Here is a 130352-nt window from a genome sequence, read left to right as displayed (position 1 = left end):
CAGGGGGGAAATGGTCAGGGTGAGGGGAGGGAAGGGAGGGAGCGAGGAGGGGGAAATGGTCAGGGTGAGGGGAGGGAAGGGAGGGAGCGAGGAGGGGGAAGAGAGTCGAGAGGGGAGCTGAAGGCACGGTCAAAGAGAAAGGTTTTGAGACCGGCCTTGAAGGAGGAAAGGGAGGAAGCAAGGCGAAGGCACTGGGGGATGGAGTTCCAGAGCCTGGGGGCTGAGAGGCTGAAGGCCCAACCACCAATGGTAGGGCGGTTGGGGCGGGGGACGTGGAGCAGACCGGAGCCAGAGGAACGGAGGGTACGGGCAGGTAGGTCTCAGAGCACTTAACAGTGGTGGAGCATGACTCCGAGCTGGGGGGAGGGGGGAGGTGACTGTAAGAATGGTCGAACAGGAAAGTTTTCAGGCAGAACTTGAAAGAGGGGAGAGAGGGGGCAAGGTGGAGGGATGGAGGGAGAGTGTTGAGAGTTGTTGTCGTAGTGGCTGAAAGCACAAACTCCAATGGTGGGGCGGAGGATGCAAGGGATGAGCAGGAGGCCAGTGCCAGTTAAACGGAGGCGCCAGGTGGTGGACTGGGGAGTGAGGAGGTCGGAGAGGTAGGGAGGGGCCATGGAGTAAGTGGATTTGAACACGAGAGTGAGGATCTTGAGGTCGATCCGTTCGGTGATTGGGAGCCAGTGGAGCCTGGCCAGAACTGGTGAGATGTGGGTGTGGCGTTTGGTCCGGTCAGTATGTGGGCGGCAGAGTTCTGAATGACCTGGATCTTGTGAATGGTGGAGCTGGGGAGACCAGCGTGAAGTAATCCAAGCGGGAGGTGACAAACGCAAGCGCAAGGCTTTCGGCTGCATTTGGGCTAAGGTACGGTTGGAAGCGACGGAGATGGAAGAAAGTGGTCCTGGTCAGGGACGGGATGTGGGGGAGGAAGGACAGTTGGGGGTCGAACCGTATGCCTAGGTTCCGCGCTGGTTCAATGTGTCTGAGGGCGAGCCCAGGGAGGTTGAGGAGTTCAGATCCGGAGGAATGAAGATGTTGAAGGAGCCAATGAGTATGGCTTCCGTCTTGTCTATATTCAGCTACAGGAAGTTTACACTCATCCAGGCCTTGATGTCTGCCAGAGAAGCTGATAGAACATCGGCAGACCTGGAGTTGGTACTGGAGGAGGCAAAGTAGATTTGTGTGTCATCCGCATACATGTGGAAGTTTACCCCATGTCTGTGGATCACATCATCCAGAGGGAGCATATAGATAAGGAAAAGAAGAGGGTCAAGGATGGTTACTCTCACCTTTGCACTTATCGTACATTCTTTTCTATAAATGAAAGTTCTTAGTAAAGGTTAATTGTTTGCCTTTACTTTACAACCATAGTACTTTATTTTAATGCAAATACAAGCTTTGTAATGAGTTTCAAACTTATTCATAGCTTTTCTTACTATCTATGGTTGCCTGCTAGCACAATGTACTAATACAATGATGTGTAATATTGAATGAAGTGAAGTATGATTGTCTGTGTGTGAGTGTGTATGATTGTGTGTGAGTATGTTGTGAAACAGTGAAATAGTGAATTTCTCAGTGCTTCAAGAACGTTGTTATTTCAGACATTGTCTCAAAGCTCTTCACTCAGAGGATAGTGAATTTATGAATTTATGAAATTTATGAAATTCACTACCCCAGAAGGCTGTAGATGCTCAGTCCTTGAACATATTCAAAGCTGAGACTGATAGATTTTTTAAAAATAGAGGCATTAGGGGATATGGGGATAGGGCAGGTAATTAGAGTTAGGTCAGAAGATCAGCCATGATCTTATTGAATGGCGGGGCAGGCTCGAGGGGCCGAATGGCCTACTCCTGCTCCTAATTCTTATGTTCTTATGTTTTTAAAGCTAATTATGCCAGACCTGCCTGTGTTCAATCATTTTTGTGACAATGGAGTTGTAATTTGTGGTGATTTGCAAAAAGATCTGTGAAGATAGAATGCTGAGCCCAGATGTTATCTCATGTCGGTTCAAGTCACTCACCAATGGTAAGATTCCAACAGCTGAGACATAAACAAATATGGTTACCATATTCAAGAAGGGTGACAGAATGACACCCAGAAACTACCGACTCGTTAGCCTGACCTTAATAACTGAAAACATGATTCGCGTTGATTGTCAGAAAGAAAATGGAATATTAGAGTGGAATGGAGTGTGTATGATGGTGTGTGTGTCTGTGTGTCTGTGTATGATTGTCTGTGTATGAGTGTGTATGATTGTCTGTGTGTATGATTGTCTGTGTGTGAGTGTGTATGATTGTCTGTGTGTATGATTGTCTGTGTGTGAGTGTGTATGATTGTCTGTGTGTATGATTGTCTGTGTGTGAGTGTGTATGATTGTCTGTGTGTATGATTGTCTGTGTGAGTGTGTATGATTGTCTGTGTGTATGATTGTCTGTGTGAGTGTGTATGATTGTCTGTGTGTATGATTGTCTGTGTGAGTGTGTATGATTGTCTGTGTGTATGATTGTCTGTGTGAGTGTGTATGATTGTCTGTGTGTATGATTGTCTGTGTGTGAGTGTGTATGATTGTCTGTGTGTATGATTGTCTGTGTATGAGTGTGTATGATTGTCTGTGTGTGAGTGTGTATGATTGTCTGTGTGTATGATTGTCTGTGTATGAGTGTGTATGATTGTCTGTGTGTGAGTGTGTATGATTGTCTGTGTGTATGATTGTCTGTGTGTGAGTGTGTATGATTGTCTGTGTATGAGTGTGTATGATTGTCTGTGTGTATGATTGTCTGTGTGTCTGTGTGTGAGTGTGTATGATTGTCTGTGTGTGAGTGTGTATGATTGTCTGTGTGTATGATTGTCTGTGTGTCTGTGTGTGAGTGTGTATGATTGTCTGTGTGTATGATTGTCTGTGTGTGAGTGTGTATGATTGTCTGTGTGTCTGTGTGTGAGTGTGTATGATTGTCTGTGTATGAGTGTGTATGATTGTCTGTGTGTATGATTGCCTATGTGTGAGTGTGTATGATTGTCTGTGTGTATGATTGTCTGTGTGTGAGTGTGTATGATTGTCTGTCTGTGAGTGTGTATGATTGTCTGTGTGTATGATTGTCTGTGTGTCTGTGTGTATGATTGTCTGTGTGTATGATTGTCTGTGTGAGTGTGTATGATTGTCTGTGTGTATGATTGTCTGTGTGTGAGTGTGTATGATTGTCTGTGTGTATGATTGTCTGTGTGAGTGTCTATGATTGTCTGTGTGTATGATTGTCTGTGTGTGAGTGTGTATGATTGTCTGTGTGTATGATTGTCTGTGTGTGAGTGTGTATGATTGTCTGTGTGTCTGTGTGTATGATTGTCTGTGTGTATGATTGTCTGTGTGTGAGTGTGTATGATTGTCTGTGTGTCTGTGTGTATGATTGTCTGTGTGTATGATTGTCTGTGTGTCTGTGTGTATGATTGTCTGTGTGTATGATTGTCTGTGTGAGTGTGTATGATTGTCTGTGTGTCTGTGTGTATGATTGTCTGTGTGTCTGTGTGTGAGTGTGTATGATTGTCTGTGTGTGAGTGTGTATGATTGTCTGTGTGTATGATTGTCTGTGTGTGAGTGTGTATGATTGTCTGTGTGTATGATTGTCTGTGTGAGTGTGTATGATTGTCTGTGTGTCTGTGTGTATGATTGTCTGTGTGTCTGTGTGAGTGTGTATGATTGTCTGTGTCTCTCTGTGTGTGAGTATGATTATCTGTGTGTGAGTGTGTATGATTGTGTGTGAGTGTGTATGATTATCTGTGTGTGAGTATGTATGATTGTCTGTGTCTCTCTCTGTGTGAGTGTGTATGATTGTCTGTGAGTGAGTGTGTATGATTATCTGTGTGTGAGTATGTATGATTGTCTGTGTCTCTCTGTGTGTGAATGTGTATGATTGTCTGTGTGTGAATGTGTATGATTGTCTGTGTGTGAATGTGTATGACTGTCTGTGTCTCTCTGTGTGTGAGTGTGTATGATTGTCTGTGTGTGAATGTGTATGATAAGAACATAAGAATTATGAGCAGGAGTAGGCCATCTAACTCCACCTTATCTCCATATCTCTTAATCCCTTTACCCCACAAGAAATCTATAAATCTCAGTTTTGAATATGTTCAAGGACTGAGCATCTACAGCCCTTTGGGGTAGAGAATTCCATAAATTCACTCCCTCTGAGTGAAGAAGTTTTTCCTCAAAAGGGCTTACCCCTAATTTTAAGATTGTGACCCCTGGTTATAGTATCTCCAACCAGGGGAAAAAGTCTCCTACTACCTATTGTGTCGTGCCCCTTCATAATCTTATAGGTTTCAATAAGATCACCTCTCATTCTTCTATATTCTAGAGAGGCCTAAATTGCTCAACTTATCCTCATAACTCATCCCCCTCATCCCAAGTACCAACTTAGTGAATCTACATTGTACCCCCTCCAAGGCGAGTACATCCTTTCTTAAATAAGGATACCAAAACTGCACACAATACTCCAGGTGCGGTCTCACCAGGGCCCTATACAGTTGCAGCAAGATTGCCCTACTCTTATATTCTAACCCTTTTGTAACAGATGCCAACATACCGTTAGCTTTTCTAACTACTTGCTGTACCTGCAAACTAACTTTTTGTGACTGGTGTATAAGGACCCACAAGTCCCTCTGAACACTAACATTATCTCATCTCTCCCCTTCTAAAAAATAATCTGCTCTACTTTTTTGCCACCTAGATGGATGACCTCACACTTCCTTACATTATACTTCATCTGCCATCTATTTGTCCACTCACCTGGCCTATCTATATCTTGTTGCATTTTTTTAATGTCATCCTCAGTGTTTACTCTTCCTCCAAGTTTAGTGTCATCCGCGAATTTGGATATATTAAGTTCGATGTCCTCACCTAGAAGTTGATGTAGATTGTAAATAGCATTGATGTAGATTGTAACAAGCACTGATCCTTGTGGCACTCCACTGGTCACATCCTGCCAATCTGAGAAGGACATGTTTATCCCTACTCTTTATACACCAGTTTTCTTCCTGTTAACCATTCCCCAATCCATGCTAATATATTCCCGTTAATTCCATGGGGCCTAATCTTTGGATCAACCTTGTGTGCGGCACCTTATTGAATGCCTTTGGAAATCTAAATACACTACATCCACTGATTCCCCCTATCTAATCTACTTGATATGTCCTCAAAAAAATCTAAAAGATTTGTTAAGCATGACTTCCCTTTTGTAAAGCCATGTTGACTCTGTCTAATCATATTGTGATCCTCTAAGTATCCCACTACGACATCCTTAATTAAGGATTCTAGAATTTTCCCTACCACCGATGTCAGACTAACTGGTCTACAGTTCCCCATCTTTTCTCTCCCACCTTTCTTAAATAGTGGTGTGACGTTTGCGATCTTCCAATCAACGAATCCAGAATCGTTCCAGAATCCAAAGAATTTTGGAATATCAGACACAAGGTCTGCACTATCTCATGAGCTACCTCTTTTAAAACCCTAGGATGCAAACCATCAGGTCCAGGGGACTTGTCACTTTTTAATGCCAACAATTTCCCTAGCACCAATTCTTTGCTAATGTAAATTTCCCTAAGTTGCTCCCTATCATTAGCCCCTTAGTTCATCTCTATTTCTGGTAAACTTCTTGTGTCTTCTAATGTGAAGACAGAAGCAAAGTATTTACTTAGGGACTCTGCCATATCCTTATCAGCCATCATAATTCCTCCTGTCTCTGCCTGTAATGGACCCACATTTACTTTTGCTAGCCTATTCCTCTTAATGTATTTATAAAAACTCTTACAATCTGTCCTAATGCTTGTAGCTAGCTTGCCCTCATAATCCATTTCCTCACTCTTAATGAGCTTTTTGGTTTTCCTTTGTTGGTCCCTAAAACACTCCCAGTCCTCAGGTTTGCTACTCTTTTGGGCAGTTTTATAGGCCCTTTCTTTTAGTGTTATATTTTCTTTAACTGCTCTAGTTAGCCTGAACTGCTTTCCCTGTGGTACTTTTATTCCTCAAGGGAATATGTGACCGCTGAGAATTATGCACTACATCCTTGTTTGCCATTGTTGGTCTATTGTCATATCCATTCATCTAATTCCTCAGTCTATTTTAACTAATTTTTCCATCATACCTGCAAAGTTAGCTTTATTTAAATTTAAGATCCTTGCTTCGGATTTGACTACATCGCTCTCTTAACTTAATACTAAATTCTATCATGTCCTAGAGGACCCTTAATATTTGTATTACCAACTAGCCCTGTTTCGTTACACAAACCAAGGTCTAGGATGGCCTTTCCCCTAGTTGGTTCCTCAGCATACTGCTCCAGAAAGCTATCTCTCATACATTCTATAAACTCCTCCTGTACCCTACTTTTGCCGATTTGGTTTTCCCAATCTATATGAAGATTGAAATCACCCACTATTACTGCATTACCTTTGCTACACTCTCCTCTAATTTCTTGATTAATACCCTGTGCTATGCTGTGATCACTGTTAGGAGGTCTATAAACTACTCCCACTAATGTTTTCTGCCCTTTGTTATTTCGTAATTCTACCCATACCGTCTCTACATCCTGATTATCTGATTTGAAATCCTTCCTCTCTACTGTTTTTATTCCATCCTTTATTAACAAGGCTACCACCCACCCCCCCACCTCGTTTTCCACAGTCTATCCTTCCCATAAGCTGAAAACCCCGGAATATGTAACTCTCAACCTAACCATGTCTCAGTAATGGCTACTAGATCATACCTGTTTGTATCTATCTGTGCCTTTAATTCATCTATCTTATTCCGAATGCTTCGTGCATTCAGATATAGCGATTTTAATTTCTTACCATTTCCCCTACTCTCTGATGCCCTATCTTCTTTACTGAGCTTCTTACCCCTCTTTGACCTATTCTGTTTATCTCTCTCGCTATTCTGTTCTGCCACCTTTAGTTTTCTTAATATTGCTGGCTTGCGATTATTTCTAATTGTATGCCCCCCTCCCCCCCACCCCACCTTTACTAGTTTAAAGCTTTATTTACCTCCCTGTGTATTCGGTTTGCTAGGACATTTGTCCCAGCCCGATTTAAGTGGAGCCCATCTTTTTGAAATAGATCCCCTTTTCCCCAATACTGGTGCCAGTGGCCCATAAAATGAAACCCCTGTATTCCACACCACTCCCTCAGCCATGCATTTAACTCTCTAATTTGCTCATTCCTGTATCAATTTGCACATGTCAAAGGCAGCAATCCTGATATCACTACCTTTGATGTTTTTCGTTTTAATTTAGTTCCCAGCTCCTTGAACTTCCTCCTCAAATCACCACTACTAACCCTACCTATGTCATTGGTACGTATGTGAAGTACCACCAATGGATCCTCGCCCTCATGTTTTAGATTCTCCTCCAGCCCCGCCGAGACGTCCTTCCCGCCGGCCCCAAGAAGGCAACAGAGCCTTCAGGTCTCCTGGTTGCGGCTGCAGATAAGTGTATCTGTCCGTCTGATAGTCTCGTCCCCAGTGACTACAACTTTCTGTTCATTTCCCCTAATATTGGAATCACGTTTTCCTTCTTCCTCACAGGCTTCCTTGTCTACACAGGTTACAAGGATCTCGTACCTGTTGGCCAAGGTTATAGCCTGAGGCTTCACTACCACTCTTTTGGTGTTCCCTTAACTTCCTGCCTGTCAGACACCCTATCCTCTCCTTGACTGATACTATTATCTATACATTCCCTGAGCCTCAGGGGAGTGACTGGCTCAAGGATGAAACTCTCCAGGAAACACTCACTGTCCCTGATGCTGCGCAATGTCTGCACCTCGGATTCCAGCTCAGACACCCTGAGCTGGAGCTGCCTCAGTTGCAGACATTTGCTGCAGGTGTGGCCGCCCGGGCTCAGACTGCCCTCCAGCAACTGCCACATGTTACAGTCCTCACGCAACACCTGCCACACCATTGCCACCTCTCCCACCCCCACTGTCCTCACACAACACCTGCCACTCCATTGCCACCTCTCCCATCCCCACTGTGAATTAAAGTTTTATTTAATTAATTATTATTATTTTTTAAAAGTGAAATTCTTAATTAATTTTTTTAATTTATTTTATTTTTAGTGTTGTTAGTTAGTAGTTAGCGTTAGTTTACTGTTAGTTAGTAGTTAGTGTTAGTTGTTAGTTTACTCTTTCAGAATGTTTTCATTGTGACTTTTTAATTTTCCCGCTGGTTGCTTGGTATTTCATCTCTCTCCTTCCTCTGCTCCTGACTCCTGATTGCCTGTGTGTGAGTGTGTATGGTTGGTGTGAGTGTGAATGATTGTGTGTGTGTATGATTTTCTGTGTGAGTGTTGTAAATAATGATTAGTTATGAATGATTATGTCATTATCTATGATTATGATTATAAGCGTTAATTCGTATGATTATGGGTAATGTACTTGCTGTCGTTTAATAAGAAAAATGGGCAATTGAATGACCTATGAAACCCCTGAAGTAAGCAGTAAAATGGAACCTAGCGGTCAGCAGGCTGGTACAAACTGGCTTAGAGCTATCAAAGAAGTTAGACAAAGTTACATTTTCCAGGACAAAGAATCATGTCAGAAATCAGTTTCAAGGCCAAGACAGTGAGACTGGGACGAGGAGATTAGGAGCCCGGAGAAGAGTCACAAGGGGCAAAGGAATGCGTGAGAACCCATCACTGAAGGGTACCGATACAGTGAACACCATGTGCAGGTTAAGATGAGCAGACCGGAAGGAAGGTAACGGGTGATGTGACTGTAAGAGTCAACACGTTCTTTAGAAAACTGCTAAGTGAAGGAGGAGAGGGAAGGTCAGAAAGGAAGAGCCAGGAATGTTGAGTTAAGAGCATTTCTGAACGGGTTAATTAAATCACGAGAGCAAGGGTCAAGAGTTAGGGGATGCAGGACAATGACCAGGAAAGATCTCGTCATTGTTCAAACGCTGCTAGAGAGTAAAAGAATAGGAACAAAATCTGAGTGAAATTGTCTTGGATCAGGGAGAGAACAGAGAAGGAGCTCTGTGGTCACCCTGCGAAGGTTTGACCTCTCTGACCAAAACCAAAGAAACTCAAGATTGGGAATGGCAGACTGTTAGCGAAAAGACAAACTTTTTGATCGTCCGTCAAGTCAATACTTCGACAGTGAGAGAGAGAGAACAAGAGCAAGCAGAACATCCGGCAAGTCAGTCCTTCGAAAGAGAGAGAGAGAGTAAAGGAGCAGGCAGACCAGATCATCTGGTAACCGGTATCAGTCGATACCAGGTGGGGAGAGGCACGCAGCCCACGTTGTGAGGATCGCCAGCCTCCCGAACCAAGAATCCACCTTTCGGAGGAGAACGAGAAAGGAAGCGAGACACCAGTTGGCCACTGCTGTTCAACGGGTAGTATGGTTTCATTAGGGGACTTAGGGGTTAGTCAAGCCATTAATTATCTGTTGTTGCGTCACAAATTATTGATTATTTTCTGTTGTGTCACAAATTATATTAGTCATCAAATTATTGAGTTATTTTTACGAGCAAAGTATAACGACAATATTAACACGTGTGTGCTACTAACGTACTCCTTGGTCCATAAAATACGAAGGTGACTATCCTATTGGTGTATACCTGTACTTACCTGTACTTACGTGTGAAACTCGGGTTGACTTACTGTACTAAAGTTGTGCTAATAAAATATTAAAATTGTATCAAGGACTCTGGCGTCTCAGTGTTTACCAACCACTTGTAAAAACGTTTACAGTGTGTATGATTGTCTGTGTGTATGTCTCTCTGTATGCATTTGTGAGTATCTGTGTAGGTATGTCTGTGTCTCCCTCTCCTCTGTGTGTTTATGGTCGTGCCTGTGTGTGTCTCTATGTGTTTGTGAGTGTCTCTGTGAATGTGCATCTCTCTGTGTCTCACTGTTTCTGAGTGTGTGCGTCTCTCTCTGTGTCTCTGAGTGTGTGCGTCTCTCTCTGTGTCTCTGAGTGTGTGTTTCTCTGTGTGTCTGAGTGCATGTTTCTCTGTGTCTCTGAGTGTGTGTTTCTCTGTGTCTCTGAGTGCGTGTTTCTCTGTGTCTCTGAGTGTGTGTTTCTCTGTGTCTCTGAGTGTGTGTTTCTCTGTGTTTCTGAGTGTGCGTCTCTCTCTGTGTCTCTGAGTGTGTGCGTCTCTCTCTGTGTCTCTGAGTGTGTGTTTCTCTGTGTCTCCGAGTGTGTGTTTCTCTGTGTCTCTGAGTGCGTGTTTCTCTGTGTCTCTGAGTGTGTGTTTCTCTGTGTCTCTGAGTGTGTGTTTCTTTGTGTTTCTGAGTGTGTGTCTCTCTCTGTGTCTCTGGGTGTGGTGTCTCCCTCTGTGTCTGTGTGTGTGTCACTCCCTCTGGTCTGTGTGTCTCAGTGTGTGTGTCTCTCTCTCTGGGTCTGTGCCCGGTGCTGAGCCCTGAGAGCTCCTGTAGCCTCGCCCCCCCTTCCCAAACCCCCCAAAATGGCCACCCAGTTTTTATCAAAGAAGCAATTAATATTTTTTTGCAACAATCTAATACGTGCTATTTACTCATGTTTAGTTTTTATTAGTTAAGTGAAAAAATGTAGATTGGCAGTAAAATGTACCTCAAAAGCACCAATCAACTCCCCGCCATTTTCTGCAAAATTTGACAACCCCACCCACCCCCCACAATTTTCCGTAAATTCATCATTTTGGGCACGTTACTATTGGCCCAGGTTATGAGCAATGATTGTATTAAGAAGCTAGGGTTCTTCAGTCTTGTTTTAAAAAAGACACCTGAGAGTGGATCTTATAGATAAATCTAAATACGGTTGAAAAAGTAAACTCAAAACAATACTTTTGTACACGTGAGACTGAAGAAAACAATACAAGTTTAGGGCTGCAAAGTGAAATTTCAAGACTAATATCAGGAAGTATTTCTTTACCCAGAGGGTAATTAACAATTAGAAAGGATTACCAGAGAGGTAGTTTGAGGCCAAGATGTTGGACTTGTATACAAAACAACTTCAGCCTGTGATGGGAGAATACTAGGGGCTGTATTCTGGAAGGATAAGATCAAATGGGCCTAAGGGCCTTCTTCATCCAAATCTCTGTTGTAATCCACCTGAGCTAGACTCAGATACTAATCTCATTGCTAAATCATCTGAAGTCAGATTGCAGCCGAAGAAAACTAAATGTAAAGAAGCTTCCTCCTTTACAATTCCTTTGACAATCTCACCAAATTGAACTCCAATGCAGACATGTACAATCAGCGTCATATTTTCTGGAAATAGCTTCAAAGGACAAATTGTCCTTGTATAATGCAACACAATATTCCGGTCCTCACTAAGCTACCCGCCTGTCTCAGCTGGTAACACTCTCGCTTCTGAATCAAATGTCTGTGTGTTCAAGTCCCATGTCAAGACTTTGAGTTCAGTATCTAGGCTGGCATTAGATTGCATTGGGGGTCTGCTGCATTGTTGAAGGTGCCATCCTTTGAATGAGTCCCAATCTGCCCATTCAGGTGGAAGTTAAAGATCTCATGGCACTGCTTAAAAAGAGAAGGGGATTTTTCCCATTGTCCTGGCCTCCAAATAAAATTGGTTTATTCACTTCATGGCTGTTTTTGGAAATTTGCTGGGCACAAATCTCCCCCACCAAGCTGTCATGGCAACATCCTCCTTGGGGGTAGGTAAGCAGGGTCTCTTTGGAGCTGAACAATGCAGCAGACCCCCAGTGCAATCTAATGTCAGCCTAGATACTGAACTCAAAGTCTTGACGTGGGGCTTTCTCTTCAACCGTGCCTTCAGCTCCCTCTCGACTCTACCTCTTCCTCGCTCCCTCCCTTCCCTTCCCTCACCCTGACCATTTCCCCCCTGCTCGGGTCCCGATCCAACTGTCCAGCGCCTTGGGACGTCCTCCCGACATGAAAGGCGCTCTATAAATGCAATCATATTGTTGTTGTTGAACTAGAGGGGCAGACTCGTCGTTGGGGCAAGGATATTTCCCACTCCCCCCCTGTTAACTTTGCAAGCCGAGGCCCTAATGAGCAGGGTGGTCCTAGCTGGATAAGCAGTGCTTGCCAGACAGTGCTTTCAATAATGGTTTTAGCTGGTTAAACTCCAGCAGTGCCCCAACATAAACTCTGGGGTCCCCATGCCTTGATTCTTGCCAATCTGTACCCAATACACTCTGTTATTAGGTGAGCAGGATGTGTCTCTCTGGGGAGAGAGTGCACATTGCATTCCAAACAGGAGAATTTCCATGTGAAAGTGGAGTATGTGGAATTCTTAATCTGGTTTGGATGCTTAAGCATGGTGATGGGTCAGACACCCAGCTGGTCCCAAAGAAAATGTCTGTCAAGCCTGCAGCCTTTCAGAATTTGCTGTTCACTTACTTACCATTTGAATTCTCTATTCTGCAGCATATTTTCAAACTTTTCCATAGGTTTTGACTCATACTGTATTGTTGATACCATCATCATTTCTTGCTAACAACACTTAGGAATGGCATTGACCCAATTTTCTTAGGGTGCAATGAAAACTTTGTTAAGCATATTTAATTCCCCCTTTTGATGGCCCATTGTTTTAGCTGAAGACGTGAGTTGGTCTGGATAACAAAGTAACAGCCAACCTATCCATGGGCCAATATCATTTCAGAATGTTGTTGATCATGTTCCATTAATAGCGATTGTGCAAAGATTTATAATAAGCCAATTAATTAATGTCTGCAAGGTTACCTATGTTAATTTGATATGCAGTTTGTGTCCTTAATGATTGATTTCAATGCTGGAAACAGCAAATGTACCTTAATGACTGGAAGTATCAAGCGATTGTGAGTGTATTCAGTAGATGGCTATGAAAAGTAACTCCATTTGACAGTAATTATCTTTGAAGCACTCTGTGACATTTTATGTGTTAAGGAGTGATAATATGTAACTTCTTTCTCCTGTATCTCTGTGCTCATTTAACATTTATTTTCATTTTATTACCGTAAACTGGATGCCACACTGTGCAGAAACAAACAATAGCAGAAATTGCACACTTTGAGAGAAAGATAGTAATAATAATCCTTGCCTCTGAAATAGAGCTTTACCATGTCTTCGAGACATCTCAAAGCGCTTCATAGAATATACTGTAAAGTGAATTGACTGTATAGTTTGTGGGCAAAATGCGCACAGCAGGGTCTTACAGTCGTGGATTGAAAGAACAAATTATTATTTATTTTGTTTTTCTTAAGCAATTATTAACCCCTGAAAAGCGATCCACCAATCAACTAACAACCAGGGTTCCTATTTTCTGCTAGGTAAATAGAGGGTGTGGAGCAAGGAAACTTGCCCAATGTTTTGCCCTGCCCGGGAATCGAATCCAGGTCCTCTCGCTTGCGAAGTGAGTGCTCTAACTGCGAAGCTACAGGAGATTATATGCTTGTAAATATACTTGTGATTTTATCTTTCATTTATGGATCAACCCCTGGACCACTGGAAATAATAATAATAATCCTTGCATTTGACATAATGCCTTTCACTTCAGGAGGATGTTTCAAATTGCTTCATAGGATTTACTGTAAAAAGTAGTGACTATATTTCATAGGCAAATACAGCAGCTAATATGCACATCACAATATCCCACAAACAGTCATAAAGTGAATGATCACTTCACTGGGCAATTGTCGGTCAGGACACTGCTTTCTCCTTTCAAATAGTACCAAGGGATCAATATAAAATATGAAACATTAATATAAATTAAAGTAATAATAATAATAATCCTTGCATTTGATATAGCGGTTTATCAGATATTCGAGATGTCTCAAAGCACTTCACAGACCACAGTAAAGTGGTCTGGTCTCCTCCTTGTCCCCTTGAGTCCTCCGCTCCACCCTTGGCGGCCGTGCCTTCAGCCACTACACCCCGAGGCTCTGGAACTGCCCCAATCGCCCTACCATTGGTGGTCAGGCCTTCAGCCTCTCAGCCCCGAGGCTCTGGAACTCTATCCCCCAGTGCCTTCGCCTTGCTTCCTCCCTTTCCTCCTTCAAGGCCGGTCTCAAAACCTTTCTCTTTGACCGAGCCTTCAGCTCCCCTCTCGACTCTCTTCCCCCTTCTTGCTCCCTCCCTTCCCTCCCCTCACCCTGACCATTTCCCCCCTCCTTGCTCCCTCCCCTCCCCTCACCCTGACCATTTCCCCCCTGCTCGGGTCATGACCCAACTGTGCAGCGCCTTGGGACGTCCTCCTGACGTAAAAGGCGCTTTATAAATGGAATCTTCTTATTGTTGTTGTTGTTGTTCCTCACTCCCTTCATCTCGCTCCCTCCCTTCCCATTTTCAGGTCTCCGCTGAAGACCTTTCTTTTCGAGCACGCCTTTGATCACCTTCCCACCCCTCCCCCTGGCTCGGCCCCGGGATCCTAAACTTTAAAGCGCTCTGAGATGCCGTCCGGCATGGAGGGCGCTGTATAAATCCAAGTTGTTGTTGTTGTTATTATTAATTGATTTTTTGAAAGGATTATTACCCCTGGAAAAGGTCAAATATCCTGCAGAATACATTGCATTGGTGGAGGTTTTTCACTGGTGAGAAAGAGTTTGATATGTTAACCAGACCAATAGCGTTCTAGAGGAAGAGATCATTCACACTCATGAAGGACCAGTATTGAAAATATTGTGAAGATGAAAAGAAAATCTGTGAAAACTGCTTAACTAATGAGAGAACATGCTGGAAATGCACAGCAGACAGATGAGGCATTTCAGTGTTTGCATTGCAATACAAGTGTAATTCTAATGTGATCGCATCCTAAATGTTAACTTGTCTTTAAATGCTAATCTGTCGCTTTATCTTTCAGACATTGATTGTTGTTGTTGTTGTTGTTGTTGTTGATTTCAGTCAATCAGTCAAAATGTGCTAATTTTACTATCATGGCCTCATTACTCACTTGTATTGCTGCCTGTTTAATTCTCACATACCACAGGCTGTTTCTTATTATATATAAGATTGCCTACAAATACACAGTCGCCGTATTTCACAGTAAAATCCCGTGAAGTGCTTTAAGATGTGATTAGGCACTACATCAAATGCAAAGATTATTCTAACGTCCGGATATATTAGCCCCTGATGTGGTGGGATTCACGGGATTGTTTTGTGGTCAAAACCATAACCTTGTCATCACTTTACATTATGACCTCAACAAACAAGTGTGGATTTAAATTCAGATTGTTTCACTCGGTCCATTCTGTGTCGGGAATACGCCATTGTCATTGCACTAACTTACAGTTGTTTGGCAGTTGCTCGATCACCTCCGCATGACGTGAGGAAATATATCTTTTAATTTTTAGCCTGGCTAAACTGATATTGTCCCGGTTTTCATACTTTTGAAAAATTCCACTGTCTCTCGAAAAAGGGCTTCAAAGCTAAACAAGTTTGTCGTTTTTTTTTACCAAACAAAAAATCATTTATTTCGCATCGATAATCTTGGAGATCGCAAGACTGCGAGGATCATTCAGGACAAAACAAATGCAGGTAACAGAAAAGATATGGATTTTTAAATCCTCACATAATCATGTGAAGTTATACTCAAATCTATCTCTCTCCCTTACACTTGATTCCATAAAATACATAGTTAATCCACTCTACAGTATATTCTGTGAAGCGCTTTGAGATGTTTCGACTACATGATAAGGCGATATATCAAATGCAAGGATTATTATATTATTATTGATCTCTGGATCACTGCTGGCTGAATAGTTTTTGATGAGCTCCTAACTTTCTGAACGTCAGCAAGACTGAAACTTTCAAACTTGGCTTCTGTCAATATCTTCTCACCTAAGGTGCTGGCCATATCGATCTGCATGGATGTTCACTTCATATGGAGCCAGTTGGTATCTTGTTCGACATCCAACTATCTTTCAAAACCTACATCCAAATTCGCACTCACTCTGTAAGCTCTCACCTCCACAACATCACCCATCTCTCTGACTGTCTCTACCACAGATTGCTGAGACCCTCATGTAAGCCTCCACCACCTCCAGGCTTGATTCCTCTAATACCCTGCTTGCCAAAGACCCAGTTCCTCTCTCTACAGCTCTACAGCCCATGCCTTCTTTCACACTTGGCTCTGTGGGCCCAGTCCTTCCATGATCGGTTGGCTCCAATGGATCTCCATGCCCCATCGGATCCAATTCAAGATTCTTGTCATCACTTTCAAATGCCTCTATGGCATTGCCCCACTTACCTCTGTGACTTCCTGTGACCTTATTGCCTGGCTGCTCCCTCTGCTCAGCAAACACAGGCCTGTTTCATATTCCTGCCTACTCTGCCCCATCATCAATTGTTGAGGTTTCAGTCATTCTGTTCCCACTCTCTGGAGCTCCATCCCATCCCCTCCACCATCCCCGAATCCACACCTTCAAAACCTGACTCAAGACCTATTTCTTCAGCCTTTACCCCTCCCCTATGGGCAGGATCCCAGTCAGTCATGTGAAGTGCTTTGGACATCTTCCTGACATAAAAGGCTCTATGTAAATGTAAATTGTTGTTGCAAATTCAGAACCTTGACCATGAGTAATGTGCCAGCGTTCATCTCTAGAACCCAGATTTGAAAGTAAACCAGAGGCAGATTTTCTGTTGGACATATGCAATTAAAATGAAATGAATTTGGGTTTGCTAAACTCAGTTTAAATAGAGTAGGATGAATCTACAGTAAACTTAATTTAAAAATTGCCCCTAAAAATTGCCCTTAATTTAGGTGATAGAGGCCATGAAAATGGTAGTGGTAATGGAGGCAGGTGCACTTCTGAGTTTAAAATGCAATGTTGAGGCAGATTTGAGTGAATTTTCTGTAGTGCATCTAACTTGTCCAGGAAATGCTAAATAATGCTAATAGCAAACTGGAGAAATATCCCATCAATTACCAAATTCACCAAATGTAAAAGTAAAGCAATCGTAGTGAATTAGGATGTGTTCACTATGATGCCTTACTTTTACAATTGTAGCAGTTTTGGGCAGAAAATATCATTACAGCAGATTCAGTTAATAGAACCCACAATAAAAAGTCTAATAAAATAAACAAGGCTGATTTAATTTTCTGTGTTGGAGGGTAGTGTGGGGATGGGATGAAAGAGCTTCATTGTGCAATATACGTTTTTCAAACAATGTTCAGTTAAGGGCTGTTTATTTTGATATCTGCTTCTCAATGCTCTCAAGCATTAAATGAAATGGATGCTCTTAAGCATTAAGTAAAGCAATCCAGCAAAGACACAAAGGGCCAAATGGCCTCCTTCTGTGCCGTAATATTCTATGATTCTATGATAAAGCAATCCAGGTGTTTTCACAATGCTCTGAAGCATTAAGCAAAGCAATCCAGATGTTTTCACAATAGTTGTTTATAGTTTATAAAAAAATCACATTCTTTCTCTGTGAATATTCCAATCAAGGTAGATTAATTTGATTATAAATTTCACAGGATCCAGTAAATAAATGACATTTGTTTTCATGAAATTAATGTTTTGCATCCAGGCAATAACTTTACATCTCACCATACAATGTTTTGTGAAATGTACATCTTGTAAAATCTTCTCTTCCTATCACATGCTAATATCACAAGGCTGCTATTATGATTCCTATTGCTTGAATCCACTTTAACTGCCTTTACTTTCAGGGACTAACAGGGAAGCCAAATTACATTTAGAAATACAGCAAAAAGTTACATTTACATAGTCCTTTCTTAATGGGAGGCTGTCTCAAAGGTTTTCACACATCTAAAAATAGAAAAAATTGAGGATTTATTATAAAGAAACATCTAGTTTGAATTATATCTGAATTCTTTATTGTGACTGCAGCATTGTAGCAACACTCTTATTTATGCAGCACAATTTCCAACACCTTGGGACATCCTCCCGATGTGAAAGGCTCTGTACAAATGTTATTTTGTTGTTGTTGTTATACTGCTAGAAGTAAAGTGATATCTCTTCCAACAGCAGCCAGGTGCAACCAAAAAACTTGCTTTAAACATTTCACTAATTTTGTTAGTCAAACGTTGTTAAAATACCCATTTTTAAAGTTCTGTGCAAATGCTTAATTGTGTATGAACATTTCCAAAACTAGGCATTTGGTTTTTATTTTTATTAAAACCTACTTTATTTAATTTATTAGGATTTAGTACTGTGTGCAAGTTGACTGTAACGTTTGCCTATGAATACATCTTTCACATTGGAAGGTGTTCTCAAATCCTATGCTTTGAGAACCCCTCCCAATGTGAAAAGTGCAATAACAAATGCAACGATGATTTATTAGTTACTTAATGTTATTAAAGAATAATAATTATATGATCAGCTGTTTAATAATAGAGGAAAAAGTCCATAGACAGGTTTGTCTTCAGTGTTATTATTCGTCTATCTGCAGCACGGTTATGAATATTTTAACAGAGGCATGTCACTTTTAGAGGCTGCATTCAAACAAAAGTGCCTTTTGTTTTCTTATCCATATTTTCCAAGATCACACAAAGTGTGATGTCCAGTTTCAGTTTCTGAGATAGAATGTTTTTCCCAGTTACAATGTCACAATTTATTTCATTTGGTAAAGTGCATGTTGTATATGTACAAATGCATATTGTATACAAGGGAGTGTTTGATGTCTAACATACTTATTCTCAAATCCAAATCCAATTCAAAATTCTCAAAGGGAGAGAAATAAATTAAACTGCAGAGTATTACAGGGGTAAAGAGATGGAAAGTAAAGTTAATAATAAACAATAATAAAGTGATATTACTGGTAGCAGGAGCACAGGCATGATGGGCTGAAGGGCATCCTTCTATGTGAAAAATGTCTGTTATTAGTTCTGTCATGCTTTTCACAGTGCTATTTAATGGTTGAAGTAGAGAAGTCTTCTATTGAACAACAAAAAAATCTATTCATGAAGTCAGTGAACATGACTCACTCAGACGTGAGTTATTCAGCTCATCAGTTGATCATTTGTCGAACGATCCAGTGATTTTTCTCTACCCACTTTATGCTCAGACATAAATTCAAACTGGCTACAAATCAGCATGATTTTCAGTTTGAAACAAACTACATTACATTTTGATTCTTCATAGGATCCTAATGAAGATACTGAGTGGAACGATGCCTTAAGGAAGTTTGGTATTATTCCTCCAAAAGAAGAAGAGAGAGATGAAGTTGAGGAAATGGCCCTGCGTTTACAGGAAGAGGCCAAAAGTAAGATTCGATTTTTTACCAGGATCTATCTGTCTATAAGTAAACAAATAAAACCTCCTTTTAGCATCTAGAGAATGGTAAGCTGAAAATGGACACACACTATTAGTGCCAGAAAGTCTTGAACAACATTGAGCATTTTTTTTACCTTTACCTTGGACAAAATGGAGCCTCTATTAGCTGATCTCCATTAATCTAAAGATTGTGGAATGAAAAGTGTGGCATGTGACAAAATAATTACCACTGGGGCTAATTATCACATTGCCGAAAGCTGCTATCCAAAGCTGCCTTTAGTTATCAAACAGTTTTGAGCATGAATACACAGCTGCGTTGGGACAATGGTTTCTCCCATGTTTTTGCTATCATCACCCTGAGACAACATTTCTCAAATAGTCTCCTCGCTGACTTGTCTAGTTCCACCTTGTCATTTTTCTTTCCTCTTTCCCCACCCCAGCTCCGCATAAGCTCCTCCTCCTTCAGAATGTCACAGCATTTATGCTCCACCACCCCAGGCTCAGCATTGCCTATTACTACAGTCTTGCCAAATTTCACTGGCACTCAATCCCCTAATAGATAGATTCCCTCTATCTGCTCTTACCCCACCCATCTTCTGCAAACTTCTCCAACCCTTTCTATTCATAACTTTCCTCCACCTCCGCCATATAAGAACATAAGAACATAAGAATTAGGAGCAGGAATAGGCCATTCGGCCCCTTGAGCCTGCCCCGCCATTCAATAAGATCAATCCCTCTATTTTTTTAACAAATCTATCAGTCTCAGCCTTGAAAATGTTCAAGGACTGAGCATCTACAGCCTTCTGGGGTAGTGAATTCTATGAGTGAAGAAATGTTTCCTCAACTCTGTTCTAAAAGGCTGACCCTTAATTTTAAGACTGTGACCCCTGGTTATAGATTCTCCTACCAGGGGAAACAGTCCCTCAGTGTCTATTTTATCCAGCCCTTTAAGAATCTTATATGTTTCAATAAGATCTCCCCTAATTCTTCTGTACTCTAGAGAATACAGCCCTAGTATATTCAGCCTATTCTCATAGGTCAGTCCCCTCATCCCAGGAACTAACCTAGTGAATCTACGCTGCACCCCCTCTAAGACAAGTATGTCCTTTTTTAAATAAGGAGACCAAAACTGCACGCAATACTCTAGGTGTGGTCTCACCAAGGCCCTATACAGTTGCAGCAAGACTTCCCTACTCTTGTACTCCTTGCACATCCTCAGTTCATACCTGAAAACTTTCCTCTTCAACCTTGTCTACATTATCATCTCTCTGTCTTTGGCTCGGCATCAAACTCCGCCAATATTAAGCACTCCGAGATGCTGCTACTTGGGAAGGCTACTGTATAAATGCAAGTTATTGTTAAGTAAAACAGCTTTTATACAGTGTATTGTTGGCAACCAATGCAAAAACTCTTGCAGTGTGCATACAAATGTTTCACAATATTTAACTATTATGCTTCTCACAGTTAAGCCCTATGAACACATGAACCTTGAGGCACTAAAGGAAGCAGAGGATGAATTTGATGAGGCAGATGAGCAAGCTATTGAAAAGTACAGGTTGGCTTAAAAACCTCAATTCTGCTACAATGATAAAATGGCATGACGTTATCAACTTAAATGAAATAGTTTTATTCATATTATCCTTCAGATGAAAGTATAAAATGTGTATCTCATAGACACCACTTGTGTAGTTTCTGCAAAGAAATGAAAAGAACATCTAGAATTACGTATCGATTATTGGGAATAGGTAAATAAGATTGAAATTTGCTCCAGAGGTTCATTTACATGTTGCAATCTGAGCAAAGATTCATTGCTTTATGAACATCTTCTAAATTATTGCGTTAAATTCACCTATTATAATTGTTGGATACCCTTCAAGAAAATAAGGACCAATTAACTGGGAACAATAAAAGAGGATCAGGAGGTAGAAAAGCAGGAAGCAGGGAAAACTGACTAGAGGATTTTCGGTTGGATAGTTTGATTTGTAACTTGTGAGCTGAGAATAAAAGAACTTTTTACACGTTGATTGTTGGGAGCATAACAATAATATTTAGCATTTTTAGAATGTGCATTGAAACCTAATAAAATTAAAACAAACTTAATAGTTCAAAATAATGCTGAGGCTCTATTGATTCAATTGAAAAAGACACTGTTTGGTAAGCCACTGAGACACACACAGAATATCCTTGGTTTGATCCCAGTCTGCACTGAGGTAGCTGATCTCAGTTAGGGAACAGGTACCACAATTGGTTTCAGTCCACCTGGACGAGGAAGGGAAAATCAGACATGCTCTTCTCCTTCTGCCTGTTATCATTTGCCAGTAAACTAGCGAGTCAGAATTAGATTGGTTGAGGTTTGATTCCAACCCAACAATCATTCTCTCGGTGAACACTTGAAGAATGATTACTTGCTGGATTCTGGGGGGTGGAGCAACCTGTGCTTGTGGGGTGTGCTGCCTGTTTCACTCTGTGTCCTTTGGTTGTATGCCAATGTTCTCAATGTTTGCCCACAAATATCCAGTCAATTCACTTTACAGTCTATTCTGTGAAGCGCTATGTCAAATGCAAGGATTATTATTATTATTTTAATACAACAACAAATTACATTTGTATAGCCCCTTTTATGTCGGAAGGACATCCCAAGGTGATGGACAGTCAGGGATTTCGATGAGCGGGGTTTAGGATGGGGAGGTGAGGGTAGGAAAGGTTGGGGTAGGAGGGTGGCTGAAGGTGCGGTTGGAGGGTTTTGAGAAGTACTTTGAAGGAGGCAAGGAGGGAGCAAGACGAAGGGACTGTGCGATGGAGTTCCAAACTTTGGTGTAGCGAGGTTGAAGGTCCGACCGCCGATGGTGGGGAGAGCTGAGCTGTGGACGTGGAGCAGGCCAGAGCCTGCTGAGTGGTGGGAGCGGATAGGTTGATACAGGGTTAGCAGGTCACAGAGGTAGGAAGGTGCAAGGCCGTGGAGGGCTTTGAAGACAAGGACGAGGATTTTGAACTCTATCTTATAATAATAATAATAATCCTTGCATTTGATATAGCGCTTTTCACATCTTCTCGACGTCTCAAAGCGCTTCACAGAATAGACTGTAAAGTGAATTGACTGTATATTTGTGGGCGAAACGCGGCAGCCAATTGCGCACAGCAGTGTCCCACAAACAGTCGTGGATTGAAAATTATCAATTATTTTTATATAATTATTTTATATATTTATATTTAATTATATTTTATATAATTTTTTTTGGAGGGATTATTAATAGGCGTGTGGAGTAAGGAAACTTGCCCAAGGTTTTGCCCTGCCTGGAATTGAACTCCGGTGTCTCGCTTGCAAAGCGAGTGCTCTAACCACTGAGCTACAGGACTCTGGATCGGGGATAGGGTGCAAGTGGAGCCTGGTGAGGTTGTGTATGATGGGGTCAAGCAGCCTGGTGTGGGAGAGGACACGAGATGTAGAGGTCTGGATGATCTACAACTTGTGGAGGGAAGAGTTGGGAAGGCTGACAAGCAGGGAGTTGATGTCATTGAACCTAGATGTGATAAACGGATGCATGAGGGTTTTGGCATCCTGAGGGGAGAGGCAATAGTGGAGCCAGGCGACATTGCGGAGGTGGGGGAAGGCAGAGCGGTTCTGGCATGGACGTGGAGTAGAAAGTTGAGGGTCAAACAAGACATCAAGTTCCAGATTGACTCAGTGAGGTTAAGTATGCACACAGGAGCATTGACCAGGCTCCACTTGCACCCCATCCCCGATCCAGAGTCCTGTTGCTCAGTGGTTAGAGCACTCGCTTTGCAAGCGAGACACCTGAGTTAAATTCCAGGCAGGGCGAAACCTTGGGCAAGTTTAAACCCACCACCTGCTCCCTTGACCCCATCCCCACTCCACTCCTTATCTCCCAGCTCCACCTCCTTGCCCCACATATCACAGACATCGTCAACCTGTCCCTCTCCTCTGGCTCTGTTCCGATTCCCTTAAAAACTGCCACCATCACTCCCACCTTGAAAAAACCCTCCTTTGATGTGTCGCAGCTATCAAGCTACCGGCCCATCTCCAACCTCCCCTTCCTGTCCAAGGTCCTGGAACGAGTTGTCGCCTCCCAGCTGCGCTCTTTCCTCTCCACCCATTCATTATTCGAACCCCTTCAATCGGGTTTCCGTGCTGCCCATAGCACAGAAACCGCCCTGGTCAAGGTCACCAATGACATCCTGACCATCTGTGACCAGGGCTCCCTCTGCCTCCTCGTCCTCCTCGACCTATCGGCAGCATTCGATACGGTCGACCATGCTATCCTCCTCCACCGCTTGTCCTCCCACCTCAACCTTCAAGGCCCTGTCCTTGAGTGGTTTAGGTCGTACCTCTCCCACCGTCTTCACTTTGTTTCCACGAATGGTTTTTCCTCCGGCCCCCGCACTGTCTCGTGCGGTGTCCCTCAGGGCTCTGTCCTCGGTCCCCTCCTCTTCACCCTCTATATGCTCCCCCTTGGTGACATCATCCGCAGACATGGGGTTAACTTCCACATGTATGCGGATGACACCCAACTCTACCTTTCCTCCTCTACCCTCAACTCCACGACCACCGATGTCCTGACAGCTGCCTGTCCGACATCGAGTCCTGGACGAGAGACAACTTTCTTCAGCTCAACGTGCGCAAAACTGAGGCCCTCCTGATTGGCTCACGTCAGCGCCTCCGCACCTCAGGCGCTGACAGCATCAGCATCCAAGGCTGCACTCTCCACCTCTCAAAGCCGTCAGGAACCTCGGGGTTCTGTTCGACCCTGAGCTGTCCTTTCTCCCTCATATCCGCGCCACAACTGGCACCGCCTTCCATCACCTCCGGAACATCGCCAGACTACGGCACTACCTCACCCCTCACGCTGCTGAAACTCTGGTCCACGCCTTTATCACCTCAAGGCTGGACTATGGGAACTCTCTCCTCGCCGGCCTTCCCGGCACCTCCCTCCACAAGCTGCAGGTCATTCAGAACTCTGCAGCTCGTGTACTGTCCCGCACCAGGCTTCGCGACCACATCACTCCCACCCTCGCTCGCCTCCACTGGCTCCCCATCCCCCAGAGGATGGAATTCAAGATCCTCATCCTCACCTACAAGGCCATTCACGGCCTTGCTCCCTCCTACCTCTCCGACCTACTATCCCCCTACCTACCTGCCCGTACCCTCCGTTCCTCTGGCTCCGGTCTGCTCCACATCCCCCGCCCCAACCGCCCTACCATCGGTGGCCGGGCCTTCAGCCTCTCAGCCCCGAGGCTCTGGAACTCTATCCCCAGTGCCTTCGCCGCCTCCTCCCTTTCCTCCTTCAACGCCAGTCTCAAGACCTTTCTCTTTGACAGTGCCTTCAGCTCCCCTCTCGACTCTCTACCCCCTCCTCGCTCCCTCCTTTCCCTCCCCTCCCCTGACCATTTCCCCCCTGCTCGGGTCCTGACCCAACTGTACAGCGCCTTGGGACGTCCTCCCGACGTGAAAGGCACTCTATAAATGGAATCTTGTTGTTGTTGTTGATGTTTGAGATGCAATGAACCCGGCTGGAAAAAACCCTAACATTACATAGCCCTTCTCACCTCATAGCATGTTCGTTTTATTTTGCAGAATCAAACTATTTTCATATTTGTTATGTTGCTTATACATTTCTAACATTCCTCTATTGCTGCATATGTATATGATGATTGGTTGCAATTATTTCATTCATGCTAGTAAAATTACATTTCTCACAAACAACATTTACTTCTTAATGAAAAATAACTTAAACGAGTGTTTTCCTGGTATTCTTAAATTCTGCAGAATAAAAGATGAACATTTTTGAAATTGTTGGCCTTGGAATATCAGCAAATGTTAAACTTTATTGATATGGGAATAGATTACAATGGGTATCTGAAATATATTTTCAGCAAAGAAATGTCACATTGAATGTGGTCTATGCTTGTGTGTAGAAGTCAGCGACTGGCAGAGTGGCAAGCTGTGCAGAGAAAAAGAAAATTTGGAGAACTGATTGAACTCCAAGGAGATGAGTATGTCAAGCAAATCACATATGCAGGAAAAGAAATATGGGTTGTGCTTCATCTTTATAGACCAGGGTATGTAGTGAATAATTTTGATAGATAATACCAGCAAGAACATTTTAACTTGTGTTGCTAGTTTTCTCCATATCGACATATAGTTGTGACATAACCTTTTTCACCAGAGAACTTTATATCATAGCCGTTTGAAAATAAACAATCGGAAATTTTTCTTTCCTTTTGGAAAATACACTGTGCTCTTATTTCGCTTTAATTGTCGTGCATTATTACAGTAACAAGATTTTTTTCCTGTTAAATGGGAATTCACACTATGCAATAATTTAGAACTTCTCTGAAACCATACTTGTTTCTAAAATATAGACAATACATAGTGCCTTTCATGTTGAGAGGACGCCCCAAGGCGCTGGACAGTCAGGAACTTGGTCCTGACAAGGAGGATGTGTGTAATTGAATTAACTTGGGGTTTGAAGGGTGGTGGGATTGAAGTGATCTCCTTGCTCTGTGAGCTAGTGCAGACTCAATGGGCTGAATGGTTTCTCCTGCACTAGGTCTTGTTATAAGAGACTATCTATTGGATCTATTCAGGGGAGTTGATCCGTTTAGTGGAATAGGTCTGTTCAGGGGAGCAGCAGTATCCCAGGGCACTGCTGATGACAGCAAGACCAGCCTGGCCCATCAACAGGACCTGGAAGGGCAGCCCAGTCACTGACAGGGATCCCATTCAACCCTGCAAGCCAAAGCCCTAACGTAGGGTGGTCTGGCAAGCAGGCAAGCTTGCCATACAGCAATATTAATGGTAAACTATGCAGTTTTAGCTGGTTAGACTCCAGCAGTACCCCATTGCACACTCTGGAGTTTACCAAACCTTGGCTCTTGCCAAACTGCACCTAATACTTTACGTGATTAGGTAATCAGGATGTACCCTCCAGGAAGAGCATGAATTCCATTCCAACAATCCATATCTGGGATTTCCATGTGTAGATGGGATGCATGGAAATTCCAGCTTGGTTTGGATACTCTTAAGCACGGTGATTGGTATCTATATATACCACGGTTGATCAAAAAAAACAAAAAATTCAGTGTTGCAAATTTATTCAGTTGAGTAGATCAATATATTGATGTCGATTTGTGCAGAGCAGCATTTAAAACAGAATTAGCTGCGTAAAGCAACATGCTTTCTTTTTTTAATTAATTGTGCATTGGAGTATTTACTAGAACCAATGCATAATCTGCGTACTAGATCTGAAAACACATATTTTATATATATTATAATTGAGAAATTATTTGTAAATCTCATGTAACTTTCTCAATACATTGAGAGCTAACCTCTAATACAAAGGTTGCAAGCATATACATATACACATTGAGAGGCAATTGTTAACTGAGTGTATTAAGGAATATGGACAAAAGATGGCATTAACGAGAGATGCTTTGGACTAAAGGCAGAGCAAGCTTGATATGCTGATCAACATTCTTTTGTTCCTGTGTGTCCATATGCTGATCACTAAAATAGCAATAACAACTTCACTTATGTTGTGTCTTTCTTTTTATAGTACTTTACAGAGATGATGTGGTGATCGTTTCCATATGTTAATTGCCTTAACTCTTTGTCTCAGTTCTACACCAATAATAGACACTGGGTGATGTATCAGGTGCTGCTCTGCTCTCATAGAGCTGTATTCCAGCATAAGTCAACATCTTTGGGAAAGGAGTTGTTTCTGTTTTTAAATTCACCTAGTGTAGTTCTATTGGTGCCATCTTGTGGTTAGAGTAGGGGTAAGCTATGAGCATTTTATTGAAACTGGTGATACAGCTGTGAAACTCACTCAGAATTTCTAAGGGTGAAAATATAAACCTTGCTATCAAAATAGTGCCTTATCACATCATTGAGATGTTTTAAAGCATTTCACAGGATTTTTAATGTAGTGTAGTGACTGTATATTTGTAGATGAACATGGCAGCCAATTTGTGTTCAGCAATGTCCTACAAATAGCCAATTAAGTGAGTGACCGATTTTCTTTGGGGAATTGCTGGTCAGGACACCAGGAGAAATTCAACTTCTCTTTTCAAATAGTGGCTTTGGATCTTTAAATAACAAAATGAGTAATGTCCCACAACCAGTCATGAACTGAATGATTGATTTTGTCTGAATTCTTTGCATATCCATTTGAATCACTTTGTATATTCATATATAAACATTAAGCTCCAATATTCTATAAACATGAAATAAACGTACTTTATATATTATGCAGATCATTCAGGGCTGGTTTATCCTATTCTCTTAAAAATTACAGTGAAAAAATTAACAGTAAAACTAATAATGATCTGTGGTACAACAAGGTTTAATCATTTTAAACAGAAGGTCATGGATGAAGGGGGTATGAAGTGGTGAACTTGTCCTTACTCACTACAACAACAAGATTGCATTTATAGAGTGCCTTTCAAAAATTAACTCTAAAATCTTAGCTTAAAATTTAAATAAAAGATCAGAAATCCTTGTCTGTGTTTGACCTGTCACTTTTTCTTCTCTCTATCCTCTTTATAATATTTCATAAATTTAAGTTATTGTTTTCCACATTTTCATTCTAACTAACTTTTTTTCTAATTTATCTACATTCTTTCTCTTTCGTCCTTTAGCTCCCATCATCCATTTGGAAGATGAGAGCAACTATTTTAAAAATCCAATTTCATTAACTTAAATCCTACCTGATAGGCTCCAAAAAGCAGGGCCTGTATGGAGTCAAAGGTTTCTAAGGTTTGTGTTTTGTTAGAGGTTTGTTCTTGATAATGTTTTGGGATCAAAGTTCCTCCCTTTTTAATAGCAGATTTATGTGGGCTTATAGATGACATATATATAGCTCAGCAAAAAAGATATACTGTAGTTTGAAAGTTAAAAGTTAAAATTCAACAAAATGATCTGATTTTTAAAATTATTATTTTTGCAGAATACCAATGTGCACTTTGGTCAATCATCATTTGACTGAGCTTGCCAAAAAATTCCCAGAAACTAAATTCATGAAGGCTATTGCAAATATTTGTATTCCTAACTACCCAGACAAATACTTGCCAACTATTTTTATATATTTTGAGGGTCAATTGAAGGCAAGGTTCATTGGATTGGAGTGTGGAGGGCCAGATCTGAAGATGAAAGGTAAAATGTTTAAAGTATCAGATATATCTACAACATTTTGTGGTCAGTATTGTTAAAGGGAAAGTGCAGGTGAGTGGAACTAAGTGATTAGCTCTTTTGGAGAGCTGGCACAGACGCAATGGGCTGAATAGACCCTTTCTGCTCTGAAATGTTCTGAAGTTTTTTGAAAAAAATGTATATATGAGGCAAGAGTTAAATTCAAAAAAAGGAAATGAGGAACTGCAAGTTTCAAAATATTACAGAATAAATCAAGGGGGAGTTTTTGTTGTGATTATCCTAGAATATTATCTAATAATAATCATATTTGCATTTAATGTAAAGCCTTATTGTTTCATCGAGAAGTCTTAAAGGGCTTTACAAAATTTTACTGTGTACGTGTAGGCGAATGTGGCAGTCAATCTGCATACAGCAATGTCCTACAAACAACCATGAAGTGAATGACCAATTTCATCTGGGGCACTGTTGGCCAGGACATCAGGAGAAACTCCCCTCTCTTTTCGAATAGTGTCATGGAATCTTTACCATCCACTTGAACAGGCAGTTTAATATCTTATCCGAAGGGTGGCACATCTGATGATACAGTACATCCCAGCACTGCATCTGTGCCACTAGCCTATGAGATCAAGGTCTCAAACCTTCTGATTCAGAGGTGAGAAAGCTACTAACTCAGCCAGGCTGACACCTTAGAATAATATGTATAATTACGCTTACAATAAAACAAAATATTTATTCGGTATTTTAAAAGCATGGTTAACCTTCTCATCCACAAACAAATACCTCAAGAAAAGATAAGTGTCAAGTTGAAGATGTTAAATGCTCCTCACATATGTCCTTGTATTTTCAGAGTTGGAGTGGAAGGTGGCAAATACAGGTGCAGTAAAATCAGATTATGAAGAGAATCCCAAAAATCAGTTGTGAATCTGATGACATCTTCTATACGAGACTGTTCGCTTCAATATTTTCATGAAAGTGACCAAACTGAAGGCTGAAATTACATTGTAAATGTTGCTAATTGATTAGCATTTATTAAATATGAATTCATCTAAAAATACAGTGTCTTAACCCAAGTTATTATTCCAAACTGATAGAATATTTACACAAATTTTCCTAAATGTTGGCATTTATTTGGAATATAGAAGCAAACTACATTTATGGATACTGCCGCCAAAAGTAACATATATATATATAAAATGAATAGGAGATGACCAACGGATAGAGCCCTGAGGTACACTGGAGATTACTGAGTATGGAAAGCTGCAGGAAGAGATTAATGAAGGCATCAGGACAGGTAGAAATCAAATCATGAAAGATGCAGTGTATTGTGTAATCCTGGCTCAGACTGTACCATTCTTGCCTCTGAGTCAGAAAGTTATGGATTCAAATCCCACTTTAGGACTGTGAATTCACATATTCTGGGATGACTCACCAATGCAGTAATGGAGATGTGCTTCAAGATGCCGCCTTTGGATAAGACATTAAGACCCATCTGCCTGTGCAGGTAGATGTTAAAGATCACATGGTACTATTTGAAATGAGAAGGAAGAGTCTCCTGATGTCCTGCGCAGCAATCCCTGGGATAAAATTGGTCATTCACTTAAATGGCTGTTTGTGGGACTTTATTGTGGGACTTTATCAGAAGGTTATGCTTGAAGGCTTAGTTGAGGAAGGGCAGGAGGAGGCTCATGTGGAGCATAAACACCGGCATAGACCAGTTGGGCCGAATGGCCTGTTTCTGTGCTGTATATTCTAATGTATTGTGCACAAATCAGCTGCTGCATTCGCCTAAAAAATACAGTGTCATTACACTTTACACTACATCCTCCCAATATGAAAGCGGCTATGCCAAATGTAATAATTAAAGGAATATAAAGTGGACCATGATGGACAGACAATGGAGTGGTCAGCTGTGTCAAAGCAGTAGAGAAGTCAAGGAGAGCGAGAGGGACATTGAGCTTTGATCAAAGTAAAGTAGTGTCATTGGGGACACGGGATGGGACAGGTCAAAAACCTAACTGGAGAGTCTCAAACATGAAATTGTGAGAGAAGTGGTATAGGCACATTTCACTATACTGTATTAAAAAAAAATAATCCTTGCATTTGATATACCGCCTTATCACGTTTTTGAGTTGTTTCAAAGCGCTCCACAGAATATACTGTAAAGTGAATTGACTGTATATTTTGTGGGGAAAACACGCCAGCTTATTGTGCACAGCAGTGTCCCACAAACAGTCATGGATTCAGTGACCAAATTATTATTATTACTTTTTTTTAAGTGATTAATTATCCCCAGAAATGTGAACCACCAATCGACTAAGAACCGGGTTCCTACTTACTGTTAGGTAAACAGAGACGTATGGAATAAGGAAACGTGCCTAATATTGCACCCGAGAGTCAAACCCAGGCCCTCTCGGTTGCGAGGCGAGCGCTCTAAACAATACGCTACAGGATTCCTAAAGGACAAGTTAGAGATAAGTTAATAGTTTGAGGTGGATCAAGGGTGGACTTAACCTATGCACATACTTAATGTTTCTTATCAGTCATTGTCTTGGTCTTCTCAGCATTGAAGGTAACTTTGGATTTATTTATCTACTGTCCAAATCAATCATATTAGTACATAAATGACATTGCCTATCTTTCAGATTGGAAATGACCTATTTTGTAGAGAGGAAAGTAAAGAGAATAACATTGCTTTGCAATTGCCCACCCGGTTACACTTGAGAGTTGATTAACGAAAAGAAATACAAATGGGCCACTCATATTTCGCCTGCGTAGGGTTGCATTAAAAAAAATCCTCATTCCCACATAATATATGATATACACACAGTTCTTTGGAACATTGTACGGGTATGTCCTGTTCCAACAGCTCATCGGAATGACACAGTAACATTGAAATTTACAGTGCAGAGGAAGCTATTTGCACTCTTAAGCCTGTACCAGCTTTTAGAGCAAGTTGCTCGGGTCTGAAATGCTGTACTCTGTCCAGCGCCTTGGGACGTCCTCCCGACGTGAAAGGCTCTATACAAATGTAATCTTGTTGTTGTTGTTGTATTTGCCAGCCAATGCAACAGCCAAATAACTATAACAACAGCACTGTTAAAACTTCCCAAATAGATTTGGGGCCCAGAAGCTAAGAGTATACACATTGTTTTAAACATAATGTATGGATATGCATTTGAATCAAATCCTGTACTGCAAGGAAATCCTGCCTCTCTCTCTCCCACACACACATCTGCTTTTTGCATTTGTTCTTATTTTAATCTCTCCTTCCATCCTCACCCCCAAATTCCCAACTCTTTCCTCTCGGGGAAATAATAATAATAATCCTTGTATTTGATATAATGCCTTATCAACTTATTGAGATACCTCAAAGTGCTTCACATCATATACTGTGAAATGAATTGATTGTATATTTTGTGGACAAAACACGCGAGCCAATTGCGCACAGCAGTGCCCCCACAAACAGTCGTGGATTGAGTGGCCAAATTATTATTATTTTTTGGAGGGATTATTTCCTGGGAAAAGCGGTCGGGTTCCTGCTAACTGCTAGGCAAACAGAGGATGTGTGGAGGAAGGAAAGCTACCTAAAGTTTCGCCTTGTACGGTAAATAAGCGTTTAGGCTTTGGTGACTGCCGCCTGCCTCCCTTTTGGGAATCGAGAGTAACAGCAGTGAAACTAGGTCAGTGGGACTAACTCGGGGAGTCTGCCCAGTGCCAGCGAGTGAGGAGCAGCCCAGGGCCAGCCCTGGAGCAGACACACAAGAGAGCCCCCAGAAACCAACCAAAGCCATGCTCCGAGCTGTACAACACACACGCAACACAATGTGGGAAATTCTCCGGCCTCTCCCTCTCTCGATAAAGTGTAGAGCAGTGAGGGAGGCAGCACAGCACCTCCACCAACGAAAGCGTCGGTCGGCTTCTCAGTGACGAGGGGGGGAAAAAAAATAATAGGCGGTGCCCACCCAATGCCTCCCTCGCTGGGGGAACTCCAGCCGAGAGCGCTTTACAGAGCAGCGTTGTTATTATGTAAGCGCCGAATGGGAAACGAGTTGCGCTGTTGCGTTATTTGCTTAGATTTAGTATTTTTTGAATATGTATATATATTTAGTCAGCGATTGAAAATTCGCAGCGAAGAGCCAGATCTAGTGTGTGGGTGGGGAGGCACTGCTTGTGACAAGTTGCATCAAGTGCGAATCATGGACTGAGGAGAGGATTGCACTCAATGTGGGGAGGAGGGAGGGAAGAGGAGGGAGCCCTTCAGTGTGCAGACACAGAGACTTTGCCCTGTGTAGCCCAAAGCCAACCCAAACACGAGCCCAAAAGTAGCCCATTATTATTATTATTATTATTATTATTATGATGCGTTGCCTCCTGTGGGTAACAGAGTGGCCAATGTCGGTCAGTGCTTCTGAAAGGTTTTCAAAAAAGAGTGGGGGGAGGGGACACGTTTTGCAGGTTTAAATAAAATTAAAAACGTCAAAGGGGATTAAAACACCTGTGTTTTTTTCACGTGCATCACGACAGGGAGGAGGAGGAGGTGGGGGGGGGAGGTGGGGGGGAGACACAAAATCACGCCCAATTGGGCGGGTTCGTGCCCAAACAATCCGGTGCCGGATTGCGAGCAGCGGCGGGGCGGGGCGGGGCGGGCAGGGCGGGTCGGGGGCCCCTCCTCAGTGTCCACACACACACACACACACACAGCAGCTGGTCAGTCAGTCAGTGAGTGAGTGAGTGAGTGCGGGGGGACGGCAGCTGCACGTTGTCTTATTTACAGTACAAATGCGAATGATTATGTTGTCCAAATCGTGGATGGCGGAATGAGACGAGCGGCGGCGGCGGCGGCTCGAGCGGCGCCGAGAACCCCCTGAGCGCTCACATTCCACTGGTCAACCGTCAGCTCCCAACCGCCACCGCCCCCCCCCCCCCCTCACCCTCACCCCCCGCCTCGGGTGTCTGTGTGGTCCGGCTCGGTCAGCAACAACAACAACAACATCGAGGGAAAACATCGGGAAGGGGAAGGGGATAGAGAAAAGGGATTTTTTTTGTTGGAAAAAAAAATAAAAAGCCCGAGTCATCGGCGTGAAGGATGAAATGAAGGTAGGGATTGTGAAGGGCGCGGGCGGTGTGTGTGTGTGTGTGTGTGTGTGTCGGTCGATGGCTGCTGACAGTTGGTTAGTTGGTGGTGGCGGTGTGTGTGGTGTGTGTGGTGTGTGAGAGGATTGTTTGGGCCGAAGCTGTTTTCTCTGTCGGATGCTGAGCTCCTCGAGGAGATCCCAGGAAGAAGCCCAGGGATTTTTTTTTCTTTCCTCAATTTTGTTTACTTCTTGCCAGATAAGTGACTGTTGCCCTCTCTCCCACACCCATCCCCCCACCCCCCCACTTTTACCACCCGCGCAGCGCCTTGGCACGTCCTCCCGACCTGAAAGGGCGAGGGTAACAACAACAACTTGTAGTAGTAATAATAATAATAATAATAATTCTTGCATTTGATATAGCGTCTTATCACGTCTCCGAGACGTCTGAGAGTTATATCAACTTGCGTTTGTGTAGCACACTTCACGTGGGACGGATGGCGTCCTGGAGCGCTGGGAGCGTTCGGGGAGCAGCAGATTTTAGCCATTTAGTTTGAATCTTTTTTAATGATTTGATCGATACCGTCCTCGTTTCCCCCCCACCGCCACCGCCACCGCCGCCACCATCGCCGCCGCCACCGCCCGTTGGTCATTGCACAACAAATGCGATGAAGATTCAACCAGCTTTTAAATGGTTTGACAAGCTTATCAAATGTAAGTACGACCGATTATTGTTTGCCGTTGACATTTTTTTTAGAAAATCTAATCAGTGTTTTTTTTTTCTATGGACGGTCATGCTTTACAAACTTCCTGGAAAGGTGGCTTTTTTTTTTGTTGACGGAAGCAGTGCAAACATCTTATCAGAAAATGTATTTGGATCCCTTTGGTCGTCATGATTTTACGGTGACTCTTCTGAGTTTTAATACCTCTCATAAATGGCTCTAAGTTTACTTTGGAATATGCATAAATTCGGACCAATTTTCTCTTCTGCATGTCCTTCGTCCTTCCCATTCTACCATTGGTGGCCGCGCTTTCAGCCACTATGCCCTGAAACATTGGAACACTCTTCGTCTATTCTGCCGCTTGTCCCTTTCTTCACTATCTTCAGGTTTTGCCTGAAGACCTTCCTATTCGACTGTGCCTACAGTCACCTCCCGTTTCCCCCTGATGGCGTCGTGCTCCGCTACTGTCAAGCACTCTGGGACACTACCCTGTGTGAAGGGCACTAAATAAATGCAAGGTTCTTGTTAGAGTTGCATTAGTGCATGTACAGTAAATTCCCATTTTATCCCTTCATAGGCTGCAGATCATCCAGAACTCTGCAGCCCATGGCCTCTCTTGCATCAGGCTCCGCGACCCTGTCATCCGCATTCTCACCCGACTCCACTGGCTTCCCATCACACTGAAGATACAGTCAAGATCCTGGTCCTCACCTTCAAAGCCCTCCATGACCTTGCTCCCCACTACCTCTGCAACCTTCTAACCCCCTACCATTCTGGCGCTCCCTCTGCTCAGCAGGCTCTGGCCTGTTTCACGTCCCCCACCTCGCCCGCCCCTCCTTTGGCAGGCGGATCTTCTGCCACCCTGCCCATCCCACAGTCCCTCCACCTCGCCCCCTCCCTTGCCTCCTTCGAGACCCGTTTCAAGACCCTCTTCGATTGTGCATTCGATCACCTTGTTTCCCGCCCCTGCCCTCCACCCGCCCTGAACCCTATCCCCAGCTCGGGTCCGAAACACTGATTGTCCAGTGCCTTGGGACGTCCTCCCGATGTGAAAGACGCTATAGAAATGTAATTTTGTTGATGTTACAGTATTGCTCTCCAGATTAAATAAAAATTACACTTGAAATTTCTTCCTACTCTTCTTAATGCAGAATGCAAATTGAGCATTCAGCACTAAGCTACATAACTAGATCTCAAAAAATGGTAGTTAGAAATAGTTATATACTGTATTTTAAAGGATAGGTCATTGGATAGAACTAAACTTCTCTCTCTGAATAATAGTTTGTGGAATCATTGCTTCTAGACTGAGAGCATTTCATGTCCTTTATAAAGCTGCGGCCTATATCACTGGAATTAATAACCTGGTTAATTAACCATATTTAATTAACTGTTTGTGTGGGCCTATTTTCATTTGAAGTAACTGCTAAAATGACTGAGTGTTAATTCTGTCCTCAATTTTATATAGTAGCACTTTGGGGTCGATGTCTAACCAAGCTGAGAGTTAATGCTAACTGATGAACAAAACTAAAAATACAGTAAATGCATAACTCGACCCTGACTTAATTTAACACTGCCACTTACGTCATCATGCTGTCAGTATCCTGGTCACATTTATTTATGTATTTATATGTAATAAAATGCAAATGATTATTTTGTTAATAACGGCGTCCTGCAAAAAAAACTAAAATACAACATTTTTAAAATTATATGTTTGCAGATCATGGAAAAGGCTAGTGAATATATACATTTGGTCTGTTTTCCCATGCGTCGTTTACATGTGGCTCTTGGAATTGCGGGATAGGAATAGGTTTGAGTGATGTACTTTTAATCTTTTTAATGATTTGATCAAATGCTTCTGACTGCTCTGTTAAGAGCAACAGTGACCTACTTGGTCTAAATAGTTGTTGGCATTTTACCAGATTTGTTTTGCATTTTGTATTTCAGAAAGAAATGCTGTGAATAATAGTCATACTGCACCATCTATTTTTATTTTTGTAATTGAACCACATTCTCCTAGTTCAAATCCTAATTGTCTCATTTGCCCCACTTTTATCATTTTGGCTTTGCTCCATCCTCACACAATAACCTATAGAGTAATTTGGGGTTCTATCTTGAGCCCCTCCTTTTCCTTATCTACATGGTGACATCATCTGCAAAAATGGGGTTAAATTCCACATGTATGTAGATGACATCCAAATCTAGTTTTCTATTTCTCCCCTTGATTCTATCTATTTAGTGGGATATGATAGTGGTATAATGGCTCTGGATGACTTGAGAGTATCGATTGGAAGATACAAGGGTTAATTATTGATTTGGATCAGTTTCTGGGCTTGTTTACAAATTTTTGCATGGGCATTATTGCTGTGCGCAAATTCGCTGCTGCTGTTGCCCACAAAATACACACAGTTACATCACTTTACAATAAATCCTGTGAAGTGCTTCGAGGTGCATCAACTACAAAAAGATTATTATTAGCAAAGACCCACTATAAGTTAAGTTTGTGGCTTACAATATTGTGCATGAAAAAGTTCCAGAACTGCTGGAAGTGCAATGGAAGTTTGCTTTGGAATATTTGTGAGGTCCAGAACCAAGCTGTGAGGAGAATTTGTGGAGGTAATACTCCATACATATGATATGGCACTTTATCATGTCGTAGATGGCGAGGTGGCGGGCTGGGGGGGGGGGATTTTTGGCCAGGACACTAAGAGAAACTCTTTTCTATACTATTTTAACCTACTTCCATATATAAGAAATGCAGTGCGATTTAAAATACTGTAACTGATCCAAATGATTGTTTTACACTATAATGTCTAAAAATAGGTCCTGACATGAAACCCATTTTCAGAGATGGGTATTTTTTTGTTGTTGAACTTGATATTTGTAATTCAAGTGTGGCAGGTTTAAACTATCAGTTGGAATTCAAATTTAGGTAGACATTGTGTCTGCTCTGGCTTCTGAATCCTGAAGCAAAAGGAGATGTTTTCCAAATAAAATTGCTTCTCCAAAACTTATAAATATGAACAAATATTGCTAAAGATCTTTAGACGGAAGCTCCCCTGCTTTGCTTACATTAGCACCTTCTCACCTCTGGTGTTGATAGCATCAACCTGAATGGTTGCGCGCTCCAACCTCGCGTAGCCATTGTGAAACGTTGGTGTCTTGTTCAACTCCCAATTGTCTTTCAAACCCCAGGTCATGTTATTACCTGCTCTGCTTTCCCTCACCTCTGATGCATTGCTTATCTCAAGCATTGCATCTCTCCTCAGGCCCCTGAGACTCTCATCCATACTCTTATCACGTCCAGGCTTGTCCACACTGATGTTCTGCTCTCGGCGAGAAAGGTTGCAAACTATCCAGAACTCTGCAGCCTGTGTCCTCTCCCTCACCAGGTTCCCTCACCTATCACCCCTATTCTTGCTCAGCTTCACTGGTTCCCGATTTTCCCCACCAAATTGAGTTCAGGATCTTTGTTCTCCCATTCAAATCCCTCCACGGTCTCGGCCTACTCTAACGTTGTGACCTCCTCCAACCACACTGTCCCTGCTGCTCCCTTTGCTCAACGATTACTGTTTCATATTCCCTGCCCTAGCCACACTATCATCAGGAGACGAGCTTTCAGCCATGTTGCCGCTGCTATATGGAACTCCATCTCAGAGTCCTTCTGATTTGCTCCCTCCATCGAGGCACATCTCAAAACATGCCTCTTCGACCCTGCTTTTGGCCATCTTTATTCTCCATCCTCCTTGGCTTAGCCCAGCTTGCCTGCACATCCAGCACATCCAGCACACTGAAGTGCTTTGAGTCGTCCTCGCGATATGAAAAGGGCTGAATATTGTATTTTCATTCCTATGATTTCCTGATCATGTTGTCCAAAATTTTACTAATTTGACAATTTTTCTAAGGCTTCTTGACCTACTTTTTGCTAACCACATGCTACAGCGTTGCTCTATTGAGAAATGTTATCAGTCATGGTACATTGTTTCACATAGTAAATATTATGAGGTTCTAATAAAGAGTGACAACATGTCCAGAGTATTTGTAAATCATTTGTGGAGATATTTTCAGTTTGAAAGTGCAGTTTTATTCAATCTTTAGAATTATTTTTCGTCAACAGTACTTAAAATTGAGTTAAATAACAAATGCAAGTTATGGTTAAATTGCAGCAGAGTTTTATGTACATCATTAGCACCCGGGTTCCTACTTACTGCTAGGTAAACATTATGGAGAGGTGTGTGGAGTAAGGAAACTTGCCTAAGGATTTGTTCTGTCTGGAAATTGAACCTGGGTCCTCTTACTCTATAGGACGGACTGCCTGTATTGAACGAGGGGAGAGAGGGAGTTGGAGTTTGCTTGTACAATCCGGTGCTAAATAGGTAAATTGGCCATAGCCTTCTCAGGGTTGGGAAGAGAAAATGAGTCAGGGAAAACCAGTGCACTCATGGTTTCTCTATTAACACCATCTATTGGCAAGTGTGTGACAGCATTTGAAAAGATGACCACTCGGGCGGGCAACCAGCATCTGTGGAACTATACTCCAGGATGAGGAGGGAAGGAACCATAAGAAGGGGCATATATTGCGGGAAGAAATAATTACTTAAATTAATAATTTTCAATACTAAAAATTATATTAAAAATCTTTGGTTTGCCCTAGGCTGTTCTTGACTTTAATGTACTTTTCTATCATTTTCTGGAGACTTGCCCAGTGCATTTCCTGAAATTGCAGCCTGCATTAATTTCTCACAATTGTAACTATGTTGTATGAAAATATGTTGCATGTTTTTTAAATTAGGATCTATATTCAAGAGTACATTTAAATCTGGGAATTCATCCAATTTTCCATCTCATAACTTGATTCTACCAGTTTATGTTTTTGGGAACATTTATGTAATACAGGATCAAAATGGGAATAGTCCTGTCACATGATACTGTAGATCTCTCGTGGAACAAGTAAGGTAATTGGCTGACAGATTACTGGAGCTCTGAAAATTTAGAAATTTACCTATGCTAGTTACACAGTACGTGGTTTCTATTTAGGAGTAAGTGTTCAAATCATTTATCAGTTTTTTTAAAAAAAAGAGTTTCTCTTGAAGCCACTGGCACATGTCATCTTTGATCCCACTATTAGTTATTGATATTACAGTAGTTTGATCATGGAGAATAATGTTTCACTGCCACTTAACCTACTAATCCTATTTTATTTAAAGCTTTACACCTGACTATTTCTCAACATAAGACGCTTGCATGGGAAATTGTGCTGGTATTATTTTTATAATGGGAGAAATTATAGATAACGAATGCATTTGCAATATAAAGACATAGTTTCCAATGTAATACACATGCTCGCTGTATTGAATTTTATTACTAATTTACAGAAACATTTTACCAGTTTAACATGCTTCCACATTACTTTTTCAGTTTTCCTGATTTAGTCGGCCAAATGTCTACCATAAGATTGAAATACTTCTGCTTTTGCTGGCTACTATAAATGAATAAGATGAGCTCTAGCTGTGCAGACAGGTAAGTTTTTTTAAAAAAAACTTCCTTTTACAATGTGGTAAAATAAGTTACTTTTCCAATAGCAATATATTGAAGGCATATTCAACTCATTGTCCCTATGCTCGCCCTTTAAAAGAGCAATGAATTCAAGCCCCTTTATCTATCTTTTCCCATACTACTTCAAATTGAAGTCTTCCAACATGGCATTTCACATGCTGTGTTTTTTTAAAAATCTCCTAATCTACCTTTTTGCCACTTTGGTAACTACTGTATTAAATTAATTCCTTCTGGAGCGGAGAATGAAAATAATGCCGGCCGTTGCCGCAGTTTGTCAGAAAGGCATGCGCGGGTGGGGAGAGAGGGGGGCGCGTAGGGGGGGGGCAGAGAGGGGGGGGCGCGTAGGGGGGGAGAGAGAGGGGGGTGCGTCGTGGGGGGAGAAAGGGGGGGTGCGTAGGGGGGAGAGAGGGGGGGGGTGCGCAGTGGGGGAGGGCAGGGGGGAGAGAGGGTGGGTACAGGGGCGGAGCGGGGGGGAGAGGGGGTGGATTGTAGGGAGAGGTGGTGGTAAGTGGGGGGGGTGGTTCGGGGGGGGGAGACCTGGTGGGGGAGAGAGAGGGGAACCCAGGGGAGAGAGCACATGTGAGAGGTAAGAAAAGGGGAAAGAGAGAGAGAGACTGAGAGAGGGGCAGACGGACAGTGATTGAAAGGGGGAGAGAACAGAGATAGATTGAGAGAGGGGAGGGAGTGAATGTGATGGAAAGGGAGAGAGGAAGAAACGGAGAGAGGGGGAGGTTGAGAGGGTGATTAAGAGAGAGTTTGAGAGGGGATAGAGAGAGTATGCGGGAGAGAGGGGGAGTGAGAGACAGTAATTGAGAGAGGGAGATTGTGTGTGAGAGAGAGGATGAGGCAGCCAAAAGGTTGGACTATCCTGGGTCACAAATACAAAGATTGATGATAATTCTAGTCTGCTTGCTCTTATGAACATAAGTATTGTATTTTTATAACTGAATTAATTCCATGATATTGTATCTTCTTTTGGGAGAAATGTATGCTTTGCTTCATGGAATTTGTTTTGTGGTCATCAATTGTATATCTGCTTTAGAAATGTTTCATTGTAGAAGTTTTTAAGAAGACCAATATCAATATTTATTTGACATTTTTTGCATATTTAGACTGTTAGATATCTTTTCAACTGCAGAAATGGCTGACTTCCAGTTTGTATGATTCCATTAGAGTGATATTAAAGGTGCCACTTACACGTAGCACATGTGTGCAGTGCGCAGGAAGTGATATCTGTGGTGACCTTAAAAATGGAAGTCAGTATTATACCTCTAACAGTTCTACTTCATGGCTGTTTGTGGGATAATGCTGTGTGCAAATTGGCTGCTGTGTTCACTTACAAACAGTCACTAAAGGTTACAGAAAACTCTGCTTCAAGATTTTGCGATGTGATAAGGTGGCATATCAAATGCAAGATTTATTATTATTAAGAGAATGGAATTAGTAGGTGGTGTTAGAAGATGAGGACTTCACAACGTGAATTTTTCGTTATTACGACTCCCAAGATTGGTATATGTACTCAGAAGGATTCAGTTATGGTTGCTCTTTCATGGTATATCTGCAACTCACCAGAAAATATTGGCAGGTCAGGCCTCTTGCTACCATTTTTAACTGAATCAAAATGTATTGGTGACATATGATGTTAGAAAATGGTTACTGGGCTATTTGAGATAACTTCAGTTTCGTATTTAAACACAGTAAAATATGTTGGAGCCAAATTCAACTTGAGATGAACATTGAGAAACTGATGGATATGTTTTAAGAGCCCTCCACTGCATTTGCACTTTCTGTTGTGTTAACAGGGATGACAGTAGCATTTTTGATGGATTGGTGGATGAAGATGATAAGGACAAGGCTAAAAGGTGAGCTTTGTGAGAATGGCTAAAACACTCATGGAGCTGGAGGAGGATGGAAGAGATGGGCTCATGGAGCCTAGTGGGGGAGTAGATGTGGACTCTGGAGTTGTGGAGCTAGAGATGCTGGCAGGGCAGGAAAATGTTGATTCTGAAGGCTGACGAATGTGTAGATGAGGGTTTAGGCTGAGTGGTTGAGGCAGGCAATGTGGAGATGGAGAAGAGTGGTCTTGGTTAGTGACTGGATAAAAAATTTCAAAGAGGGTTGAGAGTTGAAAAAACCTTAAGGATCTGCACAGGCTCGGTGAGTTGGAATGAGCACCCGAAAAAGTTGATACAGGGAGGAGATTCTGATGGAAGGGGAGAAAGACAAATTGGAAAAGCTGTGGCTCGACCAGGATTTGATGTCAGAAAGGTGATTGGTAGAACAGCAGTGTTCAAGGGCGGAGGCAGAAAGGTAAGAGTTTGGTTGCCTGCATACATATGGAAGTGGACCCTGTTTCCTGCAATTGATGTCATTGAGGGAAGCGTGTAGATGAGCAAAAGGAGAGAACTAAGGATAGAACATGAGGAAAAGGTGAGAACCTCAGATGCTCCGAGGAATGTTACGTAACCATGCAGTGGTTGGAGGAAACGCTGTTCGAAGAGACCTAGCAATGACTGGATAGTGGGGAGTGAAACCAGGAAAGCGCAAAGCTCAGATATGTAACAGGGAGGAGAAACCATGGAGGAGGATGGTGTGGTCAGTGGTCTCAAAGATGGCAGAGAGTTTGAGGAGAATAAGGGTGCACAGGGAGCTGTGGCTGCAGGAAGAGAGTGTTTTTTGTTCCTTTAACTCAGGGCTGCCTTCATAGTGCAGGTGGGCAGGAAGCCAGTTTAGAAGGACTCATTCAGGGGTTGGTGAGAGGAAGGAGCAAATCTCAGAGATAAAGGTGGGTTCCGGCACCTTAGAAAGGAAGGGTATATTGGAGATGAGGCAATACCTGGTGAACGTAAGGGATAGGTGTGTTTTTTGTTTGAGGGGAGGGGTTAATAATGGTGGTTTTGAAAGAAGTGTATGCAATGGCAGAGAATAGTGAGACATTGATGATGTTTGCTAATGTAGGGGGTAGGACAGCAAGCAGTTGCTGGATGAACATAAGTTGTTTGTGGGTGGGATCAAGGGCAGCTGGCAGGTTTCATATGAATGGTGAGAAGGGTGAGGGGTGATGATGTAGTGCTGATGGGGTTGGGGGGGCAATTGTGAAGGCAGTACAGCAGATCTTTTTGATTTTGCACACCAGGTAGTCCATAATCTCCCTATATTTGGTGTTGGTGAGATTGGGTGCATGTTAGCCCCCAAGAACACACTGTCACTAAACTTTACAGTATACCCTGTGAAGTGCTTTGAGACGTCCTCCTGTCGTGAAAGGCACTATACCAAATGTTTAGGGGTATTGAATAAAAGCAAGGAGATCATCTCAATTTCTAATGTACCAGTTGTAAGGCTACAGTTGTGCAGTTTTGGGTGTTCTATTATAGCAAGAATATTACTGATGAGGAGTACGTAAAATGGAAACTTAGTCGGGTGATAGGGAGGAGGTTATAGTTATGTAGATATACTTAAGTGGAAATGCATGCATATTTTTATACACACTGGAAACGTTATGGGGAAAAAGTTATTGGCTTAATTGGGGGCACCAGCACAGTTGTTGGAGCCAAATAGCTGTGCTTTAATCACGCTTTGATTACTAGAAACATGCGGGGGCTAGTAAAGTTTTAAATGTTGTTGGTTGCAGATTCTAATTATATTAGGTAAATATTACAGGTGAGATACAGTGGTTGGATCTGAACTGAACATTGCTGTGGATATTGTAATCTGTTAGAGAAACTTAATAACGTGCTTTGCTTAAATTGCACAATTTAATTTTGGGTGAGAGGGTTGTGGTTCAAGACCTCAAAACTTGAGCGCAGGGATGGCTAACTTTTTCTCTGGTATGCTGGCCATAAATCCTCCTTATTGATTGCCCTACTTCTCTCATGACTGTGTGATCTTGCTAGTGAAAATGGCTGCCACATTTGGCTACAAGTAGTCACTACACATTAAAGTAATCATTTGTGAGCATTTTGAAATGTTTTACTTAGTAAGCTGCTCAGCAAATGCAATGAATATTATTAATTTGGGGTTTGGGAGAATTAGATTTTTTTGTAATCCAGTTGAATTGTATAATTATGAATATTTTACTGTTCCAAATATTCTTCTAACCCTAGGGTGTCCAGGAACAAATCTGAGAAGAAACGGCGAGACCAGTTTAATGTGCTCATCAAAGAGCTTGGCTCCATGCTTCCAGGTAACAGTCGAAAGATGGACAAGTCAACCGTATTACAGAAAACAATTGTTTTTTTGCAGAAGCACAAAGGTAGTTAATCTATTGTTTTGTAACAAATATTTTTCTGTTTTATATTAATGGCAGGAGTCCTGTATCGTATTGGTTAGAGCACTTGCATCGCAAGCCAGAGCACCCGGGTTCGACTCCCAGGCAGGACGAAATGTTAGGCAATTTTCCTTACTCCACACACCTCTGTTTACCTAGCAGTAAGTGGGAACCCAGTTGTTAGGCGATTGGCAGATTGCTTCTGGGGGGTAGGAGTCTCTTCAAAAAAAATAATAATTTGGTCATTGAATCCACGACTGTTTGTGAGACACTGCTGTGCACTATTGGCTGCCGCGTTTCGCCCACAAAATATACCGTCAATTAACTTTACATTATATTCTGTGAAACGATTTGAGATGGCTCAACCAAGATAAGGCGCTATATTAAATGCAAGGATTATTATTATACAACAACAACAGATGAAGGCAGATGTTCATCAAATAATGTCCATCAGATGGCTGATGGGAAACTCTGAGGCTTTGAGTTCACCTGCCCTTTCCCCATATTTTTAAATATTGATTAGCTCTTTTATAAGCTAATATGATTTCTGCTTCAACTATTACTCCCAGCAGGGCATTCCACATCCTAACTGCTCTGCATGATTTTAAAAGAAATCTCTCATCCTCCTCATTTGCTTATTTGCTAATTGTCTTAAATTGATGCCCTCTCAGTCACTGATTCAATGACCATATGTGGAGCTCTCTCTGGTTTGGATACTCTTAAGCATGGTGCTGAGTTTCTGCATGAGTTTCAGAAATCTGGTTGACTACACAAATTTTTAAAGATATTTTTATGGTCAATTATTTGAAAGAAGAAGTTAGATTCATATTTGTTTAGGACCATTAAACATTTTCTGCATTTATTTCAGATTTCTAGCAACCATTTTTCTTTAGATTTTCTTTTTTAAAATATTTTAAAATTAGAGCCCAATATATTAATTTGAATGTAACCTATAATAATATTGGTTTGTTGATTGATTGCAGTGACATTATTGTGAATGTAAATTCTCTTGATGCCATTTATTTTCTGTTGTGATGTCTTATATATTTCATAGATAAATATTCTAGTTGTCTTTAATGATTGTGTGGTAAGAATAGCAGTATTGGTATAAATGAAGATATTTGAATTAAAGTATACCTGTTCTTCTAGAAGTCACAGCACAGTCAGATGCAAGTGAAATACGGCAGGATTGGAAGCCTACATTTCTTAGCAATGAAGAGTTTACTCCACTAATGTTAGAGGTGGGTTATTGTGTATGGTATTTGTAAGATATCTAAAGGAATTTTAGCCCTTTCATCTGTTTTAATGAAGAAGTTTACGCAAAATTATGTACCACTCCTACTGATAGCTATTCTAATCAGATTGCACATTGCTGGTTGTCGGTAGAGAATTTTGATGTCTGTTGTTTGTATGTAAACAATCATTTACCTGGAAAATATAGTCACTATACTTTACAGTAAAAATCCTGTTGGGAGCACTGAGAGGGATGTGAAAGTGAACTGGTAACAGACATTAATCTTTCTACAGTTCAATGTGTACTGCAGCAATCTGAATTGATATGGAATGCTAAGGGATAGTTGCGACAGCTTTTGTATTCTTATCTGATTTAAGTGGAAAAGATAATTTAGCTTTTAGTCCCGTTGTGAAGCAATTTAGCAAATAAACATTAAGTGCATCTGATGAAAGAGTTTTACGCTGTGGCTCAACTATTTTAATCCCAACTATAGTCAACTCCCCTTTCTCCCCGACTCAGTGTCAAACCATGCAATTGTTTAACACTTCCAATGTTTCCCGCATGAAGCGTGATTTCTAAATGTTTTCTGTTGATGCATTTGTTTCCTGTTTTTTTAATTGCATTCCAATTATGTACACTGGAATAGGGAAGAAAGTTCACACTTGTTCAATTACAGGATTTAAACAATCTGGTTAATTGTCTTGCTTGCTGACATAATGCAGCTAAACAAGATGAGTTTAGGAGTAATTGTGTGTTGTTTGACATACTCTAATTAGTGGAGTCCTGTAGCTCAGTGGTTAGAGCACTCGCTTTGCAAGTGAGAGATCTGAGTTCAATTCCAGGCAGAGGGCGAAACCTTGGGCAAGTTTCCTTACTCCACACAGAGCCTAATAATAATCCCTCCAAAACCCAAAACAATAATAAATTGGTTATTTTCAATTTACGACTGTTTGTGGGATATTGCAGTGCGCAATTGGCTGCTGCGTTCGCCCACAAATATATACAGTCAATTCACTTTACAGTGTGTTCTGTGAAGCGCTTTGGGACGTCCTCCTGACGTGAAAAGCGCTATATCAAATGCAAGGATTATTATTATTATTAATTCCATGTAATACTTTTTCTTCAAGAAAAATATTCATTGATATTCTAATTTAATGGACTCTTTCTAAAGCCTTTAATGTATTTCAGTGGAATAGACACTGGAATGATGTTCGGCAATGGGTTACTTGTGCTGTGACTGTTTCATAACTTTAAAGTTATTTGATGATCAACATGCAGATAAAATCTGTCTGCATGTTGATTATTATCTGACAGATTATCTGACAGATTCATACAGAAGAAAGATTGAAAGCTCAAAGTAATGCTCTCTTGTTTTGACAATGCAGCTCGTCATCAAATATTTAATCCTTAAAACACCCTTTTTGTTGCAGGCATTAGATGGATTTTTTATAGCAGTGACAACAGGTGGAAACATAATATATGTATCAGAAAATGTGACTCCATTACTTGAACATTTACCAGTAAGTATGTTTTGACTGGATTCTGAACATGCTCATATAATTTTACCTTTTCTAGTCCAGTTTGAAAAACAAAATTACCTTTTGAAAGTAGACTTGAACAATTTTGTTTACTTAATTAGCATAGATATTGAGGTACATGTAAAGAATGTTTGGATGTGTAAGTGTTTTGCTTTCAAACAATTTGAATTTCTCTATCCTGCAGATAGCAGATCTTCTAATAGTGTATAATTTGTTATCCACAGTCTGAACTTTTGGATCAAAATTTGTTGAATTTTCTCCCAGAGTTGGAACATTCAGATGTTTATAAATTCCTCTCTGTTCAAATGCTGGAAAATGATTCTTTGACTACAGATTATTTAAACTGTAAGTAATAGAAGGCATAATTTACTAATTTATATTGTTTAAAAGGTTTCTGTTTACACAGTCTGCCGGCCTATTGATAGTTAAGAACTCCTTCAATCAACTATAATAGATCCGAGTTATAACACAGTTAAGATCCCCAAAAATCTAAATCAGCACTATTGCGAAGCGCGATAGCTGGTTTCATTGCGCATGTGTTTAGCCAACCAACGGCTCACTCCCTGCACGCGGCCAGTTCCCAAGTTTAAACAAAACAAACTTTGAAGTCACATCACTCCTGATGTCAATTCCTGTTTGCTGTGTGCGGGCAAAATAAGAATTGACGTCGAAAGCAATCTAATGACCCAGAAATTGGCTGTTCTAGTTTTGCCTGCTAAAAATGACTTCTGAGTCATTACTTTGCCACCGATATCACATTGCAACAGTGTTATAACCAAATTCACACTATAAGGAAGCTCATGCACCCTATAAACGGCTTCACTGTATTTTGGAGAATCATCAATGGTATTAGTTTTGTGTCTGTGCTCCTACTGAATTGTACTTTTCAGTTGTACTACAATTTAACCAAATTAAACAGTTATGAGTATTTTTGCCATATTTTGAAAACTATATATTGTATTTATGGCAGATTGTTTCACAATGACAATTGTAAGCTACATCCATAAAGTTTTTGTATTTGGGGATACTTTTATTATAAAAATGTATTGCACTATGTTGCAGTTAAGCAGCGTATATAAAAAGAAAGTCACTTTGAGGACTGCATTAGAATGACAAATAACTAATTTCTTTGGGTGAAATAAAAGTACTTATGAAATACATAATTCACTTATTAAAGAACATGCAATTGTCCACATTTAGTGAATTAACCTTATGTATTTCTTCACTTGTGTTGTCTTTCGAAACTGAAAAGTTACATAAGGAAGAACAAATATAACCAGATGTGTGTTTCTCCTTCAGTTCAGGTCTTCCACACACAGACCCTCATAGGGTAAGGTCTGCACATGTGAAGATTTGAAAAATCTTGCATGCTTTTACATGTCTTTAATCAATACTCATCCTATATAGGTGCTGCATAAAAGTCAACAATTGTTCTTTCCCTCCTGCCTTTATGGTATTAGTTGAAACATTGTGTTTCTTGTTTATATTCAAATGTTTTCCAACAAATTTGACAATTATTACTCATTTGTATAGGTAAATATTTCACATCTTTGCCAATGTTGCCATTTCAAGTTCTCCTGAAGGATCCTCATAAAGCATACATTTTTGTTCAACAATCTGCTACCTCTCACATTCGTTATCATTGGAGGTTTTAACAGATAATCATGTACCAAACTGATTATACTGATTGCTTTTCTTGATGGAGACTCTTGCCAGCACAAAAAGGTAACCTTCCTACTGGGTTTTAATGTTAGTTCAGAAGAGCGGGCTGAAGGAGCAGTTAAAAGAGTAGAATGTTAGTGTTCCTATCTGTGATCCCAAGAATGAGGATTTATTCCTGACCAGCAGCAGGCTCAATTTAAGGAATACTTAGTTAATCATGTACTGATACCTTCAGCACAAGATTGAATCCACAGGTTAGATGTCTTTTGAAGGAATGTTGCAATCAAAAATAAACTTTGACAATTGTGAGAATGGTTAGCAGCCTGGCAATATCTTTTCTGACAACAATTTATATTATTGTAATGATATTGTTCATCTGGCATACATTGGCATTAGTGTCCATACTGATGCCAATATTTAGCTCATTTGGCCATATTAATCTCTTCTATCTTAAAAAAACATAACCGATTTTGCACTAGATACTCTGAATCGTCACATATATTCTGTAAAATTCCTTGGTCTCATAGGCATTCCTTCAGCTTTGGAGGTTTTTCAGCTTTTATGATGCAACAATACATTACAATACAATTTGTATTTATTGTACCTTTCACAGCGGGAGGATGTCCCAAGAGCTTGACAGTAGGAAACCATGCTGGTTAAGCCTTTGACTGGAGAATAGAAATTCCAATGAGTATGCTAATTGCTAGCTATTTGTTCAACTATTAAAACAATGGAACACAGAATGGGCAATTCAGTAAATGCATTTTGCTCGTCAATATTAAATTCAAACCAATCCTATATTATTGCATTTAATGTAGTACCTTATCACATCATTAAAACATCTCAACTCGCATGACACGTTTTACTGTAAAGGGTAGTGACTATTTATAGGTGAACATGGCAACCAATTTGCACACAGAAATATACTACAAATGGCCATGAAGTGAATGATCAATTTTATCTGCGAGATTATTGTCTAGGATTTCAGGAGAAATTTCCTTCTCTTTTTAAATAGTACCTTGGGGTTGTTAACATCGACCTGAACAGGCAGAGAGGACCATGGTTTAATGTCTCATGGAAAGTATAGCACCTTCAACAATGCAGTCTTCCTCTAGCACTGCATTGAAGGATCAGACAGGAATACAAGCTCAACTTCTTGACAGGGTTTTAATCCATAACCTTCTTGTGAGTTAAAAACTTTGTGACAAAAGTGCTTAAAGTATTGTTCAAGTGATGTGTCACTCTTACAAATGGTGTCAAGGAAAACAAATATGGGATTGATATATTCTTGTTCACTTCACCAATCCATCGCCATGTATGAATTCAAACCATTTGTATAGTGACTTTCCTAGGCATCATCATGAAAGCTACCAAGATGTTCCATTGAACCAGTTATCTATTCTTTGTGTTTTATCAAAATTTTGCAGGTTACGCAACAAAATGGAACATGAAGTTTTGTAGACATCCATTGACTACTTTGGCAGAGATGCTGATGATATTTTCAGATTAGTCTTTTGAAAGGCCTTCTGTTGCCATCACACACTATCTTATCTAATATATGCATTTAATGAGATCCTAGCTGGAATCAATGGTTGCTTACACGTTTAAGGATTTGAACCAAATTCAAGGACCAAATTTCTCCTCAGGATAGGTTGGTTCATATTAATCTCTAGAAATTTCTGTCTCATTCCTCACATACCTACCAGAAGAAAAGGATACACTCAACATCTACAGGTCTATTCTAATAAAAGGCAGTCACGTTGTTCTTTTTGAATCAATCTCCAAAGAACGCAGATAAATTGTTATTTATATTAGAGGCTATATTTCCACTAAAAGGCTGGTGCAGCGCTTTACATGCTTTTGCCAAATTCAACCTCAAAATATTTATTACTTTTACTTTCCTAAAATATGCAATTCAAATAAGAGAAGAATGTTTCCAGTATTTCATACGCATTGTACCTATCTTTCCTTATGTTCTACATACCAAGTTTTTATTTTAGCTGATTGATTCTTAGACATGGCATCTTAAATGAGGGTTGGGGAGGGAATGATATACCTTGCAGAAATATGAACAGCATGTGTGATTTAAGTAAGGTCTATAATGCAAAAACCTTCCTTTAGTTTTAAAAAAAACAGGAAGTACTGTAGTTATAACATTCTCTTTGAAGGAATATTTCCACAAATAAAATCTTGGAACCCTTTTGATTATGCACACTATTCTGCATTTTAGTAATTAATTGGTTTCAGTAAAATGACATTTGGATAGGCCCTGTATAGATGGCCACTAAAGTATAAGGAGCAAATAAACATGCAATATTTCTCAAATTTTTTAGGCTTATGGATCAAGCTAATCTCATGAAAGTGTGCGGAAGACCCTTCTTCAAAGTAGTGTATTTTATTTCACAATTATAAATACTAAATCAAGTGGAAGCCTGGACTCCCAGTCTCCTGCTACTTCAAAGCCATTGCAGATCATGCGTCATATTTGCCTACAAATGCAAGGACACTGTACTTCAAAATTCTGTGAGGATCTTGGAGATATCTCGATTACATGATAAGGCACTACAACAAATGTAACAATTATTATTATTTAACCTAGGAGAATGGACCTTGCTACCTCCAAATTCGCAATCGCCTGAGAGTGCATTTAAGGAACACTTGAAATAAGACTCTAGATTTGAAAGGATCAAATGGGGAGATCCCATTATACATCACCATTGGAGTATGTCCCACTATAAAGGGATGAAAATCCCTAGAGAAGAGGGGCAAATAATGGACCAAATGGAAACAATGGCCACTGACAAGATAGAATCGCAACAGAGACCTCAGTCTAAGGAGAAGATGGAGACTGTAAATTACAACATAATTGGGAGAAAAGTGTATGAATAAGATGGCTCCAGTATTGTAAAGATTTCACATAGAGACCATCAATAGAGTACAGTATTTATATGTGCATATGTGTATCACTATATGTTCAGCTACATCAAAAGGAATGAAGAAGACCGACATTTTATTAGATAATAAAATATTGTTCCACATTAATTTTTACCTTTTGGTTCTCCATCTTTAATTTTATCATTTCCTATCATTATTCCAGCAGGGTGACCTGCAGTATTTCACCCATCTTCTTCATGTGTGAGCCTCGATACTGGGATCTGGACTGTAGAAAATAGCAATCTTACATTATTTGTTCAGCACCTGATGCATCCCAGTGAGTGTCAGTTGCTCTTTGATTGTAGAGGAGATCACATCTGGGTTTGATCCTGTCCACATGTGCAGTGTCCAGTACGTATCACCAGCTAGTTACCAGGATAATATTCTGAAATTTCCAGTCACTTCTGCAGAGATGATGAGGTTACTTGTACTACATCTGCGATCAGGAAACTCAGCACAGATAGGTGATTGAATCTTGACATCTATGAATCTGTATGCCCATCTTATTTTGAAATTTTTCTAATTTGATAAATCTATAAAAAATTGGATAGTATGGCTGAGCATTCTTAGGAACCAGTATTTTTTGGGGTTTAAATGACACCATTGTCCAATCATATTTTGAAATCTTCAATTCCAGTGGTTTGAGAGGATAGAAATTGAAACATTTTTGCTGTTTAGTATTTTGGTAACAAATGGAAAAAAGCTCAGGATTGTCACTTGAAGAGTTTTTTATACAGAGGGTTATTAGAAAAACAGCAACTAGAGTTTATATTTATAGTCTATATCAATGATTTAGATGAGGAAATAGAACTTAACATATCTAAGTTCACAAACAATACGAAGATAGGTGGGAGAGTAAGCTGTGAGGATGACACACAAAGAATGCAAAGGGAAATAGACAGGCTAGGTGAGTGGGCAAGAAGGTGGCAGATGGAGTATAACGTGTATAACGTGTGAAGTTATTCACCTAGGTAGTAAAAATAGAAAAGCGGATTATTTTCTAGAGGGGTAGAGACTAGGTAGTGTTAGTGTTCAGAGGGATGTGGGTGTCCTTGTACACCAGTCACAAAAAGTTAGTATGCAGGTACAGTAAGCAACTAGGAAGACTGATGCCATGTTGGCGTTCGTTGCAAAAGGGTTAGAGTACAAGAGTAGGGAAGTCTTGCTGCAGTTGCATAAGGCTTTGGTGAGACCGCACCTAGAATATTGGGTGCAGTTTTGGTCTCCTTATTTAAGAAAGGACATAATCGCCTTAAACGGGGTGGAGCGTAGATTCACGAGGTTGGTTCCTGGGATCAGGGGGTTGACCTATGAGGATAGGTTGAGTAAACTAGGCCTATATTCTCTAGAATATAGAAGAATTAGAGGTGATCTTATAGAAACCTATAAGATTCTTAAGGGTCTTGACAGGGTAGATGCTGTGAAACTGTTTTCCCTGGTTGAAGAATCTAAAACTAGGGGTCATCGTCTCAAGATTAAGAGTCAGCCTTTTTTGAACTGAGTTGAAACATTTCTTCACTCAGAGGGTAGTGAATTTATGGAATTCTCTACCCCAGAAGGCTGTGGATGCTCAGTCCTTCAACATATTCAAGACTGAGGTTGATGGATTTCTAAAGGATAGAGGGATTAAGGGACATAGGCATAAAGCGGGTAAATGGAATTAGGTTAGAAGATCAGCCGTGACCTTTATTAAATGTCGGGGCAGGCTCGAGGGGCCGAATGGTCTATTCGTGCTCCTACGTCTTATGGCCTTATATAGTGCCTTCACATAGGATAATTCTTGGAGTAGCTGATAAAGATGCAATCAGACACTAAGCAAGAGTGGAACAGGAGGTGACCATAGTAGTAGTTTCAGAGGTAAGTATTTAGGCAGAATTTAAAGACTGATGGAGGGAGGGGAAATGGTGGGTAGAGAGGAAATTAGGCGCATAATTGTGAAGGTTCAACCACCAATGCGGAGAGGAGATGGGAAAGCACCATGGGCCTGGTTTAGCTGGGCATAGAGTAACAGAAGAGTTGGGTAGGAACAATAATAATAATAATCCTTGCATTTGATATAGCACTTTTCACGTCTTCTAGACGTCTCAAAACGCTTCACAAAATAGACTGTAAAATAAATTGACTGTATATTTGTGGGCGAAACGTGGCAGCCAATTGCGCACAGCAGTGTCCCACAAACAGTCGTAGATTGAAAATCCAAGATTGAAAAAACAAGATCACAGAGCGTAAAGGGAATTATAAGTGAGGGTGAGGATGTTGAAGTCAATCTGTTGGGAGCTACTGGAGCATGGCAGTGAGTGTGGAATTTGGTGCAAGCAGTGAAGTTTTGTGTCAGCTGGAGCTTATGGATGATGGCACAGGGGAGGCAGGTAGAATGTTTGAGAAGTAAAGTCGGGAAGTAAACAAAGTCTTGGATGAGGGTTTTGGTGGTATTTGACGTTAAAGTGAAGAAAATTTAACTTGGTCAGGGACCAAATGTGAGGAATGTGGAACACTTTGCCACACGTGGAACTTGAGGCTGAGACCATAACTCCATTTAAAAAGCAATTAGATAAACATTTGAGGAGTAAGAATGTTTTGGTCAGTCAGGTGCTTGGAGTCCTTCCAAACCAAACTGAGAGGTCTTTGCATCTCATCTACACATGGAAATTCCAGAAATGTTTATTGGAATGAATGCACACTCTTTCCCTGGAGGAACATGTCCTGCTTATCTAATTCTGGGAAGTATTAGGCGCAGGTTGACAAGGCTCGGAGATTCCAAAGTGTGAGTTGAGGTACTATTGGAGCCTAACCAGCTAAAACTGCATAGCTTGCTATTGAAAGCACTGCCTATCAAGCTTTCCCGCTGATTGTCCTGCTGAGGCCACTCTACGTGTTAGGGCTTTGGTTTGCAGGGTTAACTGGAGCTGAGTGGGAAGATTCCCTGCTGCCAGTGACTGAACTGCCCTTCCAAATCCTGCCGATGAGCCTGCCTGGCTGGGCTTACATCAGCAGTGCCCTGGAGTACTGCAGACCTGCCTGGTTTGTGAACTGGACTATCAAGACTGCCACAGAGGATGGGCTCGATTCTGACATTCCGTTGCCAAACATGTCACCTTGGAGCCAGTTTAGCTAGAAAGAATATGAAAGGGTATGGTGAAAGAATGGTTATTAGAATAGTTATCAGTGGATGCATTTACACCATCTTATGACTGGTCAAATGGCTTACTCCTCTGCAGTAATTACTATTTTATGAAATTCACCACTTGGTGTACTGCTTATTTTTTCACAAAATATTACTACAGTATTTGGAGCTTCCTAACTAAAAGATCCACCTTCTTCATGATCTCTATTCTTAAAACATTAGCATCTTCCACATACTACATGCATGCCTAACTATAGCCTCATTCTGTCTTTTTTTCGGCATTCGAATTATATACTGTAATGTAATTGTTCCAATTATTGTATTCTGTTACTGTTTTGCTTTTCCTGGGGAAGAAATGGTGATGGTGAGAAGGAATGTCCTTTACAGAAGCAGTTAGTTGAGTGCCTTAATACTCACAGTTCCCTCTTGATGATCTGGCCTTACTCCTAGGAATTGAAGGAAGATGCATTCATTCACAAATGAAGCAGACACTGCAAAATAGACAGTCTTATTTCTCTGTTGGTATTAAATTAGCTATTTATTTTCTTTGTGGTACTGGGATTGGATTTTCACGATCATTTTCTTTCCTTTTTATAGCAAGTAATCAGCTAGAATTCTGTTGCCATATGGTAAGAGGAACAACTGACGATAAACAAGCTCCTGTATATGAATATGTAAGATTCATAGGAAGTTTAAAATCATTGAATAATGGTAAGTTAATTGGTTAGTCAACGGATTGGATTTTTAGTCATGTTTACCTTCATTTACACTTGCACTGTTTTATATGTATGAATACCTTCATCTGATAAACTGAGTTCTTTGTGGTGCCTAATCTTGCAGTATGAATTGTTATTGAGCCTCAAGTTTGACTACAGCAAGTGATCTTGGAGATTTCTTTGCTAATACATGCTTTAAAAGCAGAATCACATCATTCCATACTTGTAGGATTATTTTTAAATAAACATTTAACATGACTAACATGGCTTTTAAAATAAAAAATGAGACTATTTAAAAACCAACATGACTAACTGTAATGCGTCTTGTTTGTCTTATACTTATTGTTTTTAGTTTCTGGAACCAAGTTGGGAGAATTATATACTTATGAATATGAGAGAGTTAAATTAACTTCATAATTGTAATATCAAGAGGTCCAAATAATTTTTTTCAGAAACAATATATTAACTATATTAACTCAGCAATTTCTTTCAAACAACCTGCCCAACCAGTTGATTAGTCTTTGGTAAACCTTAAAAATACTTTTACTTCAAAATATTTTTCAAAATTGTGTGGGGGTTGGAGGAGTGGGGCAGGGGTTAAGGGTTTTTTGTGCACTTGTCATTCACCTTTAAGAATCTGGGTTCAATGGAGTTCTGACTAATAAGATAAAATTATACATGCGCTGCTTTAAGGATTCAATGTGAAATGTGTTTGGGCAGTCTTATTAATAATAATAATCCTTGTATTCAAATATGGGCAGTTGTTTTCTACAGGTGACATTTCTGTGGTGATATGATCGGGTTCCGCAGGCTATTTGGTCATCTCTGTTTTTTGCTTAAATGTCATTTTCTCCAATGAATAATCCTTTTAGATTTACTTAAATCCTAATATCTTTAATCCTCTGTAAACTATCCATCGCATTAACTTAAGTTATACACAACATTCCAAATTAATAATAGATTAAATTAAACAGTAATTCTTATAAGAGTTTAGTTCTTTAAATGGATCTTGATAAGACCTTTTAGGTTTGTAGATTTTTAATTTTTCACCTTCTTTCTTTTTATGAAGTATCATGATGGATTTTTGTTTATTGCAGTGCCTAATCCTATACGAAGTGGCTTTCAAGGAGTTATACAAAGATCATTAAGGCCACCATATGAAGACAGAGTTTGCTTTGTAGCAACTGTCAGATTAGCCACACCACAATTTATTAAGGTATATTTGACACTTATATTAATAAAAATCCTTGAATTTGATGTTGCATCTTATGATGAGACTAGAAAGATAAAAATCAACAGCACAGAAGGAGGCCATTTGGCCCATCAAGCCTGCACCAGCTCACAGTGCAAGGATATCAGTTCAATCCCACTACCTCACATTATCCCCATACACCTTCAAATGTTGGTCTACTTCCCTCTTGAAAGCCACAATGGACTCCACCTCCACCACCCTACACGGAACGGCATTCCATATTCCAACAACTATCTGGATGAAAAAATTCCTTCTTTCCTTCTTTCGCTCTGTGGCTATCATAATTATATAACCTAGTTACCGACTCCCCTATCAATGGAAATAACTTCTATTTACCCTAATAAAACCCCTCATGATTTTGTTCACATCAATTAGGTACCCCCTCAACCCTCTCTGCTCCAATGAAAACAGACCCAGCTTCTTCTGCCTCTCTTCATAACTGTAGCCCTTCATCCCTGGAATCATTTAAACTCCTCTGTACCTCTTCCAAGACCCTAACATATTTTCTGAAGGGTGATGCCCCAAACTAGATGCAATACTCCAGTTATGGCTTAACAAATGAGTTATACAAACTTGGCATAATTATTTTTGTACTCAATGCCTCTGTGTATAAATTCCAGCCTTCACACAAAGGGTTGTGGAAATCTGGAACTCTTCCCCCCCAAAAAGCTGTGGATGCTGGATCCATTCAAATTTTTAAGACTGAGGTGGATAATTTTTGTTAAGTAAGGTTATCAAAGGATGTGGGGCAAGGGCGGATAATTGGAGTTGAGGTACAGATCAGCATGATCTTATAGAATGGCGTAACAGCCTCGAGGGGCTGAATGGCCTACTCCTGTTCCTATATTCTTTACAGCCTATGTCACTTGTGATGCCAATTTCAATGACCTATGTATGTATCTGAACTCCCAAGTCCATCTGTTCCTCAGCTCCTTTTTATTTTTTTAACCAAACTGTAACACCTCACATTCTCCTTCATAAATTATTATTCACATCTCAAAACTCTAAACAAAATTTTTGCATTACATTGCAATGACTGTATTTTGTAAGCAAAGTTAATGATTTTTTTTGTCTTGTTAAGTACAATATTTACTTTTTATCTTCCAGAATATTTCTGTAAATAATACCATATGTGAAACAGGTGTGCAAAAGCAGTACAAAATGACCTAAATGATTTATTTTTAAATACAGGAAATGTGTTCTGTTGAAGAGCCAAATGAAGAATTCACATCGAGGCATAGCTTAGAATGGAAATTCTTGTTTCTGGATCACAGGTTTGTTGCCTGATTCAAGATTAATTTAAAAAAATGGCCTGTATTATAGTTTACTATTAAAAACAACAAAATTACATTTGCTAAGCACTTTTCATGTCGGGAGGATGTCCCATTAGTTATGAAGGCAAATTGAGTGCATATAAAAATATCATAGTCAGCCTGTCAAAAAGTATTTTAATAAGTCAGTTTTTATTGACTAGACTTTACTGCTTCTTACCTCAGTTGTTAATCAATCTCTCAGTTGCTTCAGTTCAATCAGAGACCAAAAGTCAATTGGCCAAATAGGAAGTGAAAGAGAAATTAGCAAGAAATTTGATTTAAAAAAAAGATCAGGTAAAAGAAAAATGAAACGGAAGAAAAAGATTAACACAATACTATTGCAGCACCTTGATTAGCAAACCATACTAAGTCTTGTTTTCGATGTTTGAATAGATATACTGACGGATATCTGACATACGTAGAGAGCCTCACTATGCTCTCTAATTTAATTTAAGGTGTAAGCAAAGATGCGATTTTTACTTTGGAACATTCTTAATGGTACATTCCTATGTTCCTTTATAAGAATATGTTAAATGTACTGTACTTTAGTTTTCAAAATAGAAGTCAATCTCACATGATGTACTGGCTACAACAAATGTGACCTGATAACTGCATAAGCAAATAATGGAACATTGTATAACCAATCAAATGTTCTCAATCTAATGTTATTTTAAAATTATCATGAATTTATCAGTTTATTATAAAATGTAAAAGAGGTGCTGATAGTATATATTATGCCAACTGTTAATTTTGTTATGGATGTGTATAGCTATTGTTATAGGTGTGGTTTACATAGCACTTAGATTTTTTTGATAGGGTGAAATGTCCATAAAATATGTATATCAGCCCAATTGTATTTTGTAAAATGTTAAATACCTTTATTTGATCCTTGTATTTAATCTAGGGCGCCTCCAATTATAGGCTATCTACCATTTGAGGTACTGGGCACATCTGGCTATGATTACTATCATGTGGATGATCTAGAGAATTTGGCGAAGTGTCATGAACATTGTAAGTATCTTTTGAAGGATTTTGCTGGAGAAAAATAGAGTAATCTTATATTCAAAAAGCAGAACAAAGCCTTAAATCTACATGAATGATTCAAAATGGTTGTATTGCTTTGCTGCCACCAAATGTTCCTAAATTTATCATGATCTAATTATTTAAATAGATTAATTCAGATATAAAATTCACATGCTTATGTAGTAAAACATGGCACAACTTGACTAAAATTGATTTCCTTCTTAGAAGCAAAAATGAGTATTCAATTTTTAAGTTTTTCTGCATACAATTAATAGTCTGAAGTAAACATTAAAAGTCTTTTAAAGTTTCCCTTTAATCTGCACAGTTTATCCAAATATATTTTCAAATATATTATTTGTGAACTTTCTCATGTCTGTAGCTCTTCAGTCATTTGGAATCCTTTTATCTTTGATTACTGGAAGAATTGTTGTTTCCTTTTTAAGAAGTTTCACAATAGGAATTTTACAATTGCTTTTCTGTGCAGCTCCCATTGTATTCCCAGTTCAGAAAATAATTACAGTAAACCCGTGGCTGACTGGACTCTGTGCATCTGGAATTCGGACCTAGTCGTATCGTGCCTGAAACTTAAAAATTCAAAAACAACTGTGAGCCCACGTGTGTGTAGACTCCTGCGAGCGCAAGCCTCTGCCTCAGCATCCTTGCTGGCCTTCACAGTGGTCAGGGATATCGACCTTGACTCAGTTTGAATCCCATGAGCAGAGTACAGCCTATTTGCAGGATTCAAACAATTACAATGCCGTCATATTTCTGCACTGAAAAAAGACATTGCCGAAAAAAGCCGGTAAATGCCAGTATCAGCATTGTAATTACACTTAGCCGGAAATTCTTTCTCCCCAGACTGGATCCCTACCCCCCGCCCCACCCACCCCCCCACATCCCCCCCACCTGACTTGCCTCGGTTTTATTGATTCTGTGGAAAATTCACTTGTTTCTATTACTGTGGACTCTTGTAAGGCAGTAATTGGGGGTCCATAATATCCTAACGTCCCTTACAACAAGGTCGGTTTCACTGTGAATGTGTGCAGCTGGCTGGCTCCTGTACTAAACAAAAGTCAATCAGATTGCTTCCACATAACTTATTGTGCGTTGTGCATGGGTTCCACTCTCCATTTGCATTTTAAACTAATTAGCTTTACAACAAAGTGTGTTATAACAGGGATGTACTCTAAGACGTTTGCGAGAGATCGTGTTACAATCAAACATTCCGATTGTAACTCTTCACTAGACATTTTTCTTGTTGAATCACACTAAATTCTCAAATATCCTAATGCTTCTTTCTACACAAATGTATATCTTCCCTGTTCAATCTTCCCTATCTGCTCAAACAGCCTATAAGCCAGAATTTGAGTACTTTAAATGGAATCATTCAGCATACTTCATTTTCACGGTGAATGCAGTAAGATTCTTTTTTAGAGATTTTATTAATCACTGTTTAAGTCCATCCTATCAAGAGAGAAATTAAAGTGATAAACAAAATTACTCGGCAGAGTAATTCTTGTCCTCAAAGAAGGGCCTTCAACACACACGCAGCGTGATGTAGCTCACATTCATGGAAATTGTCAGAATTTCTCAAAAGGGTCTTGTGAGTGCAATCACGTGGTGGGTGTTGACTTTTGTAGATAAAATGTGCCCCACTGACCATTGGCAATTCTTTTTTGATCTACCAGTTTTCCTGACGAGAGGTGTTGGAAGGGTGGTCCTGTATGTTTATGGAGGACCCTTCTTTGGGATAACAGGAAATACTATGGTAAGTAGTCTCCCTTTGCCATTTCTCTCAAGGTAGTTGAATGGACTTAAATGACAAATGATCAAATTATTTGTAGAAGAATAGAAGACTTATTGCATTCACCATGAGAATTCATCATGTCACTTAAAGGGTTTCTTCTGTAGTACCCAATTTCTAGTCATAGTGGATGAAGATCTGTATCTGGCACTGGCATCTTCTGGCTAAGACAGGCAACGAATGACAAGCCTGAAATTCCACTTTGTCTTAACCTGTTTAGACCATTTTGTCTGAAAATTTAAGATAGCACAGAAGTGTGGAACATTCTTAATCTCTGTTTAATTTGGAAGCCGGTTCTTTTTCAGAACTAGCTTCCAAATTAAGATTCCAATTGTGTTTTCCACAGTTTTGTGCAATGTTACATTTTAAGATAAAACTGGCTTTATAGGCTAAGACTTGGGGCTGTATTTTACTGCAATCCTAAGATCATTTTCTTTGCAGTATCTCTCCATTCTTACATAAAAGAGAACTAATTGATCACTAGTTTAGTTCATTCAGTTAATATAACCAGATATATCTATGGATGTTTGAGATTTTGAAACTTATACTCTATTAGATTCGTGAGGACAACAAAACTCGTACAGTGGGCCATGGATTATGATGAAAAACAATATTGAATCCATGTTTTGAGTCTATTTGTAAAAAAGATACACTAAGTACATAGTACCTGCCTCGAACATTATTATAGGTTTCAAATTTAGAGCCTTAATGATAGGATTGTGGCAAAATGGAAGAGGAGTGGGGACTGTTATGTAAAAGTGAGAATATTTGTCATTTGTAATTCTGAATTCACTTATAATGACACGGAAATTGTTCATGAATGCAAAGAAGAAAATGAGTCACTTGGGAGTCAATTATGTGAGATGTGTAAACCATTTATAAAAGCATCTGTATTATGTGCCGTGCCATGTAGATAAGAACATTACAGGTACCTTTTTTCATGTAATTAACCGCCATAAAAAGTGATTACATAATTAATAAATCATTTTTTTAGTTAAGTACATAATTAAGTACTCAAGTAATTCCTACAACATAATACACAAGTGTTACATATACTGTGTTACATCGCCCAGACATCCCATGGTTATTAGGGTATCTTCATGTTGTACCATTATAGTTTCAACATTTGAATTGTTGGTGTATGGCTGATAGATTTTTTCATATTATGTGAAGTAAAAATGTTTGTGATAGTTTTAATTAATTCATGTTGATTTATTTGATTTTTGTTTCTTTATTTAGTAATGCAGTATGGAAAGGGCAAGTCTTGCTACTACAGGTTTCTTACAAAAGGACAACAATGGATCTGGCTTCAGACTCATTATTACATTACTTATCATCAGTGGAACTCCAGGCCAGAATTCATAGTCTGTACACATACTGTTGTAAGGTAAAGGATTTTCTGCAATAAATTTAAAGCAGTTAAACATCACTTTGATTAATGTATATGATTATCAGAATGTAACCAAGTTACCATCTGTCCTGCCCAAATCTTGTGAATAATTTTTATTCAAATATAAAATGTATTTTTTTCTGCCACAGAAATTGGATGACCTGAAGTAAAACGTATAGTACAATTAATATGAAAATCAGATTTACTGAGAGAATAATACGTGCCCTTAATTAAACAACCAGTGAAAAGAATTAAGTAATTATATAATCAAGGGCATTTTTTATTCTATCTTCATGTACACGGCATGTAATAGACTCTGGTATATAGGGATAGATATTGTTATATTGTATATAACAACATAGGGAGAGTTTCTTCCCATAGTTTGGAAGATATAACTAAGAAAAAAAAAGAATGAAATGGCACAAATAGTTTTGGAAATCCCAGACCCATTAGGAATAAGTAAGTTCAGCATTTAAATTTGTTTTCAAGTTACCATTAATTTGTTCATGTGTATTATTTCAGTCCTTCTGAGAGGTGTAAACCCCAAAGAAATAATACAATGGTGGTGGTCCCTGAAATACACAATTAATTATTTTCAACTTTGTAGTTACAGGATGTTGCTAATGGTGTGAAGAATGTAACTCATTATATTTATATTCCACACAATTGCATTCATGCTGCATAGCAGTTGTGTAATCACCCGGAGGCAAGACTAGTTTTAAAAGATGTTTTGCTTAAGGGTATTAATAGCGGGTAAGTTGCCAGTTGTTTGAAATGTAGGATTTTCTTTGAGGTGGAGCACCTGATCTCCTGCACATATGCCAAAAGTATGATCAGGGATACTCTATGTAGGCAGAGGTTGGCACTTGAAAATGGGTAAAAGAGTTGGAGCTGCTCTGAGGATGAATGTTCACTGTGTGAGAGATTTGGCTCAGGAGCCTCTGGGATGGAATGTGCTAATCCATGCCTAAATGGGAAGGAAGAAAACTGTAAATACAGTGTTAGGGAAAGAGAGAATGTGAGTTAAGCAGGTAGTTAGTTTGAACTTCTGTTTCATGTGTTGGTTTCGTCGTGTGTGTGGGTCATCCTAAAATTCTAGATCCACTCCATTTATATATAAGCTTGAAGTTGAAACTATTATGTGGATATTATTCCATGGGCTATTCTCAATTATGTATCTAGTTTTCTTTGGCTTTATAGCTATGCAGAAGTACGAGCAGAAAGGAGGAGAGAACTTAGCGTAAAAGATCCTCCACCAGAGATTGCTATAGATAAGGTAAGATACTGTAATAAATACCAAAACATCTGGGTTGTCAGGATGAATTACAGATTCATTTTACTCCACAGACAAGAAAACAAAATGCTGAAAATCTGAAATAAAAACAGAAAATGTTGTAAATAAGCAGCAGATCAAATCAGCACCTGAAGTTAACATTGCAAAACTGAACTTTTATCAGAATTGGAACACTTGGGCTGGGCATATCCCTACAATTGATTTGCCTTTATCAATCGAGAGATGGAATGTGCGCATTCCATTCCAATACACATGAATTTCCACGTCTAGGGTGGGATGCATGGAACCCTGATTGATTTGGATACTGTTAAGCATAATGATGGCTTTGTGCATATACCTGGCTGATCAAAAAAACAAACAATGAAAACAATTGACAAAAGCAAATCGAACCAAGGAAATTAAAACATTAAGACACCAATAAACATGTAAAATACGGTATTAGAGAAAAGCATGATAGTCCAGTACAACTTTGTTAAAAACAACATATCGGGGGATGGAATGCAATAGAATCCAAAAATGAAAAAATACATATTAAGCCAATTCGGTCTCGTCAATGTAAAGAGTGCCAAGAAGAAAACTCATGAAGTTTGCCTTAAATGTATCTGGAGTATTATAGGAAACCAGGGAGAGGAAGATCAAAATGGGATGAAGGTTAGTAAATTAATGAAGCACAAGGATATTTACAAACAGAAAATAAATGTTCACTTAGTCTCTGCACTCAGTCTCTGATATAGAGAAGAACACTGGAACAGTAAAATTACATGAGATTGATGGAAGTACTTCTAAAATTACTTTATTTTATATACTTTATTCTAGAAGTCTATTATATCATATGGAATAATTGGTTACAGATGTTCGAAGAAACTATGAAACAATTGTTGCATCTTCTCCAGAAAATATCCAGTGTTGAGACTGATTAGCAGGAAAATCTGGTCGTTATGTGGTTTCTCACTAGGTGCTGAGAGCTTACTTGCTTTTTCCTTTTCCCCACACAATCTGTAAGCTATGCAGAATTGTGAAGCCTGTGTCCTCTCCCACACTAGGCTCTGTGAGCCTATCATGCCCCATCCTTGCTCTGTTGCATTGGCTCCCTATCCCCCAACCGATCAAATTTGAAGATCCTCATTCTCACCTTTAAATGCCTTGCAACCTCCTTCAACCTCCTTGGGGAGCACACATTTACAGGGCTATGGGGAGAGAGTGGAGGAGTGGGATTGATTTGGATAGCTCTTTCAAAAGAGCCAGCACAGACTAGATGGGTCAAATGGCCTCCTTCTGTGCTGTATAATTCTATGATTATGAACCCTACCAACTCAGCCTGAACACTCAGCCTTTGATATGCCTTACCAATAACAGGTAAGCTTTCTGCCATTCTGCTCCACCCTCTTCAACTCCATTCCAGAGCCTCTCCAACTCATTCGGTCCCTTCCTCCATTCAAGGCCTCTTTGACTATGCTTTTGGCCATCTTCCTTCTTCCCACTCCCTTTGGCTCCCACCCCAGGCTTGGGTGCCAAGCCAGCACTTTGAGACATCCTCCAATGAGAAAATTACTAAATAAATGTCAGTTGTGGTATTTTTTGCCACTAAGTAACCATTAATTGGCAAAAGAACCAGAGAGGAGATGAGAAAGAAATGTCTTCACTCTTTCATTCAGGATTTTAGTTCTGACACAAAGCTGAACACAGTGAGTCTGAAGGAGGCATTAGAAAGATTTGATCACAGTAGGGCAACATCTGCTTCCTCTACGAGTTCAAGGAAGTCTTCATCATACACTGCCATCTCTGATCCAGTGTGTAAGTACAGTCCTCTTATTTATTTTACATTGAAATTTGCCGATGGGGTGGGGGGGAAAAGAGAGGCGGTAGCAATTTTTTCAAGGATTATGAAAGACTGCAGGAAGTTGTATATACAACAAAATTACATGTGTATAGCGCCTTTCACGTTGGGACAACGTCCCATATATACCCAGCACTAGGCAGAAAAGTTTTGTATCCATTGGAATGTCAGCAGTTGAAAAAAATGATAGTTATATGTATGTTTTCATACATTTCAGCTCAAGGTCATTAGTGAATTACTTTACATTTTTCTTGGAATTCTTCAATCAAATTAGTTTTTTTATTAATTGTTTTTCTATTTTTATTATAACAGCAACATCCTCTAAACTGCAGACTGAAACCAGTATCCCTACTCAGCAGACGATTGCATCAGGTCGTGAAATGACCCCACAAAGAAGGTCATCATTAAACAGCCAGGTAAGATTTGAGAGATTTTAAACCGAGCTGTAGATTTGTTTTATTGCAGCTGTGGGCTAATGGTGTCAAACTGCTATTTTAATGCATTGAAATCTGCTTTAGCTGGACAACAACAACAACAAGATTCCATTTATTGAGCGCCTTTCACGTCGGGAGGACGTCCCAAGGCGCTGTACAGTTGGGTCAGGACGTCAGTTAACCCCAGACACCGGGTAAATTGGATGAAATGCTCAGCCCTGATTCAGATGTATTCTGACCGTTTTTTAAATATGCCTGTTAATTTGGATGAAAATCCTGATAATCTGGTCAAAATGCCATGCTGGTCACTGCTGAATGTACTCGCTCGTGTTTTCTGTGTCTCGAATGGCTCCATTTAGCCACAAGCAGTGCCAGGATGCGATTGACAGTGGATTCCATTCAGTCACAAGCGGCTGGCGGAGGGGTGGGGGGCAGTGATTGCATCCGGTGCATAGGGAGGGGATGAATTAGTAGCAGCTCCGAGTGATTGACACCTTCCCGTCCAATGGGAACGGTAATGGGAGGAAAGAGGTACTCACCAGTGGAGATGGCGAGAAGAGAGAGGTAAGAATATTGGTTACCGGACGCTGAGTAAATCGGATAAAACTCCCTGCCCCAATGCGTCTGGCCAAAGTGGATTCCACTGTATTTGTGTCGTTCAGTCAATATCTGGTATTCTGTATACCCCAATAGGCACCTTCCAAAATAGAAGGGGATAGAAACAGTCCTTGCAAGTCTCCCTGGCTCCCAGCAGATCGATTTCAACATCCTTACCTATAAATCCCTTCAGACCCTAGAACCTCCCTATTTCTCTGATCGCCTCCTAAACCCACATCTGCTTGGCTAACTCAAGTTTACTGCAAGAACCGTAAACAACTGCAGTTTGCTTTAGCATTACTCCATCGGTGGCTGAATTTTCAGATTCTATGCCCCTAACCTCTGGTACTTCCTCCCTCTACTCCTCTGTTCGCTCTCTTGTCTTCAAATCACACCTTAAAACCTACCTTTTCAAACGCACCTCCCCACTTCCCCTGCTTTGCATCCAACCACATCATTGTAAAGCGGTCTGAGATATTATCCTAAGTGGAGGGTGCTGTTTAAATTGCTGTTATAGTTGAGAATCATTATATTGGTGCACACAATATATTCATTGTTTTGTAATGTACTGTCATTGTAAAACTAGCTTTGCCTTCTTTCAATTGGGTTATGGTGCTGGTCAAAGAATTATTGGTGTAAGTTTTTTTTCCCCATTCTTGCATTAACAGACAGTGAATGCTCAAACAGTAACACTTTCACAACCCATCCTTGGTGAACCTGGTGCTTCTATACAAATTCAGCCAAGCCTCACACAGGTACCAATTTCTAAACTTAGGTTTTCTTTGTTTTGGAAAATTCAGCAAGATTTTACGTATTGTTAATGTTAGCACCCTAATTTTTCTCATTCGATGTTTGTTATTTGTTACCATCCGCCTGCTAAGGTGGGTTTGTTCAAAGTAAAATCATCCTCCAATTCAAGTTAATGGCTGTTCCCCGTTTTAACAAAAATATGACAGTTGAATATTGACAATTCTTCCCAGTGATCAATAACTTCAGTGTGCTCTGTCATTTACTCAGGAAATATTCATCAGTTAAACAGATGGTTTAAAACTCTAACCACACATATTGCATGTTTTTTTTAGAAACATGAAGAATAAATTGATAACTATTATTTGTCTCACTACAAAGAAGATGGATTAATGTACAAGATTTTGATTTATCTTTAGCTGGTATTTTTTATATGTTGATGAATTTCAACCTTCAGTTGATTGACATTGTTACATTTTCTGTTCAGCCTACTTTGCAGTTCTCAGCACAGTTAGGAGCTATGCAGCACCTGAAGGAGCAGCTGGAACAAAGAACACGGATGCTGGAAGCAAACATACAGCGTCAGCAGGAAGAACTACGCAAAATCCAAGAGCAACTTCACTTTGTTCAGGGTCAAGGAGTTCAGGTATGTCAGAATAATGAATGGTAGCTGCAGTTGAGTATTTTGGGAATTTTAACCAAGGCCTTTGTTTATGTTGATTACAACAGATTAATTCCTACCCTTATCATTGGTGGGTTAGGGAAAAGATCAATTCACCTGGTCAGATGAGCACCTTTTTATTTTCTCTGCTTCCCTATTTTTTCTTCCCATGACCCCTCAGAATTCAGGCAAGTGGATAGGGGATTTGCTCCCTGGCCTCTAGATTTGTAACATTTGTGCACTCAAAAGTTATATTTTATGAGTCCTGGACCCTGGGGGTAGTTCTCCAGGATGCACACCGTGTGAAGGGTGCTATATAAATGCAAGTTGTTGTTGTTATGAGTGCACAACAATGATCCAGAATGAATTCGTTGATTCTGTTTTCTAATGATAATAATCCTTGCATTTGATATAGCACCTTATCACATTGGTAAGACATTTCAAAGCACTTCACAAACTATACTGTAAAATGACGATGTTTTGTGGGCAAAGCTTGGCAGCTAAATGGCACAGCAGTGTCCCACAAACAGTCATGAATTGAGTGATCAAATTATTATTTTTTTGGAGGGATTATTACCCCTGGAAATGCAATCTGCCAATCGGCTACTTCTGATGGTAAACAGAGGAGTGTGGAGTAAGGAAACTTGTCCATGTTTTGCCTTGCCCGGGAAACAAATCTAGGCTCTCTTACTTGCGAGACGAGTGCCCTAGCCACTACACTGCAGAACTCCACAAATTTCTCATCCTGTGGTGAATGACGTAGTCTTCACTCGCCACGTTTTAGTGCGAACTCATTTGCATGGGAACTAAATAGAGTTAATGTATGTGTTGGAACACCAACATCCTCTGACAACATTCCATGTTATCGTCCTTTTTTTTTACTCAAAATAAACCAGCTCATCGTATTATGCATCCAAATGGAACAGAATCTTGTTTGGCTCTCATCATAGTTGAAAAACATGGTAGATTATCTTAGAATTTTGTCTAAATAAGAAAATAGTGTTAGTGTTTTGGGGACTAAAGAAACATACAATCTAGTGCTTCATGATCAGTTGTGTGACTTTCAAAAACAAAAGAATTAGAAATTATCTTAAGGACTTAAGGAAGAATAAAATGGGGAAATGCCACAGAGCAACTTCAACAATTCATTGATATTCAAGACTGAGATCGATAGATTTTTAAAAACTAAAGGGATTAAGGGATATGGGATAGGGCGGGTAAATGGAATTAGGTTAGAAGATCAGTCATGATCTTATTAAATGGCGGGACAGGCTCAAAGGGTCAAATGGCCTACTCCTGCTCCTATTTCTTATGTTCTAATCTAACGGATTGTACCTAACTAATTTCCTGAGGAAAGGCAAGTCACCCAAAATGTCATAGTACCTGTCTAACGTTACAACCTACAATGTTCATACTCAGTCGTTGCCTTTGTTGAAATAGTAATTTCAAGATCCCAGAGGTTCAGGAGCCAGCATATTATACATAGCGTTTTACTGTTTCCATCAGCATACCCCTATTGCATTCTAAAGCAGATATTCTCCTAATGCATTTTGAAGGTTTTAGTGAATGCAACATTAACAACTTTATCTAACCATCAATTTCACATATTCACAACTGTGCAAGAAAAACAGAATCTAAAATCTTGCTGCAATTGTTAATCATGTACTATTTTGTGGGTAGAATATGTATCTAGCTGAAAATTGAAAGGTTTATAACCCTTCAAATGTTTTTAATTCAACTCTCCTTGACATTATGTCCTATTATTTGTAGTGACTTTATTCTAATAGGTATTATTTACATACTGTTAACATTTTATTTTGAACTGATATGAAACTTTTACCTTTGAAGATGCTTCTCCAAAAGCCATCAACAGGAGCAAACTTCAGTTCAGTCCGACTCACAACAGGAAACACCTCGAACATCCAACAGCCTACAACCATAACACTGCAGGGACAATCTGTTCAACCCAATCAGGTTCATGGGGGAATAAAAACTGGACACATTAGCACACCGTGTGTAATGCAACGGCAGCCTCTTCTCAGGGAGCAAATCGCCACTTCATTGCAGGTAATGTGAGAAAGTGCAAGTCTTCCTTCAGTTGTGATTTGTGAATGAATTTATGACATTTGTTTTCATTAACATTAAGCTTCAAAAGAACAGTTAAAATGCTGTTCAAGGAATACTTGAAAAGCCTGTTATCTAAATGCAAGTTGTAGATCTGTTGTGCACAAGTTTTAAATAGGAGAATCTAGGATCTCCTTAAGTAAATTCCATTCTATTTGAGAACAAAATACTTTGAGGAGAAAAAAAAACACTTTGTTTTTTTTGTATAAAATTATTTATCAATATGGTCTGCATCTATTTTAAAAGCAGAGTTACAAATGGATACATTTTATTTTATAATATAAATATTTAAAGCATTTTTCTTTAAATATATACAGACAAATATTTAAAATGAATGCTGATCATATTATTGATTTTTATATTTTCTTATCAAGCTGTTTATTGTAGTTCAAAAATATCTGGTCTATATGATAATATTCATTTTTCTGAAGAGAGCTTGAAATCTTATCCCTTGTTCTCTGAAATCTAAAAAAAGTATTCTTAAAGAACTTTAATCCTGAATACTGAAATGTGCTTTTATTTAAATGTAGTGCTTGAATGAATTTATCAATCTGATATTAGGTGTATGTAGCTTTAATATTTGTACTGTATATGACTTGTATTGTGCATGATTATTGAACGAAAATTTGGAAAATATCTTTCTTTAATATAGGGTCAACAAACTTTACGAACTAGCCACAACCAGCAAACCTCATTTTCCAGCCAAACACAGAACGCCCTCACAGCTTCCCTCTATAAAACAATGATGATTTCACAGCCTACTGCAGCAAATGTTGTGCAACTTCCTTCCACTTTATCCCCAAATTCTAACCAAAGCAGTGCAGTTACCACTTTTACTCAGGATAGACCACTAAGGTAAGCTTAGTGAAGTAAATGAAGTGTGATTGTATTTTTGTGCCATGTGTATTTTTTCAGATATGAAAGTCAAAGTGCTCAGCTTCAGATGTGTATGTGGAGGCTCAAATATTCGTAATGCAAACTTTAATTGTGCATTGATAATTGACATAATTTTTTTATCAGTAGAAAATCCAAATGTCACCACATTCACATTAAAATTGAACTTTGACTAAACCTATGATCATCTCATTCCTTGCTTGGCGTCTAAACCCATCGTTGTGAAGTGCTCCAACATGTTATCTTATATGAAAGGCACTATAAAAATGCTAATCGTTGTAAAATATTTGTAGTTCTTCATGTTAATTGTATGATATGCACACATACAAAATATTTAGTGAGGAAACTGTTCCATTTCTGCTGGGAGAAATAATTCCTGTAGAAATACATGGATAAATTAAACTTTTTTTTGGCCAATAACATTTTTGATTTAATATATTACAAAGTACTTACTGACACTTCTTACGACCAACAATGATAAAGTATGCACTGCTGGTACAACATATTTGAGTCCTTCCAGTGAGAAATTGTTTTTTAAAATTTGATATTTAAAATGTGAAAATTCATTTGGGAATGAATTGACATTTTTAAAAGGCCTGTTTATTAACAAACAGAAAATACTAAACAAAATATAAATAATCATCACATTTATTTTTCTCTGACTAGATTCACTCAAGGACAGCAACTTGTGACAAAACTGGTGACAACTCCTATGGGATGCAGTGCAGTCATGGTTCCAACAACTATGTTCATGGGGCAAGTAGTGACAGCCTACCCCACCTTTGCCACTCAGCAACAACCTCAGACACTGTCACTGATTCAAAGCCAGCAAGAGCAACAGCAAACCGTCACATCTCCACAGCAGTCCCAAACACAAGCCCAACTCTCCCAGCCCCAACAATTCCTACAGGTATGATTACTTATACATAAATGTTTTAAAAGAATATCATTTCTCATTGTTGGATGAATAAATTGATTTATTAATTCATTTTCAACTGTTCATTGTATGTTCATATTTTACTATTTACTCATTTAAAGCATTGGCTTAAAAAATATTGTTAATTTGTTTTCTGATAGCTTCAAAGTACTAGAACAGCTAGTTTCAGAGATTTTAATCTTTTAGGCAATTGACATTAGTAAGAACATAAGAAATGCTAGACGAAAAACGACTAAGGTCCATCTAGTTCACCTTCCACATTCCTGGCGGTCACATGCACATATATCCCAAACTACCTTTGTACTACATCTCATATTGTTATTTCCTAGAAGAAAACTATCTCATCTGTGTTTGAAAGAATCAACGCTTCCTGCTTCAACCATCTCCCTAGGGAGCCTGTTCCACAGGTTCACTATTAATTCACCGAAACAGTGTTTGCATAGATTCGTTCTGAATTTACCCCCTTCAATCGCAGGCCGTTTCCTCTGGTTTTACGATTCTGGACAAATTGAAACAGCCTGTCATGATCTATATCGTCTAGCCACTTTAGAATATTAAAGACAGCAATCATATCACCTCTCAATCTTCTCTTTTCCAGTATGAACATGCTGTAGTAGTGGGACATTCAGTTCAATGTCAAATAAGTAGCACAAAATCAGGAAATTAAAAATATTTCAGAAATTCCTGTAACACTCATATATGGTGCTGATCAGGAACTAAGATTTTTTAAATAAGATTCAGAAGAAGAAGACTTCGATTCATTTGATCTCATCTTTCTATAATACCAACTACAACATCTTCCCATTACATGACTTCTTAGTCTTTGAAAATCAATCTGCTCTTTAAATGAGTTCAGTAGATCTGGCTTCATCACCATTCCAGAAAACCTATGAGAGTTGTTGTTTAGACTTTATATAAAGAAATATTTCTGGTGTCTGCTGTAAAGTTCAGGACTGAACTTGTACCTCTTCTGGTGCCTTGGTATATCTGAAAGTATTGTTTTGAGGCTTATGTCCACCTTCCCATTGTACAACTTTTATCAGATTATCTCGGAAATACTTTGTTTTTAAGACGAAGAATCTTAAATTATTGGTGATTTCTATTAGCTTATCCCTTAAACATTGGTGATCACCTGATTGCTCTCTTCAACACTGCCAGGGCATGAATGTCCCTGGTAGCATTGAAGAAAGCAACAGATAAAATTAAGTATTTGCAGAGTGTTTGGATTCTGTTTGAGGTTAGGACCTCCTGTGTTGTATGGTTTTTGGATGCTGAAAAATTATTTTAATTTTTTTCTTTAGATTGTAAATGTTGTACTTTTGTCTTTTTAAATTTAGGCACCTCGATTGCTCCATGGTAGCCAATCCACCCAGTTTATCTTGTCAGCTGCTTTCCCTCTACAACAAAATACTTTTACTCAACAGCAGCAGCTCTCACGGCCAAGGACAGACAGTTTATCGGATCCTTCAAAAGCACAGCAAGAGTAAACTGTGACGATTTTAAAAAAAGGACTAATTATATCAAGTAATCTCTATCTCTAAAATTGGGCTTTTTAATCTTAGTTCATTATTAAAATAAATGCAGTGTTCTGAACTCTGCTGCTAATAACTGGTGAAACTGGTATGTTCCAATTCTGGAAATGCATCCACTCACTACGAGGTGCTTTTAGACCAACACAAGATGATTCTTGAGAAAGAGGGAGAGGTTTGGAGGACTTTCTATTTCCTTGATTGACAGTTTTCTATTTCCTTGATTCTGCAAAAATGCACTGCCAACTATTGTCCAATTTAGAAAACTTAACAAATTCAGAAATCCAGAAATGAGCACTAATATAACTAGTTTTTATTTTAATGGTGACATAAATGACTGCTTTTGATGTTTGCAGAGTGTAGTCACTCCTGTGTGCTGCTGCCTCTGTGATTTATTTGAAATATTATGAAGAGAATTTAAAGGACATTTGGTGTCAAATGATTATGGGTCAGAAAATATTTTATGAAAGAATGTGCTATTGTATAGATTCTGTAAAATAATGTGTAAATAATGGAAAAGGAGAGAAATATTTTATATGATGCATGAAAATAATCTGTTCATATGTTTGAATATTGCTAACTACATTTCTGAAAGATGCAAAAGTTATTTTAATTTTTAATGTACCATTCACTCAACATATACAAACCATATGTCGTCATTGGTATGTTCCAACTGCTGAGGTCAGTTTGTTTACTGTGCTGCTTCATGGGATAAAATGGGATTAAAATTGTCATACTGACTGAAAAAACAAGTTATGCAAAATAAATCAGATACTAAGGACTACTTGTTTCCACTTGAATTGGAAAATCTGGATTCCTGTTTTACACTTGAACCTGATTTTTCTTTTGGGTTCCATTGTGATGTAATTGAAGTGGCCAACATTAAAATTTGTTTGCAGAATATGTTGGTACAAATTCTGTAGTAGTAAAGTAGTAAAGTTAATTTTCACACCAAAGTCACCTGATTTTTTCTTTGTTTCCATTTAATGTGAAATTTGTATCCTGTGACTTCTTGAGTAAAATATTTAAATACTATAGTGACTAAGTAAAATCTGGTCTCTATTTGACTGTTTATGGGACGCTGCTGTGTGCAATTGGCTGCTGAGTTTCACCCACAAAATATACAGTGAATTCACTTTACACTATATACTGTGAAACGCTTTGAGACATTTCAAGGCTCAATATCAAATGCAAAGATTATTGTTATTATTCCCTACATGTTGAAGCATTGTGTACTCCATGTTCTCACAATTTACACACTTTGGATGCTTTCAATAATAATAATCCACTACTAGCCAATATTTGTTCAACATAATGTTTTGAAGTGATGCTTACTGGTAAAGGCCAATTTCTTACCAATAATATACTAAACAAACTGACATTACTGGAATATGCTTATTAGGCTGCATTTGTATACAGAATCCAAAGGTTGTTATTTATGAAGAACCAACCCTAGAAAAGTAGACAATCTGTTGTGATCTTTATGTATGCATGGTGATGAAATCACATCATATATTAGCCATTTTTCTATTTCCCCCAAAGAATGGAAAAATTTTATCACACAGGCAACTAATTTTAATTACTGTTACAGTATTTCAAAGTATCTGGAAAAATTCAGTGTTACATGTTTGCAAAGGAGGAAAAATAATTCCTTTTGAAGCCAAATTGATTGAAAATGAAACAAATAATTTGATTCTTGTACTTTTTAAATGTTTAACATCAACTAATAGTTCCTCAGTAGTATATCAGTTAATAGCTGTGAATGGTATTCAGTGTTCTATGTGCTCCATTGTATGCATTGTTTTCTGCTATACAGTTCATGGGACTAAATAAAAGGTTTTCAAAGTCTTTAATATCTGAAAACCACAGTAATTTCAAGACAGGTGAATTTGCAGAGGTGGTGAAAGGCAGAGCGGGTCATGGCACGGATGTGGGGCATGAAGGACAGTTGAGGGTGGAACAGGACGCTGATGTTCTACACTGTAGGGGCCTGTGAGAGATCAGAGAGTGAAGTCAGGTGTAGAATTAGGGTTGGGCTAGACATATTTATCTCTGAGTAAGTAGGTGTTAAGTATTAAGCAGTGTGAGCAAGGAACAAAAGGGTCGAAATTACTTGTTTTATCTATTTACCCTGAAATTGTCAATGGTAAAATAGATTAAGGGGAAAATAACTAAAAACAAATAAAAGGCGAAGGTAAAACCTTGTAAATTTAAACATTATAGATAATATAGTAATATATAAATAATCCTAAACGTTAAGTGGAGTAGAAGCTAGAAAGGGGTAATGGCAACACATGTAGTGTGTCAAAGCTGCAGTATATGGGAATTTGTGAATAGTAAGACTGTCCCTGATGGTCACATCTGTGAAAAGTGCATGTGTCTTGAGTCACTCAGGGTTTTCGACTTGGAGTGCACGTTAGAGACACTTTGACTCATAAGGGAGGCGGAGGAATATTTGGACAATTTACTTCAGAACATAGCCACGCCATGTAGAGAGGTACAGGAAGAGGAGTATGAGATTGATAGCCAGCAGGGTAGCATTTACTTAGTAGAGGCAGAGAAGGAGGTATAATGTACTTGCTACATTGGATGAGGGAAAAGTCTGTGGGGAAGGAGGCCTGAATGCAAATCAAAGCACCATAGAGCAGAAGGCAGTGCAAGCGGTGGGGGGGAGCAGAATAGAAACATTGTAGTTATAGGGGATGACATAATTAAGGGGATCAAAGGTATTTTCTGCAGTCGAGATTGAGCATCTAGGAGGATGTGTTGTCTTCCTGGTGACAGGGTAAGGGATATCTCAAAGCAGCTGGAAGGGGACTTGGAAAGGGAGGGGAAAGAACAGTTGTCGTTTTCCATGTGGGAACCAATGACATAGAAAAGAGCAAGAAGGAGGTCTGCTAAGGGAGTATCAAGAGCTCGGGCCTAAATTTAAAAAAAAGACCTTGAAGGTGGTAATCCCTGGATTGCTACCCCAGCCACGTGCAAATAGGTATAGAGATAAACAGATCAGGAAAATGTGGCTGAAAGAGTGGTGTGAAAAGGAGGGTTTCCATTTCATGGGACACTGGTACCAGTACTGAGACAGGAATGAGCTGTACTTCTGGGATGGGCTGCACCTGAATGGGGCTTTGACCAAGGTTCTAGCGCAAAGGATAAGTATGGCTGTAGAAAAAGCTTTAAACCAGTAAGGTGGTGGGGGGCGGGGGGTTCAGGTGGGTAAGGCAAGGAGAGGATGAGAGCAACAGTCATATTACAAATAGTGATAAAGATAACAAATACTACAACAACAAGATTAGATTTGTATAGCGCCTTTCATGTCGGGAGGACATTCCAAGGCGCTGGACAACGTACAGCATTTCAGACCCGAGCTGGGGTCAGGGAGGGGAAGGGGGGTGACCAGTGGCATGGTCGAAGAGCAGGGTTTTGAGGCGGTACTTGAAGGAGGCTAAGGAGAGGGCGAGGCAGAGTGATTGGGGGATGGAATTCCGGAGGTTGGGGCAGATTGGCTGAAGGCTCTCCCGCCAATGGTGGGGTGGGTGGGTCGGGGGACGTGGAGCAGACCAGAGCCGGCTGAGTGGAGGGAACGGGTGGGTTGGTAGTGGGTTAGGAGGTCGCAGAGGTAGAGTGGGGCGAGGCCATTGTAGGTGAGAACCAGGATCTTGAACTGGATCCTCTGAAGGATAGGGAGCCAATGGAGTCGGGCGAGAATAGGGGAGATCGGGTCACGGAGTTTGGTGCAGGAGAGGACATGGGCTGCAGAGTTCTGGATTATCTGCAGCCTGTGGAGGGAGGAGTTGGGAAGGCCGACAGCAGGGCGTTTTCATAGTCGACCCTGAAGGTGATGAAGGCATGAACAGGAAAGAAAAGGGTAATAGGAAGTTATTACAAAAGATGTAACAAGTCAAAAAGTGTGAGAAGAACATCATCAGGGCATATAGGCATGTTGGGGTCAGTTACCCAAATAAGAGTTATGTATACAAATGCACGTAGCATAAGAAATAAAACAAGTGAGTTAGAAGCACAAATTCAGTTTAAAGGGTGTGATGTAGTAGCCATTACAGAAACCTGGTTACACGCTGGGCAGGACTGGGAGCTAAATATTCCAGGCTAGGTACAGAAAGAGGAGTGTGAGATTGATAGCCAGCAGGGTAGCATTTACTTAGTAGAGGCAGAGGAGGAGGCACTAGTTCTGTCCAACAGGACTATTTTGTGTGTATGTATATATATTACATATATATATTATGTATAAATGACTTGGATGAAGGAATAGAAAGTTTTTTTTAAATCAAAGTTTGCAGACGACACAAAGGTAAAAGGCTCAGTAAATTGTGTAGATGGGAGTAGGAAGTTACAATGGGACTTAGACAGATTAAGTGAGTGGGCAAAGCTGTGGCAGATGGCGTTCAATGTAGGGAAGCGTGAGGTTATCCACTACAGACCGAAAAAAGATAAAGCAGAATTTTTTTTTAATGGGGAGAAATTAAGTACTGTGGAAGAGCAAAGAGATTTGGGTCCATATCCACAAATCACTAAAAACCAAATCAATTAATTTCCCGAAATATTATTATTTCAAATGATCATAAAATGCATGAATTCTAATATCCTGGAACTGCATGTTGTGAAACTTAATACAGCTCCCAATGAACATTCATGATACAGCAGTTGATTTTACTAACTTCACCTTGAATACTATATGGAGCTCTGGTCAGTAAATGAAAGATATTACTCATCCTTTCGTTCATGGAAACATGGGATAACATAACAAGATCTGGCAATCTTATGGAAAAAATAGGTTGACCTTATTTTTTATGGCAAAGAGGACTTGTGACCATGATTTGTTTTGTTACGAAAAGGATTAATAAAGCTGGTGCAAACATTGGGCCAAATGGCCTTTTTTGGCATCTATTCATAATTGGCAGACTGACAACTACTACTAAAGCACTCAAATTCATTTCCTTCTGCCTCATATCTAAAGACAATCTTGTTCAAATTGAATTTAGTGCACAAGGAATGAAGATGTACTGCATTTCAAGGAAAGACACTGATCCGCCACCTCCAAAATATTACCCACCTCTGCTGCTATTTCTCCACTCAAGCCACTGAGACCCTTATCCATAGTTATCACATCCAGACTTGACTACCAATGTTCTGCTCACTGGACTACCAAGCTCTTCCCTACACATACTGCAGACTATTCAGGACTCTGGTGCCCATGTCCTTTCCCACACAAGGCTCTGCGAGTCTATCTGATCAGTCCTCACCCAGCTTCATAGGCTCCCCATCCTATAGCAGGTCGAGTTTAAGATCCTCATTCTCACCTTCATATCCACTACATGGTCTTACCCACCCACCCTACCTCTGCAACCTCCTCAAACCCTACCGACTAAGCCGCTCCTTTTGCTCAGCAGTCATCGGCCTGCTTCATGTCTCCCGCACTTACCCACTTCACCATTGGTGGGCAGGCTTTTAGTTTATCTCTCTGGAAATCTATCCCTATGACGCCTTGGGACGTCTTCCCGACGTGAAAGGTGCTCTATAAATGGAATCTTGTTGTTGTTATGACTCACTCCCTCCTTCAACCTGTTCAAGGTCCATCTCAAGACCAAACTCTATGACTCCACTTTGAGTCATCATTTCCATCCCTAGCTCGAGTGCCAAGCTAATATTGTTAGGACATCCTCCAGACATGAAAGGCATTAATACAACTGTAATTTGTATTGTACTTTTGATTGACCATTGCATGAAAGCAAAAAAAGTTCAATCAAATACAAGGCGAGGGGTGAAAAGGGAGGTTGCTCATCTTAGGTAGAAACAATTCACATTAATTCACATTGTCCTTTTTTAAGTTGAAACTTATTTTTGAACTTTCATGAGATTAATCCGCACTACACAATCGGTACAGGGTCAAAAAAGTTTATTGAAACGAAAATGTTGCTGCAATGCGTCAAATATTGACCAAACATTTATATTGCGAGTTAACAATACAAAACGGTGGGTGTATCAGCAGCACAACTTTTCCTACATACATAAAAATACCACAAACTAAAAACAAAACCCAAAAACTATGATTTAAGGTTTAGTAAAAATCAAGTTAATGCATACAATAAACCTTTCAAATTTTGCAATGTCACTAGCCAAAAAATATATCTTGTGAATTCAAATGACTTAATTGTAGCTTTCTAGATCAAAGCACCTTGTACTAGACAAAGTCAAGTAGATCGAAACCTGCAACATTATAATAAATTACAAACAGTCGATAACCTTCGAGATAAACTCAAAATATTGGATAAAGGAAGTTTGAAAACCTGTACTGGGGACTCATAGTGGAAAATTCTGTGTAGTCATGCTGATGTTTTGAATATAGCAGAACTAAATTCCATTTCAAAATAAGTGTCCAATCCTGCGAGACAAAAATATTAGCATTCACACTTAAAAGCACAGCCTTTATGTAATGTTTTGACTTATGTCCAGCATTTGTACTGTACTATATTTTTTTCAATGTAGATTGATATATTTTCATGGTCCTACAAATTAGTCTTCACAACTAAAAAAAAAAAGAATTATTCTGGTAATCTGTATGCAAGATGTACTCCACCTCTATGTAATTTTACTGACTAATTTAATTGAATGTTAGAAAATTAAGACATTTAGAAATGCAAAGCAAGACTACTATACCTGTTATTACATGGAAGAAAAACACTGAACATAAGCAAAAGCAATTATAGTATAGGAATCACAGTACTATTGCCAAGGAGGTGCATCATTTTCATTTATGAATCCAACAGCTGAGTACCTGATAAATAACTTGCAAAAGTTTATTGAATACTTAACCTCCTGTTGCACTTTTTTGAAAATTGCAAGTCTGAAAGGTAAAAAATGTGCAGATTCACCTGGCTTCAAGAGTGTATCTTTCCCAACTCCCAGCAAAGACTACAAACTGGCCAAGTCTATGCCCAGATCAACCACGTAACTCTGCTTCCCATCTCAAATGACCCAAGGTTTCTTAAAGCACTGTTTTTATTTACACAATCTTATTTGTACTGAAACAGCAACAAAGCAAGTGGAAATTCAAGATTTCCCCAAAGTGTTTCGATTTAATGCAGGCTGTTGGCATCAGGAGAATATATTTACAACAAAATTGCATTTACAACAAAATTTCATTTTTAAACCAACTTTACTGGTACTAATTAGTTTAGTGACAGCATATCTGCCTCAGGTTGCAGAAGTTCCAATTAATGCACCTGGGTAATTATTTCCCGTCCTTTTCACTTCAGTGAATCACAGTTTTTAACCGTACCAAAACACTAAGCTGCCATCTAATTATCAATCATTTGGACCACATTGAAAATATGCAAAGGTAACATTTTACAAATGCTCTTAAAAGTATCAGCTCAAACGTTACTCTAAAATCCTTATCCTGTATTGCCACATATACCAACACCATATCAGTAAATGCTATATAGAGAAATTAAAGTGTGACATTAAAATTGGAGATATTTATACCCAGAAATCTATATATTGTGTAGATGATTGTTACCTGCTAATTCAAATTATTTGAGGTTTTCTAGCTTCTAAGAAAACAATCCTAGTTGTTCAAAATTCTTTTCATCTTCAATCACAAAATATTCCAAAATTCCCTTAGTAAAGAGCATCTTATACTGCTAACATATTTATATTTGTGTAAAATGCTGAACAGTTTAACCTCTTCAGAGTGTGATAAGATAAACTTGAATGTAGTGAAATAGTCACGAATTGGATCTTAAGTTGTGCAAATTTATTTTGGATATTTGTTAATGTCCACGTATAAACTGAAGTTTATGAATACCTCTTTATCAAACTTAATTATGAACAGATACAACAGTGGCAATAAATCTTGCAAGATAAAGTCAGGCCAAAGCTGTGCTATTCAACATGGCAGCAATTATTTAGCTTTAGATAAGAATTTTTTTTTGAACATTGAAAAGACATTATCTCAGCATTTTGAAATGTTCTAAATCGCTCCAAATTAAAGTGGTTGACGTGATTGCCACTATTCATTGAAGATATATTTTTCAAGTTATTGTTTGGTAATTATATGAAATGCAATATTTCAAACTCCATTCAACTGGTTGAAATATTCAGTTTGAAGGTTATTACTGGCATTTTCAGATGGTGAGTTTTTACAGTTCAACCAAAATTTGTGGTAAAAGAAAAAATATAACCTGAAAATAGTGACAGATTTATTTCCACAATTTTAGACAAGAACAAAAAAAATGCTGCTGGGTCTCCTGCAAACATTCATCTTAAAAACTAAACGAATACTAAACTTTACAATGATCTTGGACAGATTTATATGTACAGTACTTGATTTTAGAGCAATATTCTGACAGGGTAATAACAGGTTCAACAACACTTACTTTTTTTGCAGTTCTTCACAATAACAATTACAGTCAATCAACTTCACAGTATATCCTGTAAAGCGCTTGGAGATGATTCAATTACGTGAGAGTGCTATTTCAAATGCAAGTATTATTATTTTAATCCTAAAAATATTGCAAAAACAACCGCTGCTTCCTACTCCTGATCAATTCTCCAGCAGGCATTTCAAAACATCAGTAAGCCAGCTGATGCCATATTTCTAAATGAAGATCTGTCCAGTCAAAAGCACACTGGTAACCAGCAAACGGCCACACAATTGTTAAACAATTTGAACAATTAACACAAACATTGTAATTGAAATGCTCATAATTTAGAGGTTGTACTAGCAAACTCAGTTAACAAGATAATATTAAAAAAATTACTGAAGTAACTTCTTTCATTACATTATTCACTTGTCTCTCCAAGTATTATCAGGGACACAACAGAGCACTTCAAACTGAGCTTACGAAGACACTGTCCTCTGATAAGCAGTTAGTTATTCTAACAGACCTATTGCATGTTACCTTCCCTTCTAAAGAGGCATTATTCCTATAGTTAAAAGCTTTTTTTGTAATGCTGATCAATTGTTGTGGGCTCAAGTATTGTGTCAAGGACTTTGAGCTCATGTCCAGGCTGAGAATCCAGTGCAGCGTTGTGGGGAGGGGAGTGGAACGCCACATTCTTGGAGGTGCTGTTCTTTGGCTGAGACAAACCGTTCTATCTGTTCATGTGAACCTTAAAGATACACTATTTGAAGAGACTGGTGTTTCTTCTGATGTCCTCGGATGTCCAGATAAAATTGGTCATTCATGTCACAGCTGTAGGTAGAACTCTGTGTTCACATTGGCTGTCACATTCACCTACCAATAGTTACTACATTGACAACAATTCCCTGTGAAGTGTGTTGTGACACTTTGATGTAATAAAGCACTATAAGAAATAAAAGCATTATTGTTATACTTAGCATTATTGTTTTTGAGAAGTGCCTTTTCCCCTTCTTTAAACTATGACAAACCATTTTAAATAAAGAAACCCAAGACATTCGAGAGGGAAAAAGCGGTGATAAGATTGACAAGCAATCCTTTGCATGACACATTGTGAATTGCTGACCATGTAGGAAAAATGTTCTGTGCAAAAGACTTTTTAAGAAAAATGTATTGTGAAGTGAGCATTGCAATAAATAATTATTTCACTATTAAGTTTGATTTCCCAATCCCAAAAGGATAACTTGATGCTGGAGTTCTATCTTACATGGTGCATCATAGCTGCCTCCCCCTTGATTTGCTTTCCATTTTTTACAGTAGATAACAGGTGCCTGGCCACCCATTTCCTGAAATATTTATATAGTAAAATATGATGCGCAGCACTGTTGTTTGGTTTGAAAACTCACAAGAAACTTCAGAATCTACATGTGCATTTTACACAATGGTCAGATATACACTACATCCTCTGTATCTATGTGGTTATTCTGTACATATATATATATACACACACACACACATATATAGGAGGTACAGCTGGTAACAATGCTAGTCTTCTTCTTGGACAGCACATCAAGTATTCTTCTTAAAAACCACTGTCTGGACTGATGAACAACGCTGACAGTGCAAATGCCAGGAAAACAATTCCACCAATGATGGTAACTAAAAACAAAATAGAGCAAAATTAATGTAAATTTTCTATAGTTAATAAGACCATTCTTCTTCTGAATTATAACATCTACAAATTTGTCAAATCCAATGTAAAACTATTGTAGTTTAACTCCCTGGATTATTTTGACCAAAACAGATAGTATGGCAATAGATGGATAGAACAAATACTGTGCCCTACATTGGCCACTTCAGGAAAAGATTTATGAACAATATTTTGGACGTACTTTCTGCTCCCAGAAAGCTACCAGTTCCATTCATTCCCGAGTACAGAAGTTCAGGCAACAAAACCTTTTCTTAAAGATTCGGGTAGCAATAAAAAAATTGTCAGTCTCCCAATTATTGTTCGGGATCTGTAAAATTTTAATAGCAAGAGTCAAAAATGGATTTGATTGCACCCATTGAGCACCAGTTTGTTCAGGTGTTGTCCAACTCGCAGGCTGCATTTGCCAAACATATACTAAATCTACATCAGGTTTAAGCTACATGTGAGAATTACCTCCCTGTTGACCAGTTGCTCCTAATTCCATCTCCCAGGGTATAATGGAAGAGGTCCTCAGTTTATGGACTTCAGCATTATCCTTCCATTAATTTGTAAATCTGTTAGTTCTTACCAGTTCTAACTGAGATTTTTTGTGCAATCATCCTTCCTCCGACAACTGCCAACCCAGTGCACAGGCAATGGCCGAGTGTTCCTCCTACAGCTACACCAAAGGGATCCTGCAAGAAGCACAGAATAGATCACAAAACCCAAAATACTGCAGATGCTGGAAATCTGAAAACAAAAACAGAAGTCGCTGGAAACACTCAGCAGGTCAGGCAGCATCTATGGAGAAAGGAAAGTGAGTCAACGTTTCGGATCCACGACCCTTCGTCAGAACTGGAGCATGTTGGTAGGGAGAGGCTTTTAAGGGCTAACAGAGAGGGGGGAGGCAGGGCAAAGAAGACAAAGGAGAAAATGCATCATTAACACCTCTTTACAACAACCACAACAAAATTACTTTATAGAGCGCCTTTCACGTCGGGAGGACGTCCCAAAGCGCTGAACAGTCAGGTGTCGGGGCCTGAGCATGTGGGAGGGGTGGTGTAGGGGTGAGGGAAGGCAGAGAGGTGGGAGGGAGACCAAAGGCACGATCGAAGAGAAAGGACTTGAGACCTACCTTGAAGGAGGCAAAGGAGGAAGTGAGGCGAAGGGACTGTGGGATGGAGTTCCAGAGTGTGGGGGCAGAGAGGCTGAAAGCCTGGCCACCGATGGTAGGGTGGGTCGGGCGGGAGACATGGAGAAGGCCGGAGCCTGATGAACGGAGGGAGGGGGCAGGTTGGTAGGGAGTCAGCAGGTCAGAGAGGTAGGAGGGGGTAAGGCCATGGATGGCCTTAAAGGTGAGGACAAGGATCTTGAACTTGATCCTATGGGGGATGGGGAGCCAGTGGAGTCGGGCAAGGGTGGGGTCACGAAGCTTGGTGGGTGAGAGTACACGAGCTGCTGAGTTTTGGATGATCTGCAGCTTGTGAAGGGAAGAGTTGGGAATGCCGATGAGGAGGGAGTTCCCAAATTCAAGCCTTGAGGTGACATCAAGCCTTGAGGTGACCCATCATCCCCTGTCCTCTACCCCATTTTCTCCTTTGTCATGACTCAATAGGTATTCTTGGAACTGGACAGGAGGAAACCTTAGCTAAATTAAAATCTGAATCTTTTCAAAAGATTAGTTTGGATTAAAAAAGGCTCTTGGTGCATCCTAAAGTATTGTTCTGGGTTTACTTTTTAAATCCCATTTAAAGTTTTACACACTTCTATGAAGTCCCCTCTAAGTCATCTTCTCTCAAGACTGAAGAGCCCTATCTGTCTAATTGTTGCTCATTCCTCTAACACTGGAGATCATCCTCCACGGTCTTGCTCTCCGACCTCCTAATCCCCTCTCACCCCGTTCACTCCCTCCGCTTAGCGGGCTCCAGCCTGCTTCACGGCCCCTGCCTTACTTGCCTGACTATCGGCAGGCAGGCCTTCCACCACTCTGCACCCACCCACTGGAACTCCATCCCACAATCCCTCTCCCACAATCTCACCTCCTCCCTCGACACCTTGAAGACCCTCCTCTTCGACTGTGCTTTTGATCTCCCTGCTCCTCCCCTTTGCCTCCCCCAACCCGACCCTCAGCTCGGGTCCGTAACTCTGTCTGTCCAGTGCCTTGGGACATCTGCCCAACGTGAAAGGCGCTATACAAATGTAATTTTGTTGTTTTTGCTCTCCTCTGCACTGACTCTAGGAACGTGCCAACCCTTTATATCGAGGTGTGCAGAAATGTAAACAGTACTCTAGGTGTGGTCTGACCAGAGCAAATACTGCACAAGTATTTCCGGGATCGGATCTGATTTAGCACTGTAGCCCAGCATCCTGTGTGCCTTGTTCATTGTAATCAAACATGGGGTGGGGTGATATTGCACGTGGAATCCTAAAGGCAGGATTGACTAGTGATTTCAGAATAACTAAGCTAAGGACCATTAAAGTTATTTATCCATGAAATAAAAAACATGTATTTTTCACATCAGGATTTATTATGAAACATAGAAATCTACAGTGCATTTGGCAGCCATTTGGCCCATCGAGTCTGCACCAGTTCGTAAAGCAAGAAGATCACTTATCCCAATACCCCTTCAAGTCTCTCTCTTTCATATGCCTGTCTACTTCCCTCTTGAAAGCTACAATGGACTCTGCCTCCACCTCCCAACTTGACAGAACATTCCACATCCCAACAACTCTCTGGGTGAAAAAATTCCTTCATCCCTGGAATCATTCTTATAAAACTCCTGAGGCCTTAACATCTTTGCTGAAGTGAAATGCCCAAAACTGAACGCAGTACTCCAATTGCAGCCTTACCAACGATTAATACAAACTAAACATTATTACTTTTCTTTCGTACTCTTGCATTAATGCCACTGTATATAAAACCCAGCTTTCTTTACAGCCTTTGCTACTTGTGGCGCCACTTTCAATGACTTAAGTACCTTCACTCAAATCCCTTATGGAACATTGTAAAAAACCTTGCGTTTTCTGCACATTTTGCAAACAGTGATAGAACACCAGAAAATGATTTAAAAATGTGTGTTAATCTCCTGAACCAGCTATGCTGTACACACAATATGCTGCACGATCACTCCTAGAAACCATTATGCTCATACACGGAAACGTTACAATGCATGCCTATTTCCAGAACCCATTATGCTAAACCTGCCAAAATTTTATTTCATGTCTAAGCTACAACAACAACTTGCACTTATATAGTATCCTCAATGCAGGGTAGCATCTCGGAGCGCTTAACAGTGGTGGAGCCTGACTCCAAGCTGGGGGGAGGTGGGAGGCGGCCTTAAGCACGGTCGAAGAGGAAAGTTTTCAGGTGGGACTTGAAAATTGGGAGCCAGGGAACAAGGCAGAGGGATTGGGGGAAGAGTGTTCCAGTTTCAGGGGGTAGTGGCTGAAAGTGCAACCTCCGATGATGGGGCAGAGGGTGTGAAGGTCGAGCAGGCGGCTGGTGCCAGTCAAGTGGAGGTGCCGGGTAGTGGATTGGGGAGTGAGGAGGTCGGAGAGGTAGGGAGGTGCCAGAAAGTGAAGGGATTTGAACACGAGTGAGGATCTAGAAATCGATCCGTTCAAGGAGCCAGTGGAGCCTGGCCAGAACTGGTGAGATGTGGGTACGGAGTTTGGTTAAGGTCAGTATGTAGGCAGCAGAGTTCTGAATGAGCTGGATCTTGTGAATAGTGGAGCTGGGGAGACCGGCGAGAAGTGCGTTGGAGTAATCCAAACGGAATGTGACAAATGCATGCACGGGCATTTCAGCTGCATTTGGGGTAAGGTACAGTCGGAGGTGGGCAATGTGGCGGACGTGGAAGAAGGTGGTCCTGGTCAGGGACCGGATGTGGGGAAGGAAGGACAATTGCGGGTCGAACCGGATGCTTAGGTTGCGCACGGTGCGTCTGAGTGAGAGCCCATGGAGGTTGAGTAGTTTAGATCCACATGAGGCTCCACAAGATCAGACCCGGAAAAGTTAATGGTGACATTGAGTGTGAGTTTTTTTTCGTGCTTTTGCTCTCCTCAAGGGAAAAATTCATCCACAAAGTCAACTTGCCCATTATTTGAGTTAATTTTAATAAGTTAAAATGAGACTGACAAACCCACCTCTCTCGCTGCTAACACAATCGTTGTCAGCTGTGATCGATCCCCCATTCTGCCAAAAAGGTGAGGGTAAATGCCTGAATGAACACTGGGGAAATACAAGGCATTCTTCTTTTCTGTGGCAGATGTGTTGATGCTCCAGTCTCAAGATCTTGTGGGCCATTTCCCAACTTTGATCTCTGAAGCTTTAACACAAGGAGAAAGAAAATGGATTAGTAGAAACACAAAAACAAATTCCAAGAGAGTTTACTTTAATGAAATCTGGCACTGTAATTATAATGTTTATTAAATTTGGATAACACTTTAATTTCAAGATTTAAACTAAAGATTAGTTTTATGTTCACCAACAATCCCCAGATACGATTGGTGATTCCCTTCGTAGCTGTTTGTGGGTATTGCTGTGTCAAATTGGCTGCTGCATTTGCCTACAAATACTCAGTCACTGAACTTTGCAATACAATCTTGAAAAGCACTTTGATACGTCTCAATAACACGGTAAGGTGCTATATCGAATTGAAACAGATAATTGAAACATTCTCATTTAAAATAGTATAAGGTACAGTATACAATGGTATTTGAACGTACATCTTCATCTTTCTTTTTAATTTCAGCTTGTACTTCTTCCAGCTCTTCCTGTCCTTCATCTGGGCTCATCTTTAAACCCTCCCATAGCATCCGGAAGCCAAATATTGCAAACAATGCAGTTGATACATAGTACGTATACTTTCGGGGAATTATTGTGGTAGCATAGCCAAAAAGAACTGTAACCAATAAAAACACAATATAAACAAAGAAACATACTTTGATCACTATTGTTTGGAATATTTCTACAGGTTAAAGTGCTATTTAGAACAAATGAAGTGAAATCCCTGGCGAATAATTACATTCCACTGGAAAAGAACACTATTACATAAAAAAACACAAACACAATAGCCAATACTACTATCTTGCATCTCAAATGACAACAATGCTTGGCATAGCTGAAAAACTGAATAGATCTATATAACTGATGTTAGTCACTTTCCTATAATTATTGTCCAGCAGTACCTGAATTGTCCACAACATTTAGAAGGCAAATAACATGCAGTGGTTCTGAAATTCAAACAGCCGTTGCACTGCAATCAAAATTGAGCGTGTTCCACTCACTAGTTTATAGAATTCATTTACAAATTAGTTAAACATTTAAGTTATAAACCAGTCAGGCATCAAGTTCCACAGTTAACTATACTACATAGCTAACCATCAAAGAACAAAATCTACAGTAAACCACTTTGTGCAATCGGTCCAATCCTTTCAACAATAATGCATCTTTTTGGAAGAAAACACAAGCTCTTAACATCATTGCTTTATAAAGAGGAAATCACCAACCAGATAAACAGGTCATTAGTCCCAATGCCAGCATAGCTCCAGCAAGGACAGTCAAGCGATTGTAGCGCATGGCCATAATAGCCGCGATGAAGAATGTCTTGTCACCCAGCTCAGAAACGATGATCACCGATATGGCAGCAACAAAGGCATGTATGAATCCTAAGTTCGTCTTGGTAACGGATTCATCACTTACAGCATTTACCACAGAATGTGGTGAGGGCACTTTCTGCATTGTAAGAAACACATGATCAGTAAAAATGTTAGTGAAGACAACATAACCAGTTTAAAAAAAGACATTTCCATCAACTACACATTTGAAGTGTTTTTGTATAATCAGTGGTGTCCTTTCCTGCTCTTTTCTTAAAATCCATTAAATATTCTGACTATTCTCTCATTGTCTTAGTGACCCAACAGACTTGCACAAACATTGGCACTTAAAACATTTCACTCAAAGAAAACAGAAACCAAAGAAAATGCCACAATTTAGGAGCATTGGCAGATTAAACATGTTTGTGCGAATCTTGTTGCTAATCTCATTAGCATTAGGTCAGGTACAGTGGGCAATTTATTGAATTATCACTGAACGGGTCTACCGGGATCATGAAAACTAGGGTGCACATTTACTGAATTTTAAAGCATTCCTGCATCCGAATCTAAAGTCCTGCTATTTTGTGAGTCTGAAACTTATAAGCTGTTCATAACTTGAGAATGTAGTACATTCTTTGCATTGGTTTTCCAGATCATTAGTATATGTCTTGCAGTGATCAGCTTAATGTTTTCAGCTTGCTTTCCATTTCAGATGTGAAATATTCAAGTATTAAATCTATTAGTAAATTCTCCACTGAACCAATGCAATGTTTTTCAGTAAAGCCAACCTTCAGCAGCCAAAACATTTTTCAATAGAAGTTTCTCTCCAATCATAGAACTAGATGACACAAGTTTAGAGTTGCAAAAGGCAATTCCAGGGCAGACATCAGGAACTTTTTTCAAACCATAAAGGGTAGTTGAGTCCAGGACACTGAACTCATTTTTTTTTGGTAGGGAGAATGATAAGCAGGTGTTCCGGAAGGATGAGATAAGAAAGGCTAAAGGACCCTCGGCTTCATCTGAATTAATCTTGTGATAGAAACTGAGGAACATAGAAAACTGACAGAAGGAGACTCAGACCATTGAACCTATTCCACCAGCTTATTAAATTCTGGCAGCTTGTTTTATCCCAATACCCTTTTGCCTCACACTTTAATACCTCTATTACCAACTATCTGTTTCTCTTTTATGTAACTTGGCCAATTATTACTGCAGACACTGTGCTCAGTGCTCCAGGTGCAATGTCATACTGTTCTGGTGCTAACTCGGGGATCTTTAAAGACAAGCACCAAAAGAGAGTGGAGAAAAAGTTTTGAAACTAGGGATTGCTTTGCTTGTAACGTGATCAGGGTGAATCCAGTTTTGTCTACAAGGCAATTTCAGTTTGAGCCTCCGTGAGGTGCTATTAGCAAAACTGAATATACTGCACTAAGATGCTGCATCTGTGACTTAAAACCTAATCGACAAGTACAAAGGTAAAAAGAGAAAAAGCATGTTATATACAAACCAGCTTGAGGAAGCAAATCAGATAACCATGGAGAGAAATACTAAAAGCATTAAAAATTGATTTAAAGGTGAAGTGAGTAGATCACCAAGTTTGAGTTAAAAGTGTTTATCTTGGTGTCCCAGCCAACAATCTTCCAAATAAAATTGGTCATTCAATTCATGGCAGTTTGTGGGACACTGCTGTGCCCAAACTAGCAGCTGCATTCACCTACAAAAATACACAGTCAGTATACACTTTCCAGTATTTCTTGGGAAGCCCTTTGAGACGTCCTCCCAACATAAAAGGCGCTACATTAAATGTATGGATTATTCTGATATAAATAAAACCAATCACTGTTGCAAATCCATTATAAATGCAAGTGCACATCTCAAGTACACAGTTTACAGTTTGTTGATTTTTTAAAAAAAAGTAGACCCTTCATAAGATCTCCTCCAAAACACCACTAACAACCCTGAAAGTGTACTAATAACATGCACTATAATTATAAAGTAAGTTACTGAGTGCCGCCTTGGCTACAATTTGCACACATATAGTGCTTTTAACATAGGAATGTCTCAAAATACTTTACAAATATGGAGTTGGTAGCCTAAGCTGGGAGGGCGAAATGGGGTGTAGAAGAGGTGGTTAAAGTTAGAATCAAAGAGATAGGTCTTTAGATGTTTTTACAATACAAAATTACATTTGTATAGCGCCTTTGATGTTGGAAGGATGTTCCAAGCCGTTGGAAGGTCAGGGATTTGGTTGGACCCAAACGGGGTGGGGGGAGGCATTGGGAGGGCGGAGGACACGGAGGGTGGTGGCCAAAGACACAGTCAAAGGGGAGGGTCTTGAGATGTGCCTTGAAGGAGGCAAAGGAATGAGGCAAAGGGAATGTGGGATGGAGTTCCAAAGTGTGAGGGTAGAGAGGGTGAAGCCTCGACCGATGATGGTGGGGCGGGCCAGGCGGAGGACTTGGAGAAGCCAGGCCGGGGACTTGGAGCAGGCCGGGCCGGGGGACTTGGAGCAGGCCGGGCCGGGGGACTTGGAGCAGGCCGGGCCGGGGGACTTGGAGCAGGCCGGGCCGGGGGACTTGGAGCAGGCCGGGCCGGGGGACTTGGAGCAGGCCGGGCCGGGGGACTTGGAGCAGGCCGGGCCGGGGGACTTGGAGCAGGCCGGGCCGGGGGACTTGGAGCAGGCCGGGCCGGGGACTTGGAGCAGGCCGGGCCGGGGACTTGGAGCAGGCCGGGCCGGGGACTTGGAGCAGGCCGGGCCGGGGACTTGGAGCAGGCCGGGCCGGGGACTTGGAGCAGGCCGGGCCGGGGACTTGGAGCAGGCCGGGCCGGGGACTTGGAGCAGGCCGGGCCGGGGACTTGGAGCAGGCCGGGCCGGGGACTTGGAGCAGGCCGGGCCGGGGCCTTGGAGCAGGCCGGGCCGGGGCCTTGGAGCAGGCCGGGCCGGGGACTTGGAGCAGGTCGGAACCTGCTGACCGGAGCGAGCGGACAGGTTGATATGGCTTTGAAAGGTTTTGAAAGAAAGTAGGGATTTCAGTAGTTCTGGAAGGTGGGAGCAAAATGGGTGTAATCTTGCCTAATGACCATGGAGTAGACTACATGAAGCAGGCCAGAGTTAGCATAATGGAGGGAGTAGCATAGGCAGTACAGTAGTGACCAGGGGACAAGGGTCCACAGAAGATGGCATAGTTAGGATAGAGCAAGTTTGTAGAGGCATGTGAAGGTGTGGATAAGGATCTTAAAATGGGAAATGAGCCATTGGTTCCAAGCAAGGATGGGGGTAATGAGTTTGCAGTCTAATTCGTAAGAGAAAGTGAGTTGCAGAGTTCTGTATGCTCTGGAGCATGTGGAGGGTGCAGCTGAGGAGGACAGTGAACAGGAAGTTGGACAAGTCAAATCTGGAAGGTGTTATAGGCATAAATGAGGGTTTCAGCTATTTTGGGGGTGATGGACTGAAGAGACGGGCGATATTGTGGCGATAGAGGAAAGCGGACAGACAAAATATGGATGAATGGCTTAAAGGAGAGTTGAGGGTCAAACAAAATGCAGAGCTTTCTGCACAGGTTCTATAAGGTTAGATATCGATTTGTGTACAAGTTTGATCATCTTACTTGAGAAGGAAAACTATTGCCCTTGTGAGTGTATGACAGGGCAATAAAGATATCAGATCCTAGCGACTAAAGGTAGAAAGGTTTAAGTCGATCTTGTTGGAAAAGGGATTTCAAGGTGAACTAAGAAGTGTGCAAAATTGATACAGACAACTTATTCAAACTGATTAAGGTTTAAGAACGATTCTACTCTACAAACTAGGAAATAAGATTCAAACATACACATAATCCAAAATACGTTACAAGAGCATTGATCCAAATATTGTAGTATAAATAAGGCAAAAGTAAACAGAAGGTTTCTCACGAGAAGGGCGGCTGGAAATTAACCAAGTATGGGGGAGGCTTTCATAATAGGAAACACGAGTCATGCTGTGAGGAAGCAAAAAACCAAAGTGTGCGCATGCCACGCTACACTGACAGATCAGAAGTCATAGATGGCAGGCTGAAACTGTACTGTCATTCTGGTCAGGTTGAACCAGGCACACTGTGTACATTTTTGATCATTGTGACAAACAGCAAGCCATCCAGGTCACAGAGACAATACAAAGAGGAATAAAGTTAACTTGATATTGGAGAGGAGCTTTGCCATACTTTTTTCTGGTCAGCTGGATGTGATGCATACCTAAAACCTTCACTGTGCTTAAGAATATGCAAACCAAACAGAGTTCCATGAATCCTACTTCGTCATCCAGAGATATTAATGGAAGGGAATGCACACTCTTTCCCTGGAGGGACATATCCTGCTTACCTAATTCTGGAGAGTATTAGGCACAGATTTGCAAGATCCAAGGCTTGGGACCTCAGAGTGTACACTGTGGTACTGCTGGAGTATAACCAGCTAAAACTGCACAGTATGCCATTAAAACATTGTCTGGCGAGCTTTCTCACTGCTTGTCCAACAAGGACCACTCTATCCATTAGGGCCCTGGCTTGCAGGGTTAACAAGAGCTGAGTGGGAAGAGTCCCTGTCCCTAGTGACTGGTCTGTCCTTCGAAGTTGTGTCGATGAGCCAGGCTGGCTGGCCGTGTTGTCAGCAGCAGTGCCCTGGCTCAGGGACTGGATTGCCGAGACCTCCACAGAGAGTGAGCTCCATTCTGACATTGCGTTGCCAAACATGTCACCTTGGAGGATATGTCAAACTGAAAATGAGTCTACTCTTACTTCCAGGTTTCTACAACTCTTACCAAATCCGCTGCCTCTACATTAGTATCTGTCACTGAGCTTGGTATTTTATACCCAATGGTTCAGTGATTAGAGTCTGGGCTTCTCGAGTTAGGAGAACAAAACTTGTATTCTGTTTATATTAACAAATTTAAAATACGCACTTCTCAACATAACTTTCCAATATTTAATGGAAACAAGCATATATTTTGACGACACCCAAAGCCTTAAATTAAGTCGGAGTTGTAATACATAAAATGCTGGCATGTACTAAAGATTTAGCAGGGAAGCAAGCTGGTCCGCTTTTTTTGCACGAAGTATGGCAAAGCTCCTCTCCAATACTAGTGACTCACTGTGGCTCAAGCATCTTCACACCTACTGCTGCTCCCTGTCACAAGCAAAAACTGCGCACTACTCAAACATCATACTGGAGGCCCACAATAACTTCAAAATTCTATTCTCCACCACCCACCACCTCCTCCGTGTGACCCCTCAAGCACTCTCAATCATCACATCTAACGCCAAGTGCGAAGAGGTCATAGACTTCCTTACTGCTAAAATTTACAACATCCCCCTGGCAGCTTCATCCTTCTGCCCCGTGTTGCCTACCACCACCCCCATTCCGTCTCCCTCACGCACCCTGCCCTCAGCTCCTACCGTGGCCCCCATCTTACAATCATTTGCCCCCATCTCTCCTTCCTCCCTCTCTCCACCATCACCACAATGAAACCCACCACCTGCTGTCTCAACCTCCTCCCCTTCCAACTGAGGGATGGGCAAAAAACGTTAAGGAGTTGAGAACTACAGGTGAGAAGATCCTGATGGATCCAAGGAGCACGGCTTTCATTTTATCCATGTTCAGCTGCAAAGTTAGTTCTCATCCAGACCACTGGTCATTCGACCCCAGACCACTGGTCATTCGACCCCAGACCACTGGTCATTCGACCCCAGACCACTGGTCATTCGACCCCAGACCACTGGTCATTCGACCCCAGACCACTGGTCATTCGACCCCAGACCACTGGTCATTCGACCCCAGACCACTGGTCATTCGACCCCAGACCACTGGTCATTCGACCCCAGACCACTGGTCATTCGACCCCAGACCACTGGTCATTCGACCCCAGACCCTGGTCATTCGACCCCAGACCACTGGTCATTCGACCCCAGACTGACCCCAGACTCTGGTCGACCCCAGACTCTGCTCATTTGACCCCAGACTCTGGTGGACTGACCCCAGACTCTGGTGGACTGAGCCCAGACTCTGGTGGACTGAGCCCAGACTCTGGTGGACTGAGCCCAGACTCTGGTGGACTGAGCCCAGACTCTGGTGGACTGAGCCCAGACTCTGGTGGACTGACCCCAGACTCTGGTCATTCGACCCCTCATTCGACCCGACTCTGCTCATTCGACCCCAGACTCTGCTCATTTGACCCCAGACTCTGGTGGACTGACCCCAGACTCTGGTGGACTGAGCCCAGACTCTGGTGGACTGACCCCAGACTCTGGTGGACTGACCCCAGACTCTGGTGGACTGAGCCCAGACTCTGGTGGACTGAGCCCAGACTCTGGTGGACTGAGCCCAGACTCTGGTGGACTGACCCCAGACTCTGGTGGACTGACCCCAGACTCTGGTGGACTGACCCCTGCCGCAGACCCCGGCTCCCGGAGGCCATGGCGCCCTCCCCGCACCTGCTGTACCTGCAGCCCGGCCTCGGCTTTGACCGGCCTCCTCTCCTCTTCCGGGATACCGGCCACACTGGCCACCGCGCAACACAGCAGGAAAGCCGCGGCCAGAGCAGCCGCCGCTCTCTCCGGGGGAGGGCACCGCCGCCCGGACATGATGGCGAAGAAGCGGTCAGACAGAGAGAGAGAGAGAGAGAGACAGTGAGAAGAGTCGGACGGGCACCGGGACTGAGGGAAGGAAGAAGACGCCGCTCACTCAGCTTTGCCCACCGCCATAGCCAACCGCCCCTACACGTCAACCGAACGCGACTTCACGGTTCCGCCCACTTCCCTGCTGCCGATTGGAGGCAGGAATGCCTTCCTGCACCAGAGCTGGCGCTTGATTGGCGCCGGTACCTGCCAGTCAGGTGACGGTCAACACTCCAGGTTAGGTTGTGGCTGTTCTTGTGACGTCCGAATTTTACGAGCAGAAGCCTTCCATGCGCCTGCGCCAGAGCGGCGCGTTCTGTGCGCATGTGCGGAGGTTGTCCTCCTCCCAGCTGGTCAATGCCCTGGGCTCAGCACACCTGCACTGCAGGTCCTGCCCACAGCAGCTACAAGATGATACCTGGGAGCAGCCCTTGTTTCTGCACACATGTTCATACATCCAGGGTTTGGAATCCACCTTGATCCGTATTGCAGAGAGACGCTAATAATTATCCTTGCATTTGATATAGCACCTTATCACGTCTTCAAAACGTCTCAAAGTGCTTCACGGAATACACTGTACGATGAATTGACTATATTTTTCTTGGCAAAACTCTGTACTTCCAACCGCATAAAAAGAGAAGGGAATTTCTCCCAGAATCCTAGCCAACAATCCATCAAATAAAATTGGTCATTAATTTCGCGTCAATAGGAAGGACATTATGTGGAGTCCTAAAACTCAGTGATTATAGCACTCAGCTCACAAGTGGGAGACCTGGGTTCGAAACGTTAGGCAAGTTTACTTACTCCACACGCCTGTTTACTTAGCAGTTAAGTAGGAACCTGGTTGTTAGTCGATTGGTGGATCGCTTTCTGGGGGCAATAATTCCTTAAAGAAAAGAATAAATTGGTCACTAAATCCACGACTGTTCGTGGGACACTGCTGTGTGCAATTGTCTGCCTTGTTTCGCCCACAAAATATACAATCAATTCACTTTACAGTATAATCTGTGAAGCGCTTTGAGATGTCTCGAAGATTAGATAAGGCGCTATATCAAAAACAAGGATTATTATTGTATACAAATGGACTGCCATGTTTACCAATAAAATACAGTCACTATACTTTAAAGCACTCTGAGATATTATCCTATGAAAGGCACATATAAATGTAAATTGTTGCATTTTGTGAAGTGCTGCGAGATGTCTCAATGACGTGATATGGCAATATATCAAAGGTAAGGATTATTATTGTCATAACCATTGATCAAATGGGTAGGATGTGTGTCAGCATGACTCAGTGGTAGGACTTTCACCTCTGAGTCAAAAGTTTGTGAGATCAAGCCCCATGTCACAACTTGGAATCCGTCAAAGCTGACACTCCAACAAAGTGCTGGGGGAGTGCTGCATTGTTGGAGGTGCCTTTCTTTGGTTGAGACACTGAGGTTCAGTCTGCCTGTTTAAATGGATATTAAAGATCCCATGGGTTGAAAAGAGAAAGGAGTATTCTCCGGTGTCCCGGCCAACAAATTGCCCAAATAAAATGGTAATTCACTGTGAGACATTGTTGCAGGCAATACTGCTCCTCAAAACACACAGTCAATCCATGTTACAGTATATCCTTTGAGACTTCTCGACGATATAAGGCGCTATATCAAATGCAAGGATTGTGAGGGATGTGTGTCAAGCTGGGGGTATAAAGATGGTGGCAATGTTCTCATGCATTTTATACTGATCTGTGCTGCTCATTCAAGAGTCTCACAAAGAGTTCTTGGTACCTGCTATGCACCTAGTGAGGCTCAAATCAGCACTCATTTATCGAATGACTATCCTTCTTGGGTTGGGGGGTGGGGGAAGAGACATAAGCTGATTTCCTTGCTGCTAAGTTGGCTTTAAGTGATATTGGAATTTATTTTAGACCCTCTGTGGGGGTCTCCATAGCCCAGTTCCTCAGATAGATGGCTGTACAATATGGCAATCTTAAAAAAATTGCTTAAAAAAATTAAGTATTGCAGTATGGTTTTGAAAAATAGAAACATTTTTTTTGCAATCTGCTCCTCTTCGACCGTGCTTTCGATTTCCCTGCTTACCCTCCACCCTCCCCCACTCTGACCCCCAGCTCGGGTACGTAACTCTGTCTATCCGGTGCCTTGGGATGTCCTCCCAACGTGAAAGGCGCTATACAAATGTAATTTTGTTGTTGTTGCAATCAATGATGACGACAGACTGGTTTGTCAGCAGGGCTTGGAGGAGCAGACCAGACATTGTCATCTTGTTAGAATATGGAAATTAATGCAAAACGTACAAAAATTTTGCCCACAAATATACGGTCAATTCACTTTACAGTCTATTCTGTGAAGCGCTTTGAGACATCGAGAAGATGTGAAAAGCGCTATATCAAATGCAAGGATTATTATTATTATTATAACAATTATACAAACTTATTTTTCACTTCTGAGGTGACATTTTTTCCTTAATATTGTCTGAATAAAACTATAATCAATGGTTATGACAATGAGATCTGCAGTTTAACAGCCAATAATGTGGATAAGAAAGTTCAATCAGGATTGCCAAAGTAAAAGATAATAGATTGTAACATTAGATATGTTATTTCCTGGAACGGACAGTTTCCATTGCGTGTGATTGAAGCCATGGATTTGAATGAGTTTGAAGCTATGAATGGCCTGGGACCCAGTTGTAAAGATGTAGTCTAAATTATTCTAGTATATAAGTCTAAAATAAAACTGTTCTAGTCTAAACTATATATAGTCTAAAGACTTTCTTTAGACTCTATAGTCTAAAGATACAGTCTGGTGTATTGTACCGTATTAATGTAAGCAGGCTCGATTCCCAGGCAGGGCGAAACCTTAGACAAGTTTCCTTACTCCACATGCCTTTGTTTACCTAGTAGTAAATAGGAACCCGGTTGTTAGTCAATTGGCAAATTGCTTTCCGGGGGTTATAATCCCTTTTAAAAAAAATTTGGGTCACTAAATCCACAACTGTTTGTGGGACACTGCTGTGCGCAATTGGCTGCTGTGTTTTGCTGACAAAATATACAGTGAATTCACTTCACAGTATATTCTGTAAAACACCTTGAGATGTCGTAGACGTGATTAGGTGCTATATCAAATGCAAGTAGTATTATTATTTATTAAACATATATAGTATGGCCTGTCACCCAGTGGTGTAGAATACTAGCACTTTTGTTATTCCACATTTTGTGTTCTTAAAACTGCTAGATATTTTAAAATTATATTGCTTAAATTATTGCAGTATGGTTTTGAAAAATAGAAACTTCTTTGCATGGATAGAAACTAATTGACCAATTATTTTAAGATGTTTACATTGATTTACATAGATTGTACAGCAAGGAAACAGGCCATTTGCTCCAACTCATCTGTGCCAGTATTTAGACTCTACACCCACTACTTACTCCCTCCCATGCCCTTCTATTTCATTCTCTCTCGTGTATATATCTACCTTCCTCTTAAATGCATCTATACTATCTGATTCAGCTACTACTTCAGGCAACAAGTTCCATATTCTCACCTCTGTGTGAATTAGTTCTTCCTAAATTATCTTTTTGATCCCCTAACCACTATCTTATACTTATATCCCCTGGTTATGGACTCCCAACAAGTAGAAACAGCCTAGTTATGCTAGCCTTATTGAACCATTTTATAATCATGAACACCTCTATTATTTTCCCCTTGAAACATCACCTCTCCAGTGAAAAAGGCCTAACATATCCAGTATATCCCGATAGCAGTAATCCAATAGTCCTGTCAGGACTGAGGTCACATATCTGTAAGGAAACAGTTACATCAGCACTACTTCCCTCTAATTATACTGGTTGGTGGATTGCTATAAATGGGTGATATCAAAGTGTGCCATTGTGACTACAAATATTTGCAATTTTTAAATTGTAAAAAGGAATTGCATCTCAAGAAAATCATTGAAACTTGTACTAATATTGTAATAATAATCCTTTTAATATAGAATTAGAGGACATTTTCAAGCGCTTCACAGGATTTAAGCGCTCCAAAATACTACCCTGCGTGAAGGGCACTATATAAATTCAAGTTGTTGTTGCTACTGTAAAGTGTATTGATTGTATATTTTGTAAGCTACTGCATAATAAAAGTTGTGTTTTATATAGTGCCTTATCACCTTGTTGAGATGTCTCAAAGCACTTCAAGGATTTACTGTGACCATATTTGTAGGAAAACACAGCAGCCAATTTTGTTCAGCAATGTCCCACAGACAGCCATAAAATGAATGACCACTTTTATTTGAAATTTTATTTAAGCCGTAATTATCTCGAACTGCTGATTGGGGACCATTTTTATAGCATATCCATTATCAGTTATGAGTTCATGGACCCAAGCCACACCCTTATAATTGGGTCAGTCTATGTGAATTAGGACAACTTATCTTAACTAAAACAAAGTCTAGAATATTGAACATTTACTTTCAGTTCAGAGAGTGATGCGAATCACAGTAGTGAACTGTCACAAAATAATAGTTTTGCTAGATTGCTCCTGGAAGCTAAACAAACATTAAAAAAGGTTCATCTTTTCTGGATGTTTAATTGTGGTTTTCTTCCCTTGGAAGATTGAGAAGATCAAATGGAATTCATGATAAGACAAATCATACATCGCCACATGAGGTATCAGGCTTGTTGGTCTGAATGACCTCTTCTAATTTCATTTTTCACAAGAAAGATTTGGATCTCATCTTTCTGGAATACTAACTATTCCATCTTCCAATTATAGCATCAAAATCTTTCTAACCACCTTCCTGGTAATCTGTTCCAGCGGTTGATTACCATCTGTATAATCATCTTGGTGTCTATCTGAAAACTGCCTTTCATTTAACTTCCACATTATCATCACAGCATTGGAAACCACAAACAATAACGTGGAATCTGTTACCAGCAAGTTAAAGGTTAGCTCACCAATTTTAGCCATTGTACAAGTTCCTTAAGGTTTGCTGCTTCGCATATGAAGGCATTAAAAATCTCTTCAACCAATTACTGTAGATGGCAATATGACCTCAGGAAAAGATCGTACAAAGAAAACAAAAATGTTTGTCAATTTATTTTTTAGATAAAAATGTGCAGATAAAAAAGATGTAGATGTAGAAAAACAAAACTAAAATATAAGAGGTATGAACGCTTTGCGATTTTTGGGGTAATTCTCAAATTTGTTGACATAAAATTCATGACTTTGGACTGCCATCATTGCATGGCTGGACAACACATACAGCACTACAGACCACCAAGTAAGATGTCGTCCTCCAAACACCATGGCCAGAGCAAGGTAGATCAGCAGCTCTGCCAGGTAGTGTGGGCAGGAGACCTGTTCAAACCAGTCGCCGTGAGGAACTCTGTGACTCAGGTTAACAACTTCACCTATAGCCAACAAAAACAGGAAACGTGCCTTAGTGTAATTGTATCTAACATTTTTCAAGTTAAACAACAGCCATTGTATGATGATAAAACTAATTTAAGTTACAAATGCACGAGTTCCACAATCATTAATTAAGAGCAAAGGTAAGCAACATTTTTAAGTTTGCAAATATTCAATGCAATCCTGAAGTCACAAAATACTAACTTACAAAAACACATGAAAAATACCCAAAGATTTTACCTAATTTGTTCTTTCGGAGACTGGCCAGTATAATGTGACTCTTGTGATGATGAACCGTTGCCCAAAAAAACAGTGTTAATCCAGCTACATGATACCACCGGTACTGCACCAGTAAATCTTGAATTTTGTAAACTGTACAAAAGAGGACAAATACGTAAAACTTAAAACAGAAACACAAAACTAATGTTTTATAGATTCAACCTTAGCTGAACATCCAGTTGTTTTTTCATATTTTGTTTTGTAACTAAAACAGCTAATTACTGCATGACGATTAAAAATGATGTACAGAATGAATTTAAACTGACCTAATTCAAGACAATAACAAACATTAACCATATAACAACAACAAGATTATATTTGTATAGCGCCTTTCACGTTGGGAGGAAGTCCCATGGCGCTGGACAGTGTACAGCATTTCAGACCCGAGCTGGGGTCAGTGAGGGAGAAGGAAGGGGAGGAGAAGGTGGGTGACCAACGGTATGGTCGAAGAGGAGGGTTTTGAGGCGGGACACAAAGGAGTCAAAGAGGGATAAAAGTCAGGGCAGGCGGAGGGAGAGGAGGGTTGAGCGGGATTAGTGGAGGGAAGGGGACGGGGTTAGGAACATCTTGGGGAAGCAGCTCGGGTCACTTGTGGCAGCCAATGTGCACACACTGAGACTTGGAGCGGACAGGAGTGTTCAGGGACCCATGGTTGGCCCTCTGGGCTAGTGTGGCTCAGTAAAGAGATGGGGGCAATGATGTCTTAAAGAATATTGTTATATACATGTAGTCCAACTAAGTGACCATTACAAATTAGCCAATTTGATACATTCATCAAGACAAAAGCATTATTTAACCATATAAATTAGAAAAATGTACAAACTGATTCACTAAATAATACAACCATATACAGGGGCAAGAGGACAATAAATTATTCAGCTGGGCTTGAACCTTTTGCTCAAATAATAATAATCCTTGCATTTAATTTAGTGCCTTATCAAGTCATTGGGACGTCTCAAAGCGCTTCATAGAATATATTATAAAGTGAATTGACTGTGTATTTTGTGGACGAAAGAGCATACGTTTTGTAAAATCAGTTTACAATTTTCACTAATACAAATTTAAATGAGTTCAAGATGTAGGTGGATGGATTTATGAAATGGTAACATTACAGCCAAAGCTCAGGTTCAGTCAAAAATGGGCATTCCTAGCTGGCAAACTGCCTTTACAATTCTACTTCTATTCGTATATACAAAATATACAATCCTTCTGACGTAAATAGTACAAATAGTAAACCTGTGGAACAGGCTCCTTAGAGAGACAGTTGAAGCAGGAAATGTTGATTTCTTCAAACACAGATCAGATAGTTTTCTTTTAGGAAATAACATTATGGGATACAGTACATAGGTAGTTTGGGACATATGTGCATGCAACCGCCAGGAAGGTGGAAGGCGAACTAGATGGACCTCGGTCTTTTTTTCCGTGTAGCATTTCTTACGTTCTCATGATGTGAAAGGTGCTATATCATTTGCGAGGATTATTATTTACGGAAATAGAACCAAATCACCTCAGAAATTTATGGCACAGAATAAGGCCCATCATATCTTGTAATATTTTTACATCTCAATGTCATGGGTACCGGGCAGGTTCTCCCAAATGTGGGAGTTTTAAAACATACAAGCTGTAGAAAAAAGAGCTTTGCATGTCAGTGTCCCCAATGGAGTATGATTCTTTGTGCAACAGGAAAAAGAACTAAAGCCAGCAATACAACATCAATCAAATGTTGTGTACCTTTTGTTGATAATGCAAACATTCGCTCAGCTCACCTACCAAACCATGTTCATTTTAATGGAACGTCAAGCAAAAAAGATCAATAGCATTTTATGTTGTGGTTTACATTATTGGGGGAAAATAGCAATATTTTAATATAATAAATTCCTCGCACCTAGAAAATTGCTGAACAAGCAAATTAAACAAATGCTTACCCTTGGTTCCTAGAGGGGGTCCCTCACAATGCAACGTTAAACCAACAAGCACATAATAAGTTAAACCCCAAATGAATTGTACAGGATGAATGACTACATTGGAAAACACAGAGATGAAAAGGCATTCTGTGAGACGTCGAATAGAATGTATCCAAAGCAACATGTGAACCAGTAGAACAGACAGCTCATCTCCTGAAAAGTGTAAAAGAAAATATTACAAAAGCATTTGTGTTAAACTGCACCAAGATCTATGATCACTACGCATAATTCGTAATACAGTGCAACTCTGTTCTAATGTAGTAGTTGGAGTTACAAAATTCCAACCAATGCTTGAATTGAGCACGACAGGCGCTCACCACTTCTGCATTCACATAAATAATAATAATAATAATCCTTGCATTTGATATAGCGCTTTTCACGTCGGGAGGACGTCCCAAAGCGCTTCACAGAACACACTGTAAAGTGAATTGACTATATATTTGTGGGCGAACGCAGCAGTCAATTGCGCACAGCAATGTCCCACAAACAGTCGTAGATTGAAAATGACCAATTTTATTATTGTTTTTGGTTTTTTGGAGGGATTATTATTAGGCGTGTGGAGTAAGGAAACTTGTCCAAGGTTTCGCCCTGCCTGGAATTGAACTCAGGTCTCTATTCGTACTTCAAAACATAGCTGGTGAATAATAATAATAATATAATAATCCTTGCATTTGATGTAGCGCCTCGTCACGTCTTCGAGACGTCTCAAAGCGCTTCACAGAATATGCTGTAAAGTGGATTGACTATATTTGTCAGTGAAACGCGGCAGCCAATTGCGCACATCAGTGTCCCACAAACAGTCGTGGATTGAGTGACCAATATATTATTATTTTCTTAAGAAATTTTGAAGGAATTATTACCCCCGGAAAAGCAATCCGCCAATTGACTAACAACTAGGTTCCTACTTACTGCTAGGTAAACAGAGGCGTGTGGAGTAAAGAAAATTGCCCAACATTTCGCCCTGCTGGGAATCGAACCAAGGTCTCTCGCTTGCAAGGTGAGTGCTCTAACCACTGAGCTACAGGACTCCACAACTGAGAATGGGAAGACATGGTAGCCAGCTTCCAAGTCATCCGGTTTTCACCAATGTCACTTCATGCACTTGCTACATTCAGCTTCCTTGGGATTGAATTGTTTTTACTTTACATATGAAAGAACAGGGGCTCTTATTTCCAAAGGGAGCAAGCAGCTCTGTGAGATTACCATTCTAGTCAGCGCATTCCATACACTGACCTATTTAAAAACAGACTCACAATTAAATACCATTTTTTAAATTAAAAACAAAGGATTTTAATACTTGCCAGGCGTCATGTGTAATTGACTTCCAGAAACAAAACTGAGCAGCCTTTGGAGCCACATCGGGAAAGGTTGACCCCAAAATAGGTTCTGGCAAAGAATTGCAAGAAGGAGACCGTTCCAGGTCACCGAAACCACATAGAAATGAATGAACCATCTGCACAGAGAAAAGCAAGAGTCAAAGCTAGTCATTTACTGTAATCACGTTTAAGAGAATACTTTTATACTTGCCGATCCTGACCTCCAGCTCGGGTCTGAAACACTGATTGTCCAGATTTATTTGTATACATCTATACAAATGTAAGTTTGTTGTTGTTGTTCCAGATCAAGTCCACCAGAAGCAAGATCGGGAGTAAAGTTTATTATACTATGATCTTATCAATGTGCCCTAATTTTTGTCAAATGTGTTGATGTGTCTGATTTCAACACAGTGAAAATGAAAATCAGAGGGGTGAATGTATGCAATAAAACTAGAGGTCTTGTTCGTTTAACTTAAAATAAGAGAAAGGGCGATTAAAACTGTAAATATCATAGTCAATGGAGAAGTGAGATAATGGTCCTGAGGTAAATCAGGATCTCTTGCTTAACCTTTCCCTGCTAGATAACTGCAACTGATACAACACACAATGGTTAATAACAAAATATACAGTCAATCTACTTTACAGTATATCCTGTGAAGTGCTTTGAGGTGTCTTGACATCATGATAAGGAACTATATCAAATGCAAGTATTATTTATTATTATTGTAAATAGATCCATTGGTTCAGCGTGTCAAGGGCCAGAAGCTGGTGCACTTTCTCCAGGATTCTTTTGGACATATTGGGTCAGTGTAAGCTGTACAATAGGGCTCACTTCCACTGAGTAGTAGATAATATGCTCTATAAGAGTCACAAGGCGTCAGCTTTGAGATGTCTTGAAGACGTGATAAGGCACTATATCAAATGCAAGGAGTATTATTATTATAGCTTGCTTTAGTTGGTAGGACTCTTGTCTCTGAATTCCAAGTTTGAAGGTTCAAATCTCATGTCATGACAGAGCTCATAGTCTAAGCTGACACTCCAGTGCAGCATTAGGATGTGGCCTATTGTCAGAGCTACTATTCCTTCTGATAAGAAGCTAACCTGGGTCTACCTGTCTGCTGACCTCAGGTAGATGTTAATATCATTAACGTAGCACTCTGAGACATTACCCTGCATAGAGAGCTCTATATAAGTGCACGTTGTTGTTGTGCTATGTAATGTTAACGATTGCCATAATAGTGTCCCACAAATATATAATAATCCTTGCATTTGATATAGCGCCTTATCACGTTTTTGAGATGCCTCAAAATGCTTCACACAATATACTGTAAAGTGAATTGATTGCATATTTTGTGGGCAAAATGTGGCAACCAATTTCGCACAGCAGTATCCCACAGTCACGGATTGAGTGACCAAATTGTTATTTTTTTTGGTCAGGATTATTATGTAATCTTTACAAGGATTATGATATATTATTGTTATTAAGGATTGTTAGAAATAGAGCTAGAAATAGACCAGTTTGCTCTGATAGGAGTGGAAAGTGGCATTTCTCTTCATTCCCGAACTTCAATCACAGATTCACCCACAAAACACAGTTACTCCACTTTACTGTATATCATGTGAAGCGCTTTGAGATGTATCGATGATGTGATAAGGCGCTATGTCAAATGCAAGGGTTATTATTGTTAGGATTTCCTGGAGAACGAAAGAAAGACAGAAAAGCAGGCAGTCTGTCAGGACAGCAGTGGTCCTGGAGTTGATGGTGGAGGCAGAAAGATAGAGTTGGGTGTCACCCCCGTACATGTGGAAGTTGACCCCATGTCTGCGGATGATGTCACCAATAGTGGGAAATTATAAAAAGAAAACGTGTCTGAGACCCAGAGGATGTGTGAATGGATATAGAAGAGCGGGAGGGGGGCGGGGGGGGGGGGGAGTCAGGGCTGAGAGAAGATGGGAGCTACGTTTAAGGTCTGAAGAGATTAAAATTAATGTTGAGGCCAGTGGGATGTAAGGTACGTAGATAAAGTGCTGGTTGAAGTGCAGTTCCTCGAGCTTGCGTTGTGCTTCGTTGGAACGGCGTAGGAGGCCATGGACTGAGAGTTCGGAGTGGGATTGGGAAGGAGAATTAAAGCCACCGGAAGCTCAGGGTTGCACTTGCGGATGGAACGGAGGTGTTGAACAAAGCGATCACCTTCTCTGTGTGTTGGTCTCCCCGATGTAAAGAAGACCACATTGCGAGCAGTGAGTACAGTGCGCCAGGAGAGTGGAACTACAGGGGAATCGCTGTCTCTCCGGGAAGCGGTGCCTGGGGCCCTGGACAGGGCGTTGGGAGCAGATGAACAACAACAACATGACAATTTGTCAAGCGCCTTTGGGGTCGGGAGCACGTCCCCAAGGCACTGGACAGTCAGTGTTTCGGGCCCGAGCTGGGGGTCAGGGTGGGGGGGTGGTCAGGGTGGTGGGTCAGGGTAGGGGTCAGGGTGGGGGGGGGGGTCAGGGTGGTGGGTCAGGGTAGGGGTCAGGGTGGGGGGGGGGTCAGGGTGGTGGGTCAGGGTAGGGGTCAGGGTAGGGGTCAGGGTGGGGGGGGTCAGGGTAGGGGTCAGGGTGGGGGGGAGATGGAAAGCACAGTCGAAGAGGAGGGTCTAGAAATGGGTCTAGAAGATGGTGAGGGGGGAGTGGGGAGGCGGAGGGGCTGCGGGATGGAGTTCCAGAGGGGGGGGGGGAGGCCGGAGCCCTGTGGGGGGGGGGGGCCGGAGCCCTGTGGGGGGGGGGAGGCCGGAGCCCTGTGGGGGGGGGGGAGCCCTGTGGGGGGGGAGGCCGGAGCCCTGTGGGGGGGGAGGCCGGAGCCCTGTGGGGGGGGGAGGCCGGAGCCCTGTGGGGGGGGGAGGCCGGAGCCCTGTGGGGGGGGAGGCCGGAGCCCTGTGGGGGGGGAGGCCGGAGCCCTGTGGGGGGGGAGGCCGGAGCCCTGTGGGGGGGGAGGCCGGAGCCCTGTGGGGGGGGGAGGCCGGAGCCCTGTGGGGGGGGGAGGCCGGAGCCCTGTGGGGGGGAGATGCCGGGGTTCAGGGCGGCCTCTCGGGCGCTCCCCTTTACCGGAGGCTTTCGCTGTTTACCTTTTGGGAAGGTCCAGGCGCTGGAGCCACGGCGGCCGCTCCAGGGATCCTCTGCTTTTCCCATAGAACATCATATCCTGAAACAAGACGGCAGCGAGGCCCCGGCCCCGGCCCCGGGACACCCAGCGGTGCAGGAGCAGAGCCACAGCAAACAGCGAGGACAACATCAGCCATAACACCGCCAGGACACCGACACCGCCACCGGCACCGCCCGCCATCATCACCAGGAGATGTGTGTGTGTGTGTCAGCCTCTGTGTGTGTGTGTGTGTGTGGTGTGTCAGCCTGTGTGTGTGTGGTGTGTGTGTGTGTCACCCTGTGTGTGTGGTGTGTGTGTCAGCCTCTGTGTGTGTGTGTGTGTGTGTGTGGTGTGTCAGCCTGTGTGTGTGTGTGTGTGTGGTGTGTCAGCCTCTGTGTGTGTGTGGTGTGTGTGTGTGTCACCCTGTGTGTGGTGTGTGTGTGTGGTGTGTCAGCCTCTGTGTGTGTATGTGTGTGGTGTGTGTGTCAGCTTGTGTGTGTGTGTGTGGTGTGTGTGTCAGCCTGTGTGTGTGTGTGTGTGTGTGTGTGTGTGTGGTGTGTGTGTGTGTGTCAGCCTCTGTGTGTGTGGTGTGTGTGGTGTGTCAGCCTGTGTGTGTGTGGTGTGTGTGTCAGCCTGTGTGTGTGTGTGTGGGTGTGTGTGTGGTGTGTGTGTCAGCCCTCAGCGCAGAGACAGCGCTTGTCAAAGTCACACCTCTCTCTGTGACCAGGGCTCCCTCTTCCTCTTCGTCCTCCTCGATCTTTCTACCGCGTTCGACACAATTGACCACACCATCTTCCTCCACCGCCTCTCCTCCCTCATCCACCTTAGTGGGACTGCACTCGCATGGTTCAAGTCCTACTTAACCAACCGCCTCCATTTCACCTTGGCAAATGGTTTCTCCTCCCACCCCTGGTACCCCAGGACTCCATCCTTGTCCCTGTTCTTTTCCTTATTTATATGCTCCCTCTGGGCGATGTCATTCGCAAACACGGTAAATTTCCACATGTATGCTAATGACACACAAATCTACTTTGCCTCCTCCAGTACCAACTCCCGGACTGCTGATCAGCTTGTCTGGCAGATATCAAGGCCTGGATGAGTGCAAACTTCCTGCAGCTGAATGTGGACAAGACGGAAGCCATACTCCTTGGTCCCTGTCAACGTCTTCACTCCTGCGGATCTGAACTGCTAAACCTCTCAAATTAAGGATCATGACACAGAAATAGGGGGAAATCCTACATCTTTTGGCTATTAGGGACTTGCCTCTAATGCTCAGGCATAACTTTTGGCAAACTCCAATGTCAGACCACTCCAGCCTTTGTTAATAAGAAAATCCCATGCTTGCCCTATTGATGTCATCCACAACATGAACACTTGGGTAATTTCATCCAAACTAATTGCAAATGGTTCTAAAGTTAAATGGGATGACTGCACTTCATTCTGTGTTAATATCATTTCGACAGCGAGTGACAGCAAAGCTACCCTGCATGGAGGGTGCTATATAAGTGCAAGTTGTTGTTGTTTTTGTTGTTGAATGGTCTCTTCCTGTTTCCACATTCTTAAATGATTTCCTAAAATATTTATTCGGTGTTAAGTCCAACTGAATTCAATGGCTAATACTTTAATTGTCCTGTGAGTTTCATGGATCATGATCACTCTGGCTATGCGTAGACAAAAATTTGCAAAACACGGTAAAACAGACAGCACCTCTTTGGTTCTATGGTTCTATAAAGAGGTCTGAATCCAGAAAATGCTACAACCTATTTCTCACAATTTAGTTTTAACCAGATAAAGATAAGGCCAGAATACTTGCCAGTGTACATGGATACTGTTGAAATGTAATAATAAAGTAACAACAGTGGGCACCCACATTTGACTCACTAAAACAATGACTACCTAATTCAGCTTGTTCGAGACTTAAAATCAGTCACCCAGACCACAATCGGTTGCCAAACACTGCAAATTCTAATTAGTGCAGGACCTTAAATGAGGATCATGTAACTGGTTGCATCTGCCAGAGAACGTGCATTCAAATGGCACAACAGTAACAACAACAACAAAATGACATTTATAGAGCGCCTTTCACGTCGGGAGGATGTCCCAAGGCGCTGGACAGTCAGGAGTCAGGACCCGAGCATGGGGAAGGGGTGGGGTAGGGGTGAGGGAAGGCAGAGAGGTGGGAGGGAGGCCAAAAACACGATTGAAGAGGAGGGTCTTGAGACCGGTCTTGAAGGAGGCAAGGGAGGAAGCGAGGCGAAGGGACTGGGATGGAGTTCCAGAGTGTGGGGGCAGAGAGGCTGAAAGCCCGGCCACCGATGGTAGGGCGAGTTGGGCGGAAGACATGGAGCAGGCCGGAGCCCGCTCAACGGAGGTAGAGGGGAGGTTGGAAAGGAGTCAGCAGGTCAGAGAGGTAGGAGGGGGCAAGGCCATGGATGGCCTTGAAAGTGAGGACAAAGATCTTGAATTCAATCCTCTGAGGGATGGGGAGCCAGAGGAGTCGGGCGAGGGGGGGAATGATGGAGTCACGGAGCCTGGTGCGCGAGAGTACACGAGCCTTGATGTGACGAATGCGTGGGTGAGGGTTTCGGCAGTCTAAGGGGTAAGGCTGTAGTGGAGTCTGGCCATGTTGGGGTGGTGGTGGTAGGCAGTGCCGGTCATGGCATGCATGTGGAAGTTAAAGGACAGTTCAGCGTCAAACAAGACACCCAGGTTCCTGACTGGCTTAGTGAAATTGTGTGTGCAGCCGTAGAGGCTGATGCTGCCAGCGCCCAAGGTGCGGAGGCGCTGGCGCGAGCCAATCAGGAGAGCCTCGGTCTTGCTGGCGTTCAGTTGGAATATTTACAGCCACCTGGATGGCACAATCTTCAGGTGTTCACTGGATTTATTCATCTCATAAACAAAGGTGAGTGAGCTTTTGTATCTATGTTCAGTATTATAAGATCCACTTTGTGAAGTAGAGTAATTTTCCGATCACTTTCCACTGAGCTTGAAATGTTTTCCCAATTAATGGATTTGTAAGTCAGATTCAGTCAGTCAAGGGAGTTTGGGACGTACATATTATAAAGCAAATGGCCCTGCAGTACAAAACTCTATCCTTATTATCTGCTTGATGTAGCTTGGATATTGTGAAGTGGAATTGATTAAATGAAAGCATTCTAAAACCTCTTGGCTGTTCAGTCTTACATGTGATGGTAAATCCTGATAAGTGTTGCAAATAATGTAGTTGTAGTTTGGCTGCAAATGTTAGTTTATTGTGGTATTGGAGCTCCCCCTGCCAAATCAAAGTAGTAATGCTATATTATTTCTGCGTTCCATTGCATGCAGCTAATAGATCCAGCAAGGATTACATTTCATTAGTTTTCTATAATCAACTGCTTTTTATCTGTGTATTTATTTTGTTACCTACCTATGCAAGGAATTACACTGAATGCATTGTGTAATTAATAAAGCAAGGATAATACAGGCAGCTGTGATTTGAGACAAACTGTTTTCTCATAAGGAAATAATTTAAGAGATTAACTTAACATATATTTCATATATCTTTGCCATTATCAGATAATAAGCTTCATTCTTAAAACAACAATGCCAGTTTTAGTACACGTCAATTAAAAATTATAAGAGTGGTTCTGATCCTACTGTGTCATGTAAAATGGAAAATAATTGGTAAGTGCCCACAGAGATGAAACTACTTTTAAATGGCTTGATGCTACAATCTGGCTGTATAACTAGGATGATATCTACGTTGGGCTGGCAGTACTACAAATATGACCACTTTCCTCACGACTGATGAAATTATGTTAAAGATAATTCTTTATAACAGATAAATTTTTAATTGATATAGCAGTTTATCACGTCATTGAGACATCTTAAAGTGTTTCACAGAATATATTGTAAAGTGAATTGACTGTATATTTTGTTTGAGAGATGGTGAGACTCTTAATTCCATAAAACTAAAGTGTTAAATGAATAAAAGTTTAGTATTTATTCTCTTTGGATTGTGATTGTTCTAGCCATTATTGAAATAAAGGATGATAGAAGGAACCTTTCACCTTGAGTCGAATACTCACAGGGTGTTGAGGCGATTCTTTAGTAACTTCCATCCCCCAACTTTTCTCTTCAGTGTTGATTGTTTGGAGTAATTCAATACAGTACAAATGCTCTGATCTGACTGAATTTTTTTCGAGTCATGCTTCATTAACCATATACTATTACAGAAAGTGTTTTGTGTCATTAGAGCTCAGTAATTCAACAGAAATATTACATCAAAATAGAAATGGTGACCTTTAAGTTGAGTTTTTTTTCCAAAATATCTTCATTTTCTAGGTTTCTGTATTGCGCTGAGGTCACCATGGAATCACTGATTCTAATTCTTTCTTGATCTCCACTGGGTCATCAATGTTTCATTAAAATTCTGACATCTCTTTGGGTAATGTGCAGCATTTCAAAATGTTAAATGTTGCTGAAATTAAATTTAATACCAATGGAATATCAACAATTTCAACATTGCCTTCCAGAGTTGTTGCCTAACTACAAACGTCTGTATAAAATGCTCCATACATTTACATGCTCAAGTATGTGCATTTCTGTACATTATTTTCTATTATGGTCAACCAAATCTGTTGGAAGTGAAACTGCAGATGTGAGTGAGGCAGAAAAAGGTTGAATGTAAAAGGATATGGGAACCAAAATACAATTTAAATTTATATAGCGCTTTATATGTAGGATGACTCAAACCGCTTCACACAGCTGACTGGGCACCTGAGTGGGGGTGGAAGCAGAAGGAGGTGGGAAAGATGACTGAAAGCACAATCAAAGTGGTACCTCTTGAGATAGATCTTGAACGAGGCGAAGGATGGAACGAGTTGGAGGGACTCAGGGATGGAGTTTGAGAAAATGGGCTGAATGGCTGATAACCCACCTGCTGATGATGGAAAAAACAGGAGAATGGGTCTCAATTAATAAATCTTTCAAAGAGGCCAGAACAAACACAAAGGGCTTTCTTCTATTCTGTCAATCTTTACAGCATAGAAGGAAAACATTTGGCCCATTGAAAATCTAACCCCCCAAAAATTAGAAAATCAGAAGAGTGGATGAGTAGATGAATAGTGAATGAATGAGTAAAAAGAAAGAAATTGAGTGTGAGCAGAGAAGCAAAGACAGAGTTTGTGATGTGAGTGTACAAATAACCAAGATAGAGATTATAATGATCACTGAGTGCCCTTGGTAACAAGAGAGCATACACAGGCATGGAATGAGTATCTGTTCACCTACAAAACTGACAGTCGCTATACTTCAGGGAAAAAATCCTGTGAAGCATTTTGAGAGGTTTTGATTATGACATTATATCGAATGCTATGATTATTCTTAATGGCTTATGAAAATAGCCGGTTGCTTTGAGTCTGTCATTGTGAAGATTGTGAACCTGCAGCTCTTTAGGAATACTTGGTCATAGTTTTTCTCTAAGGGCTCAGTGGGTAATGGCAGCCCTTTTAAATGGATGGTCTCTTGATACAAAATACTGCACATGAACCTGGTAGGCATCAGAGTTAATATCTGGGTCAAACAGGCCCTTTCACTCACATATCTACCCATCAAGATACCAGAGGTCACACTGATGTGACCTGGGAGAAACGTGAGTTGATGAAATAGCTATTAGTCCGAACTGCAAGCCAGACAGCCAATATTCAACATCACTAATGCACTTAAGCAGATACAGAGAACAGAGAGCCAGGGGCCACAAGTGGTTACTTGCCAGTATCAGTAAGTTTTACTTCCAACAATAGGTGTTGGGTACGGATAGGATGCCCCTAAAAGTCTGACAGAATTGGTGTTATCTTGTTTCATGTCAATTGCTGTCGAAACAATATTAACATGAAGTGCAGTCACCCCATTTAACGTTTGAACCATTTGCATTTAGTTTGGATGAAATTACCCAAGTGTTCATGTTGTGAATGATGTCAATAGGGCAAACATGGGATTTTCTTATTAACAAAAGCTGGAGTGGTCTGACATTGGCATTCGCTAAAAGTTATGTCTGAGCATTAGAGGCAAGTCGCTAATCGCCAAAAGTTTTAGGATTTCCCCCTATTTCTGTGTCATGATCCTTGATTTCATTTGTGTCTTTTTATGGCTTTTGCTGGTAAAGAGAGAAGTTCAGTAAAATCAGACACATCTCCAGAAGGTGACAAAAGTCAACATCATCAACCAGTTCTTAATGTGCACACACTACAACACATAACTGCATGATATTACATACAGTGATAACTAGTTCCTGGTATAAGTAGTCATAAGCACATAACTAGTCAACAACAACAACTTGCGCTAATATAGTGCCCTCCATGCAGGGTAGCATTTCGGAGCGCTTAACAGTAGTAGAGCTTGATGGAGCCGGGAGGGGTGGGGTGTGGGGAGGTGGCCGTAAGCACAGTCGAAGAGGAAAATTTTCAGGCGGGACTTGAAAAGGGGAAGAGAGGGGGCAAGGCGGAGGGATTGAAGGAGAATGTTCCAGTTTCAGGGCATAACCTTTGCCCTGGATGAGGGCAAATTTCCTACAGTTGAATGTGAACAAGACCGAGGCCCTCCTGATTGGCTCGTGCCAGCACCTCTGCACCTCAGTTTCTGGCAACATCAACCTCCATGGTTGCACACTACAACTCACCAAGCCAGTCAGGAACCTAGATGTCGTGTTCGACCCTCAACTGTCTTTTCTCATCCACATTCAAGCCATGATCTGCTCTGCCTTCCCTCACCTCCGTAACATCGCCCGTCTCCGCCACTACCTCACCCCTCAGGCCGATGAAACTCTTGTTCAAGGCTTCATCACCTCCAGGCTCGACTATCCAAATGTCCTGCTTGTCGGCCTTCCCAACTCCTCCCTCCACAGATAATCCAGAACTCTGCAGCCCGTGTCCTCTCCCACACCAAACTCTGTGACCCCATCTACCCCACTCTCGCCCGACTCCACTGGCTCCCTATCCTTCAGAGGATCCAGTTCAAGATCCTGGTCCTCACATACAAAGCCCTCCATGGCCTCGCCCCACCCTACCTCTGCGACTTCCTAACCCCCTACCAACCCGCCCGTTCCCTCCGCTCAGCCGGCTCTGGCCTGCTCCACGTCCCCCGCCCCAACCGCCCCACCATTGACGGGAGAGCCTTCAGCCACTCTGCCCCCAACCTCTGGAATTCCATCCCCCAGTCACTCCATCTCGCTCCCTCCTTAGCCTCCTTCAAGTCCTGCCTCAAGACTCTCCTCTTCGACCATGCCATCGGCCACCCCCTCTTCCCCTCCCCTCCATTCCCCCCCAACCCCAGCTCGCGTCTGAAATGCTGTACTCTGTCCAGCGCCTTGGGATGTCCTCCCGACGTGAAAGGCGCTATACAAATGTAATCTTGTTGTTGTTGTTGTTGTAATGGCTGAAAGCGCAACCTCCAATAGTGGGGCCAGAGGGTGCGAGGGACGACCAGGAGGCCGATGTCAGTTGAGCGAAGGCGCCGAATGGTGGAATGGAGAGTGAGGAGGTCGGAGAGGTAGAGAGGTGCCAGGGAGTGAAGGGATTTGAACACGAGTGTAAGGATCTTGAAGTTGATCCATTCGGTGATAGGGAGCCAGTGGAGCCTGGCCAGAGCTGGTGAGATGTGCGTACGGAGTTTGGTCCGGGTCAGTTATGCGGGCGGCAGAGTTTTGAATGAGCTGGACATTTTGAATAGTGAAGCTGGGGAGACCGGAGAGGAGTGCGTTTGAGTAATCCAGGCAGGAGGTGACAAACGCATGCACGAGGGTTTCGGCTGCATTTGGATGATTTTGAATCACTCACTCAATATCCTGGCTATGTGAGTACTTTGCACTTTCTAGATGCTGTACTTTGGATAACCAGTCAACTCTGATAAGTAGACATTTGAGTTTTGTCCCTTGGGGCGACGAGTTATCAGAGTTTCACTCTATTAGTACAGAACTAAACTGGTCATTTAATTTAAGATAGAGCTCTTTCCCCATTCTAAGATCCTTAGGAAGGATTCTGTCTGATAATGGAACACTAACGGCTACTTTTCCAAAATTTTGTTAAAGCACTTGGTTGAAGCAAAGTGGATGGAGTTTCTCATCTGGCCCAGGTATACCTAATCTTAAATGCTTGTTGCTGAGATATGGGTGCCAAAAGAGAAAAAAACAAGTCCTTTCCCAGCATTACTTTGAACATCAAAAAAATGCAAAAGTCACAGAGGTACAACAGAGTAAGAGATGACCTTGCTATTTTTCGAATAAATAACAGATATTATTGTACTGTAGCATCCATTTATTTTACTTTACCTGTTGAGAAGATTGACTGCTTTTAGAGTGATTGATTGAAGCTGTCTAGTTCAAAAGAGCCTTGGTACCCGCTTAAAGGTGATAGGAATGCAGCTGGAGTGTAGTGCAATGAAATCCAAATTCACCAGTGCTTTTTTATGGGTTCTTAAGTATGTGTTGTTATGACTACATGTAGTAGGGCCTGTCACATTAAATAATAGTTACATATTAGGGTTGCAGTTCGAGGGATTGCTACATATAATAATAATAATATAATAATAATCCTGGCATTTGATATAGTGCTTTTCACGTCTTCTAGACATATCAAAGCGCTTCACAGAATATGCTGTAAAGTGAATTAACTGTATATTTGTGGGCAAAACGTGGCAGCCAATTGCGCACAGCAGTGTCCCACAAACTGGCATGCATTGAAAATGACCAATTTATTTATTGTTTTGTTTTTTGGAGGGATTATTATTAGGTGTGTGGAGTAAGGAAACTGGCCCAAGGTTTCATCCTGCCTGGAATTGAACCCAGGTGTTTCACTTGCAAGGCGAGTGCTCCAACCACTGAGCTACAGGACTCCACATGTTTTGTTCTGGGTTTGTCCTGTTTGACTGAAAGAGGTCAAGCTATAGATATGTATTGAATTCAATACTATTCACAGAATGGTACCAAAATTAAGCATTCTCAGAACTAATAGGGATTCCTGTAAGCCATGGAAAAGCCAATTCAAAATGGATAGGGCTATAATTAACACCTAATAATAATAATAATAATACAAGGTTTTGTCAGATGATTTCTGCTGCACATCCCTCGTCCCTCTGCTCCACATTTGACAATCGTGCTTTGAGCCACTATGCCCTCTGGAACTTGTTGCCTCAATCCCTTTATTTGCCCTCTCTCTGCCCATCTTCAAATCATACCTGAAGACTTGCCTCTTCGACCTTTGCCTTCAAATACTTATCCCCCCACCCTTTCCGGCATGGAGACAAGCCACGCTACTGTTAAGCACTCTGAGATGCAACTTGCGTGAAGGGCAATACAAGTTATCACTGTCCTTTCAAAATGAATATTGAAGTTTTAGGCTGATGACTGCAAGATGCACTGTAGCATTTTTAAAATAAGTAATCAAGACAAAGCAGGAAACCTTTTTTTGGTAAAAGATTGAACAGAACCTTGTACTTTTCTTCCCTTTGTAGAAAAATGGTTTTCTGGTGATTACTTTGTCTCCTATTTGAAACCTGTATTTTAATGAATCAGATTATCAGATTTTAGAACCTAAGAATTTTCAGGAACAGGAAAGGGCTATGTATGGCCTTTTGATCATACATAAGCAGTTCTATATTTCATACCTGACGAACCATTATAACAAATATTGTATTTTTATAATAAACTCTGCTGATGAGTTGCAAGTTTACCAAAGGGGAGAGAAGTTCAATGGAATTTATTGAAATCTCCAGTTTCTTATACTCATCTTCCTCAGTCGGTAGCACTTTTGCCTCTGAGTTAAAAGTTTGTGGGTACAAGACCCGTCAGGACTCTGAACTCAGTCTAGGGTGACACTCCAATACAGTGCTACGTGAGCGATGCATTGTTGGGCGATCTGTCCTTTGGTTGAGATATTAAACCAAAGTTCTGTTTGCCTGTTCATGGATATGTTAAAGATCCCATGGCAGTATTTAAAAGAGAAATTAGGTTTTCCACGTGTGCTGGCCAACAATCCTCCAAATAAAATTGCTCATTCACTTCATGGCTCTTTGTGGGATATTGCTGTACAAATTGGCTGCTGCATTCACTAACAAAATACACAGTTACTACACTTTATAAAAAATCCTGTAAAGCTCTGAGATTTCCTGTTGATGTGAAAAGTGCTGTATCAAATGCAAGGATTAGTTATATCATAATAGGGTCTAATGTTGGCTAATGCTAGAGAACACTTCATTTCACCCTTCTAATAGTATTTCCCTAATGTACTGTACTCGGACAGCAACAATTGACATCTCTATTTCCATTAAATATATTTTGCAGTAGTTTCACTTTGAGCTAAATAATGGTCTGTGCGAATTTTCAGTCTGGCTTGAGAACGAAGTACACCAGAGGATTTGTAAATTATTATCCTTTTGTTATGTTATTGTTACAGGATCCTCCTTGCTGTCTTAAAACAGTCAAAGGATCCTCAAAATGTTTTAACAGGTTGTCAAAACAAAGTTGAACCTGATCCTGATAGATTGCATTCCAAAGCAGGAAATTGGGAATGTTTTGGAAGCTTTCCTAATGACATTGTTATTATTTTTTTCTAAAAAATTTGTTGCAGTTCATTGGGTTGATGGATCCCTGCCACTTGCAGCTGGCAATACTTCCCTTCGAGAATTACAGTGCTATAACCCAGCAACACATCTCAAGGCTAATGATTCTTCCTTGAAATGGAATTTCAGCAGCTACTTTAGAAAATACATTAAATAGCATGATGCTGTTATTATTATTTATCATCACTTGGTTTCAATACATGGTTATTCCCAGATGTTAAACTGCAAACATCTGTAAGAGAGAGAATGTAACAAACTACAATTCTTTTTAAGAATTCCAGAAAACTATCTTCCAAACGACTGCATTGAAAATGTCTCCAAATTTCAATAGAATCTTAAAAGTTAAAACAGTGGTCTAAAGATGAGACAAAGATACATTTCAGACCTGCGGTGTTTCCACTGAATGAGGATTGGAAATCATTTCCCAAATAATCCCAGTATATTTTTCTTCTATCTACTTAGCTCATATTTGTATTGCGAGACAGAGGACAGCAATCAGGCCCATAGTAGCCAAGAAAAGTGAGACAAACGGGGCTTAAAACCTTACAAATTGTTGCAAGAAGAGAAAACCGACTTAAAGAGAAGCTAGGAGTTCTGGAGATAATAAGTAAGAGTAGAATACAGTGTGATAATTCTTGAAATTAACATGGAGGAATGCAGGGCAAAGGAAGATCAAGAAGGATAGTGGAATATGTAACAGGCAAGTGAGGCAAGAGGAGTAATAACCTTAATAGTGTTGATAAAATAGAGAATGGGTAGAAATGGTTATGGAGAAGCAAGTGGGACAGATGTTAGAGCACAGCGGTAAGAGAATAATTACCAGATGACAAGCCTTTTGTTATTTTCTATCCAGGAGTCAAGAGAAATGCTATTCCATTATCTCCTGATGTGGGAGCAGTATTTAAGTCACACACAGGTCAGGCTTTTTAAAGGTAAGAGTTGCTGAAGAGAAAATTAATATTTGTCACAAGAGTCTCTTGGAGTTCAGTTTGCATTGGAGGAGATATAAGAATTTCATCTAATCTTCACAGAGGAAATCTGAGCTGGGGGAAAAATAGTTAGATGATGAACCATTATCTACAACACATAAATAATTAGGGCAGAAACTAAATGACTAGAATTTATCAGTAGAACCTCACAAACTGATAATTTACAGAATAATATATTTTTAAAGTGCAGAAGGCAATTCAGTCCTATCTGCTTGTTCCATCTATTTACTTAGTCCCACTCCCCTGCCTTTTCCTCATATCCTTTTATGCTTTATTTTTCAAATATTTGTCTAATTCCCTTAAGAAAGTTATTATGGATTCAACTTCAATCATTGTTTTGCTCCTTTGTTAAAAAATGTCTCCTAACTCCAATTATCTTTTGGCAATGATTTTATAATTGATGCTGTTTAGTTTCTAACTGACTCACACGTAGAAATAATTTACCTTATCAAAACCATCATAATTATGCACATCTCTGTCTCTGGTATCATCCCAGTGAATATTCTCTGTACTATTACCTTGACATCCTTGCTAAAAACAGATGGCACAAACTGGACATCATACTGAGTTTAACCAGTGATTATTACATGTTTAGCATTGTCTCTTTGCTTTTGTATTCTATGCCCCTATTTGTAAAACATAGGATCCATTTAGTTTTCTTTTTTCAACTTTGTCAACTTACCTTCCCACTTTTAAAGACTTGTGTATGTTAGCCCCTAGGCCTCCTTGATCATTTTATTTTTACAATTTAGTGTATAATTTATATATTGTAAATAAATAATCATTGCATTTGATATAACAATTTATCACATTGTTGAACCATCTCAAACCATCTCATATAGCTTTTTGTTAGTGTAGAACCCCCGAGATAGTGTAGTGACTGTGTATTCAGCCAATTTGCACACAATAATGACCCAAAAGAGCCATGAAGTGAAATGAATGATTAATTTTGTAGTTCAAGAACTTGAACTTTGTATTATACTTCTCTAAGACAACAGATGAGATCCATAATAATAATAATCCTTGCATTTGATATAAAGCATTATCACATCTTCAAGCTGTCTCAAAGCGCTTCACAGAATATAATATAAAGTGAATTGACTGTATATTTTGGGGGCGAAATGCGGCAGTCAATTGCGCACAGCAGTGTCCCACAAACAGTTGTGGATTGAGTGACCAATTTATTATTATTTTTTAAAATAATTGTTACCTCCGGAAAAGCAATCCGCCAATTGACTAACAACCAGGTTCCTACTTACTGCTTGGTAAACAGAGGCATTGCCCAACGTTTCACCGCTGGGAATCGAACCCTGGTCTCTCGCTTGCAACGTTAACCATTGAGCTACAGGACTCCACAATGATTGTGTAGGCAACTGTTAGCACAAATTTATTTTCCAGCAGAGCTCCACAATACTGCTCTACTGTGTTTCCCTTGCCTTTAACTTTTAACCAAAAAATTTTCCTGAAACAATTATAAATGGCAATAATATTTTGAAGAAAACTGAGTATGATTCGGTACACTATTTGTAACCAGATCAATCATTTTGGATCGTTTGCCATCAAATGAATATTGTTACAACTGTCTGATTAGTATTTTTTATTAGGAGTTGAAAAGATGATGGATAATGTAAGTAACATAAAAAGATCCCTTTAAGAAGACAGTGGTAATTTTATCCTCTTCCCATCTGCATTCATTTACAGGTTGCCTTAGTTCAAAATTTTCCAGACTTCTCAAAGAACTGAAGGAAGACCTGACACAGCATTCTGTCATCCTCTAACACCTCATGGAGATCAGAGGGGTTAGATAAACAACGTATGCAGCTGCCTGTGCATCTGGCACACGACTGACCAGGGTAGAGCATTAAGCCACAAGATAAACACAATCCATCGTTAGAGCAGAACCTCCGGGAACTGATGTGAACATTTTGAACTTGACTCATAAAAAGTGTTCAGGATAAGACTGGATAAGAATACCTGATAAATGCTGGATTTATTTTAGCATTTTACATTGTAGCTAAACACAATAGTTTTATTTTTCTGTGTGCAATGGGCTGCCATTTCGCCCACACAATACACAGCCAATCCACTTTAAATATATTCTGTGAAATTTTTTGAGATGTCTCATTGGCGTGATAAGGCACCATATCAAAATTCAAGGATTATTATTATTTTAGAGCATGTTATATTTCATGTGACTTAATATTTCACAAATCTCCAGAAATCTTAGAATCACCTAATAAAAATCCATGCAGCTAACACAAATGTATGTTTTGTACAAAATTAAGATGTTTGCTTTCTGAAGAGTAAGGCTTATTTGGAGACATAAATATTTATTTTTCTTTTGCTCGGTAGTCAAGAGTGTGTAGTGGTCTCATCGACCTGAGACAGGTGGGACAGTTCATTACTGGTCACGTCCACAGCTTGCTGGCTCTGACTCTCACATCAGGTGCAATATCTCTTGAGGGCTGTGTTGCTGCTTCCCCTCAATTTGGCAATGCAGTAGCAAGTGCAAGAATCTCATCTCCCTCTATGTGTTATGTGTGTGCAAATACCACTTGTCTATTGATATTGGCATTTCACCGCTCTCAGATTGCATCTTGGAATTTTGTTGAATTCCAACTGCAACACCTCAAGAACTTGATCAAGTATCTATCTACACCACCTCAATGGCACAAATCCTATCCTCACCCATAATTCACAGATATACATTTCCAACAGGATCACTTAACAAAGATTGAATGAGGGAACCCTGGTCAAATTCTCTCTTCCCTAAACTGATGCCATTGCAACACTCCCGCGCCACCTTGAGTGAAATCAGATGACTCAATAAAAGTCAGCATAGAACTTAGGACCTTATTGATTCTTGGGCTGTATGGCTGAGACACCATACGATTCTTGTATCAAATTGAGACATCTAATTAGAAACAAAATTAAAATATTCAAGATCCAAAGCCAACAAGGACCTACATCTTTGAACATTCAACTGTATATAAGGCTCCATCAGCTCACATTATGTTCATATCATACTTTTTACATTGATATCTTGGGTTGTTGACAGCATAAACCAACAAATTCCAAGAGACAATTAATGTAGTATTATTGTTAAGATTCTGGTGCAGTTGGTAGCATTCTCACCTCGGAGTCAGCAGGTTATGGGTTCAATCTCATGTTAGGACTTTGAACTCCAGTGCAATTTGAGTAAGCGCAGCTTTGTTGGAGGTGTCGTCTTTTGGATGAAATGTTAACCAGGATGTGGTCTGCCTCTATAGAAGGACATTAAAGATCCTCTGGCACTATTCGAAAAGAGAAGGGAGTTTCTTCACATGATCTAGGGGTGTCATTCCCCCAGATAATACTGGTCATTCACTTAATGGCTGTCTGTGGGGTATTACTGTGTGCAAAATAGCTGTCTTAATATTTAAGGCTGTACAGAAATGTGGAAAATTCTTATGTTAAATCTAATCGGTTTCCAAATTAAATATGAATTTAAGAATTTTTGCACAATGCTGCAAGATCTTAACTTTTTTGACAAGATGATCGTTTAGACCAAACCTAGACGGAATTTTGGGGCATTTCTAGTATCGGCCTGCGCTAGCTGCCTTCCAGCACACAGGCATGTGTTATACATTTACTGAAACAGGAGTGAACTGTAGGGGGCACTTGCAGTCTGCTAAGAACAAATAGATTATACTTCTTACCTTAGACACGATGTCTGAACACTGTTTCATATTGTAAGTTAAAATGGCAATGCCATCTTTAAGTTGTACAAAATGGACAAAGATGTGTGATGTATAAAGCAAAGTTGGTAGTAACTGCGTGACCCAACAGTGAATCTGATTTCAGGTGGTTTCATTTTATCTTTTTCTACGGTAGTGGTTAGACTGTATTGCTTAATATTAGATCCAGCTTTACCCATTATAATGACACGTCTACTTTATTAAATAAAACAAGAATTTCACTTCTCAAATAATTTTATGTGATGTATAAAGCAAAGTTGGTAGTAACTGCGTGACCCAACAGTGAATCTGATTTCAGGTGGTTTCATTTTATCTTTTTCTATGGTAGTGGTTAGGCTGTATTGCTTAATATTAGATCCAGCTTTACCCATTATAATGACACGTCTACTTTATTAAATAAAACAAGAATTTCACTCCTCAAATAATTTTATGCTTTTGCTGTGGACATCATATCCTGGTCAGACCGTACTGAGAGTACTGCATACATTTCTGGTAACCCTGACACTCTTGAGAATAGACAACTGAAATTCAACCACATGGAGGTGTATAAAATTTTATACGGAATTGAGAAAGTAAAAACAGAACAATACTTTAGGATGCACCAAGACAAAGAAAGAATCAGTTTAGAGTTGCAAAGAGCAATTTCAGGACAGATACCAGGAAGGTTTTCTTTACTCAGAGGGTAATTAATGATTTGAACAGATGTCAAGGAATTGTGGTTGTAGTCACTGGACACTGGGCTCATTTAAAAAGCAATAAAAACAGAAGTCGCTGGGAACACGCAGCAGGTCAGGCAGCATCTACGGAGAGAGAAAAACAAGCTAACATTTTGAGGTCGATGACCTTTCATCATTTAAAGACCTTTCATTTAAGAAGCAGTTTGATGTTGCAATTTCTTTTTGATTCGGGTTTTCAGTCTTTCTGCCCCTAGTCTCTGGAACTCCATCTTGAAGTTCATTCATCTCACCCTTTCCCTCACCTCTTTCAAGGTCCATTTGAAGACCTTCCTCTTTGACCATACCTTCCGTTATCTTCACCCATACTCCTTCCGAATCCAATCCATCTCGGCTGCATACTCTTGACTGTCCTGCACCTCAAGATAGCCTTCCGATTAGAAAGACGCTATATAAATACAATTTGTTGTTTTGTGTTGTGATGGGAGGATAGCAGGATGGGAGGGTGGCTATTCTGGATCGATGTGATCAATTTGGAGATCAAAAAGGCCTCTTCATTCAAACCAATCTTGTGAGTACTAGTTTTGAATGAAGTAGGAACATTGCAACACAATTTCAACACAATAAATTTACATGCCTTCACTTCCTAAATTCTAATTAATTAGCCTTGTTAGCCTTGGATTTTGGCATTAGAAAAAAGTTAGCAGGATATCTGCTTAACTGATTTTTCTGTTAAGATGGACATTAATAAGCTGTTTCAACTTGGTAGTCCAAAACAAGGGGCATAAATATAAGATAACTGGAAACAGATCTAAAAGGGAGTTTAGGAGGAATTTCTTTATGCAGAGGGTGATGTGAATGCAGGAAGCTATGGCTGAAGCAAAAACCAGCAACGTATTTTAAGAGGAAACTCGATGTATACATAACGGAAAAAGGAATAGAGCGGTATAGGAGAGGGGATTAGGAGAGCTGGCGGGAGGCTTGGGTGGAATATACACACTAAGGTGGACTAGTTGGTCCACTATGTAATTCCATATAAGACAATTTGGACAAGCACTGTGACAGAGACAGGGTTGGGGGTCATAGTTTTGGATCAATTGATCTATTAAGACATCAGCAAGGTGGAATGCACACCCCATTCATTCTGTTTTTAATGTTACTCCTTTGATTTGTTTGCTTGTGCTTTTTAAAACCTAGCTATATAGTTGTCATCTCCTAAGATCTACGATCTTCTCAATCATGACACTGGCACACTGCTGACTTAGTGAAAGAAACCTTTACAGCTGGGAATATATATCTCCAACTGCTCTTTTGGCAGTGAAAGTAAATCATCAGTAAAGTGCTATACAGCAAACTCCACTCAGGAAAAAATCAGGGACATTTTCTATGAGTTTCACAGAATTTGCTGTAAAGTGTTGTGACTCTGTATTTGCAGGTGAATGCAGCAGCCAATTTTGCAGATAGCAATTTTCCATACAACAGCCATGAATTAAGTGACTGACCACTTTAATCTGGGGGATTGGCAGCCAATTGTTCGTCCAGTGGAAAATTTGCTTATCTTTTTGAATAGTTATTGCCTTAGGATCTTTAACATCAACCTGAACTGGTTCTCAGTTTAATGTCTCATCCGAAGGTTGGCCACTCCAAAATAGTGCATTTTTGCACTTCTAATAATGCAATGTATCCTTAACGCTGCATTGGGGTGTGAGCTCAAAGTCCCGGTGTAGGGTTTGAACCCACAATCAGAAGTGAGAATGCTACCAACTGAACCAGGGTGACACACTTGAATTATTATGGAGAGAAAAGGGAAAGATAAGAAAGATAGTAAAAGAGAGAGAGAGAGGAGAGAGGAAAGAAATCAAGAGAAAAAGAGACAAAAGAATGGACATTGAATAACTGACAAGAAAAGTGAAACAAGGTAAAGGAAACGGCAGACAATATGAATCATGAAAGAATAGAGTGAGGAGAATAAATTAGATAGTGAAAGGCAAGAGGAGAGGGTCAAAGTGGAATGAAAACTAAAATGAAAGATATAATAATAATAATCCTTACATTTGATATAGCGCTTTTCACGTCTTCCAGACGTCTCAAAGAGCTTCACAGAATATTTTGTAAAGTGAATTGATTGTATATTTTGTGGGAAAAACGCGGCAGCCAATTGTGCACAGCAGTGTCCCACAAACAGTCATGCATTGGGTGACCAAATCATTATTATTGAATTATTTTTTTTGAAGGGCTTATTACCCCCAGAAAAGTGATCTGTCAATCCACTAACTGCTAGGTAAACAGAGGCATGTTGAGTAAGGAAACTTGCCCAACGTTTCGCCCTGCCCGGGATTTGCATGCGAAGTACTGTAACAATTAAGCTACAGGGCTTCATATACTATGAGAGAGGAAGTAATGAAGAGATGAAGAGAAAGAATAATCAACAACAACAACTTGCATTATATAGCAACCCCTCACGCAGGGCAGCATCTCAGAGTGCTTAATTAAAAGGGAAAGTACTTGGTATTCCAGTGCGCACTGTGGGTTGTTACAACAACAAATTGCATTCATTCAGCACCTTTCTCGCCATGAGGATGTCCCAAGGTGCTGGACAGTGAAGGGTTTTCACCTGAGCTGGGGGTTGGTGTCAAGAGGGGTGGAGGACAAAAGGGAAGTGGAGGTGCTAGGATGACTGAAGGCACAGTCAAAAGAGGAAGGTCCCGAGACCTTACACATGACAATTTCTAAAAAAAAGCTTGTAATAATACCAGCCAACAGTCCCTCCACTTCGCCCCCTCCCTTGCCTCCTTCAAGACCAATCTCAAGACCCCTCTTCGACCGTGCTTTCAATCACCCTGCTTCCCCCACCTGCCCTCCATCCTCCCAGATCCCGAACGCCGGTTTAGGCCTGAAACTCTGACAGTCCAGCGCTTTGGGATGTCCTCCCAACCTGAAAGGCGCTATACAAATGTAATGTTGTTGCTGTTGTGCCATCAGCGGAGATGGTGAGGTTCCATTTTCTACTGGCAAGCCAGTGGCTGTATGCATTTCCTGAGTATAACATATCATTTGCTGGTCCGTCAGCACAAGAGGGGTACATCATGACCTTTGAGGTGAAACAAGTTGTGTACGTTTGCCCTAATCAAATCTCCAGGCAATCTATATACAGCAGAATTTAGTCAAATTCAAATTCTCTCTGAAAATGAAAGCACCAGCTCGGGGATTAAGACCACCTAGAATTTATTGTGGGATGTCAGTAATCGGCCAGCTGTGTTTTACTCTAAATAAATCTCTTTAAAACATTGAACTCACCAGATTTGAAAGATGTAATCCATGTGCTGAACTGATGTCTGCCAGTCTACCCATGTGTGTGAAGGAGATAATTCAGATTCCAGCAAATGCAGTGACTGAAAGATCTTAGTCTTAATCAGAACTGATGTACTTTTTTGTTTGTCATCAACAGCCTGGAAAAACCACAAGGGGTTTAAGTTGAAGATAATAGGTTTGGACTAATCAAAAACAATGATAAGTAAATCATTTTATCATTTCACTCTTTTAATTCTTATTGTTTTCTTTATTTCAAGTCAAAGTTGCTTCCAAACAGGCACCCCAGATACAATGTTGATTTTTCACCACAGTGCTTGAATCTCAATTACCAACTTTATGTCTATTATTCACTTTTGTTAACCTACAAATGGACATGATTTGCCATTTGTTGACAGAGCTTATAATGTGAAATGTATGGAAATGAACCGTTTATTCTTGGCAGGATTATGTCAAATTCAAGAATTATTATTGGGGGAAGCAAGGAATTATCAAGCCAAGTCATGCAGAATCATTAGAAGCTTGGGTGTCCCTATCAAACAAAAGTTTTCTTTATTGTACCTACCGTTAGGCTGGGCAGAGCAATCAAAGAGAAGCCACACCAGCCTTGCTGTTTCTGACTGTGATCATCAATGAATAAGGCAGGAAGTAGTCATCCAATGTCTGATAACAGGGAGTCACGACACATTGCTGCTGGGGGGGGGGGGGGGGAAGGGAGGAGAACGAATCAGTGCTGATAAACTCTAAGATCTCTCAGTCATTGCATTTGTTGATACCTGACAATCTTTCAAGTACTAAGTTATCTCTTCAAGACATCAGTGGAGACTGATAGACTACTGTTTAGTACATGGACTATACCCTTCAGATCTAGTGATTAAAGGGATATTATTTATGGTGAGTCACAGCTGGATGAAAACAAGGCTCAATACACTTCCAAAAAACAGATTGCTGATAGACCACAATGCAGTGATGGTAGAACGATTTCCTTGGGTCTTTATTTAGCAAAATAAATTTGTAATCAACTCAACCAGAAGTGTAAATGTAATTTTGCTCTGTTGGCGGTGCTGCTGATCTCAGGAATATGATCTGGCCTCACAAAGAGGTCACATACATCCTGGAAAATAAAAACCTAAATGGGGTGGAGGAGCAAAGGGATCTAGGGGTACACATACACAATTCACTAAAAGTAGCAACGCAGGTTAATAAGGCCATAAAAAGGTAAACCAGGTATTGGGGTTCATTTCTAGAGGGTTAGAAATGAAAAGCAGGGAAGTTATGGTAAACTTCTGTAGAACCTTGGTTAGACCACACTTAGAATACTGTGTGCAGTTCTGGTCCCCACATTATAGAAGATGTAGAGGCACCAGGGAGGGTGCAAAGGAGATTCATGAGGCTGATCCCAGAACTGAGAGGTTATACCTATCAGGAAAGGCTGAACATGCTTGGACTCTTCTCTTGAAAAGGGGAGAGTAAGGGGTGATCTGATAGAGGTCTTTACAATTATGAAAGGTTTGATAAGGTAGACATGGGGAAGATGTTTCCACTTGTGGGGGAGACCAAAACCAGGGGCCATCAATATAAAATAGTCAAAAATAGATCAAATAGGGAAGTTAGAAGAAATTTCTTCATATAGAGAGTAGTGGGAATGTGAAATATACTATCACAAGGGGTTTCTGAGGCAAATAGCATAAATGTATTTAAGGGAAAGCTAGATAGGTACATGAGGGAGAAAGGAATAGAAAGTTATGCGTGAAGGCTTAGTTGAGGAAGAGCAGGAGCATAAACACATAGACCAGTTGGACTGAATGGTCTGTTTCTGTGCTGTATATTCTAATGTATTCATATTCTAATGTAAACGGAGAAACTGGAATACGGATATAGCTTGAGCACTTAGTCACTAGGCTCAGGCTAGGCTTGCCCAGGCCAGTGAGGTAATCTGATCACTTGACTTGCTCGGGTGGTTGTAAGAAACAAAATTAGGTCTGCATCGTCCTTTGATGATTTGGCACCTAGATTTGGGCACGATAGGGTTGTCTGGGTGACAACTCTCAATCCATTTGAGGAACATGATTCGGACTAATTCGGCCTGGCAGGAAGTAAATGGGGCCTACCTTACTCACCAAAAAAATAAACTTTGCTGAAATTTTGGACTTCAGACTTGCCAAGTCTTATAGCGAAGACCTGTGGTATTTACATTAATGTGAATTTGTTAGCTGACATCAGAGTTCCTGTTTAATCATACTTGTCAAAGATTCACTGAAACACAGTCAGTTAAATCCATGTAGAGCTTAAACTCATTATCGCCTCTATGTGAAAAAGTGAAACCTAATCCACATGCAATTCTTTCCTATTGGACTCTTATCTGGGGCCCATTTCAGCACTCTGACACATATGTGACTTGCCAAATATTGATAAAAGACTGGATAGGCTAGGGTGCAGAGACCAAGAGCAGCAAGCAAACATATCCATAAGTAGGGGATCATATATCCTCAAACTAACACTTGCACAAACAAAGACTATGCACTGCCTGGTCCCAGTGATCCTATTGTTTACTTTAGATGCTGCTTAAAACAGTTTATAATTCCATTAAGTATTTTCCTAGATTGTGTGGACAGCACACAACCTTGTAGCACTTTCATTTCAGCTCAAAGCCTTTCCTAAACGATGGGCTCAAATTGCCTTTGTCTTAGGAAATAACCCAGCGTACAGTTTATGTTATTTTGTATCATTTAAAGTTGTATCATTTTCCAATGTATTTTATTTGTTTTGCCGTTTTTTCTCTATGTGCTGTTTTTGAAATGTGTATTTCAATGTATAGTATTTCTACATCTTATTATTGTATAATCTCCTATAAGGTATGTTCTAGGAGAAGAGCATATTTTATAAGAGAAGTTCACCAGGAAGGAAATAAAAACTATAAGAATGAATAAAGGCTATTTGATGCATTAAATTCACTCCTTCTACACAAGATTGATCATGGATTCTGTCCTACCAACCTACATTTTGCATAGATATTGCTTGACATTCAATGAATTTAAAATGCAAACTCCAGTACATTTATTAATCTCCCTATTGACTCTGGGGCCCAGTTTACTCCTAGGGAAAAAAATCCTTTGAAATCACTGGGTCAATGTAGAAACAATAGTTTCCCATAGAGCATTTGTTCATTTCAATACAAACCTATCTCTATAACCTCCAATAGAATTACTAAGCAAATACATATAACTATTGCACATACAGGAGAGTCCCTTTACAGTGTCCTTCAATATAGTGCTGCCTTACTTATAAACACTAACTAGCTGCGTTAAAAAATATCCGATTTACAGATTGTCAGGTCACGGCTAACATCACTTCCTGCAGGTTGCATAAAGGCTCATGGTGTCCAAGAAGCACCTCAGTTGCCACTTCGCAAAGGTTCATTAAAAGGTAGCTTGATAGAGTGATGGGGGAAAGATGGGTGTTGTGAAGGGATGAGATTGGATGGGCCAGAGGGCCTTTTTCATCCAAACTAATCTTGTGATCTTGTGGAAGAGATGCCAGTAGCAATAAGCTATTCTATATAAGATTCCCACTTGGAGTCCTGTAGCTTAGTGGTTAGAGCACTCGCCTCACAAGCAAGAGGACCTGGGTTCGATTCCCAGGCAGCACAAAACATTGGGC

The 130352-nt window shown here is 40.6% G+C and overlaps 4 protein-coding genes and 1 long non-coding RNA gene across 7 annotated transcripts; 3 read left to right on the top strand and 2 right to left on the bottom strand.

Annotated features, from left to right (window-relative positions):
- Positions 1-18861: 18861 nt before the first annotated feature.
- On the top strand, positions 18862-29249 carry LOC103178223 (phosducin-like protein 2). Its single transcript, XM_007892847.2, has 6 exons — positions 18862-18876; positions 19028-19148; positions 20624-20714; positions 25094-25237; positions 28126-28331; positions 29176-29249. Exons 1-6 carry the CDS (start codon positions 18862-18864, stop codon positions 29247-29249), a joined length of 651 nt encoding a protein of 216 aa, XP_007891038.2.
- A 4095-nt stretch (positions 29250-33344) lies between these two features.
- On the top strand, positions 33345-73985 carry clocka (clock circadian regulator a). 2 transcript variants are annotated; one of them, XM_042342014.1, is made up of 22 exons: positions 33345-33425; positions 38425-38495; positions 39538-39639; positions 41478-41537; positions 43779-43927; positions 45092-45183; positions 46607-46696; positions 46939-47059; positions 55032-55145; positions 56248-56366; positions 57594-57676; positions 58620-58726; positions 61782-61929; positions 63133-63208; positions 64882-65020; positions 65376-65479; positions 66763-66849; positions 67329-67487; positions 69351-69569; positions 70279-70481; positions 71187-71430; positions 72795-73985. In XM_042342014.1, exons 3-22 carry the CDS (start codon positions 39608-39610, stop codon positions 72942-72944), a joined length of 2496 nt encoding a protein of 831 aa, XP_042197948.1. In that variant the 5' UTR covers positions 33345-33425; positions 38425-38495; positions 39538-39607; the 3' UTR covers positions 72945-73985. The 2 variants fall into 2 exon arrangements, with proteins under 2 accessions (XP_042197948.1, XP_042197946.1); XM_042342012.1 differs by lacking the exons at positions 33345-33425; positions 38425-38495; positions 39538-39639; ... (3 more) ...; positions 46607-46696; positions 46939-47059 and adding an exon at positions 51540-51774.
- A 4898-nt stretch (positions 73986-78883) lies between these two features.
- Positions 78884-95397, bottom strand: tmem165 (transmembrane protein 165). The gene is given in 7 exon segments (XM_007892761.2): positions 78884-83026; positions 83647-83752; positions 87204-87247; positions 87250-87385; positions 87786-87961; positions 88569-88794; positions 95123-95397. Coding segments are annotated over 7 exon segments (906 nt in total). The 5' UTR covers positions 95264-95397; the 3' UTR covers positions 78884-82949.
- Positions 95398-100377: 4980 nt separating this feature from the next.
- Positions 100378-107610, bottom strand: srd5a3 (steroid 5 alpha-reductase 3). 2 transcript variants are annotated; one of them, XM_042341977.1, is made up of 5 exons: positions 107374-107610; positions 104249-104400; positions 102909-103100; positions 100945-101076; positions 100378-100706 (listed from the first exon to the last, which is right to left on the bottom strand). In XM_042341977.1, the coding sequence occupies exons 1-5, from the start codon at positions 107592-107594 to the stop codon at positions 100447-100449; spliced, it is 957 nt and encodes a 318-aa protein (XP_042197911.1). In that variant the 5' UTR covers positions 107595-107610; the 3' UTR covers positions 100378-100446. The 2 variants fall into 2 exon arrangements, with proteins under 2 accessions (XP_042197911.1, XP_042197915.1); XM_042341981.1 differs by lacking the exon at positions 102909-103100.
- A 7534-nt stretch (positions 107611-115144) lies between these two features.
- On the top strand, positions 115145-121025 carry LOC121850395. The gene is made up of 3 exons (XR_006085581.1): positions 115145-115220; positions 118837-118915; positions 120674-121025. It is a non-coding gene; the product is annotated as an uncharacterized LOC121850395 (long non-coding RNA).
- Positions 121026-130352: the final 9327 nt, after the last annotated feature.

This window comes from Callorhinchus milii, unplaced genomic scaffold (assembly GCF_018977255.1).
Source record: "Callorhinchus milii isolate IMCB2004 unplaced genomic scaffold, IMCB_Cmil_1.0 Scaffold1, whole genome shotgun sequence".
In the NCBI taxonomy this organism is placed as follows: domain Eukaryota; kingdom Metazoa; phylum Chordata; class Chondrichthyes; order Chimaeriformes; family Callorhinchidae; genus Callorhinchus; species Callorhinchus milii.
The sequence above is the reverse complement of the archived record's forward strand: the minus strand, read 5'-3'. Positions and strand labels throughout refer to the sequence as shown.

Coding starts and splice junctions, on each gene's coding strand:
- LOC103178223 (XM_007892847.2), top strand. Junction 19,149..20,623: donor TTTACAGGAAGAGGCCAAAA/GTAAGATTCGAT, acceptor TGCTTCTCACAG/TTAAGCCCTATGAACACATG. Junction 20,715..25,093: donor CAAGCTATTGAAAAGTACAG/GTTGGCTTAAAA, acceptor GCTTGTGTGTAG/AAGTCAGCGACTGGCAGAGT.
- srd5a3 (XM_042341977.1), bottom strand. CDS start 107,594: ATGATGGCGGGCGGTGCCGGTGGCGGTGTCGGTGTCCTGGCGGTGTTA. Junction 104,401..107,373: donor CGCCTGGACCTTCCCAAAAG/GTAAACAGCGAA, acceptor TTCTCTGTGCAG/ATGGTTCATTCATTTCTATG. Junction 100,707..100,944: donor TCTCCGAAAGAACAAATTAG/GTAAAATCTTTG, acceptor TGTTGGCTATAG/GTGAAGTTGTTAACCTGAGT.
- clocka (XM_042342014.1), top strand. CDS start 39,608: ATGAATAAGATGAGCTCTAGCTGTGCAGACAG. Junction 57,677..58,619: donor TTCTTGTTTCTGGATCACAG/GTTTGTTGCCTG, acceptor TATTTAATCTAG/GGCGCCTCCAATTATAGGCT. Junction 69,570..70,278: donor AAATCGCCACTTCATTGCAG/GTAATGTGAGAA, acceptor TCTTTAATATAG/GGTCAACAAACTTTACGAAC.